The 114,192-nt window shown below is 48.7% G+C and overlaps 4 protein-coding genes and 1 pseudogene across 11 annotated transcripts; 4 read left to right on the top strand and 1 right to left on the bottom strand.

The window, feature by feature from the left end:
- The first annotated feature begins 15,073 nt into the window (after window positions 1-15,073).
- On the top strand, window positions 15,074-59,680 carry MAJIN (membrane anchored junction protein). Its single transcript, XM_053560998.1, has 11 exons — window positions 15,074-15,280; window positions 27,876-27,993; window positions 38,715-38,760; window positions 43,309-43,384; window positions 43,572-43,697; window positions 46,840-46,871; window positions 47,205-47,296; window positions 49,267-49,330; window positions 56,828-56,900; window positions 58,455-58,563; window positions 59,218-59,680. Exons 2-11 carry the CDS (start codon window positions 27,893-27,895, stop codon window positions 59,261-59,263), a joined length of 765 nt encoding a protein of 254 aa, XP_053416973.1. The 5' UTR covers window positions 15,074-15,280; window positions 27,876-27,892; the 3' UTR covers window positions 59,264-59,680.
- A 4,104-nt stretch (window positions 59,681-63,784) lies between these two features.
- On the top strand, window positions 63,785-65,558 carry GPHA2 (glycoprotein hormone subunit alpha 2). Of its 2 annotated transcripts, none has more exons than XM_053561007.1 (4): window positions 63,785-63,827; window positions 64,329-64,431; window positions 64,604-64,788; window positions 64,886-65,558. In XM_053561007.1, the coding sequence occupies exons 2-4, from the start codon at window positions 64,329-64,331 to the stop codon at window positions 64,985-64,987; spliced, it is 390 nt and encodes a 129-aa protein (XP_053416982.1). In that variant the 5' UTR covers window positions 63,785-63,827; the 3' UTR covers window positions 64,988-65,558. The 2 variants fall into 2 exon arrangements, with proteins under 2 accessions (XP_053416982.1, XP_053416981.1); XM_053561006.1 differs by having other exon boundaries at window positions 63,818-64,002.
- An 84-nt stretch (window positions 65,559-65,642) lies between these two features.
- PPP2R5B (protein phosphatase 2 regulatory subunit B'beta) lies at window positions 65,643-77,960 on the bottom strand. Of its 4 annotated transcripts, none has more exons than XM_053560995.1 (14): window positions 77,566-77,960; window positions 76,694-77,145; window positions 75,849-76,045; window positions 74,761-74,862; window positions 74,520-74,612; window positions 74,264-74,394; window positions 70,975-71,034; window positions 70,766-70,874; window positions 69,666-69,719; window positions 69,543-69,593; window positions 69,284-69,403; window positions 67,248-67,375; window positions 66,885-66,986; window positions 65,643-66,427 (listed from the first exon to the last, which is right to left on the bottom strand). In XM_053560995.1, the coding sequence occupies exons 2-14, from the start codon at window positions 76,890-76,892 to the stop codon at window positions 66,280-66,282; spliced, it is 1,494 nt and encodes a 497-aa protein (XP_053416970.1). In that variant the 5' UTR covers window positions 76,893-77,145; window positions 77,566-77,960; the 3' UTR covers window positions 65,643-66,279. The 4 variants fall into 4 exon arrangements, with proteins under 4 accessions (XP_053416970.1, XP_053416967.1, XP_053416968.1 ...); XM_053560994.1 differs by adding an exon at window positions 66,552-66,634 and having other exon boundaries at window positions 66,300-66,427; window positions 69,543-69,719; XM_053560992.1 differs by having other exon boundaries at window positions 69,543-69,719.
- Window positions 77,961-78,967: 1,007 nt separating this feature from the next.
- On the top strand, window positions 78,968-82,256 carry LOC128564914 (nucleophosmin-like; annotated as a pseudogene).
- Window positions 82,257-85,004: 2,748 nt separating this feature from the next.
- ATG2A (autophagy related 2A) lies at window positions 85,005-107,742 on the top strand. Of its 4 annotated transcripts, none has more exons than XM_053560953.1 (41): window positions 85,005-85,286; window positions 88,054-88,216; window positions 88,320-88,472; window positions 88,620-88,722; window positions 89,156-89,291; window positions 89,390-89,488; window positions 89,771-89,867; window positions 89,946-90,110; window positions 90,212-90,352; window positions 91,003-91,240; window positions 91,324-91,471; window positions 91,569-91,661; window positions 92,093-92,248; window positions 92,362-92,605; window positions 92,918-93,014; window positions 93,136-93,295; window positions 94,595-94,737; window positions 94,819-94,958; window positions 95,065-95,225; window positions 95,563-95,713; window positions 95,843-96,036; window positions 96,139-96,219; window positions 96,465-96,571; window positions 96,659-96,751; window positions 98,710-98,780; window positions 98,965-99,041; window positions 99,636-99,806; window positions 99,949-100,075; window positions 100,163-100,377; window positions 101,184-101,395; window positions 101,645-101,780; window positions 103,667-103,873; window positions 104,061-104,162; window positions 104,253-104,337; window positions 104,449-104,569; window positions 104,670-104,742; window positions 104,946-105,028; window positions 105,308-105,429; window positions 105,575-105,729; window positions 106,803-106,955; window positions 107,039-107,742. In XM_053560953.1, exons 1-41 carry the CDS (start codon window positions 85,116-85,118, stop codon window positions 107,273-107,275), a joined length of 5,781 nt encoding a protein of 1,926 aa, XP_053416928.1. In that variant the 5' UTR covers window positions 85,005-85,115; the 3' UTR covers window positions 107,276-107,742. The 4 variants fall into 4 exon arrangements, with proteins under 4 accessions (XP_053416928.1, XP_053416931.1, XP_053416930.1 ...); XM_053560956.1 differs by having other exon boundaries at window positions 85,030-85,286; window positions 99,636-99,800; window positions 101,187-101,395; XM_053560955.1 differs by having other exon boundaries at window positions 85,030-85,286; window positions 99,636-99,800.
- The last annotated feature ends 6,450 nt before the right edge of the window (window positions 107,743-114,192 follow it).

Genomic DNA, 114,192 nt, shown 5'->3' with positions numbered 1-114,192 from the left:
TCTGGGATTTCTGCAGCCTGTATACCCACAGCCATATAAGGCTTCTAGTATGTTCTGCAGGGTCAGCTCCCCAGGATATTCCCAAATATTTCCTGCCTCCCACTGCCCCTAAGGCTATGGTGGGAGAACCATTAATCTCACACACCAGAGCAAGACAGAACAATAAGGGAAGAGCGGGACTTGCACCCGGCAGCAGGGAGGCCTGTGTCTTCTCTGGCAGCACCCCACCCCTGGTTCCCCTTACCCCTGGGCCCTGCCTACACAGCTCCCTCTGCTCTTTGGACTGAGCTGATGGCAGCCAAAGAGCAGAGCCTAGGACCAGATGGAATCTCAGCAAGAGGGTTTCTGGTCCGAGAGGGTTTCTCACTGAGACTCTAGGCCAAGCACTCCAAGGGGGCTTGAGGTGAGAAACCTCAGCTCTCCACTCAGCTTTCCATACACAGGAAAGCAAGACACTATTAGTATTTAACACACTCCTGGGTGCTGAACACAAGTCTTGGCATATAAGTGATGGCAAATAAAGTGTTTTTGAGACCTTTTTGGTTTGCCTAGTTGTTTGCTTTTGTTTTTACTTAGACAAAGCAGGGTCTTTGTTTTTAACTCCAGATAGAGCTGGAGTGCAGTGGTACGATCATAGCTCACTGTAACTTTGAACTCCTGGGCTCAAGGGATCTTCCTGAGCTGATGTTGAAATTCAAGTTCAAAGGCCATCTGCTGCAGAACTTACTCTTGCTTGACAGAAGGTCTGTCTTTCTAATTCTGTTCAGGCTGATTGGATAAGGCCCGCCTACATTAGGGCCAGGTGCTTTACTCACAGTATGCTAATTGAAATGTTGATCTCATTTAAAAAACACTCACAAAAATATCCAGAATAATGTTTGATCACACATCTGAGCATCATGGCCCAGCCAAAATGACACACAAAACTGATCATCATGCCAGGGTCATGTACCAAAGGCAGGTTAAGAGATTGTGGATGACAGCAGAGCCAGGGTCAGCTGGTTCATGGAGCCAAAATGCCACTGATTGCAGGTGGACTGGAGTCTGGGACAAGAGTAGACATTAGTCATGGCAACAGGACTCAGTGTGGGGGATTAAGGATACTGTGGCCTGGCTTATGTCTATAAACCCTAAAGTATGTCAGGCACTGCACTGCTTTTTACTTGGATTAACTCGATGACACCCCTAGTAACTCTGCTAAGTTAGTATGCTTATCATCCTCCACTATTCAGAAGGGGAAACAAGGCCCAGAAGAGTTAAGCACAAGGTCACATAGCTGGGAAACTGTATAGATTCAGTTGAACAATGAGAAGCCCCTTAACTGTAGGCCATCTCACCTTCAGCCTTCCCTGGACTCTCACTACAGGCCCTGAGTGGAGAGTGGCACATGCCAATGGACATAACCCAAGAGGCTAAGACTCAACCTTCAGCTCAAAATAAATAAGAGAGGGGGGTGATGAAGTTAACATTTGTGTGCTCATATGACAGACTCCTGAAGAGATGCTATGAATAAAGAATTCTTTGAAGATGATTTAATGAGGTGAGAAGATACTTGTGACATATTAAGCAGAAAAAATAGAATGTGTAACTGTCACTGAATTTTGATATTAAGTTTGTTTAAAAACATAAACAAAATAAAAGGAGTGAAAGGGAGCATATTTTGTAGATTGTTGAGGAGGGGTAAGTGCTAATATCTGTGAATCCCCAAATTTGTAAACATAGCTACCATTATAGCATAAGCTTTCCATATGGCTGAATATATTCTGGAAATATGTACCTGGGTATATTATGTGTTGCTGCATAACAATTTACTCCCTGGCAAGGCATGGTGGCTCATGTCTGTAATCCCAATGCTTTGGGAAGCCAAGGCAGGAAGATCATTTAAGGCCAGAAGTTTGAGACCAACCTGGGCAACATAGTGAGATACCATCTCTCAAAAAATTTTTTTTAATCATCCAGGTATGGTGGTACATGTATGTAGTGCCAGCTACGCAGGAGGCTGAGGTAGGAGGATCACTTGAGCCCAGGAGTTCAAGGCTGCAGTGAGCTGTGATCACACCACTGCACTCCAACTCCAACCTGGGTGACAACTGGGATTCTGTCTCTTAAAAAAAAATTACTCCAAAACTTAGTGGCTTAAGCGGCATTTATTATTCCATTTGAGGAGACTTAGGGTACCTCTGGTTCAGTCTCACACAGGGCTGCAATCAGTATCAGGTAGATCTATAGTCATCTCAAGGCTCATTGTGGAAACAATCTGCTTCCAAGCTCACTCATGTGGCTGTCTATAGGCTTCAGAAGATGCACTTCCAAGCGTGCTGTTGACTGAGGACCTCTGGTCCTTGCATGATGTTGGCTGGAGATATTAGGCCATGTAGGTGTCTCCATAGGCCAGATCATAGCAGCTGGCTTCCCTTGGAGAAAGCAAGCTGTAGAGCAGGAAAAGGTGAGCAACAAGGAAGTCTGAGACTTTTATAACCTAATTTCAGAAATGACATCCTTGTCACACTTGCCATATTTTCTTCATTAGAGGTAAGTACCTAGATTAGCCTATGCTCAAAGGGAAAGGATTATATGAGGGCACGGAAACTAGGGGGCAGGCCAGATAAGAACCGGCACTTTCTTGGACCCCTTCTTTTCCCTTTCATCACCAGCACTAGGAGTTGGCTTTCTCTGGAGAGCCCATTTTTCAGAAGGAAATGGTTTGTGTCCTTTTATAATAGTGGCAATGCCCCAACCAGTGAGCAGAAATCTAGTGGGTTTTGGACAAGAGATTTGGAGATTTTCTTTGTTCTCTCACTGAGTGGGTCCAGAGGGCTGCAACCATCCATAGAGGGGCTTCCCAGAGTCTTTTGCCGTAGCTGGAGAGGGAGACATAGGTAGCTGGAGAGGGAGACATAATTATTGACAGTCAGAAACTTAAGACGAGGGACAGAAGCCCAAATGGGGAAATGAAACAGAGGCAGAGGCTAGGGCTGTGAGGGCACCAGCAGCTGCAAAGTGACCTTGAGGAATCCTCTATCTCTCTCTGGGCTGTATTTCTTTCATTTAGTCACTCATTTATTCATGTTGTCAGTCAATTAATATTTATTGATTATCCATTATATGCTGAACACTATCATAAGTGCTGGGCATACAGCAGTGAATAAGGCTGCTAAAATCCCTGCTCTTAAGGTGCTAATAATTAAATCAGGGGAGACATAGATAATAAATCACAAATAGATAATTCAGAAGTGGCATGGCCTTTATTTTCTACAAAGAAAATAAAGCAGGGGGCCTGGTGCTAAATCCTAGCACTCTGGGAGGCCGAGATGATCACCTGAGCTCAGGAGTTCAAGACCAGCCTGAACGAGAGCAAAAATCTGTCTCTACAAAAAATAAAAAAAAGAAAGAAAAACTAGCTGGGTGTTGTGGTGGGTACCTGTAGGCCCAGCTACTCGGGAGGATAGGGCAAGGTGATCACTTGAGCCCAAGAGTTTGAGGTTGCTGTGAGCTATAATGACACCACAGCACTCTACCCAGGGTGACAGAGTGAGACTCTGTCTCAAAATAAAAGAAAAAAAAGAGAAGTAAAGAAAGCAAGGTAAGTTGAGAGTTGGGAGAGGGTACTACTTTTCTAGAGAATGCAAGGAAAGGGTCTTTTAGGAGGTGTCATTCAGGACTGAGTCAAGAGGGAGTCAGGCATGCAAAGATCTAGGGTAAAAGTATCCCAGGTAGAGGCAATGTCATGTGCAAAGGCCCAGGGGTAGGATAAAGCTAAATGGGTTTGAGAATTAGGAAGCAGGCCAATGTGACTGGAGCACAATGAGGAAAAAGAGAAAGATGAAGTCTGAGAAATGGCCAGAGAAATTATGTAAGCCATGTGAAGGATGTGAGATTCTTCCTGTGAAAGGGAGAATTTTAAACAGGGAAATGCACTGATTTTTAAAATTCATTTTTAAGGGTGGCACCTGTGGGTCAGCGAGTAGGGTGCTGGCCCCATATACCGAAGGTGGAGGGTTCGAACCTGGCCCTGGCCAAACTGCAACAAAAAAAAAAATAGCTGCGCGTTGTGGCGGGCAACTATAGTCCCAGCTACTCAGGAGGCCGAGGCAAGAGAATCGCCTAAGCCCAGGAGCTGGAGGTTGCTGTGAGCTGTGACACCACAGTACTCTATTGAGGGTGACAAAGAGAGAATCTGCCACTAAAAAAAAAAAAAAATTTCACTTTTCAAATATCTATAGATGATAGCCAGGCATTGTGGTGGGCGCCTGTAGTCCCAGCTACTTGGGAGGCTGAGGCAAGAGAATCACTTGAGCCCAAGAGTTTGAGGTTGTGAGCAATGATGCTACAGCACTCTACTGAGGGTGACAAAGTAAGACTCTGTCTCAAAATATATAAATAAATAAATAAATAATATCTACAGAGGGCCTACTCTCAAACGCCATCCCAAGCATTTAGGATAAGAAAGGGAATAAATAAAAATGCTTACATTTTAATAGGGAGTAGGGAGAAAAGAGCAAGACAAAAAAAGAGGAATTGAGAGAGAGTGGAGAAGCTGGAATTTAAAATAGGGCGTCCTGGGTCTGAATCCTGATCAAACAAATAAAATAAGTAAAATAGAGCGGTCAAGGTAAATTCAGGAAGAGGACATCTAAACAAAGACTTTAAGGAGGCAAAGTGAGTTAGTCTCATGAAGACAGTTCCAAGAAAGGGAAGAGCCAGTGCAAAGATCCTGGGCAGGAGTGAGCCTGTAGTATTTGAGCCAGGAGGCTGGTGTGGCTGGAGGGAACGAGCTGGGGAAAGGTAGTAGCAGATGAGGTCAGAGAGATAAGCAAGGGCCAGATCTTATGAACCACTGTAAGGGCTTTGCCTTTTTCCCAAGAATCTGAGAGCCTGACATTTTAAAAGGATCAAATTGTTCAGGGCTGAGAGTGGAAGCTGGGAGGTGATAAGAAGTGTTTTATAGGCTCAGTGCCTGTGGCTCAAGCAGCTAAGGTAACAGCCACATATACTAAAGCTGGCAGGTTCAAATCCAGCCCAGGCCTGCCAAACAACAATGACAACTGCAACCAAAAAATGGCCAGGCATTGTGGCGGGCGCCTGTAGTCCCAGCTACTTGGGAGGCTGAGGCAAGAGAATTGCTTAAGCCCAGGAGTTGGAGGTTGCTATGAACTGTGATGCCATAGCACTCTACCCAGGGCGACAACTTGAGGCTCTGTCTCAAAAAAAGAAGTGCTTTATAGATGGAGCTGATGGATGTGCTCTTCGATTGGATGTGGGAAGACACTGGGATTCTGGGCCTGAGCAGTTGGTGGTTGGTAGTACCAAGGACCAGGAAAGACTGGAAGAGGAGTGGTTTGGGGTTTGCATGTATTGCAGGGGTGTGTCAGGAGCCTTATTTTGGCAACGTTAGATTTGAGCTGCCTGCTTGACATCCAACTAATTAATAAGAGTTTGTAGATTGGAGAAAAGTCAGGGCTGGATGTATAGATTTGGGAGCAATCAGTGGACAATGGGGACAGGCAAGATGACCTTGAGGGCCCACGCAGCCTGTGCCTCCACAAGGGCCTCCTCTCCTTGTGTACCCAGAGCTTTCAGCCTGGCTCTGCTTCCCCCACCCCTCCTCTTCAAATGCTTCTTCCTCTAGGAAGTCTCCTGTAATCTTTGAAGATAAATGACCTCCCTTTTCTCAGGATCCTCACACCTTTCCTTTGCCTCCTACCAGCATCTATCATTTTCCTTCTGGTGTGGCTGTACCTTCCTATCCTCTCACCACTTACAAAAATTGATTCAAGATTAATAAAAGATTTAAATCTAAGGCACGAAACAATAAAATTCCCTGAGGAAAGTGTGGGGAAAACACTTGAAGATGTTGGCCTAGGGAAAGATTTAATGAAGAATACTTCTGTGGCAATTGCAACAACAACAAAAATAAACAAATGGGACTTAATTAAACTGAAAAACTTCTGTATGGCTAAGAAAACAACAACCAAAGCAAATCGACAACCTTCAGAATGGGAAAAGATATTTGCATATTATGAATTGGATAAAAACTTGATGACTAGGATCTGTAGATCCTAACCAACAATAAAAAGTCCCAATGATCCCTTGTATCACTGGTCAAGAGAGATGAATAGAACCTTCTCTAAAGAAGACAGGCTAACAAACATATGAAAAAATGCTCATTGCCCCTAATCATCAGAGAAATGCAAATCAAAACTACTCTGAGATATCAGATAACCCCAGTGAGAATGGCCCACATGACAAAGTCTGAAAGCTGCAGATGCTGGTGTGGATGTGGAGAGAAGGGAACACTTTTACACTGCTGGTGGGACTGCAAACTAATACAACCTTTTTGGAAGGAAGTATGGAGAATCCTCAAAGAACTCAAATTAGACCTCCCACTTGATCCTGCAATCCCATTGCTAGACATCTACCCAGGAGAAAAAGATCCTATTACCATAAGGACATTTGCACTAGACTGTTTATCGCAGCTCAATTTACAATTGCCAAAATGTGGAAACAGCCTAAATGCCCACCAACCCAGGAACGGATTAACAAGTGGGGTATATGTATATCATGGAATACTATTCAGCCACTAAAAAAGATGGAGACTTTACGTCTTTTGTATTAACCTGGATGGAGGTGGAACACATTCTTCTTAGTAAAGCATCACAAGAATGGAAAAGCAAGAATCCAATGTACTCTATTTTTTTTTTTTTTTGGCCATGGCTGGGTTTGAACCCGCCACCTCCGGCATATGGGACCGGCGCCCTACTCCTTGAGCCACAGGCGCCGCCCAATGTACTCTATTCGAATATGAAGGCAGCAAATGAGCTAATACCAGGTGGGGTAGGGGAATGAACAAGTAGGGAGAGAGGAGGCGGGAGGGGTATGGGGGTCATGGTGTATGGCACACTTCTTGGGGGAAGGACACAATTATAAGAAGAACTTTATCTAACAAATGCAATCAGTGTAACCTGATTTTTTTTTTTTTTTTGAGACAGAGTCTCACTTTGTTGCCCTTGGTAGAGTGCTATGGTGTCACAGCTCACAGCAACCTCAAACTCTTGGGCTTAAGAGATTCTCTTGCTGGCTTGGTGCCTGTGGCTCAAGCAGCTAAGGTCCCAATCACATACACCTGAGCTGGCAGGTTCAAATCCAGACTGGGCCTGCCAAACAACGATGACGGCTGCAACCACAAAATAGCCAGGTATTGTGGCAGATGCCTGTAGTCCCAGCTACTTGGGAGGCGAAGGCAGGAGAATCACTTGAGCCCAGGAGTTGGAGGTTGCTGTGAGCTGTGATGCTACGGCACTCTACCCAGGGTGACGGCCTGAGGCTCTGTCTCCAAAAAAAAAAAGAAAAAAAAGAGATTCTCTTGCCTCAGCCTCCCAAGTAGCTGGGACTACAGGCGCCCGCCACAATGCCCAGCTATTTTCTGGTTGTAGTTTCATTGTTGTTTGGCAGACTGCGCTCCATTTGAACCCGCCAGCCCTGGTGTATGTGGCTGGCACCCAAGCCACTGAGCTCCAAGCTCCAAACCCGTAAACTAATTCTTTGTATCCTCAATGAATCCCAAACAATTAAAGAAATGGAAAAAAATAAATAAAATAAAATAGTGTGCAATTTCAAATTGCACACCAACTTTATGGACAAAAAATGGTACCACCTATAATCCCCCCCACGTATATGTATGTGTATATACATATTGATAAACATTGCATGTTAACATAGATATGTATAAGAGAAAAGCATATATTCACCAAAAGACACAGACAAGAATGTTCACATCAGCAATATTCATAACAGTAGAAAACTGGAAACAACCCAATGGCTCATCAACTATAGAATGAATAAACTGTGGAATATTGGGCAGCACCTGTAGCTCAGTGGGTAGGGCGCCGGCCACATATACTGAGGCTAGCAGGTTCGAACCTGGCCTGGGCCAGCTAAAACAATAATAATTGCAACCAGCAAAAAAATAGCCGGGCATTGTGGCAGGTGGCTGTAGTCCCAGCTACTTGGGAGGCTCAGACAAGAGAATTGCTTAAGACCAAGAGTTGGAGGTTGCTGTGAGCTGTGATGCCATGGTACTCTACCTACGGTGACAGCTTGAGACTCTGTCTCAAAAAAACAAAACAAAACTGTAGAATATTTTATGCAAGTTAATGCCACACAGCCATGAGAATGAACCAATTACAACTCTCTAGAACAATATGAATAAACTTCACAAGCATAATGTTGGCATATATAAGCTAGAGACAAAAGAGAAGACAGTTTATATGATCCACTTACACAGAGTTCAAAATAGAAAAATATAATCTATAGGGTTTAAAATCAAGATAAGGCCAAGGTGGTGGCTCACACCTGTAATCCTACCACTCAGGGACGCTGAGGCAGGTGGATTGCTTGAACACGGGAGTTCCAGATGAGCCTGAGAAAGAACGAGACCCCATCTCTACTAAAAATAGAAAAACTAGCTGGGTGTAATGGTGCATGCCTGTAGTTCCAGCTACTCAGGAAGCTGAGGCAAAAGATTGCTCAAGCCCAAGAGTTTGAGTTTGTTATGAGCTATGATGACACCACAGCACTCTACCAAGGGCAACAGAGATTCTGTCTCAAATAATAAATAATCAAACAAACAAGCAAACAAATAAAAGTCAAGATAGTGGTTACAGTTGGGGGTCAGCCGCAGGAATGGTACAAGAGGGCCTTTCTAGGGTGCTGTTCTGTTTCTTGATCTTTGAGATAGTTACACGAATGTATGCATTGCATGAAAATTCACTGGTCTATATATTAATGATTTGAGCTGTTTTCCATTATTACTGTTATACTTCAGTTAAGGGGGCTGCATGTAAGGTATAGATCACAGTCCCTGGTACATAGTAAGCGCTCAGTAAATGTGAGCTATCAAAATCAATCAAACTGATGACTTGCCCCCAAGAGAAAGACATTAACAATCAGAACCATGGACAGATCAGAGCCTGCGCTCAGGGAAGGCAGGAAGAAACCGAAAAGAGAGCCCTCAGGTCTGATACAGGGGACCTGAGACAGGAAGGAATCTGAGACCTTTCCTCTTGGATTAGTGGTTCAGTGCCTCTAAGGGCATTTCCATCCTGCGGAAAAAAGATTATTCCTTGGGGACTAATAAGTGAGTGTCTCTGTGTGTTCATGCAGAAATTCATTCCATCTTAAAAGGCCTACAGCCCTTTGTTTTTCTAAGCCAGTGAACGCTGAGATCTCCCCAGAGAGGTCAGCCCTGGATCTATTCTATCCAATAGCACGCCAGGCTCTCACAAGCTTTTCTCCCTGTCTTGGACTTGTATTAGGGGACAGGGAAAAGATTCCAATCAGGGTAAAAATAACTATGACTAAAGATCTCCTAGTCATGCCCAGACTCCCTGGGGTTGGCCTGCACCCAATGTCTACAAACAGGTTCCATGGAGGATTCTAGGCATACTTGAGCCTCTGAGGCTCAGTCTTTTGAGTTAGGTCCTAACAGAAAACCTCTCCAAGGAGCACTCTTCTGGGTGGTTCCTGGGTTAGAGGTTCACCTCCGGCTCAGGAGTTTCACCTCTTGGGGTTTTCTGCTTCTATTCTATGATAGCCACCACCAGCAGGAATCAGCTCTCACTAAACAATGCTCAAGGGCCTCCAAAGTCTGGGCTGAGCCCGGAAGGATTTGGAAGCTTCTTGAAACAAACCTATCCCACCCCATCACCTTTGTTAGCTTTGCAAGGCTCACATCTCAGTGGCCACCAGCTTTCATGGCTGACTGTGACTAAGACACCAAACACACAGAGAGGGTGTTGTGACCTCTTGAATTACAGTAGCCTCCATTAGATGACACCCATGCTCCCTCCCCCAACAGGGCTACCTCCCTGCAGCCCTGCCAGATGAGTCTCTGGCTTGCCAGCTTCCCTGAACTGAGGGCTGTTGTCTGGTGGGTAATTGGCCTAGGAAGCCCAAAGGGAGGGGGATGAGGAGCCCCAGGTGCTGCAGGAAGTGGAGCTGTTGATTAAGTGGCTCTTCTCTCAGCCTGAGACTGGGGAGCAGCAGCTATTAAAGGAGTCAAGATGAGGTTCAACCCTCTCTGGGAGGTCACTGGTCTGCAGCGTATTGCTCTAATAGCTTCAAGGATTGTAGGAGACTCCTGCTGCCAGCACTTCACTCTTCCTCCCTACATGTTAGGGGTTTCCTCAGAGGACAGGATTTGTTCTGTCCTCTGAGCTGGCAGCCTGAACCACTCGGATGAGTGAAGCCAGTTATAGAACTTGTGTGACCAAGGCCCCCTTGAGAAGCCCTTCTAGGAGTGCCAGGGAGAAAGGGCCCAGGAGAGGGGGAAGTAACCTCCAGTCTCACTTCAAAGGGATGAAACAATAGTTACAATCAAGAAAACCCTCGAAGGGTCGGTGGTCACATGGTTGTGATAAAGTAATGATGGCCCCTTGACAGTTCCCAACCCAGGGCTTGGTCCTGAGAAGCCAGGTTACATGAACTGTAACAACCACACATTAGAAATATTTCATCTACAGATTATCTAAGCATGGTCCCCACCAGCAGGAGCAGCATCACCTGGGAACTTGTTGAACATGCAAATTCTCAGCACTTCCTTCCCCCAGATCTACTGAATCAGAAATATGGGGGCTGGGTCCAGCAATCTACAACCTCTTTAGGTGATTCTGATATGCACTCACCTTTGAGAACTAGTATTGTTACTAGTATAATCTGACAGGACTCCAAGATTGGTGTGCTCAGTAAACTGTATTTGAAAATTCATTTATCGAATTTTTTATTAATACCTTCTGTGCTACACCCCTGTTGAGCCCCACAAAAGGAGCTCAAAGTAGGGCAAATTATAGTCCCACCCTCCAGGCAAATTGACCAGTGAGCACAGGCAAGGCAGAGAAAGCTCCAAAGAAGGAGCTGATCTCTCTGGCTAGGGAGAATACTGAGGGCTTCCCAGAGGAAGTGACAGGAATGAGGGGCTCCGAGAACATCTTTCTTTCTTTTTTTTTTTTTTGAGACAGACTCTCACTTTGTTGAACTGGGTACAGTGCCCTGGCATCATAGTTCATAGAAACCTCAGACTCTTGGGTTCAAATGATCCTCTTGCCTCAGCCTCCCAAGTAGTTGGGACTATAGGCAGCTGCCCCAAAGCCTGGCTATTTTTGGAGACAGGGTCTCGGTCTTGCTTAGGCTAGTCTCAAACTTCTGAGTTCAGGTGATCTACCCAGGTGATCTATCTGCTAGGATTTCAGGCATGAGCCACTGCACCTGGTCCAAGGAACATCTTTCTAAAAATCAAATCTAACATTCATGTATTTATGTATTTATTTATTGGGACAGAGTCTCACTCAGGATAGCATTGATGACAAAAATAATAATTATTATATATAATACATACTAATACATACACAAATATATAAGTGCTTTCATTTACATAAAACCTGGGACAGGGTGGCACCTGTGGCTCAGTTGGTAGGGCGCGGGCCTCATATACCGAGGGTGGCGGGTTCAAACCCAGCCCCGGCCAAAATGCAACCAAAAAATAGCCAGGCGTTGTGGCAGGTGCCTGTAGTCCCAGCTACTCGGGAGGCTGAGGCAAGAGAATCGCTTAAGCCCAGGAGTTGGAGGTTGCTGTGAGCTGGGTGAGGCCACGGCACTCTACCGAGGGCCATAAAGTGAGACTCTGTCTCTACAAAAAAAAAAACCTGGGACAGAGGATACAGTGCTGAGCAGTCAGGAGCCTCTTGCCATGTGCTTGCTGGCTTGACAGATTTGGTATATGTGCTTTGAGTTCAGTTGTCATCTGTTAAAGTGTTCAGTATGTCAAGCTAAGTCTTAGCATTGTAAGTTGTTTCTGAATTGGGGTATAGTTTATTTTTATTTATTTATTTATTTATTTTGAGACAGAGCCTCAAGCTGTCACCCTAGGCTGTGCTGTGGCAACACAGCTCACAGCAACCTCCAACTCCTGGGCTCAAGTGAGTCTCCTGCCTCCACCTCCCAAGTGGCTCACACCTTTAGTCCCAGCTACTCAGGAAGCTGAGGCAGAAGGATTGTTGGAGCTCAGGATTTGGGGGCTATAGTGAACTTTGATTGCACCACTGCATTCTATCCTGAGCAACAGAGCAAGACCTAGTCTCTTTAAAAAAAAGTATTAGTTATTAGGGAAATGCAAATTAAATGTACAACTACATACGATTACACATCTAATCTATTGGAGCAGCAAAAATTTTATTTTTTATGTTATTATTATTATTATTTGAGACACAGTCTCACTCAAGTCACCCTGGGTAAAGTGCCATGGTGTCATAGCTCACAGCAACCTCAAACTCCTGGGCTCAAGTGATTCTCCTGCCTCAGCCTCCTGAGTAGCTGGGACTTACAGGCGCCCACCACAATGCCTGGATAATTTTTGTATTTTTAGTAGAGAGGGGTCTCACTCTCGCTCAGGCTGGTCTTGAACTCCTGAGCTCAGGCAATCCATGTGCCTCAGCCTCTGAGAACATTAGGATTGCAGGCATGAGCCACTGTGCCCGGCCAGTTTTGTTTTGTTTTTTAGTTCTATTTAGAGGTGGGGTCTCACTATGTTGCCCAGCCTGGTCTCAAATACCTGGCCTTAAGGGATCCTTCTTTTTCAGCTTCCCAATGTTGTGGAATTACAGGTGTGGCCCATCATGCAGGGCTTGGAATAGCAAAAAAAAAAAAAAAAAAAAATTAAGTGAAAATACCAAGTGCTGGCAAGGACGCAGAGCAACCGAAATTCTCATGCTCTGCTTGGGAGAATGCAAAATGTATAGCCATTTTAGAAAACAGCTTTGTGGTTTTCTTATAAAGTTAAACACACAATTGCCTATAATTCAATCTTACTAGGTACCTACTCTAGAAATACGAAGACTTAAATTCATACAATAACCTATAAGTGAATGTTTATAGTTCTATTCAAAATTTCCCCAAATTGGAAACAACTTAATTATCCATTGGTAGGCAAATGGATAAAATAATGGTGGTATTGACCAGGTGCGGTGGCTCATGCCTGTAATCCTAGCACTCTCGGAGGCCAAGGCAGGAGGATTGTTTGAGCTCCAGAGTTTGAGAACAGCCTGAGCCAAGAGTGAGAGCCTGTCTCTACTAAAAAAATAGAAAAATTGGCTCAACATCCATACCACAGTGGTGACGGAGCCAGCCACATGTGCCCAGGCTAGCAGGTTTGAACCTGCCCTGGGCCAGCTAAACAACAATGACAACTGCAACAAAAAAATAGCCAGGCCTTGTGGCGGGCGCCTAGTCCCAGCTACTTGGGAGGCTGAGGCAAGAGAATCGCTTAAGCCCAAGAGTTTGAGGTTGCTGTGAGCTGTGAAGCCACAGCACTCTACTTTGGGCGACACAGTGAGACCCTGTCTCAAAAAAAAGCGGGTGGCACCTGTGGCTCAGTGGGTAGGGCGCCGGCCCCACATACAGAGGGTGGCAGGTTCCAACCCAACTCCCGCCAGATTGCAACAAAAAATAGCCCAGGCCTGTGGAGGGCGTCTGTGGTCACAGCTACTCTGGGAGGCTAAGGCAAGAGAATCGCCTAAGCCCAGGAGTTGGAGGTTGCTGTGAGCTGTGACCCTATGAGGGCGACAAAGTTAAACTGTTTCATATATAAGCTGGGCATTGTGGCAGGCACCTGTTGTCCTAGCTACTCAGGATACTGAGGCAGAAAGATTGCTTGAGGTCCGAATTTGAGGTTGCTGTGGGCTAGGCTGACACCATAGCACTCAAGCCTGGGGCAACTAAGAATCTGACTCAAAAGAAAAAAAAAGTCAGATCTGGCAATACTAAATGGCACTTCTCCCATAGGACTCCTTCAGTGGGAGACTCAATAGCAGATGGCCTTATAAGACGGGGCAGATAACCTCCTGAAGTGTTTCCTCTCCCTAGCTACCCCGCTTCTTTCTTTTCCTTACCTGGCTTGCCTTTCCCAGGCCTTTGTGTGCACAATCCCCTAGTAGGTGCTTAGCTGCCCTGTGAAAAGATGAACAAGACTCGGCCTTCAATAAGTTTACTATAATGGGCACATGAATGAGGGTTTTAGAACTTCCTTTTTTTTTTTTTTTTTTTGTAGAGACAGTTTCACTTTATCGCCCTCGTTAGAGTGTCATGGCGTCTCAGCTCATAGCAACCTCCAAATCCTGGGCTTAGGCGATTCTCAGTAGCCTCCCCAGTAGCTGGGACTACAGGCATCCGCCACAAGGCCCGGCTATTTTTTTGTTGCAGTTTGGCGGGGGCCAGGTTTGAATGAATTAGTGTTTTAAAGTGGAATGGCTTCAGGGGCAAGGGAGGCATTCCATGTAGAAGGAACTGAGCAGCAGCGAAGATGGAGGCAGAAGAATGCAAGAGGAATAAGATGCGCAGCCTCGGGGTATCTCCCAAATGGGCAAGTCCATTATTACCAATTCAGCACACCCAGCATGTATGACGGCCAATAAGTAACTAGTAATTCGCAGCACCACCAGAATTTAATAGACAGGAAATGGGAGGCAAGGCGCTCAGCCTTTGGAATCACACAGACTCCTATGAGAGTCCTTCTGCCTCTATAAGTCACTCCCGTTTACGGACTTCCTTAAAATTGGGACATTAATACCTGCTTTAAAGCAGGGCGGTGAAGTGAAAAGAACGGCGTGCACGGTAAGCGCCCTGCATAACGCCTGGCACATGGCAGGGGCTCCCCAGTCGCTAGTTCCCAGCCAGGCCACGCCAGGCACATAGCGGGCGCAAAATAAACGCCAGGCCACGCCAGGCACATAGCAGGCGCAAAATAAACGCCAGGCCACGCCAGGCACATAGCAGGCGCAAAATAAACGCCAGGCCACGCCAGGCACATAGCAGGCGCAAAATAAACGCCAGGCCACGCCAGGCACATAGCAGGCGCAAATAAACGGCCGGCGGATAAGTCCCGAGGGCACTTGGCCCCTGACGGATGGTAGCACGTGCTACTCCGGGTTCTCGCCTCTGACGTCCTCTGAGCACCGAGACAGCGTCGCGCACGCGCAGACTGCGGCCCGCCTCTGGCGTGGTGGGCGGGCAGCACGGCTGCGCGTGCGCAGAAAACCTGGCGGGCGCAAGGCAGGATCCCTGAGGTAGCCGGCGAGTGGGTGAGCTAGCGAGTGCTTCATCCCTGCTTCGTTTGAGGTCGGCGCCCGTCCTCTTAAGAGGAGTGGGAACTCCGGCCCCGGCCACGTTTCTGAGGGACGAAGGACCCCTAGTCTGTGTGTGAGACAAAGGCTGGGAGCTCCTTAGGGCTGAGGTAACGGCTCCCCGCGAGGTTAGCTTTGCGTTTCTTTTATTTCTGAGGGAAGTTTCCGACCCAGGCCCTACCGTCCCGCAGCTGCAGTGTAATCCCCGACCCCGGAGGTCGCTTTCTCAGCCCCGGGCCTCTGCTACGCCCAGCACAGCAGCTAACCTCGGGCTGCAGGGCCCGAGGCGAGGAAGGTGCGAGTGAGGACGAGGACCCACCCACCCGGGCGAGTGAGCAGAGAGGCTGGGACCCCGGGGACTGTTCTCCCCCGGCTCCTCCCTGCCCTTAACAAAAACTTCCCCAGTCGGGTCTGTAACCACGCAATGACCAGGCTTAGCAGTTGCCTTGCAGACAAGACCTTTCCCATTGAAACATTTCCTGTTACATCATGAATGATTTGGATGAGTTTCTGCCTTTCAAATGCCAGATTTCACCTTGGAAGTAAATATTCGATTCATGGAACTCAGATCTCGGTTCAGCTCCCTGGGTCCTAGACTGAGTCTTGGCATCTGGGAAAGTGGACAGAAAGATGCCAGGAAGTACACCCTGCAGGGCAGCCTTTACTTTCTGAGCTCTAGATCCTTCATTTGTGCAGTCTGCAGGTAGTAAGCCCATGACAATATCCACATCCACACCTGGATGTGTCATGGGCACCTCAAACTTGGACACATCTAAATATAGACTCAACTTCTTTTTTTTTTTTTTTTTTTTGTAGAGACAGAGTTTCACTTTATTGCCCTCGGTAGAGTGCCGTGGCGTCACACAGCTCACAGCAACCTCCAACTCCTGGGCTTAGGCGATTCTCCTGCCTCAGCCTCCCGTAGCTGGGACTACAGGCGCCTGCCACAACGCCCGGCTATTTTTTTGTTGCCGTTTGGCTGGGGCTGGGTTTGAACCCGCCACCCTCGGCATATGGGGCCGGCACCTTACTCACTGAGCCACAGGCGCCGCCCTAGACTCAACTTCTTTCCCGGAAAATTTTACTTATCAAAGCTCCTTTTTTTCTTCCCCCCTTTTTTTGTTTTTTGTCTTGGGGACAGTCGCACTCTGTTGTCCCAGGTAAAAGTGCCCTGGCATCATAGCTCACAGCAACCTCAAACTCTTGGGCTTAAGTGATTCTCTTGCCTCAGCCTCCCAGGTAGCTGAGACTACAAGCGACTGCCACAACACCTGGCTATTTTTTTGTTGGTGCTGTTGTCGTTGTTTAGCAGGCCCCAGCTGGGTTCCTACCTGCCAACCCTGGTGTATGTGGCTGGTGCCTTAACCACTGTGCTGTGGGCGCTGAAGATTTTTGTATTTTTGGTAGAGATTAGGGGGGTCTCACTCTTGCTCATACTGGTCTCGAACTCTTGAGCTCAAGGGCTTTTTTTTTTTTCAGGAAGTAGAACTTTACCTCTTCAGTTAGTTGCCCAGACAATGGAGAGTTATCATTGACTGTTTTCTCTCCCACTTCATCAAGTCACCGAATTGTTACTAATCATTGTAGGCATCTTCCAGATCAGTCACCTTCTTTCCATCTCCATTTTATCACTGTAGGAGAGGCTACTGTTAGCTTCTGCCTGGAACCACTAGAGTTTCCTAGCTGGTCTCCTTTCATCTGCTACTTTTCCAGGTTGTTACCCACATTACAGCCAGAGGGATTTTTTTTTTTGTAAGTCACAGCCATCTGGTCATATCATCTTATTATACCCTTCAGTGCCTTCTGATTGCTCTTAGGATAGGCTCTATAATCCATAACCTGGTTTGTAAGAAAGGGCCTCATCCCTTCTCCCATACTTTCTTCCTAGATGATCTCATTCATTCCAATAGCTCCATATAACATCTAAACACTGATGACTCAAATGTGTATTTCTGTCCTCATTTCGATCCCTGGCACAGTAGGAAACTGCCTCCTTGGTGTATCCACTTGGATGTCTTGTGGGCCTCTCAGCTTTAACTGAAACAGATTAATTCCTCCTGTCCTTTTCCTCACAAATCTCTTCCTAGAATCCTTCCTCACCCCGTAAAAGGTTATGTACCATTATCTACCTAATTGCAAAGGTCAAAAACCTAATTGTCATCCATGATTGGAATGTCTAGGCCATTAGTTAGACTTAATGAGAGTGTCCAACCTGTGTCTGGTGGGCCACATGCTGATTTTATGAGGACTTTTCTTTTTGCTTATCTGTGTTGTCAGGTAACTATTATCATGAAAAGTATGCAGGGACTTTTTTCTTTGGCTCATCCCCTTTCATTTGTGTTTGTGTATTTAAAACGTGGCCCAAGGCAGCTTTTACTCTCCTAATGTATATAAGAAAAGAAAAAAGATTGGACACCCCCTGAAAATATATCAAACTATTCACTAACTCCTAATACTCCAAGTCCAAATTAGTAGCATCTTTTTTTTCCTTTTTTTGTAGACAGTCTTTACTTTGTTGTCCTGGGTAGAGCCCTGTGGCATCACAGCTCACAGCAACTTGAAACTCTTGGGCTTAACAATTCTCTTGCCTCAGCCTCCCAAGTAGCTGGGACTACGGGCACCTGCCACAACGCCCAGCTATTTTTTTTTTTTTTTGCAGTTGACATTGTTTTAGCTGGCCAGGCTTGGTTTGAACCTCCCAGCCTCAGTGTATGTGGCCCTACTCACTGAGCTATGGGCACCACTGCCTGGCTATTTTGAGACAAGGTCTTGCTCTGTGAGCTCAGGCAGTTCACCCACCTTGGCTTCCCAGAGTACCTGGATTACAGGTGTGAGCCATCATGCCCAGCCCTAGTAGCATCTTTCTCTTGTACTACTACAGAAGCTTCCTAACTTCTCTCTCTACTTCTGCTCTTGTCCCGTTACAATTCATCTTCCTCTTGGCTGCCAAATATTTAGATATTTCTCAAGGATCATGTCATTTCTCTCCTCTTTATAAAGCCCTTGGCATGGCTCGGCACCTGTAGCTCAAGCAGCTAAGGAGTCAGCCACATACATCAGACTGGCAGGTTTGAATCCAGTCTGGGCCTGCCAAACAACAACAACTACAACTAAGAAATAGACGGGCATTATTGCAGGCACCTTTAGTCCCAGCTACTTGGGAGGCTGAGGCAAGAGAATCGCTAAAGCCCAGGAGTTGGAGGTGCTGTGAGCTGTGATGCATGGCACTCTACCCAGGGCGACAGTTTGAAGTTCTGTCTCAAAAAATAAAATAAAAAATAAAGCCGTTGGCATAAAATCTTTACAATGGCCTACGAGCCCAACAAGGTCTGGCCTTTGCCTAACACTGACTTCATCTACCTCCTCTCAGTCTTTGTTCTTAGTGTTCTAATCATACTGACCTTTCTGTCTGTTAAACTACCCATTACAGGGTATCTGTGCTTGCAGTTTTTTCTGCTCGGAATATTTCTCCCTCTGATCTTTGCATAGTTTTCCCTTTTCATTAAGGCCTCAAATCAGTTTTGTTCTCTTCTGAAAGGCCTTCCCTGGCTACGCTAGCTAAAGCAACCTCGTGGTCATTCTCTAAAACCCTATTTTATTTTCTTCCGTGCTACTTAGGATGCCTCAAATTACACTTGTCTGTTTATATGTTTATTGTTGCTCTCCACATCTCCTAAAATGTAAGCTCTTAAAAACAAGGAATTGTATCCCTCTTGTACAATACCTATTATATTAGTGCCTAGAAAACTGCCTAATGCACAGCCTGGATATCAGATATGTGCTGACCGATTCACTCATCTGTATAGGTTCATAGCATTGTCTTTCTTGTCCATTATGTTCCAGGTTACTATATTTCTCTCTTAAAAGTGCCATGCTGGGCGGCACCTGTGGCTCAGTGGGTAGGGCACTGGCCCCATATACAGGGTGGCAGGTTCGAACCTGGCCCCGATCAAACTGCAACAAAAAATAGCTGGGTGTTGTGGGCGGTGCCTGTAGTCCCAGCTACTTGGGAGGCGGAGGCAAGAGAATCGCCTAAGCCCAGGGGTTGGAGGTTGCTGTAAGCTGTGAGGGCGATAAAATGAGACTCTGTCTCTAAAAAAAAAATAAAATGAAAAATAAATAAAAGTGCCATGCTTTTGGATGGCACCTGTGGCTCGGTGAGTAGGGCGCCGGCCCCATATACCAAGGATAGCAGGTTCAAACCCGGCCTCGGCCAAACTGCAACCAAAAAATAGCTGGGCGTTGTGGCGGGCGCCCGTAGTCCCAGCTGCTCGGGGGCTGAGACAAGAGAATCGCGTAAGCCCAAAAGCTAGAGGTTGCTATGAGCCGTGTGACATCATGGCACTCTACCAAAGGCAGTAAAGTGAGACTCTGTCTCTACAAAAAAAAAAAATTAAAAAAAACAAAAGTGTTATGCTTTTTCCAACTGAGGACTACACACCCCAGACTCTACATGCGCTTTCCATTTGTGCCTCCCTAACTCATACCCAAGATCCTTGAGAAATCAGTCACTTACTTAGAGTGGGTTTCCCTCACTCCAGTCTAGGTTAGATATTTCTTCAATTTGTTTCCCATATCATCTAGTCTTTTTTTGTAACAGTCATCACACTTAAATTTTTTGTAAGCTCTATACAGGTAAGGACCAAGTTCTTATTGTTCTACACTTTAGCAATTAAGCTTCAGACATACATCAAGGATGCAAATGTTTGTGAACTGAATAATGAGCATTGACTGAACACAACATTGAGAGGATTAAGTCAGGTAAAAATTAGTATGTTAGTATGAAGTGTAAGTTAGCAGGATTTGTTGTGCCTACTTCATAGGTCATTTAAGATAGCATATATGAAAGCATTGTATAAACAATTTGCTTTATAAATACATGTATAAGATTTTTTTCCTTTTTTCTTTTCTTTCTTTTTTATTTTTATTTTTTGCTACGCCTATTAAACCGCAGATTCCTATGATCTAATGAAGTGCAAAGCTTTCTGTTTCTTAGCAATAATCGGCCTGATTCTGTTATTTTAGAGGTATGCTCACATGGTAAAATACAAAGAACTGAGGGTAATATTCAGTCTAGGCTAGTTTGTGAGGTAACCACCTTCTTGACAACCTACAGTCAGCTGGGACTACCTTGCTTTAGCATTATATCTGAGTTTTAGTCTGGCCCCTGATGTATGAACTTGACCGAATTAGATTATCTCCTCATAGCAGGGATATCTTTTTATAAATCTAGTGAATTACAATTATTTTCTTTTTAATTGTTATGGATACATAATTTATACTTTTACAGGGTATATGTGATGTTTTGATACAGGCATACAATGTTAAGTCAGGTAATTGGGGTATCCATCTCTTTCTCTCTATATATACACTTTTTTTTGTAGAGGAATTTATCATTTCTTTGTGTTAGCAACGTTCTAATTCCACTCTTTTAGTTATTCTAAAGTAACTTATTCTTGACTACAGTCACTTTGTTGTGATAGCAGATGTTGTTCATTCTGACTAACTATATTTTTGCACCCATTAACCATCACCACTTTATCCTCCCACTTCTTGCTACCTTTCTAGCCTTTAGTAACCATCATTCTAATCTCTGATTATATGAGATCGATTTTTTTTTTTTTTTGAGATAGAGCCTCAAGCTGTTGCCCTGGGTAGAGTGCTATGGCATCACAGCTCACAGCAACCTCCAACTCCTGGGCTTAAGCGATTCTCTTGCCTCAGCCTCCCAGGTAGCTGGGGCTACAGGCACCTGCCACAACACCCGGTAATTTTTTGGTTGTAGTTGTCATTGTTGTTTGGCAGGCCCGGGCTGGATTTGAACCTGCCAGCTCTGGTGTATGTGGTTGGTACCTTAGCCACTTGAGCTATAGGTACTGAGCCCATGAAATTGATTTTAAAAAATATTTAGCTCCCACTCTCTGCTTAGCTTATTTTATTTAACATAACATTCTCTAGTTCCTCCATGTTGTTGCAAATGGCAGGGTTTCATTCTTTTTGTGGCTGTATACTATTCCATTGAGTATATATATGACAATTTTTTTTTTTTTTTTGTAGAGACAGTCTCATTTTATCTCCCTCGGTAGAGTGCCGTGGCATCACACAGCTCACAGCAACCTCCAACTCTGGGCTTAGGCAATTCTCTTGCCTCAGCCTCCCAAGTAACTGGGACTACAGGCACCTGCCACAATGCCTGGCTATTTTTCTGTTGCAGTTTGGCCGAGGCTGTGTTTGAAACCGCCACCCTTATATGGGGCTGGCGCCCTACCCACTGAGCCACAGGCACTGCCTATGTATGACAATTTCTTTATCCATTTATCTGTTGATGGACACTTAGCTTGATTCCAAATCTTGGTCATTGCGAATAATGCTGTGATAAAAAATGGGAGTACAATATTCTTTCTTTTTTTTTTTTTTGCAGTTTTTTTTAGCTGGGGCTGGGTTTGAACCCGCCACCTCCGGCATATGGGGCCAGCGCCCTACTCCTTTGAGCCACAGGCGCTGCCCTTCTTTCTTTTTTTTTGAGAGAAAATCTCACTATGTTGCCCTTGGTTGAGCGCTGTGGCATCATAGCTCACAGCAACCTCAAACTCTTAAGTTTAAGGGAATCTCTTACCTCAGCCTCCCAGTAGCTGGGACTGTAGGCGCCTGCCACAACACCCTGCTATTTTGTTGTTATTGTCATTGTTGCTTAGCAGTCCCAGACTGGATTCAAACCCACCAGCCCCTATGCATGTGGCAGCACCCTAACCACTGAGCTATGGTTGCTTAGCCAGATATTTTTTCAGTATACCAATTTTCCCTCATTTTGATAGCTGTGCAGCAGTGAGATTGCTTGTCATATGGTAGATCTGTTTTTAGATTTCATTGTTTTTATTTTTTAGGGGTTTATTTTATATTTTTATTTTTTTAGTTTTTGAGATAGCATCTCGCTTTGTCACCCTTGGTAGAGTGCTCTGGCATCATAGCTCATAGCAACCTCAGACTCCTAGGCTCAGGCAATTCTCTTGCTTCAGCCTCCCAAGTAGCTGGGACTATAGGTGCCCATCATAACATGCGACTATTTTTAGAGACGAGGTCTTGCTCTGGCTCAGGCTGGTCTGGAACTCTTGAGCTCAGACAATTCACCTGCCTTGGCCTCCCAGATGCTAGGATTAAAGGTGTGAGCCACCAAGCCCGGACAGAGACTGTCAAAAAGAAAAATAAAAAAGAAAAAATTATAATTCTAAGAATCTTCAGTCAGAAAAGTTTATATTTTGGTTTGATACCTTTGTACCCAGAATGAATTTGTCTGAATCACCCAGATGCATGAGCATGACGAGGATTATAATTTAATAAAATGACTGACAAGCTGATGTGTTGTGATGGAAAATGCAGGAGCCTGTCTGGGCACGGTGGCTCATGCCTGTAATCCTAGCACTCTGGGAGGACAATGCGGGTGGAGTGCTTGAGTTCAGGCTTTTTTTTTTTTTGAGACAGTCTCACTTTGTCATCCTTGGTCGAGTGCCATGGCATCACAGCTCACAGCAACCCCAAACTCTTGGGCTTAAGCGATTCTCTTACCTCAGCCTCCCAAGAAGCTGGGACTATGAGTGCCCGACACAATGCCCAGCTATTTTTAGAGCAGACGTCTTGCTCTGGCTCAGGCTGGTCTAGAACCTGTGATCTCCACCCCCTTGGCCTCCCAGAGTGTTAGGATTAAAGGCGTGATCCTCCCACCCAGCCTGAGCTGGGGCTTTTGAGACCAGCCTGAGCAGGAGACTCCATCTCTAAAAAATAGCCAGTGTTATGGCAGGCACCTGTACTCTCAGCTACTAGGGAGGCTGAGGCAAGAGAGCCCAAGAGTTTTTCGGGTTTTTTTTTTTTTTGAGACTAAGTCTCACTATGTTGCCCTTGATAGAGTGCTATGGCTTCACTCACAGCAACCTCAAATTCAGGCTTAAGCGATTCTCTTGCCTCAGCCTCCCGAGTAGCTGGGCTACAGGCGCCCGCCACAATGCCCAGCTGTCTTTTGATAGCAGTTGTCATTGTTGTTTGGCAGGCTCGGGCTGGGTTCGAACTCGCCAGCTCTGGTGTATGTGGCTGGCGCCCTATCCCCTGAGCTACAGGAGCTCAGCCTGAGCCCAAGAGTTTGAGGTTGCTGTGAACTGTGATGCAATGGCACTCATACTGAGGGCGACATAGTGAGACTCTGTCTCTAAAAAAAAAGAAAAGAAAAAGAAAATTGCATGAGTCAAAGCATCCACAATCCTAGGAGGCTAATCTTGGTTCCATACTGGATTATGTGATGGTCTGGGAGTCAGATCTTTCTTTGGTGAAGTGACTTCCCTTTCTTCCCCTCTAAAATGAAAGGCATATCCAGCTGTAGGCATCTGTGAATCTGTAGTTGAAAATAGAGGCTTTTAGAGAGTCTGAATTTACTTCAGCAAAGGTAGCAAGACATCTAAGATCAGCCAAGGACTTTTTTTTTTTGAGACAGAGTCTCACTCGATTGTGCTGGATAGAGTGCCATGGTGTCGTAGCTCACAGCAACCTCAAACTCCTGGGCTCAAATGATCCTCTTCCTTCAGCCTAGCCCTTGTTCAGGCTGGTCTTGAACTGCTAAGCTCAGGCAATCCACCTGCCTTGGCCTCCCAGAGTGCTAGGATTACAGGCATGAGCCACCATGCCTGGCCCCACTAAGGACTTTTGAAAGCAGAAAAGAAGTGGTTGTCTGTCCTCAATTTCATTTCTAAAATGGATTTGGATTCATAACATCAGTGGGATTTCCCTGTTTTGTTGCTCACACTCATAGTGGTCACAGAGCCCATCATGTTAGATCTTCATTAGATGTATTTTAAATATGCCTATGAAAGCTCTTTTATCCTTCAATATGGTAGAAGATATTTTTTAACCAAATATCACCAGATATAGTTAGTGAAAATACTTCCTTATTATCATCTTCTTCCACTTCAGTAGCAATATCATTATCCTTATGTAGTATTCAGCCCTGCTTCAGGTTCTGTGCACCGACTCAGATGTTCCTTTATATGAAACAAATTAGTAGAATCTTTAAAAATCACTTTCATTCTAACATCAGTCCCTACCTGTCATTTAAATCAAATTCTTGGATATTTTCACAGGAAGTTTCTTGGTTGGGATTTGTCAGATTTGGCACTGAGATTAAAGCTAATCAGTTTTGCTCTCTTGAATTTGCTTTTCTAGTGAAGCATTAAGAGAAAAACTCTTCAAATCTATCAAAACATCTAGTGTTTTTATAATACTCTGGAGTTTATGAAGTGGCTACTTACAGTATTATCTCGTTTAATCACCATAACCTTCCAGGGGTAAGTGGAATCTCCATTTGTAGATGTAGAAACTAAGACATGAAGAGGCTAAGTGATTTTCTCAGGGTCTTATTACTAGTAGAGGCAGAAGTACCACTCAAGTCTTGGTCCTCCAGTTCTAAATCTTGGCTTTTCTACTCTCCCACACTGCCTTTAATTTGTTTTCCTTTATTTTAAAGCTATGGTTTGTGGTCATGTAAAAATGGGTTGGGAATCTGACCTTTCATATCCAAGATCCCATCAACTTAATAGTAGTTAGTGGGACATATGTCACCATGGCTATCCTGTGGCTCAGTGAGTAGGGCGCCGGCCCCATATGCTGAGGGTGGCGGGTTCAAACCCAGCCCCGGCCAAACTGCAACCAAAAAATAGCCGGGCGTTGTGGCGGGCGCCTGTAGTCCCAGCTGCTCAGGAGGCTGAGGCAAGAGAATCGCGTAAGCCCAAGAGTTAGAGGTTGCTGTGAGCCATGTGACGCCACGGCACTCTACCCAAGGGCGGTACAGTGAAACTCTGTCTCTACAAAAAAAAAAAAAAGAAAAAGAACCCTGTTAAATCTTTGAAAAAGTACTACTATGTGGTTGTTTTGGATTACACTGTCTAATCTTTGTTTTCAAATGAGGTAATTAGTGTGTGGTGTTTGTTTCTGAAGTGAATTAACAGGAACAGGCCCTAGCTAGAGGAAGGTTGTTTTTTCTTCTTTCAGCCAGCTAGCTGTGCTGCAGCACATGAAGTTTCCTCTCTGGATTGTTATTTCCAGCAAATGTTCTTCATTTCCTTTGCTCTGATGCCTCCAGCCCTCTGTCTGTGGAGAGGTTACTATATCTTAGAAGAATCCTTTGAATAGTTGAGAGTTAAATTTTTTTGTGGCAACAACCTAAGTCCCACCAGATAGGCTCCCTGCTTACTTTGAAAGTCATTTGGCACCAAAACTCATCATATCTAGCTTGGGTTCCTGCCATGCCTTGAGCATGGGACATCAGTAAGTTTTTTCTCAGGATATGAACAGTATTTCCCCTCTGGGGACTCTGCAGTTGGCACTATTTCTTTTCATTTTTGACTGCATTTCTAGCCTAAATAATCTCATGGGCTCTGGCTCCAACTTCTTGTTATTCTAATCCCAAGCAGCCGAGATCAGATACTAGGGTATGTCTTTACTGGCAGCCCCAGACTTGAACTTTGGAAATTGTGGGAAATTCCATTCTTTGGGCACATAGATCTTATGACTCTACCATACAAGAGTTTTCTCTGCTGAGTAGAAATGGCATGAGGATAATATAGAGGAAAGAATAATGGAAATAGTCCTTTATGTATGTATGGTATTTTACGACTTACAAAATGATTTTATGTTTATTACCTTATTTTTCCTCCTCATAATGCCAGGAAGCAGACTGGCAGAGTGGTTAAGAATATCAAAACTGGGCTTGGGCGGCTCCCATAGCTCAGTGGTTAGGGTGCTGGCCACATACACCAAGGCTGGTGTGTTCAAACCCAGCCTAGGCCAGCTAAAACGACAATGACAACTGCAACAAGGAAAAAAAAAACAAAAACTGGGCTCGGCGCCCATAGCTCAGTGGTTAGGCACTGTGCACATGCACCAGAGCTAGTGGGTTCGAACCTGGCCTGGGCCTGCTAAACAACAACAACAAAAAAAAATAGCTGGGCATTGTGGCAGGTGCCTGTAGTGCCAGGTATTTGGGAGGCTGAGGCAAAAGAATCACTTAAGCCCAAGAGTTTGAGGTTACTGTGAGCCTGTGAGCTATGATGCCACGACACTCTATCGAGGGTGACATAGTGAGACTCTGTCTCAAAAAAAAAAAAATCAAGTCTGAATCTATACTTCCTCACTTTGAATTCAAATTCCAGCAGCATTCATAGCTCTGGGCATGTTACTTCATCTCTCAGTGCCTAAGTTTTCTCATCTATTAGACTTCTTGTGAGTATTAAGTGAGATAATATATATAAAGCACTTAGAATAGGGCATAACAGAAGTTATTGGTAGTTGTTATTATGTAAGTAAGAAAACCAAGACTCAGAGAAATTAAGTAGGAACATGGGAGCTGAGATTCACAAGTCAAATTCTCACTTTGTGCCTGTTCTGTCAGGTCCATCTCAGCTGCCTCTAAAATCAGTATTTGTTTTGTATATAGGTAGTTTTGATCCTTAGGAGATATGGACCTCTTTCTCTAATTATTTAAAGTTCCTTTTGAAGAGACAGAGTACAGGGTCTATTATCTTTATTATCTCTACAAAGAGAAAGCCCTAGTGACTTAGAAAATCACGGTGTGCTTGATTCTTAGTTCTGAGCACATGCCAAATGCCCTCTTGGAGGAGAAGAAACATATCACACTTCTTTTCCCATTTCTCCCATTTCCTCAGTTCCCCACAGAGAGGACTTTAAGTGGGCAGTGATTCAAGGATAGGAAAAATAAAACTAGTAAACATATAATAGGCACTGTTGAGGAATAGAGCAGACTCACAAGTAATGGAGAGGAAGGGTAATTGAAAGGTAGGGAAAATAAGGCATTGCCTGGCATCACTAGGAAACCTCATATATCCTTATTTGCTACTTTGGCTCTGTCAGGGAACTGTGGTAAACACTTAATTTTTAATAAAATTGATAGCAAAAGGCCTTTTATTGGTGTATCCTTTGGGTTATCTCATCATTAAACTTGAGCCTTCATAATACCCACCCAGGTTCCAGGGAAAGTAAGGATGGGCGAAGAGAATAGATTCAGGAAATATTTGGAAAAACATTTCTTCCAAACAAAAATTCTGTGAGTCAGGGGCAGCACCTGTGGCTCGGTGGGTAGAGCGTCAGCCCCATATACCGAAAGTGGTGGGTTTGAACCCGGCCCCAGCCAAACTGCAACAAAAATATAGCCGGGCACTGTGGCGGGCATCTGTAGTCCCAGCTAGTCAGGAGGCTGAGACAAGAGAATCGCCTAAGCCCAGGAGTTGGAGGTTGCTGTGAGCTGTGATGTCACTCTACCGAGGGCAATAAAGTGAGAGTCTGTCTCTTAAAAAAAAAAAAATTCTGTGAGTCGTCAGGGCAGATAATTAGTGCCATTGGTTTGTTTGTTTGTTTGTTTTTTGCAGTATCCGTTAGTCTTATGGAAGGGAAATGATTTGCACAAGTCATAAATGATACAACTTGAATTCTGGTCTTTTGACTTTAATCCCAGAGATCATTCCAACACACCGTGTATCTTCCCAGGTGATTAATAGCAGAACTGAATCTGGTACCTAGGCAGTAGTGCTGAGTGTTAGACATTTATTTTACTTATGAAGAAATGCTACTGATTGGGGAGGCTCCCTTTCCTGTATATAAAGAGCAACCTTTTGCTTTTTAATAATTCTCTAATATTTCTACTTTATTTAGGCTATCATTTGGAAGCAATGAGTTTAAAACCCTTTACCTACCCATTTCCAGAAACGAGGTTTCTTCATGCAGGACCCAATGTGTATAAATTCAAAATCAGATATGGCAACAGCATCAGGTAATTTTAAAGGTAGGAGGGTAGCCTATTCAATCACCAGTTAGTACATTTCCATAGATATTTCTTCTCTGCCTTCACCCAGTACGGGAGACTGGCTAAAGTAGCTTCTTGTAGGACTTTCCCAGATATTTTCTATTCAGCATATTTATTATTATTGTAAGTTTCTAATTAGAGACAACATGATTTTGAGGCAGTGTTTCTCAAAATTTTTTATCTCAGGACTTCTTTGTACTCTTAAAGTTATTAAAAACCTTAAACAGCTTTTGACTATGTAAGTTATACCTGTCAATATTTATAATATACAAAATTAAAAGGGACCAGCCTACAAACATAGTGAGACTCTTATCTTTACAAAAAAAAAAAAAAAAAAACCAGAAAAATTAGCCAGCTGTGGTAGTGTGTGCCTGTAGTCCCAGCTACTCAGGAGGGAGGAGGATTGCTTAAGCCCCAGTGTTGGAGGTTCCAGTGAGTTATCATGCCCCTACACTCTAGCCTGGCCAACAAAGTGAGACCCTGTCTCAAATAAATTGCACCCCTGCACCATTGCTGGGGCAACAGAGAGAGACCCTGTCTCTCATCCACTTATACATAAATAAATAAATACCCTGTCTCAAATAAATAAATAAATTTTAGAATGATATAGTCATTAAATATTAACATTTAATTAGAAATTGTATTTTTTTAAAAAGAGAAGATTGGACAGTGCCTGTGGCTCAGTGAGTAAGGCACTGGCCCCATATACCGAGGGTGGCAGGTTCAAACCCAGCCCTGGCCAAACTGCAACAAAAAAGTAGCCGGGCGTTGTGGTGGGCACCTGTAGTCCTAGCTACTCGGGAGGCTGAGGTAAGAGAATCGCCTAAGTCCAGGAGTTGGAGGTTACTATGAGCTTGTGACGCCCCGGTACTCAACGGAGGGTGATAAAGTGAAATTCTATCTCAAAAAAATAAATAAATAGAGAAGATTGCCATTATTTACATTCCTGGGATTTACCCCAGGAATCCAAAGGTGGTTCAACATATAAAAACCAATCAACACAGCTGGGCACGGTAGCTCACGCCTGTAATCCTAATACTCTGGGAGGCCAAGGCTGGTGGATTGCCTGAGCTCACAGGTTTGAGACCAGCCTGAGCCAGAGCGAGACCTCATCTCTAAACATAGTCAGGTATTGTGGTGGGTTCCTGTAGTCCCAGCTAGGCAAGAGAATTGCTTGAGCCCTAAAAGTTTGAGGTTGCTGTGAGCTATGATGCCATGGCATTCAACCAAAGGTGACAAAGTGAGACTCAGTCTCAAAAAAAAAAAAAAGTCAACACAATAGACAACGGTAATAGAATGAAGGAAAAACCCACATAATCATCTTAATCGATGCAGAAAAAATATTTCGCCAAATTCTTTAACACCTTTCACCTTTTGTGATAAAACACTAAAAAAAACTAGAAATAGAACGGCTCCAGCCACGTGCACTGAAGGTGGCCTGGGTCAGCTAAACAGCAATGACAACTGCAACAACAACAAAAAAATCGCTGGGCATTGTGGCAGGTGCCTGTAGTCCCAGCTGCTTGGGAGGCTGACGCAGAGAATTGCTTGAGCCCAAGAGTTTGAGGTTGCTGTGAGCTGTGACACTATAGCTCTACCAAGGGTGACAAAGTGAGACTCCCTCTCAAAAAAAAAAAAAAGGGAACTTTCTCAACAGGATAAAGGCCTTAGTGAAAAAATCTACATTTAATACTCAAAGATGAAAGACTTAAAGCTGGGCGGCGCCTGTGGCTCAACGTGTAGGGCGCCGGTCCCATATGCCGGAGGTGGCGGGTTCAAGCCCAGCCCCGGCCAAAAAAAAAAAAAAAAAAGAAAGACTTAAAGCTTTCCCTTTAAGATAAGGAACAAAACAAGGATGCCCCTATTACCACTTCTATTGAACCTAATACTGAAGTTCTAGCCAAGCTCTTAGGCAAAGAAAAAAAAAGATCCAAATTGGAAAGGAAGAAGTGAAACTGTCTTCATTATTTGCAGATGACATGATTTTACAGGTATAAAACCCTAAAGAATCTATCCAAAATTACTAGAGCAAATAAATAAATTCAGCAAAGTTGCAGGATACAGAAATCAACACAAAAATCAGTTTTATTTCTATACACTAGCAAGAAACAATTTGAAAAGAAAATTAAGAAAACAATGTCACTTATAATAGTATCAAAAAGAATAAAATACTTTTATTTATTTATTTTTTTTGAGACAGTCTTACTTTGTCTCCCTGGTATGCCATGGCATCATAGTTCACAGCAACCTCAAACTCTTGGGCTCAAGCAATCCTTTTGCCTCAGCCTCCCAAGTAGCTGGTACTACAGGTGCCTGCCACAACACCTGGCTCTTTTTTTAGAGACCTGGTCTCCCTCTTTCTCAGGCTGGTCTTAAACTCCTGCACTCAGGCGATCCACTGCCTTAGCCTCCCAGAATGCTAGGATTACATGCGTGAGCTACAAGAATAAAATACTTAATAAATTTAGCCAAGAAGGACATATACAGAGCTATAAACTATTGTTGAAAGAAATTAGAGAAAACTTGGTTCAGCGCCAATAGCATAGTGGTTATGGCGCCAGCCACATACACCAAGGGTGGTGGGTTCGAACCTGGCCCAGGACAGCTAAACAACAATGACAACTGCAACAAAAAAATGGCTGGGTGTTGTGGTGGGCACCTGTAGTCCCAGCTACTTGGGAGGCTGAGGCAAGAGAAATCACTTGCGCCCAAGAGTTGGAGGTTCCTGTGAGCTGTGACACCACAGCACTCTATCGAGGGCAACTCACACTATAATCCTAGCACTCTGGGAGGCCCAAGTGGGTGGATTGCTTGAGTTCAGGATTTTGAGACCAGACTGAGAAAGACCCCATCTCTACTAAAAATAGAAAAACTAGCTGGGCATTGTGGTGGGCACCTATAGTCCCAGTTACTCTGGAGACTGAGGCAAAAGGATCACTTGAGCCCAAGAGTTTGAGGTTGCTGTAAGCTATGATGCGATGGCACTGAAAAAAAGAAAAAAGACTTCCTCAGTTCAGGGATTGAAAAACTTTATATGATTAAGATGACAATTTTTTTTTTGAGACAGAGTCTCACTATGTCACCCTCAGAGTGCTGTGGCGTCACAGCTTATAGCAACCTCAAACTTTTGGACTTAAGCAATTATCTTGCCTCAGCCTCCCAAGTAGCTGGGACTACAGGTGCCCACCACAATGCCCAGCTATTTTTTGTTATTGTTGTTGTTGTTTAGCAGGCCCTGGCCAGGTTCGAACCCACTAGCCCCTGTGCATGTGGCCAGCACCCTAACCACTGAGCTATGGGTGCTGAGCCTAAGATGACAATATTAGCCAAAGCAAAATTCAGATTCAGTGTAATCCCTGTCAAATTCCAAATGATCTTCTAGCAGAAATGGAAAAAGCCATCCTAAAATTCATATAGTTCAAGGGAATCCAAAATGCCAAAACTATCATGAACGAGAACAAAGTTTGACTCATACTTTCTAATTTTTTTTTTTTTTTTTTGCAGTTTTTGGCTGGGGCTAGGTTTAAACCTGCCACCTCCGGCACGTGGGGCCAGCGCCCTACTCCTTTGAGCCACAGGCGCCACCCCATACTTTTCTAATCTTAAAGCTTACTACAAAGGTACAGTAATAAAAATTGCATAAAGACAGATATATATTAAGGAATAGAATTTAATTTTGCAGTTATTGGCCAGGGGCTGGGTTTGAACCCGCCACCTCCGATATACGGGGCCAGCGCCCCACCCCTTGAGCCACAGGCGCCACCCAAGGAATAGAATTTAGAGCCCTGAAATAAACCTTCACATCTGTAGTCAGTTGATTTGCAACTGGAGTGCCAAGACCATTCAGTGACAGAAAGAAGTCTCTTCAACAAATACCCTGTTTCCCCAAAAATAAGACATCCTCCGAAAATAAGACCTACTTACAGGAAAGATAAGACGTCCGCTGAAAATAAGACCTACTGCATCTTTGGGAGCACACCTTAATATAAGACACTGTCTTATTTTTGGGGAAACAGGGTAGTTCTGGGAAAACTGAATATCCATATGGAGTAGAATAATCCTATATCCTTACCTTACGTAATGTACAAAGGAAAAATGTATTAAAGACCTAAATTTAAGAGCTAAAACTATAAAACTCTTAAAAAAAAATAAGAGGGTTCGGTGCCCAGAGCTCAGTGGTTAGAACACTGGCCACATACACCAGGGCTGTTGGGATCGAATCTGGCCCAGGCCAGCTAAACAACGACAACTGCAACAAAAAATAGCCAGGCACAGTGGCAGGCGCATGTAGTCCCAGCGACCTGGGAGGCTGAGGCAAGAGAATTGCTTAAACCCAAGAGTTGTTTTTTTTTTTTGCAGTTTTTTTTGGCCGGTAGTGGGTTTGAACCTGTCACCTTTGGCATATGGGGCTGGTGCCCTACTCCTTTGAGCCACAGGTGCCACCCTAAACCCAAGAGTTTAAGGTTGCTGTGAGCTGGCTATGTCACCATGGCACTTTACCAAGGGCAACATAGTGAGACTCTGTCTCAACCCCCCCCCTAAAACATAAGGGCAAGACTTTGGATTTGGTTATGGTGTCTTTAAGTATGATACCAAAGAAACAGGCAACATAAGAAAAATAAATAAATTGGACTTCATTAAAACTTAAAAATTTTGGCTTGGCGTCTGTGACTCAAGCGGCTAGGACACCAGCCACATACACCTTAGTTGGCATGTTCGAATCCAGTCCGGGCCTGCCAAACAACAATGATGGCTGCAACCAAGAAAATAACCAGGCATTGTGGCAGGCGCCTGTAGGTCCCAGCTACTTGGAAGGAGGAGGCAGGAGAATAGCTTGAGCCCAGGAGTTGGAGGTTGCTGAGAGCTGTGATGCTATGGCACTCTACCCAGGGTAACAGCTTGAGGCTGTGTCTCAAAAAAAGAAAAAAATTTGGTGTGTCAGGCTAGGTGTGGTGGCTTTCGCCTGTAATCCTAGCACTTCGGGATACTGAGGTATGAGAATCACTTGAGGCCAGAGGTTCAGACCAACCTGGGCAATATCAAGTCCTCAACTCTACAAAAAATAATTCAGCTAGGTATGGTGGCATACACCTGTGGTCTCAGCTACGCAGGAGACTGAGGCAAGAGGATCTCTTGAGTCCAGGAATTTGAGGTTGCAGTGAGCTATGATGATGCCGCTGTATTCTGATCCAGGCACATAGAGCAAGACCCTGTCTCAAAAAAGAAAAATATTGTGTATCAAAGGACATAGATTTAACACAGTGAGCAAGCAACCCACATAAATGGGAGAAAATTTTTGCAAATCGTATTATCTGAAAAGGGTTTAATATCCAGATATGTAAAGAACTTCTATAACTTAAAAGATAACTCAATTGGACAAAGGACTTGAATAGATATTTCTTCAAAGAAGTCATACAAATGGCCAGTAAACATATTAAAAGATATAAAAAAAAAAGAGATACTCAATATCATTAGTGACTAGGGGCGGCGCCTGTGGCTCAAGGAGTAGGGCGCCGGTCCCATATGCTGGAGGTGGCGAGTTCAAACCCAGCCCTGGCCAAAAACCAAAAAAAAAAAAAAAAAAAAAAAAAAAATATATATATATATATATATATCATTAGTGACTAGAGAAATGCAAGTCAAGACCACTAGGAGATATCACTTTCTACCTACTAGAGTGGCTATAATAATTAGAAAAATGAAACAGAAAATAACTGCAAAGATATGCTGAAATAGGAGGCTGAGGTGGGTAGATGACTTGAGCTCAGGAGTTCAAGACCAGCCTGAGCAAGAGCAAGATTCCCATCTCTACTAAAAGTAGAAAAACTAGCGGGGTGTTGTGGCAGGTACCTGTAGTCCCAGCAACTTGGGAAGCTGAGGCAAGAGGATCACTTGAGCCCAAGAGTTGGAGATTGCTGTGAGCTATGATGCCACAACACTCTACCCAGGGCAATAGAGTGAGACTTTGTCTCAGAAAAAAAAAAAAAAAAAGGAATGTAAAATGGTGCAGCTGCTGTGGAAAACACTTTGGCAGTTTCTCAAAAAGTTAAACATTACTGTAGGACCAAGCAATTCCACTCCTAAGTATATACTCAAAAGAATTGAAAACAGGGGCTCAGATAATTTGTACAATGTTCATAGATGCATTATTCACAATAACAGAAGCATGAAAACAAACCAAGTGTCCATTAGAAGATGAATGGATAAACAAAATATGGTATACAGGCACAATAGAATATTTGCTACAAAAATAAATTGCAAAAGGAAGTGCTGTTATACACACAAAGTGAATGAACCTTGAAGTTATTATGCTAAATGAAATAGGCCACAAGAACAAATATATGATTCTATTTATGTGAAATACCCAGAATAAGAAAATTCATAGAGATAGACAGTAGATTCATAGACAGAAAGTAGGTAACCAAGGGGTGGGAGAAGTGGACAATAGAGTTATTGCTTAATGAGTACAATTTTTCTGCTTGGGGTGATAAAAAGTTTTGGAAATAGATAATGGTGATGGTTGTGCCACACTGTGGATGTACAAGGTGGACATAAATTTCATGTGTAATTCACTATGTTAAACTATTTAAAATTGCACAAGAACTTTATGTCCACTCTATATGTAACATCACTGAATTGTACACTTAAAAATGGTTAAAATGGCAATTTTATGTTATATGCTTCTTTTTTCTGAGATGGGGTATAGCACTCCTGGGCTCAAACAGTCCTCCTTCTTAAGTGTCCCAAGTAGCTGGGCCTACAGGTGTGCCTTGCCACGACCAGCTAGTTACTTAGTTTTTTAGAGACAAGGTATATGTTGCCCAGGCTGGTGTTGAACTCCTGCCTTTAAGCAATCCTCCTGCTGCAGCCTCCTGAGTAGCTGAGACTACAGGCACCTGCCAGAATGCCCTACTCATTTTTTTCTATTTTTAGTAGTGACAGGGTCTCACTCTTGCATAGCCTGGTTTCGAACCCCTGAGCTCAAGGAATCCTCCTGCTTTGGTCTCCCAAAGTGCTAGGATTATACGTGTGAGCCACCACACCCAGCCTTAACATGTGTTTATTAAAAATATATTTTCCAGGGCAGTGCCTGTGGCTCAGTGAGTAGGGTGCCGGTCCCATATACCGAGGGTGGTCAGTTCAAACCTGGCCCCGGCCAAAATGCAACAACAAATAAATAAAAGTACATCTGCATTATATTAAAAAATATATATATATTTTTTTTTTTTCCAAAACAAAAAAAAATGAGAAGATTGGCATCATTTTACATTTCTGCAAATCTCATTAATGTCAGGTAAATAGACTACTAGATTACCGTATATACTGCTGGCTCGGCACCTGTAGCTCAAGCGTCTAAGGCGCCAGCCACATATACCAGAGCTGGCGGGTTCGAATCCAGCCTGGGCCTGCCAAACAATAATGACAACTACAACCAAAAAATAGCCAAGCGTGGTGGGCGCCTGTAGTCCCAGCTACTTGGGAGGCTGAGGCAAGAGAATCACTTAAGTCCAGGAGTTGGAGGTTACTGTGAGCTGTGATGCCATAGCACTGTACCCAGGGTGACAGCTTGAGACTCTGTCTCAAAAAAAAAAAAAAAAATATATATATATATAAATATATATGTGTGTGTATATATATACATATAACATATATGTATATATATATGCTGCACTGAATCTGTTGTTGATTTATAAACCAATTTACATAGGTTTGTAGTTGAGAAAGGTAGGAATATATTAATAGCCCTCTCATATCATTATAGATATTCTTTTTTTTTTTTTTTTTGAGACAGAGTGTCACTCTGTCACCCTGGTAGAGTGCCATGGCACCATCATAGCTCACAGCAACCTCAAAATCTGGGGTTGAAGAGATCCTCTTGCCTCAGCCTCCCAAGTAGCTAGGACTACAACATTGCCACAGTGCCTGGCTAATTTTTGTTTTCTTTTTTTGAAACAGAATCTTACTCTGTTACCCTCTGTAGAGTGCTATGACCTCATTGCTCACAGCAACTTGAAACTCTTGGGCTGAAGCTATCTTCTTGCCTAAGGCTCCCAAGAAGCTGGAACTACAGGCACCCACCACACACCCAGCTTTCTTTTTCTTTTCTTTTTTTTTTGAGACAGAGTTTCACTATGTTGCCTTCAGTAGAGTGCTGTGACGTCACAACTCACAGCAACCTCCAACTCTTTGGCTTAAGCAATTCTCTTGCCTCAGCCTCCCAAGGAGCTAGGATTACAGGCGAATACCCAGCTATTTTTACAGGCAGGGTCTTGCCCTTGCTCAGGCTGGTTTTGAACTCCAGAGCTCAAGCAATCCACCTGCCTTGGCCTCCCAGAGTGCTAGGATTACAGGCAAGAGCCTCTGTGCCTGGCCCAATTTTTCTATTTTTAGTAGAGCTGGAATCTAGCTCTTGCTCAGGCTGGTCTCAAACTCCTGAACTCAAGGTATTCCCTCCTCCCTTGGCCTCCCAAGAATGCTAGGATTACATGCGTGAGCCACCACAGTTGGCCATTGTGGATATTCTTTTTTGACCTTACAACAAAACTTGACAAGTGGTAGCTTTGGGGTTTTTTAACTGGTAGTTTTTTTTCTTTTCTTTTTTTTCACCATACACTGGTTTTATATACCATTTGACAAATTTTCATCACAAGGGTTAACATAGCCTTCCTGGCTTTTTCTTAGGTAGTTTTTTTTTCTTTCTTTCTTTTTTTTTTTTTTTGTAGAGACAGAGTCTCACCGTATTGCCCTCGGGTAGAGTGCCGTGGTGTCACACGGCTCACAGCAACCTCTAACTCTTGGGCTTACGCCATTCTCTTGCCTCAGCCTCCCAAGCAGCTGGGACTACAGATGCCCGCCACAACGACCGGCTATTTTTTGTTACAGTTTAGCCGGGGCTGGGTTTGAACCCGCCACCCTCGGCATATGGGGCCGGCGCCCTACTCACTGAGCCACAGGCGCCGCCCGGTAGTTTTTTTTTCCTAACAGGTAGTTTATTTAATAGTTGCAATGTGGAATCTGAAATTATATTAGTGAATTTTTTGAATTCTGTTACATTATACAAATTCATTGCTCTATCTTATTCTTTGTTTTTTTTTTTTTTGTTTGTTTGTTTTTTTTTGTAGAGACAGAGTCTCACTTTATGGCCCTCGGTAGAGTGCCGTGGCCTCACCCAGCTCACAGCAACCTCCAACTCCTGGGCTTAAGCAATTCTCTTGCCTCAGCCTCCCAAGTAGCTGGGACCACAGGCGCCCGCCACAACGCCCGGCTATTTTTTGGTTGCAGTTTGAACCCGCCACCCTTGGTATATGGGGCCGGCGCCTTACCGACTGAGCCACAGGCGCCGCCCTATCTTATTCTTTGAATGAATATTTTACCTAGGATGATTTTGTAATATGTGTTTCATTGATTATTTGGAAAATGTTTGTTCTCTGGTTTATGCAGGTCCTCAAAATATTGACACATTCCATTACACAATATCAAAAATATCTGTTAATATCACTACTAATATTATCAGAAAAGTGTTTAAGTATTTGGAAGCTGTCAAACTCATAATATTGGACAGAGGTTTTCCAAAATTCGTATTTTCACTTGAAAGCCCCAAATTTGTCATTTACAACAAATACTATTATTACTTTTTTCCTTGAATTGATGTGTTCTCTTTATTCATTTTTTAGAAAGCATCTATTAGACTCCCAAGTCTGAATAACAACCATAATTTGTCAGCTGGTCATTCAAGTAAAATATCATTCATTGAAAAAAAGCAGTTCAGGGCGGCACCTGTGGCTCAGAGAGTAGGGCGCCAGCCCCATATACCAAGGGTGGCAGGTTCAAACCCGGCCCCGGCCAAACTGCAACAAAAAATAGCCAGGCTCTGTGGCAGGCACCTGTGGTCCCAGCATCTCTGGAGGCTGAGGCAAGAGAATCACCTAAGCCCAAGAGCTGGAGGTTGCTGTGAGCTGTGACACCAGGCCTTACCGAGGGAGATAAAGTGAGACTCTGTTTCTAAAAAAAAAAAAAAGCAGTTCAGTTTGCAGCTTAAATGTTACACAAGTGAGTTTCCTTAGGATAACCATTGTATTTTGGTAGGCAGCAGAAGTTCTTTATGCATACTTCCTGCTTTATCACACAACACTTAAAAAGAGATGTATTCAGGGTTGAGACTTTATAAAATTATTATTTTTTTATTGCTTCCTCAAAGATATTAAAATGTGTGGCAGTGAAGATTACTATGATTGCTAGTATAGTGCACCATAATTGGCTAAATATGTGCTAAGGCACTAACAGTTTCGCCCACCATTGCTTTTGCAGTAATGGCTATGAATATCAACACAGTGGAAAAAGGTAAATACTATTCTAGTATCATTATGAAAATAGTTTTACCCTTGGAAGCCCCTTGAAAGGGTCCCCAAACCATGCTTTAAATACAACTAGTCTAACAAAATGATTAACTTTCACAGTGGGAATTTAGGTCTTGGTGGGTTAACAGAGAGGACATTTTGGTATAGCCAGTTTTCAGACCACACCCGCCACCTCCGGTATATGGGGTTGGCAGCCTACTCCTTGAGCCACAGGCACTGCCCAGCACACACAATTGTTATGTCATGTTTCTTTAGCTTCAATAATACAGTCTACTCTCTCCAGAGGTTTTCTTTTTATCTTAACTTTTCTCTTATGTGTTTACCTTCTAGAGGAGAAGAGATAGAAAATAAGGAAGTCATCATCCAAGAACTGGAGGTAAAGAAAAAAGCAGACAACTTCTGGGAAAGATATTCTTTAAACCAAGGATGCATCCACATCTAGATTTTAAATTATTTCCTACAAACTGAGTCACAACCTCCACTTGATAATTTGGCTTCTCCCTACCATGTTTCCTCTTCAGAGAAACTTTACTGTTTTTCCAGGGAAATTTAAAGCCTATATCCTTTCTCAATTCTCTTAGTTGATGTGTCAGCACCTTTGAGGCTGAGAGTTATTTAGTTTCTACCAGAGTTCCCAGCTTTCAGCAGTGCTCTTTTGTGGCAGCTGGCATAGAGAAAGCTTCCGGAAGACTGCTGCCTTCCAGAGCTCTGGGAAACCTCACCATCCCAACCACTGCCTAGTACTTGACGTTCAGGAAACTCAACTGTAAATATACAGACAAGGCTTCTGTGTCTTCATTTTAATTGGAAACATTTGCTACTGCTTTATTCCCACTTCAATTTCATTCCTTTCTACCCAGCTCTTCTAGCTTTAGGTTCTTCCACAGAAGAAGACTAAACAGGTGCACAGCTTTGCAGACAGTGAAATCATTGGACAAGGAGTTAGAGTTCTGGGACCAGCCCTGGATTCCAGTCTTGGCTTAACTACTAATTAGCTGTGTCATCCTTGACAAATCATATTATCGGTCTGGGTCTTAATTGCTTCATTTATATATAAAATGAATGGTTTAAACTAGTTTATCTCCTTCTAACTTCACAACTCAGTGACTATTGTATTTCTTTTTTTTTGAGACAGAGCCTCAAGCTGTCCCCCTGGGTAGAGTGCTGTGGCATCACAGCTCACAGCAACCTCCAACTCCTGGGCTCAAGCTATTCTCCTGCCTCCGTCTCCCAAGTAGCTGGGACTACAGGCGCCCACCACAATGCCTGGCTATTTTTTGGTTGCAGCCATCATCGTTGTTTGGCAGGCCCGGGCTGGATTCGAACCCACCAGCTCTGGTGTATGTGGCTGGCGCCTTAGCCGCTTGAGCCACAGGTGCCGAGCCAACTATTATATTTCTTAAGACTTATGTTTCCACATTTCAAAGCAATTAAATATCTTTACACACAAAACTCCATGAAATCAAAACTTTTGAGTCATAGCCTTAAAGACACCTATGACTCTCTGGCTAAGTGTTGAGCGATACATTAAGATCTTGCCAATTAATAGCCGGGCGTTGTGGCGGGCGCCTGTAGTACCAGCTACTCGGGAGGCTGAGGCAAGAGAATCGCTTAAGCCCAGGAGTTGGAGGTTGCTGTGAGCTGTGTGATGCCACGGCACTCTACCCAGGGCCATAAAGTGAAACTCTGTCTCTACAAAAAAAAAAAAAAAAAAGATCTTGCCAATTATAGCCCAAGAATATGGGGAAAGGGGAGAGGGAGGGGAGGGCAGAGGGGAGGATGGGTGGAGGGAGGGTAATTGGTGGGACCACACCTATGGTGCATCTTACAAGGGTACATGTAAAATTTACTAAATGTAGAATAAAAATGTCTTAACACAATAACTAAGAAAATGCTGTGAAGGCTATGTTAACCAGTTTGATGAAAATATTTCAAATTGTGTATAAAACCAGCACATTGTAACCCATGATTGCGTTAATGCACACAGCTATGATTTAATAAAAAATAATAATAATAATAAAAGATCTCGCAAGATGGGCAGCGCCTGTGGCCCAGTGAGTAAGGTGCTGGCCCCATAAACTGAGAGTGGCGGGTTCGAACCCAGCCCCGGCCAAACTGCAACAACAACAAAAAAATAGCCAGGCATTGTGGCGGGTGCCTGTAGTCCCAGCTATTCAGGAGGCTGAGGCAAGAGAATCGCCTAAGCCCAAGAGCTGGAGGTTGCTGTGAGCTGTAAAGCCACAGCACTCTACTGAGGGCAACAAAATTGAAACTCTGTCTCTAAAAAAAAAAAAAAGATCGTGCAAGACACTCAAGGATATCATTATAAATAACAATTATTTTCATATAAGACCATGAAAACTTTCTTTTTATTTTAATTATGAGTGGAGCAAATTTTATTTCACTTTGCTTTGGTTAATCTGGGCAGAGAATAGCTCAAGACATAGTAGAGTGGAGGGAGCTTACACTTCAGGGCCAGTCAAACCTGGATTTGAATTCTGTTTTGCCATCCACAGTATGACTTTGAGGAAGTTACCTGCCCTCCCTGAATCTGTTTCCTTACCTGTCAAATGAGATTAATAAGTAATGCCTGTTTTCAAGATTGTGGTGAAGATTAGAAGTAAATATGGGCAGTGCCTGTAGCTCAGAGGGTAGGACACTGGCCACGTACACTGAGGCTGGCAGGTTCAAGCCTCGCCTGGGCCTGCTAAACAATGACAACTGCAACCAAAAATGGCTGGGCATTGTGGCGGGCGCCTGTACTTCCAGCTACTTGGGAGGCTGAGCAAGAGAATCACTTAAGCCCAAGAGTTTGAGGTTGCTGTGACCTGTGACATCACAGCACTCTACCCAGGGCGACATAGTGAGACTCTGTCTCAAAAAAAAAAAAAAAAAGAAGTAAATATGTGTAATGCTTGCCACATAGTACTCAATAACCAGTAGCTAAAGAGTATTTAAATACATTTACATATCATATTAAAGATTCTACTGTTTTATTTATTTATTCATTTTGAGATAGTCTCACTTTCTTGCGTCTGGTAGAGTGCCATAGCATCATAGCTCACAGCAATCACAAACTTCTGGGCTCAAGTGTTCCTCCTGCCCCAGCCTTCCTGGGACTATAGGCGCCTACCACAACTCCCGGCTATTTTTTTTTTTTTTGAAACAGGGTCTCTTGCTCACACTGGTCTTGAACTCCTGAGCTTAAAGGCTCCACCCACCTCAGCCTCCTAGAGTGCTGGGATTACAGGCATGAACCACTGTGCCCAGCCCATATGAAAGATTCTTAAGTGATTTTTTTTTTTTTGTAGAGACAGAGTCTCACTTTATGGCCCTCAGTAGAGTGCCGTGGCCTCACACAGCTCACAGCAACCTCCAACTCCTGGGCTTAGCGATTCTCTTGCCTCAGCCTCCCGAGTAGCTGGGACTACAGGCGCCCGCCACAATGCCCGGCTATTTTTTGGTTGCAGTTTGGCCGGGGCCGGGTTTGAACCTGCCACCCTTGGTATATGGGGCCTGCGCCTTACCGACTGAGCCACAGGCGCCGCCCAATTCTTAAGTGATTTTTATATGTTCTCTTACTCTCAATAGTTTGGGGGCAGTTGTTATTACTCTGTTTCATTCATTTAGAAAACATTTACTGATAAGCAATCTAGCCTAATGGTTAAGAGGTGTGAACTCTGGAACTCCATAGTCTGGCTCCAGATCTTGGCTCCACCATTTCTAGCTGTATAATTACAAATGTTTTTTCCCCTCTTTCTTTCCTCATCTGTAAAATGGGAATGATAGAAGTGCCTATTTCAGGGCTGCGCCTGTGGCTCAGTCGGTAAGGTGCCGGCCCCATATACCGAGGGTGGCGGGTTCAAACCCGGCCCCCGCTGAACTGCAACCAAAAAAAAAAAAGAAGAAGTGCCTATTTCATGGGGGGGTTGTGGGTGTTAAATTAATTAATATGTATTAAAACAATAACACTGCCATGGTTGTTACTCAATAAATATTAGCTATTGGGCGGCGCCTGTGGCTCAGTTGGTAGGGCGCCGGCCCCATATACCGAGGGTGGCGGGTTCAAGCCCGGCCCTGGCTGAACTGCAACCAAAAAAAAATAGCTGGGCATTGTGGCGAGCGCCTGTAGTCCCAGCTGCTTGGGAGGCTGAGGCAAGAGAATCGCTTAAGCCCAGGAGTTGGAGGTTGCTGTGAGCTGTGTGATGCCATGGCACTCTACCAAGGGCCATAAAGTGAGACTCTGTCTCTACACACACAAAAAAAATAATAAAATAAATAAATAAATAAATATTAGCTATTATAATTATAAGCTAAACAAAATGACAGAGATGGGTCCAAAATTTGGATTCTGAGCTCAAGCAGTCCTTGCACTTCAGCCTCCCAGAGTGCTAGGATTACAGGCGTGAGCCACTGTGCCCAGTCATTCAATATACATTTGTTGAGGACCTGTTATATATCATCCACTATGGTAGACACCATAGAAGGGATACTAAGATAAATCAGGCATATATTCTACTTCAAGTAGATCTTCCAGTAGGGACTATAAATCAGGTGTATATTCTACTTCAAGAAGACCTCCCAATGGAAGGTAGTAAAGGTTCTAGACTAACTACCATGAAGTTTGAGACTAACAGTTAATTACAACTTGGTAAATCAGGGAAAGCTTTCTGGAGGAGATGGCTTTTGAACTTTACCTTAAAGGACAGGTAGGTATTTGGACAGGTGCTGATGGTGCAAAGGGCATTTCAGGCAACTGAGGGAACAGACTATACAAAAGCATAGAAATGGAGAAGCCAAAGTCACGTTCAAGGAACAGCAAATAGTTCAACTTTGATAGAATATATATGTGATGAGCAGTGACAAAAATGGAAAGATTGGCTGAGACTCAACAGTATTAAAGTCATTTCAATTTTTTTTTCAGGATTCTATCCGCGTGGTCTTGGGAAACTTGGACAATCTGCAGCCCTTTGCTACAGAACACTTCATTGTATTTCCCTGTATCCTTTCTTTCATGGCTGTAAATTAGCTACTATTCACATTGTAGATTCCAATGGAAGCAGCAAAACTACAGGCAGTTTGGAGGGTAGATCAGGGAAAGGAGAGGGAATCTTATAGCTAAAATAGTACTCAGGGAAGGAATGCATACTGGCATCTTTCCCCTCCCTCCTTAGCACCATTTCCCAGATAAAAGTAAATGGGAGAGAGTTTCCCACCTGAAATTCAAACATGGGGACATCGTCTTGATCCCCTACCCATTTGTCTTCACTCTATATGTGGAGATGAAATGGTTTCATGAAAACATGTCACCTGGTAAGTAGAACGATGTGAGTGTGGGTGGTAGAGAAGAAAATGGGTTAGCAGTACCAACTGAATATGGCCAAATGGTTTATCAGATTAGGCTGCATCTACGTCCGGAGTATGTGCTCCAAGCCAAACTGCCTGGTTCAAATCTTTAGGGGTTTTTTTGGAGACAGAGTCTCACTCAATTGCCCAGGAGTTCAGTGCCATGGTGTCATAGCTCACAGCAACCTCAAACTCTTGGGCTAAGGCTGGTTCAAAATCTTTTGTTTGTTTGTTTGTTTTAGAGACAGAGTCTCACTTTGTCACCCTTGGTAGAGTGCTGTGGCATCACAGCTCACAGCAACCGCCAGTTCTTGGACTTAGGCGATTCTTTTGCCTCAGTCTACTTAGTAGCTGGGACTACAGGCGCCCGCCACAATGCCCGGCTATTTTCTTTTCTTTTCTTTTTGTTTTTGTTTTTTTTGTCTGGGGCTGGGTTTGAACCCACCACCTCTAGCATATGGGGCCGGCGCCCTATTCCTTTGAGCCACAGGCACCACCCTACCACCCTTCTTTCTTTTTTTTAGACAGAGTCTCAAGTTGTTGCCCTGATAGAACGTCGTGGTGTCATAGCTCACAGCAACCTCAAACTCTTGGCCTCAAGCGATTCTCTTGCCTCAACTTCCCAAGTAGCCGCTACTATAGGCACCCGCCACAATGCCTGGCTATTTGTTGTTGTCACAGTTGTCATTGTTTTAGCTGCCTGGGCCAGGTTCGAACCCGCCAGCCTCTGTGTATGTAGCCAGCGCCCTACCCACTGAGCTACAGGCGCTGCCCCGGTTCAAAATCTTGGCAGTTTTGCCACTTCGTAGCTGTGTAAAGTTAGATAAATTACTTAATCTTTCTGTGCCTCCTTTGTGAAATGATGAAGAATAATACTAGTACCTATCTTATTGAGTTTTTTAAAGGATTAAATTAACATATAAATACTTGTAGGGCTGGGTACAGTGGGTGACAAAGTGAGACTCTTGCATCAAAAGAAAATATATATATAAATACTTGTAAAAGGGAAGTATAAAGTCTGGCTAATCACTCAGGTAAAGAATATTATATAGCTGGGCACAGTGGCTCACACCTATAATTCCAGCACTTGGGAGACTGAGGCAGATGGAGTGCCTGAGCTCATAAGTTCAAGACCATCCTGAGCAAGAGCAAGACCCCACCTCTAAACAACAGTCGGGTGTTGTGGTGGGCACCTATAATCCCAGCTACTTGGGAGGCTAAGGCAAGAGAATCGCTTAAGCCCAAGAGTTTGAGGTGGTTATGAGCCGTGATGCCATGGCACTCTACCAAGGCTAACAAAGTGAAACTCTGTCTCAAAAAAAAAAAAAAAAAAAGGGCGGCGCCTCTGGCTCAGTGAGCAGGGCTCCGGCCCTATATACCGAGGGTGGTGGGTTCAAACCCAGCCCCAGCCAAACTGCAACAAAAATAGCCAGGCGTTGTGGCGGGCGCCTGTAGTCTCAGCTGCTCGGGAGGCTGAGGCAGGAGAATCGCGTAGGCCCCACAGCTGAAGGTTGCTGTGAGCCGTGTGACGCCATGGCACTCTATTTTTTTTTTTTTTTTTTTGAGACAGAGTCTCACTTTATGGCCCTCGGTAGAGTGCTGTGGCCTCACACAGCTCACAGCAACCTCCAACTCTTGGGCTTACGCAATTCTCTTGCCTCAGCCTCCCGAGTAGCTGGGACTATAGGCGCCTGCCACAACGCCCGGCTCTTTTTTTGTTGTTGCAGTTTGGCCGGGGCTGGGCCTGAACCCGCCACCCTCGGCATATGGGGCCGGCGCCCTACTCACTGAGCCACAGGCGCCGCCCTATGCCATGGCACTCTACTGAGGGCAGTGAAGTGGGACTCTATCTCTACAAAAAAAAAAAAAAAAAGAGACTATAATATAAATACTTCCTTATATTTTAGAGTATTCAGTGCCTTTTACCTTAGAAGTGTCTTTTTTTTTTTTTTGAGACAGTCTCACTTTGTCACCCTCAGTAGAGTGACTTAGTGTCACAGCTCACAGCAATCTCCACCTCTTGGGCTTAGGCGATTCTTTTGCCTCAGCCTCCCGAGTAGCTGGGACTACAGGTGCCCGCCACAAAACCTGGATTTTTTTTTTTTTTTGTAGAGACAGAGTCTCACTTTACCGCCCTCGGTAGAGTGCCGGGGCCTCACATGGCTCACAGCAACCTCCAACTCCTGAGCTTAGGAGATTCTCTTGCCCCAGCCTTCCGAGCAGCTGGAACCACAAGCACCCGCCACAAAGCCCCGCTATTTTTTTGTTGCAGTTTGGCCAGGCCGGGTTTGAACCCGCCACCCTCGGTATTTTTTGTTGTTGCAGTTTGGCCAGGGCCAGGTTCCAACCTGCCACCCTTGGTATATAGGGCTGGGGCCCTACTCACTGAGCAAAGGTGCCACCCACCTTAGAAGTATCTTAAAGGTATCTCCCAAGTTTTAATCTCTGATGGTCATGGCTAATTTTATTCAGTAAAGGACAAGTAAACAACTGCCAGTTTGATTTGAAAAAGGCCTTGCCTCAAAATTTCTCTCCAATTCATATGTCATTGTTGCCTAGAGTTCTACTTTTTGTCTTTTGGGGGGGTTATTTGTTTTTTTTTGTAGAGACAGAGTTTCACTTTATCACCCTGACGTTACATAGCTCACAGCAACCTCCAACTCTTGGGCTTAGGCTATTCTCTTGCCTCAGCTTCCTGAGTAACTTGTGGCACCTGCCACAAGGCCGGCTATTTTTTTGTTGTTGCAGTTTGGCCAGGGCTGGGTTTAAACCCACAGCCCTTGGTATATGGGGCCCTGCGCCCTACTCACTAAGCCACAGGCGCCGCCCCACTTTTTGTCTTTTATAGTAAGGATCATCCCCTTAAAAGTGGCATATCATTAGAATATAGTGTGAACCAAATCCTTTTTGGCATATAAATGATAATTATTCTGAAACAGAGAAGGAAGAGAGTTTGAAGACACTATTTCTGGTTCTAGGGAAACCAGGAAGAAGGGAGAGGCCAGATGGGGAGGTTTTGTCTAGGGTCAGTTCCAATAAATAAATAGTAGCCAAAAATCCAGGTAACATATAGTTTTGATTCATTTGACATTCAAATTTCCTATTGTAGGGAAACCAGTAAATGACAGTCCTGTTGGGTTGGTAAGTTTGCCTTTTATGTACAAAATGGAAATTGCCTTTATTGCCTCCTTTATTGCTTCCTTTATTACCAGAAAGTTCTGCTGTTATCTCTTTTTACTTTTCTTCTCAGTTGCTACCCAGGTCCAATCAGAATTGTAAACATAACTATATTTTCCCCATTGGCTAGATTTCTGAGACCAAGTATGTAACAGAATGTTCATCCCTACCTTTAAAACTGGTGTTATAAGTTGCCTTTGGCAGCTTAAAGATGAGGAGTTCTCTTTACTGTGTCCTCATGAACTGTGAGCAACTTTGGAAAAGTAGGAGTCACAGAAATCTGGTTCCTTTTAAAAGGTCCTAACTGAGAATAAACCAATAGGAGCCACAATGAAGAAACGAAAACGCTTGGAAGAGCCCAGCTCCTCCATCAGGTCAGAGCTGCACAGGTCAGTGGAGTGGAGCTACATCCTAAGCTTTGCTAGCTATTGCTGCTGGTTGATCCTGTCCTTGGGTGAGTCACTCTTTTGGGGGACTTTATCAGTACCTGCCTATTCCAGTAGGTGGACTAAGGAAAGGGAAGCAAATTGAGATATATATATATATATATAGATATAGATATAGATATATATTTTTTTTAATAGACAGAATCTCACTTTAGTGCCCTCTGTAGAGTATGGTAGCATCACAGCTCACGGCAACTTCCAACTTCTGGGCTTAGGCAATTCTCTTGCCTCAGCCTTTCCAGTAGCTGAGACTACAGGCACCCACAATGCCGTGCTATTTTTTTGTTGTTGCAGTTTGTCTGGGGCTGGGCTTGAACCTGCCACCCTCAGTATATGGGGCCAGCACCCTACCCACTGAGCCATAGGTGTCACCTGAAGCAAATTGATATTTGCAATATAATTTTAACATAGTCCCTTTCTCAGCAAAGCAGGATTATTCTGTTCATCAACATGAAGGCTGCTGGATGTGGTGGCTCACACATACAATCCTAGCACTCTGGGAGGCCAAGGCGTGCAGACCATCTGAGCTCAGGAGTTCGAGACCAGCCTGAGCCAGAGCAAGACCTTGTCTCTAAAAATACCAGGGCATGGGCGGCGCCGGTGGCTCAGTGAGTAGGGCGCCAGCCCCATATGCTAAGGATGGCGGGTTCGAGCCTAGCCCTGGCCAAACTGTATCCAAAAAATAGCCGGGCGTTGTGGTGGGCACCTGTAGTCCCAGCTGCTTGGGAGGCTGAGGCAAGAGAATCGCCTAAGCCCAAGAGTTAGAGGTTGCTGTGAGCCGTGTGACGTCAGGGCACTCTACCCGAGGGCGGTACAGTGAGACTCTGTCTCTACAAAAAAAAAAAAAAAAAAAAAATACCTGGGCATTGTGGTGGGTGCCTGTGGTCCCAGCTACTCGGGAGGCTGAGGCAAGAGAATTGCTTAAGTCCAAGATTGTGAGGTTGCTGTAGCACTCTATCGAGGGCAACAAAATGAGAATCTGTCTCAATAATAATAAAATAATGAAAAAATGAAAATAAAAATAGAATAACTGAGGCAAAAGGCTCGCATGAGCCCAAGAGTTGTAGGTTACTGTGAGCTATGACACTACGGCATTCTACCCAGGGCAACAGCTTGAGACTCTGTCTCAAAAAAAAAAAAGAGATGTGAGGGTACTTGAAGGTGTGAAGTTTTTGCTCTGTTCCATTTGACTGAATTTTCCATAGAGAAGAGGCCTCAGATCTTCTCTTTCTCTGGATTTTGATGAACAATCAAGTATTTCGAAATCTGATTCCTGCTGTCAATCATGTATTCCCTTTCTTAAACCCCAGCGTCTCAAATTGAGATTCTACTATGAATCTCAGCACCCATGGGTGGCGCCTATGGCTCAAAGGAGAAAGGCATCGGCCCCATATGCTGGAGGTGGCAGGTTTTTGCAGGCCAAAAACTGCAAAAAATAATAAATAAATAAATAAATAAATAAAATAAAATAAAACAGCACCCACGGTGGCACCTGTGGCTCAGTTCGTAGGACGCCAGCCCCATATACCGAGGGTGGCGGGTTCAAACCTGGGCCTGGCCAAACTGCAACAAAAAAATAGCCGGGTGTTGTGGTGGGTGCCTATAGTCCCAGCTACTCGGGAGGCTGAGGCAAAAGAATCACCTAAACCCAGGAGTTGGAGGTTGCTGTGAGTTATGACGCCATGGCACTCTACTGAGGGCAATAAAGTGAGACTCTGTCTCTAAAAAAAAATAAATAATAAATAAAATAAAACAGCACCCAAAGAAAATTTGGCCACACATTTTATCCTACCAGCCAGGAGTGGTATAAAAATAGCCAACCTGCTGAAATATTCATTCAGGCTACATTTGCTTGAATGTAGTGATATTGTGTCTGCCAGTCACATTTCCTGAGTTTTTTCTCCCATTTGCAGGGCCAAGATGGGGACTTCTAGCCAAGACCCCAGCAAAAAGAAGCCTGCTATGGAACCCAGGAGGGTAAGCACCAAAGTAGAGGCTCTGAAGGTTCTTGGCTGTTCCTACTCTGTTACAACATGATTCCTATTACCAGCACGTCTTGGACCTGAGTGCAGATTGAATTGACTGAACTCATTCTCAGGTTTCACTGTCTGTAAAACAACATTCAACTATTCTTCCCTTGCCACAACTCATTGCAGAAGTGGCTGTGCAATACACACATCAATGAATCCTTTTGTTAAAATGTCCTCTCTTCTCAGCTTAAAAATCTGCTTCTCATGTTCTACAGTTGAAATAAGAAAATAGGTCTGTATTGAGTTGAGGTGGGATCCAGTATAGAATTTTCTCATTAGAAAAATTTTGCCTTCAGGCAGTGCCTGTGGCTCAGTGGGTAGGATACCAGCCCCATATACTGAGGGTGGCAAGTTTGAACCTGGCCCTGGCCAAACTGCAACAAAAAAATAGCTGGGCATGGTAGTGGGCGCCTGTAGTCCCAGCTACTCAGGAGGCTGAGGCAAGAGAATTGCCTAAGCCCAGGAGCTGGTGGTTGCTGTGAGCTGTGATACCACAGCACTTTACCAAGGGCGATAAAGTGAGACTCTGTCTCTAAAAAAAAAAAAAAAGAAAGGAAGAAAAATTTTGCCTTCCTATACACTGGGGCCTGAGTCTGGGACTGTCACGATTGTATTTCTTTTTCTCTCTCTTTATTTTACTTTATTTTATTTTATTTCTTGAGATAGAGTCTCACTTTGTCACCCTGGGTAGAATGCCATGGCATCACAGTTCACAGCAACCTCAACTTCTTGGGCTTAAGCAATTTTTTTGCCTCAGCCTCACAAGTAGTTGGGATTACAGGTTCCCACCACAACACCCAGCTATTTTTAGAGAGAAGGTCTCACTCTGGCTCTGGCTCAGGCTGATCTTGAACCTGTGAGCTCAGACAATCCACCAACCTTGGCCTCCCAGAGCGCTAAGATTACAGGCGCGAGGGGCGGCGCCTGTGGCTCAGTGAATAGGGCGCTGGCCCCATATGCCGAGGGTGGCGGGTTCAAACCCAGCCCTGGCCAAACTGCAACAACAAAAAAAAAATAGCCGGGCATTGTGGCGGGCGCCTGTAGTCCCAGCTGCTCGGGAGGCTGAGGCAAGAGAATTGCGTAAGCCCAAGAGTTAGAGGTTGCTGTGAGCTGTGTGACGCCACGGCACTCTACCCGAGGGCGGTACAGTGAGACTCTATCTCTACAAAAAAAAAAAAAAGATTACAGGCGTGAGCCATTGCGCCCAGCCACAATTATTTATTTATTTATTTTTGAGACAGAGTCTCACTCAGTCACCTTGAGGTTGAGTGCCATGGCACCATAGCTCATAACAACCTCAAACTCTTGGGCTCAAGAGATCCTGGCTATTTTTAGAGATGGGGTCTAGCTCTTGCTCTGGCTGGTCTCAAACTCCTGAGCTCAGGCAGTCTACCTGCCTCAGCTTCTGAGAATGCTAGGATTATAGGCGTGAGCCATTGCACCTGGCTTTTCTTCCTTCTTTGAATAGCTATTAGCCGTTATATATGCCTTATAGATCCTCCTTTTTTTCTTACTTGTCTGTGTCTCTAAAGTAGCTCTTAACCTAAATACCCAAAGGCTAGCAACTTACTTCCTTCACCTTCCCAGGACCCATAACATGATCAATTATCAAGCAAACATTTATACATACATACATTCAACATATTTTTTTGAGTGTCTACTGTGTGCCAAGTACCAGGAATATCATGCTATCCCTTGAACACACCCACAGTGTAAAGCTAGGCAATTACTGATAGATATGCTATATGCAGAAGAAGGAAGCACAGGCTACAGAGGGAACACAAAATGGTCATGAAGGAAGCATTCCCAAAGTAGCTCAGAGTAGCTTAAGGAGCCCAGGCCAAGAGGAAGCACTACGATGCTTTTGGTGACTGCAAGCCAGTGCACCAGGAGTATAGAGTACACTAAGAAATGTTATTGGATAGGTCAGCATAGGCTGGATCATAAATGGCCTTGAGGCTACTTTCAAGATCACAGAAATTTGGGCAGCGCCTGTGGCTCAGTGGGTAGGGCCTGCCCCATATACCAAGGGTGGTAGGTTCAAACTTGGCCCCGGCCAAACTACAACAAAAAAATAGCTGGGTGTTGTGGCGGGTGCCTATAGTCCCAGCTACTCGGGAGGCTGAGGCAAGAGAATCACCTAAGCCCAGGAGTTGGAGGTTGCCAGGAGCTGTGTGACGCCATGGCACTCTACTAAGGGCGATAAAGTGAGACTCTGTCGCTATGAAAAAAAAAAAAAAAAAGATCATGGAAATTTCCTAAAATATTTTTAAGTAGAGGAATGAAGTTATATTAATTTCTAAACTATGTAATATTATTTTGCCTCCTGTTTGCAAGGCATTGTGTTGGGTGCTGGGACACATATAAACATATGTAAAACTTGGTTCCTTTTTTCCAGGAGCTTATAATTTAGTTAAGAGAGTAATGCACCCTTAAGGATTTAAACCTCTGCCTTTGTGCCATGACCAATTGGCCCACTCAGTGATTTTTTTTTTTTTGTAGAGACAGAGTTTTTTCACTTTATGGCCCTCGGTAGAGTGCTGTGGCATCACACAGCTCACAGCAACCTCCAACTCCTGGGCTTAGGCGATTCTCTTGCCTCAGCCTCCCGAGTAGCTGGGACTACAGGCACCCGCCACAGCACCCGGCTATTTTTTTTTGTTGCAGTTTGGCCGGGGCCAGGTTTGAACCCGCCACCCTCGGTATATGGGGCCGGCACCCTGCTCACTGAGCCACAGGTGCCGCCCCACTCAGTGATTTTAAGCAAATAGTCACCTCCTTCAATACCTCCCATGCTTTAGAAAGGTAATAAGAAATGAGAAAGTGGGCGGTGCCTGTGGCTCAGTCGGTAAGGCGCCGGCCCCATATACCGAGGGTGGCGGGTTCAAACCCGGCCCCGGCCGAACTGCAACCAAAAAATAGCCGGGCATTGAGGCGGGCGCCTGTAGTCCCAGCTACGCGGGAGGCTGAGGCAAGAGGATCGCTTAAGCCCCAGGAGTTGGAGGTTGCTGTGAGCTGTGTGAGGCCACGGCACTCTACCCAGGGCCATAAAGTGAGACTCTGTCTCTACAAAAAAAAAAAAAAAAAAGAAATGAGAAAGTACATGAGAAGTATATGAAGCTCCAAAGAACAAAGACACTTTATACAACCAAGATAATTACTATTAAAGGAACATTTTCCTCACTCTCTACCCTTTGTACCTTCCTATTCTTAGTATGACACATCATCTCCCTCAAGAACAGTACCCACAGCTTCTTACTCAACATAATTACCTTTTCAACCTGATTTGGGTTTAGAAAAAGACTCTGAGAAAAAGGAACATGTTTATTGATTTTGACTCAAAGCCCAAAGACGATTTTCACTGTAGATGCTGTTCCCAGGGAGAGGATTTCGCCTAAATTAAAGTGATCACAGTGGCTCCCAGTGTAAGTCACTTGATCTGGAAAAATTGCATTTGCTCCTATGGTCCAATGCTTAATATTTTCTCCTTCCCTCTGGGAGGAGTTAAGAATTATAGTCAGTGTGGATGATGCATGTCTGAACACATTGGGAGCTTGTGTAAGGAAAGCTGAGAATACAACACTTACCTCTGTTTCTTAAGAGATGTTTAAGGGAGAATGAGAAGGAAGGGCAGGCCCCTTCAGTTTGTTACTTCTGGTCCCAGACCTAAAGCTCCAGACTTTGGAAGAATAAAAGATGGAGATGAGCCCAGGAGGAGTTCAAGGCTATAGTGAGCTATGGTCGCATCACTGTGCTCCAGCTTGGCCAACAAAGTGAGATCCTGCCTCTACAATAAAAATTTAAAGGGTGGCGCCTGTGTCTCAAGGAGTAGGGTGCCGGACCCATATGCCGGAGGTGGCGGGTTCAAACCCAGCCCCGGCCAAAAACCAAAAAAAAAAAAAAAAAAATTTTTAAATAAAAACATTTTTTTTTTAGAGACAGAGTCTTACCTTATCACCCTTGGTAGAGCACTATGACATCACAGCTCACAGCAACTTCCAACTCCTGGGTTTAGGCGATTCTCTTGCCTCAGCCTCCCCAGCAGCTGGGACTAGAGGCGCCCGCCACAACGCCTGACCATTTTTTTTGTTGCAGTTTGGCTGGGGCTGGGCTTGAACCCACCACCATCGGTATATAGGGCCGGCGCCCTGCTCACTGAGCCGCAGGTGCTACCCAAAAAATAAAAATAAAAACATTTTTTAAATGGGGTCATGAGTAGACGAAGGGCCCGGAAGTGAAACAGACTGACTGTACATAGATTTTTGTTTGTTTGTTTGTTTGCTACCTCTGCTACAACTGATCTGGCCGTAAACAGAGAGGACAATCTTGCATCAAGTTTTCAGGGTGTTGTGTTCTTTTTTTTTTTTTTTATTAAATCATAGCTGTGTACATTAATGCAATCATGGGGCACCATACACTGGTTTTATATACCATTTGACATATTTTCATCACACTGGTTAACATAGCCTTCCTGGCATTTTCTTAGTTATTATGTTGAGGCATTTACATTCTACATTTAGTAAGTTTCACATGTACCCTTGTAAGATGCACCGTAGGTGTGGTCCCACCAATCACCCTCCCTCTGTCCATCCTCCCCCCTCCCCTCCCCTCCCTCTCCTCCTTCCCCATATTCTTAGGTTATAACTGGGCTTCATAGTAGGGCTGAGTACATTGGATACTTTTTCTTCCATTCTTGAGATACTTTACTAAGAAGAATATGTTCCAGCTCCATCCATGTAAACATGAAAGAGATAAAGTCTCCATCTTTAAGGCTGCATAGGGTGTTGTGTTCTGATGGATGTATCAGATGGTACCGTCAGTCTTAATTCCAGCTATAATATAATGTTCTTCCTCTCTTAAGAATTTCGCCCAAGAGGACTGCCCTTGGGCGGCGCCTGTGGCTCAGTTGGTAAGGCGCCGGCCCCATATACTGAGGGTGGTGGGTTCAAACACAGCCCCGGCCAAACTGCAACCAAAAAATAGCTGGGTGTCGTGGCAGGCGCTGTAGTCCCAGCTGCTCGGGAGGCTGAGGCAAGAGAATCGCTTAAGCCCAGGAGTTGGAGGTTGCTGTGAGCTGTGTGAGGCCATGACACTCTACAGAGAGCCATAAAGTGAGACTCTGTCTCTACAAAAAAAAAAAAAAAATTTCACCCAAGAGGACTGCCCTTAAGATTTCAGGAAAGCACAAAGGTTACACTATCTTTTTGTTTGTTTGTTTGTTTTTTGAGACAGAATCTTAAGCTGTCACCCTGGGTAGAGTGCTGTGGCATCACAGCTCATAGCAACCTCAAACTCTTGGGCTCAAGCAGTTATCTTGCCTCAGCCTCCCAAGTAGCTGGGACTACAAGTGCCTGCCACAACGCCCGGCTATTTTTTTGTTGAAGTTGTCATGGTTGTTTTAGCTGGCCCAGGCCAGGTTCGAACCCACCAGCCACAGTGTATGTGGCCAGCGCCCTACCCACAGAGCTACAGGCACCACCAGGTTATACTATCTTGTGAAGGGAAGCTCCCTGGGTTCAAGGGCAAGCTACACCTCTGTCCTAGGTTTTTTGCTCTCTTATCCCTACTACCAGCCTTAATAGATGCTTTCATTAGGGCCACTCTATGCAGCAGAATTTAAGCCCAAAATCATAGTTCCATGAAGTGTATAATAAGAATCATTCCTCCAAGCCAGAAACCAAAGGTAGGGCCTCTATATTCCATCTCCGCTCTGTTTATAAAAGGCAAAAATGGTCTTTTTCCTCTCCAGAGTTCCCTTTTCCTTTTATAGGAATATGACTTAGGTAGCTGCCTATATGGTCTGGGATTTGAGGGGTTTGTGAAGAAGCTCATCTTAGAAATATCTGTCATTCTAACCAGAAGCTTACTCTTAGGATGGGGCTAGTCTTAACTTTTCTAGGGGCTTTTCATGCCTCTGCCTCCCAGCACCCACCTTGCCAGTCTGCAACCCCTTGCTATAGAATTCTTCACCAGCAAAACAGCTCAAGGTACTCCAGCAGTGCTGCATAATGGGTCCTTAGGTTCTGACTGGGTGAGGAAAGTGGACAGTTAGCAGATATTCCCAAAGAAAATATATAAACTATGTTTCTGACTATCAAGTATTTACTGAGAAATATTATGAGCCTGCAACTAGCTTGTATAATGTCCTCATCAAAATACAAAGGAATTTCTTATAAAGCAGTGGCATATGGAGAAATAATAAGATTACACGTATTGTGCTGGCTGCTTATGCCATAGTCATGTTTCTGCCGTGCCTGGCTCTAGCCATACTAATCATATTTACTCTTGAATGCACTGTGCCCTTGTACATCATATCTTTGTCTGGAATGCCCTGCCCTCGCTGACTGTCTCCTTATCCCCATTATGACAAAATCCCATTCATCCATCAAGGCTCCATCAAATGTCACTTCCCCTGTGAAGTCTTCCTTGACTAACTGCCTACCCCATTAATATCCTCAGCAACCACACATGCTATATGGACTCTTGGAGTAGTCTTACCACACTGCCTATAACACTTAGTTTATATGTTACTTTTACCCCATATTTTATACATTTCTCCAAGATAAATTTAAGGTCCTCTGATTTCTGAAACTTCAATATTCTGTCCTTGGCAATAATAGGCTTATGTAACAAGGAAGGGTAAGTTAACACCAGTTTGGTTTGTTTTCACTCTTTTTTTTTTTTTTTTCATCGCTCTCGGTAGAGTTCCATGGCATCACATCTCACAGCAACCTCCAACTCCTGGGCTTCGGCGATTCTCTTGCCTCAGCCTCCCAAGTAGCTGGGACCACAAGCGCCCTCCACAATGCCTGGCTATTTTTTGTTGCAGTTTGGCCAGGGCCAGGTTTGAACCCGCCACCCTCGGTATATGGGGCTAGCACCCTACTCACTGAGCCACAGGCACCACCCAGTTTGTTTTCACTCAAAATTTTTTTTAATTTATTTTATTTTATTATTATTTTTGTTTTTTTTTGAGACAGAGCCTCAAGCTGTTGCCCTGGGTAGAGTGCTGTGGCACGACGGCTCACAGCAACCTCCAGCTCCTGGGATCAAGCGATTCTCCTGCCTCCGCCTCCCAAGTAACTGGGACTACAGGCGCCTGCCACAATGCCTGGCTATTTTTTGGTTGCAGCGTCGTCGTTGTTTGGCAGGCCCAGGCTGGATTCGAACTCAGCAGCTCAGGTGTATGTGGCTGGTGCCTTAGCCGCTTGAGCCACAGGCGCCGAGCCTTCACTCTTAAATTTTATGCTTTTAGAGGGACAATGGTTAGGAGTCAGAAATGAAAAAAGGGCAGTCCTGAAGAAAGATATATAGAACCTCTCTGGGGAGTCAGAAGCTAGCTCCTAGTGCTGATATAAAATCAGTTCACCACAGCAGATAGCATTCAGTTTGCCAATCTATGCAAAATAAAGTTTAAGACTTTCCTTTGTCCTCTTTTAAACAGAATAGAGAAAGAAAAACCCAGCAGGAATGGCAGGAGACCCTAGTCTCTGATATCACCGATGTCCAGGAACAGGGTAGGTTCTGGGAAATTGATATGTATTCTCCTTTCATAATCACCCTGTCCCGTTTAATTGTCTGATGAGCAGAGCAGCACAGGGCTTTGAGTCTGGGCACACTCAGGATAATGTGCCTTGCTCATTGGCCATCTTCCAGTTGGGGAGCCTGTCCTAAAATAATAGAAGCCCCCCCAGCTCCCAAAAAGAGTGAAGGGAGGACGTACATACTCTTCCTCTGCTTCTTTTCTGTTTTTGTTTTTTTTTAGAGACAGAGTCTCACTTTATCGCTCTTGGTAGAGTGCTATGGTGTCACAGCTCACAGCAACCTCCAACTCCTGGACTTAGGCAATTGTCTCGCCTCAGACTCCCAGGTAGCTGGGACTACAGGCGCCCGCCACAACACCTGGCTATTTTTTTGTTGCAGTTTGGCCAGGGTCAGGTTCGAACCCGCCACCCTCAGTATATGGGGCCAGCACCCTACCCACTGAGTCTCACTTTGTCACCCTGGGTAGAGTGCTGTGGCATCACAGCTCAAAGCAACCTCCAGCTCCTGGGCTTAGGCGATTCTCTTGCCTCAGCCTCCCAAGTAGCTAGGACTACAGGCACCCACCACAACACCTGGCTATTTTTTGTTGTTGTTGAAGTTTGGCCAGGGCTGGGTTTGAACCCGCCACCCTCTGTATATGGGGCCAGCGCCCTACCCCCGAGCCACAGGCACTGCCCCTTCCTCTGCTTCTTATAGTGCAGATGCTCTCACTATTTCAGAACATTTTCAAGTGGGGTGGTAAGTTTTATAGGAAAGTTAGGAGGGATGTGCTTCCTTTTTCTTTACTGTTGGAGAAAGATCTCTGGGAAGCTATCACTCCTCTTCCCTTGGGGCTTTAGCATTAACACTGAAGGTAAAGATGCATGTTCTGCAGGGGTGGGAGTACAAGAAAAGGCAGTACCCTTACAAGTTGCTGATCTTTACTCAGCATGAGGATTCAGTGTAAACTGCAACTCCACAGAAGCAGGGATGTAAGCAAGTGAGTTTTTCAAGTTGTCATTCCATGTGAAGACATACCAGCCATGGTGGGCAGCTGGGACTTGAGCTGTGTAAATGTCTCAGGAACCTGAGTGAATACTCTGAGACAAGAATAGCATCTTAGTTAGCTGAGATGAAATTCAGAAGGTCAGAACAAACAATTCACCTGGCTTTAAAGAAATCTTAGTATTGGGTGGCCCCTGTGGCTCAGTCGGTAAGGCCCCGGCCCCATATGCCGAGGGCGGCAGGTTCAAGCCCGGCCCCGGCTGAACTGCAACCAAAAAATAGCTGGGTGTTGTGGCAGGCGCCTGTAGTCCCAGCTCCTTGGGAGGCTGAGGCAAGAGAATCGCCTAGGCCCAGGAGTTGGAGGTTGCTGTGAGCTGTGTGACGCCATGGCACTCTACCGAGGGCCATAAAGTGAGACTCTGTCTCTACAAAAAAACGAAAGAAATCTTAGTATTATATCTCATGCTGGTGCCCTACCTTCTACTCAGACAAAAGCAACCTATGGACTAATACCTTTTTCTGCCTGAGTGCTTTCCTTACAGATTCTAAGTTGGAAGACAGCCTGGTAGGGCCAATTCTCCCACCACTGGAGCAGAACAATCCATCTCCACCTGAAGAACCAGGAACCAGTGGCTTCTTTGGGTTTCTAAGGTAAGACAATCTTCTTTCCTGCCATCAAACGAGATTCAGCACCAGAGTGGCATTCTAGTTCCAGAGTTTGCCTCATTGGATCTTTGATGGAAATTCAAACAGAGAATAAAGCAGATTACTTGCAGAGGTTTCTCACTGATGTCCAGGATAGATGATGGAAATGAGATTGAGAACAAAAGCCCTAATTGTGAATTATAAAGACTGTCATATTTATTTTTATACACGTCATCCCTACTCTGATCTGCCAGCATAGGGCCTGGTTCCATAAACATTGCCTAAACAGAGACTATTTTTATTTTACTTGGGTCATTCAGATGATTTAATTACTATAAAATGTTTCTAGTCCCCCCTGTGAATCTAGGTTGTGCCTTCAGAGTTTTTTTTTTCTTTTCGGAAGATAGCAAATCCCTCTATCTATAGCTCAGCCATCTTATTGCAATTCTTTTTCTTTATTTCCTCCTCCTGAGTATAGTCTAATTTGGGTACCTTTTCAAATGCTGTTGCAAATTTGAATTTCCATTTCATTTAGTGGTTCCCCAGAGCAAAAATGCTCTAACCAATTAGAGCCAAATGCTCTAATGAAGCGCTAATGGGAATCAGGAAGAAGGGAAGGAAACCTCAGAATCTCAGCATACTCTTCTCTCATTCCTACAGCTCTCTCTTCCCGTTTAGATATTTCTTCAGGAAGAACAACCACTAATGAGCCTTCCAAATGCAGCAGTGGAAAGAGGATCATCTCTTGGAGTCAATCCTCCCAAGCCACTCTCTTCCTCCATCTCTATCCTTTTCTTATGACACTTCAGCCATGGGAAATGAGGGTACCAAACTGAAGGTTTATCCTGTGCTTTGCCCCTTTATAACTGATTTTTTTTCCAATTCAAAACACTGAGAATGGAACTTTATAAAATGTTATGGCCCTGAGGGTCAGTTTAGGCCTTTTGTCTCCAGCACTTAGGATCCTAATGACAATAAATTATTTATGAAGAGCTATTGATTGAATTTAGTGAGGTAGAGTAAAAGAGAACAAACTCTTCCGTCAAGACACAGAGAGACAGTGCATGACACTTCCTCTATGTCTACCTGGTTACTGTTTACAGGATCTCTTTGGGTGGGTGAGTCTGTACCTGACTTCAAACTTTAAACTTCGGGCGGCGCCTGTGGCTCAGTGAGCAGGGCGCCGGCCCCATATACCGAGGGTGGCGGGTTCAAACCCGGCCCCGGCCAAACTGCAACAAAAAAATAGCCGGGCATTGTGGCAGGTGCCTGTAGTCCCAGCTACTCGGGAGGCTGAGGCAGGAGAATCGCCTAAGCCCAGGAGTTGGAGGTTGCTGTAAGCTGTGTGACGCCATGGCACTCTACCGAGGGTGATAAAGTGAAACTCTGTCTCTCCAAAAAAAAAACAACTTTAAACTTCACTGCCAGGAGTTAGAGAATGGGGTTTTGCAAGACCCACTGTCCTGAGCCCTGCTGACTCAAAAGAAATAATCTCTTCTTTTAATAATTCACCCTGTTTGGCCCCAAGTGTAGCCTCTCCATAGGTAAAATGCTTCCTGCCTATCTATCCCTCTGGCTCTTTGACAGTAAGGCAGATTAGTTTATCAGATTAATTGGCCCAGGTTAGGGCCCCTGGAGAAGGCCTAGACACCCAAGCTTTCTGTCTTCAGCTGAAGGGCTGATCTGGGACAGTTTAGATTTGTGTAGCTACAGAGGACCAAAATAACCAATGGGAATTTAGGGAAACTCATTTTAGCTCAGGACAAAGGAATCACTTTTTTTTTTGGAGACAGAACCTCAAGCTGTCACCCTGGGTAGAGTGCTGTGGCATCATAGCTCACAGCAACCTCGAACTCCTGGGCTCAAGCGAGGAATTACTTTTTAACTGTTAGAGATGTCCCATATTAGAATGGGGTACCCGGGCGGCGCCTGTGGCTCAGTCGGTAGGGCGCCGGCCCCATATACCGAGGGTGGCGGGTTCAAACCCGGCCCCGGCCAAACTGCAACCAAAAAATAGCCGGGCGTTGAACTGGCGGGCGCCTGTAGTCCCAGCTACTTGGGAGGCTGAGGCAAGAGAATCGCTTAAGCCCAGGAGTTGGAGGTTGCTGTGAGCTGTGTGAGGCCATGGCACTCTGCCGAGGGCCATAAAGTGAGACTCTGTCTCTACAAAAAAAAAAAAAAAAAAAGAATGGGGTACCCTTGTGAAGTAATCAGCCCTTTAAGCCCAAACTTTTTTTTTTTGAGACAGAGTCTCACTTTCTTGCCCCTGGTAGAGTGCTGTGGCATCATAGCTCACAGCAACCTCAAACTCGGGCTCAGGAGATCCTCTTGCTTCAGCCTCTCAAGTCGCTGGGTAGCTGGGACCACAGATGCCCGCCACAATGCCTGGCTACTTTGAGACAGAGCCTCAAGCTGTCACCCTGAGTAGAGTGCCGTGGCATCACAGTTTGTAGCAACCTCCAACTCTTGGGCTCAAGTGATTCTTCTGCCTCTACCTCCCAAGCAGCTGGGACCACAGGCGCCCGCCACAACACCCAGCCATTTTTTGGTTGCAGCCATCACCATTGTTCAGTGGGCCCAGGCTGGACTCGAACCCGCCAGCTCAGGTGTACGTGGTGCCCCAGCCGCTTGAGCCACAGGCACCGAGCCTGCCTGGCTACTTTTTAGAGATTGGTCTCGCTCTTGCTCAGGCTGGTCTCAAACTTGTTAGCTCAGGCCATCCACCCACCTCGGCCTCCAAGAGTGCTGGGATTAGAGGCAAGCCCAGTGACTTCAAACAGAACTGATTATCTGTCACATGCCAGAAGGTTCCTCTAATGAGTGGGAAAGTGGGGGCTGGGCTGCTGAGGTCCCCTGAGTCTCCTTAATTCATTGCCTTTGCCTTTGGTAGGGAAAAGAAAAGCTTCAGTGCCCCAGCAAATGAGGGCCAGAGGGGAGTAGAGAGTGAAGGGGAAGCCCTGAGGTGTGGGGATTTGATAACACCAGATCCTCTTAAACTATGTTTACAGCCTCTACTCTACTGTCCCAAACATGACTTTACAAAGCTGCTGAAAAGCACAGCTCTAAAATCTGGGGATTGAGTGCCTATCCTGGCTCTGACTAGCTTACAATGAAAGCTTTGGGAAAGCTGCTTTCCTCTCAGGTTCTTATTTTCTCATCTACAGTGGAGGGGGTAGCATTTGGTGGGTATAAAGTGCCCTCTAAACTGAAATTCTCTTTGACTGGTCCTGCTCTTTCTGAACAGGCCAATGAGGCAATGACCCTGGGTAGAGCTGTCCAGAATCACTACAGCTTCCTTCTCATCTCTACCCTGCCCCAACCTCTCTGGCTACTGCTAAATAAGGGTCTTTTTCAACTTGCCACATTCTTACCCTGAGTATAATTTAGTACCATGGATGGATGGATGTTAGGAGATGGATGGGTTCTGTTGTTTTGTTTTGCGAATCTCACTCTGTTGCCTGGGGTTGAGTGTAGTGGCATCATTATAACTCACTGCAACCTCAGACTCCTGGGTTCAAGTGATCCTCCTGCTTCAGCCTCCTGAGTAGTTGGGATGCACAGGCACACAACACTACATCCAGCTAATTTGCTCTATTTTTTGTAGGGATGGGGTCTTAACTCTTGCTCAGGCCAGTCTTGAACTCTTGCCTCAAGAAATCCTCCTTGTGGCTTGGCACCTGTAGCTCTAGTGGCTAAGGCACCAGCCACATACAACAGAGCTGGCAGGTTCGAATCCAGCCTGGGCCTGCCAAACACCAATAACAACTACAACCAAAAAATGGCTGGGCGTTGTGGTGGCTGCCTCTAGTCCCAGCTACTTGGGAGGCTGAGGCAAGAGAATCGCTTAAGCCCAGGAGTTGGAGGTTACTGTGAGTTGTGATGCCATGGCACTCTACCCAGGGTGACAGCTTGAGGCTCTGTCTCAAAAAAAAAAAAGAAATCTTCCTTGCCAGGTGTGGTGGTTCATGCCTATAATCCTAACACTCTAGGAGGCTGAGGCAAGAGAATCACTTGAGCTCAGGACAGCTTGAGCAAGAGCAAGACCCAGACTCTACTAAAAATGGAAAAATTAGCTGGGCATTGTGGCGGGCACTGGTACTCTCACCTACTTGGGAGACTGAGGCAGGAGGATCACTTGAGCCCAGGAGTTTGAAGTTGCCATGAGCTAGGCTGACTCCACAGCACTCTAACCTGGGGTAACAAAAACTGTCTTTAAAAAGAAAAGAAAGAAACAAAACAAAACAAAAGAAAAAAAGAAGAAATCCTCCTGGCTGGGCCTCCAACGGGCTAGGATTGCAGGTGTGACCCACCACACCTGGCTGGAGATTTGGGTTCCAAACTAGCCCTGACATTAACTAGCTGTGTGACTTTTAGTAACTTTATTTTCCTTTTCTGAGTCGTAGTTACCTCACTTATAAAACCAGAGCTGGACTAAACCATCAGATTTGCTTGGGATGATAGACTCAGGCTTTCAGGAAGGAGTTAGGTCCTTGTTATGCCAGAGACCAGGAAGACCCTCCAGCTCCAATCTATAGCTGACCCACAGGATGAAAAGTCATCCACTTAACGCTGTGTAAGTGAAGCTCTGAAACAGACTAAGTAACCCCTCCAACTTCCATGGCTCTGCCATCAAGCACACCTCAAGAGATCCCCTTGCATAATTTCCTTTGTCCCTAAGACTTTCCTTCCCGATCCCTTTCCTCTGCAGTCAGTAAAAATGCAAGCAGGAGCTCGGCACCTGTAGCTCAGTGAGTAGGCTGGGTGGTTTGAGCCCGGCCTGGGCCTGCTAAACAACAACTGCAACAACAAAAAAATACCAGGTGTTGTAGTGGGCACCTGTAGTCCCAGCTACTTGGGAGGCTGAGGCAAGAGGATCACTTGAACCCAAGTGTTTGAGGTTGCTGTGAGCTGTGATGCCACCTCACTCTACCAAGGGCAACATACTGAGACTGTCTCAAAAAAAAAAAAAAAATGCAAGCAAGGCTGAGCTCAGTGGTTTTAGGGTTGGGTGACAAGGTCCTGAACAGGGAAGTGTCCTGCCCAAGGTCACGCAGCAAAGAAGAGAACTCAAGTGGCCACCTCTCTGCCAAAAGTCTCAACCCCTGTCCCTTCAATGCTCCACCAGCTGTTGGGCTTTTCTCCATCTCTCACTTCCCCAGCCCTGGACTGCAGGCAGGGGAAGCAGAAAGCAGTTTGGACAGAGGGAAGCAGAAAGCAGCAGAAGCTACTTACTCTCTGAGGATCACACCTCAAAGAGCAGGATTTCCCAGGTGGGATTGTGCTGAGTGAGGCTTCAGACTGGGAGGCTGGCCTGAAAGCAGAGCTCCATGAGGGCGTGGCTCCAAAACTGCTAGCAAATAAAAGCCTGGAGAGCAGGCGCTAGTCTGGAGACCAGCAGGAGGCACAGGGAGCCTGCAAGCCACTCTGTTCCTGGCCTTGGAAGTGGTGAGCTCCCAAAGGCAGGAGGAGCTCTGGGAGGGCCTGGGGATGTGGACAAGGGCCCTGATGGCCAAGATGGGGCAGATGGAGGGAGAAAGATATTTGTGCGCCAGGTGGTGAGGGGAGTTCTAGGGGAGAATTATTGCACAGAGGGCTGACACACAAGTCCCATCCAGACAGCTGTTAACACACACCCATCCAGAGTGACACAGGCAGACACACATACACATGCATGCACACACTCAGAAATAGCTCACCTGGAGGCATGCAGTATTTAAAGAACTCTCCCTCCCACCTGCACACCCACACAGAATCTACCTACTGTATTGCAGATGCCCATGGCGTCCCCCCAAACCCTGCTCCTCTGCCTGCTAGTCCTGGCATTTACCGAAGGCCAGGATCAGGAGACAGCCATCCCAGGCTGCCACTTGCACCGTGAGTAACTCTGGGACCAGAGAGCTAGGAGGAGTGGCAGTTCTGGGTGGGAGCAAAGAGCCGATAGACCAGACCATGGGGCTTCTAGACAGACCCACACGGAGGCACAGAATACAGGAGCTGGGGTGAACTTTGCAGATGTGCTGTCTACTGCTTGCCCATCTCCTTCTAGCCTTCAACGTGACAGTGCGAAGTGACCGCCAAGGCACCTGCCAGGGCTCCCATGTGGCACAGGCCTGTGTGGGCCACTGTGAGTCCAGTGCCTTCCCTTCCCGGTACTCAGTGCTGGTGGCCAGTGGCTATCGACACAACATCACCTCCATCTCCCAGTGCTGTACCATCAGCAGCCTGAAGAAGGTGAGGAGGGCCTGAGTCCAGTGGGGAAGAACAGGAGATGGGGATCTAAGATGGCCCTGAGAAAGGGCAATAGTATGTGGATTCCCCTCTCCTGCAGGTGAAGGTGCAGCTGCAGTGTGTGGGGAACCGAAGGGAGGAGCTCGAGATCTTCACAGCCAGGGCCTGCCAGTGTGACATGTGTCGCCTCTCACGCTACTAGCCTAGCCTCTTCACTCCTTCCTCCCTGGGGTCCCAGGGGTTGTCACTCTGGTGGGAAAAACCTGGGTCTGGGATTTAAAAACTGGAAGGAGCTCTGCTGGTTACTTGCTATGTGATTTTTTTTTTTTTTTTTTTTTTTTTTTGGAGACAGAGTCTCTACTGTTGGTAGAGTGCCATGGCATCACATCTCACAGCAACCTTCAGCTCTTGGGCTTAAGCGATTCTCTTGCCTCAGCCTCCCAAGTAGCTGGGACTACAGGCATCCACCACAATGCCCGGCTATTTTGTTGTTGCAGTTGTCATTGTTGTTTAGCTGGCCTGGGCTGGGTTCAAACCGCCAGCCTGGGTATATGTGGCCAGTGCCCTACCCACTGATCTATGGGCACCACCCAAAACATATGTGCATCCCTGGGTGGGCTCGAACCACGAACCTTTCAGTTAACAGCTGAACACACTAACTGCGCCACAGAGACATTGTTAATTATGGGATTTTTTTTTTAAATGAAGGGGTTTCTCTAGCTCTGCCTCTTTTACAGTTTTGCAACAGTCCCCTCCTGGGAAGAGAGAAGATTCTGCCTCTGCCTGGCCCTTCTAACCAGTCGTTGTTTCACTTTCCTGATTACTCCTACCCCTAAATAAAGCAAGCAGTTTTTTAGTTTCTCTCTTTTTATTAAGTCCACCCCCCAGCCAGGGGAAGGGGGATAGACCATTATTACTGTGACTCTTATCCCAGGACACTGTGAATCTTTTTTTGCCTGTGCCCTCACCCCTCCCCCTGCCCAATAAATAAAAAGGGGACCAGGAAGTATAGGGCAAAGGAGGGGAGGGAAGGAGAATGCCCCAGGCCCAGGACAATATTTGTGTTGAGGGTGAGCTGGGCGAGAATAAATAGACCATGGACTCCATGGTGGGGATAAGGAAGGACCTCGAGCGGGCCCGAGGCAAGGGCAGGTGAAGCACTGAGTGTCCTTGCCCTAGGCTGGGAGCAGGGGCTAGGAGCCTGCCTGCAGCCTGGAGTCCAGCTTTGCAGGGTAGGGAAAGATCCCTGATGGCAGCTTTCTGATCAAGCTTGCCCTGATCAAGTCCTGCCACAAAGGCCTGAGAGTTCTGTTGCCAAGACCACCATCTTCTTTCCTTGTCTCCCCCCAGTGAAAGCTAGGCTGGGCAGGGAGTCCTCAGAGTCCACTCTGGTAAGGCCTGCAGGAGGTGTGTGTCTCTCTGGGCCCCTGGACAGGTGAAGGGATGGAGGGACTGGCGGCTCTGGGTTTAGCTTCTCCCTTTCCAGGTGGCTTTCTAGCTCTGACCCCCACTGGTGGCCACCTGGGGTGTAAGCCGCTGGATGGGGGCCTCCCTGGCCCCCTGAGTTCCCTGTAGTCGGCGTAGCCGCAGCTCCTCCAGACCTTGCCACAGCTCCTGGCGCTCCTGGGCCTTCTGCTGCTCCCTGGGGACAAAAAATGAGGCAGTTCCCTACCTGGGCACCCCCATAGTCCAACCATTGTCACAACCACTGCCTATAGAGGGAGGGCACAGAACCATTTTCTGTTCTGTGACTCAGTAAGAATCACCTGCTTAGGGAAGGGAGCTCAGCAACTCATCCCAGCCTGCAGTCATGGAGAAGATCAATGAGCCTGGCTCTGAGTGGCCCTGGCTGAAGGGTAGGAAGCTACAGGGAGCCAGAACAGGTCAACACTTGAAAGAACTATCCTACCCAGAAGGATGACTAGAGGATGCAGTGAGCAGCCAGGCACAGGATGGCCCAGCACTTGGCAGGAACATGGAGAGGCTTTCAGCACCTAAGCAGACGGGGTTTGGGGTAGTCCTTTAGGGTTCCGGCTACAAGGTTCTGATTCCTTCCTGCTCTTCTCCCTCTCCCCAACACCTAGCCCATGAAAACTCACTGCTGCTTTTCCAGCTTGTAGGAGGCTGTGAGTTCATCAAACAGCTTTCCATTCATCTCCATGAACGTCTTGAGCACATTGTAGATCAGAGATACGATGGTTCTTGGTAGGGTCAAGGGGAGGGAGTTGAGAAGATGAAAAAAAATTCAATTTGGCCCCACCTTTCTGCCTATCTCTGTCCCTCAAACACAGCATGTAGCCCTGAAGACCATAAGCACTACCAACTTCTCTGTCCTTTCACCACCTCCTTGGCCATCTTCTGATGCTTTCTGTGATCCTCTCAGCTAGGAGTAGCCCCAAGGTCTGGATAGACTGGCCCAGGTCCCAGTTTCTGTGTGTTTAAGTCAAGGGCTGGAGACTCACTGATTCCAGTGCTCCTTGGAGACTTGGTAGAGGGTCCCAAACACAGCAGGCAGCACAGTGTGGCAGTTGTCCTCAATGAGGCTCAGGATATACTCATTGTTCCAGAAATACAGAGCCCGCTCTGCAACCTGGGGTAGACAAGATAGCAAAGTGAGAGCCTGGCAGTGGCTTCTTGTGAGTGTGCAAGGTCTAGTGTCCATCCCTACCCCCAAACCTAGGCCCCCTGATGCCCATACACCCTACCCTCAGGGGTCATCTACCCACTGGAGGAATCAATGTGATGAAGAGAAAAGGATTTGGATTCCACTGGATTTGGAGTCTAATGCTCAGGGGCAAATTGAGTGAGACCCATGTGATCATGGATGAGGCATTTCACCACTCAGCCTCAGCTTTTTCTCATCTGTTAAAGAGGCTAATAATACCTACCTCCATAGAACTATTGTAAAAATCAAATAAGATACCAGGTTTTAGGGTGTTATTTTTTTTTCTTAATTTTACTTATTTATGTGTTCTTGGAGACGAAGTCTCATTTTGTTGCTCTCGGTAGAGTGCCGTGACATCATAGCTCGCAACAACCTCAAACTCTTGGACTCAAGCGATTCTCTTGCCTCAGCCTCTTGAGTAGCTAAGACTACAGGTGCCTGCCACAATGCCCAGCTATTTTTTAGAGATGAGATCTCACTCTGGCTCAGGCTGGTCTCAAACTTGTGAGCTTTGGCAATCCACCTGCCTTGGCCTCCCACAGTGCTTGGATTATAGGCGTGAGCCACCGTGCCTGGCCCTTACTTATTTTTTGAGACAGAGTCTCACTTTTTTGCCCTGGGTAGAGTGCCATGGCGTCATGGCTTACAGCAACCTCAAACTCTTGCGCTCTAGTGATCCTCTTGCCTCAGATTCCTAAGTAGCTAGGACTACTCAGTAGGCACCCCCCACAATGCCCGGCTAGTTTTTCTATTTTTAGCAGAGATGGGGTATCACTGTTGCTCAGGCTGGTCTCACTCACTCAAGGGATTACAAGCATGAGCCACCACACCCAGACATTTTTGCTTTTTTCAGATGGAAAGAAGTAAAATGTTTATTTTTCTCTTTTTTGAGACAGAGTCTCATTTTGTCCCCCTCAGTAGAGTGCAGTGGCATCATAGCTCACAGCAACCTCAAACTCTTAGGCTCAGCCTCCCAAGTATCAGGGACTACAGGGTTCCACCACAACGCTTGGCTATTTTTAGAGATAGGGTCTCACTCTAGCTCAGACTGGTCTCGACCTTGTGAGCTCAGGCAATCCATCCGCCTCAGCCTCCCAGAGTGCTAAGATTATAAGCGTGAACCACCTTGCCCAGACTAAAAAGTTTATTTTTCTTTCAGAGGAGGGGGAAAAAAGGTTTTAGCACATGAAGGAAAACCAGACTTGAAAAGATGTTTAATAGGGCGGCGCCTGTGGCTCAAAGGAGTAGGGCACTGGCCCCATATACCGGAGGTGGCGGGTTCAAACCCAGCCCTGGCCAAAAACTGCAAAAAAAAAAAAGAAAAGAAAAGAAAGAAAGAAAAGATGTTTAATAAACTGTACCAGAGTGACTGCAAGGAAGAATTGACTCCAGGAGGGCTCATAAGAATAGGGGAAGTCTGTGCACATATGCAAGAGAACATGAGTGACAGGTAGCTAGGATGGTGAGAGACCGGCTGGGTCCTAAAGTGGATCTGATGAAATGTAAGGCCACTAAGAAAAGGGTAAGTGCTCCTACTCTGGAGCACACTTCAGTTTACCAAACATGTTTATACTTGTGATTTCTTCAATCCTCATCCCATCTGTGAAGAAATTGTTGTTGGCTCATTTTATAGATGAGGAACCTTAATCAAAACTAGAGTGGTAAAGGGATTTGCCCAAGGCCTCTCAGCTTGACTCTAGGCTTCTGGGCTCTAAATCCAACATCTCCCTTTTATCAGACCCAGGACTAGACAAGAAACTGAGGGGAGAGGGAGTTGTGTTAGGTCAACTGGCCACCCTTCCCAGGCCATACCCCACCTGCCCAGCCTCATACCTGGAAATGGGGACTGGAAACACAGCGAGCCACCTGCTTAAAGAGAGGCTCCTGGATCTTCACAAACTGGGAAGGCTCAATGACATCAAGAATCTCTTCCATCTCTCCCAGAAACATCACCTGGGTGGGTAGAGGAAGGAAGCAGGGACAGGACAGCAGCTCGCATCTCTTCCCAACACACACACACACCTACTCCTGACTGCCTCTGGAAGCCGAGCCCTCCCAACCTCCCTCTAGTAGGCATCAAAGCCCTTCATACCTCCTTCTGGGTGCAGGTTTTTGGCCAGTACTTGAGCAGCCCCCGGATCACCTGTGGGGGTTGAGGTAGAAAGGATTTAGACCTGCAGAGGTAAGGGGCCCGCCTTCCCCCAGAGATACTCACATGCTCTGTCAAGGTGGCATCCTTCTCCAGGAACTGCACTACACAGTATGCCAGCTGTGAGGGGTGAGGGGTGGAAAGAAGGAAGACGGGTCAGGAAGGAACCAGTGCCAAGGACTGGCTTCCAGGACAGGATGCCAGATGCTGCTCACTTACTACCTCTGACACTTACTCACCAAGCACTACTGCCTGCCTAGGATGTACCAGGCCTCAGACTCCGTGTGTTAGGAATACAATGATTTCACAGGGAAACACTCGGCAAACTCATCCTCATAAATTTTGCAAAAGGTTCCATAATAGAGGCAGCGCCTGTGGCTCAGTGGGTAGGCACTGGCCCCATATACAGAGGATGGCAGGTTCAAACCTGGCCCCAGCCAAATTGCAACAAAAAATAGCCGGGCATTGTGGCAGGCGCCTGTAGTCCCAGCTACTCAGGAGGCTGAGGCAAGAGAATCACCTAAGCCCAGGAGTTGGAGACTGCTGTGAGCTGTAACACCATGGTACTCTACAGAGGGTGATAAAGTGAGACTCTGTCTCTACTACAAAAGAAAAAAAAAGGGTTCCATAATAGAATTCTGTATCAAAATCTTTGGGAATATAGAAGGGGGAGGGAGTAACTCTGCCTAGGTGGGATGGAGGTAGACAGCAAAGGGCCCGGGGAAGCTTTACAGCTATGTCTGAGGTCAGCCTTAAAGGGCTAGTGGGAATTCTCTAAGGTAGATGGAACAGAATTATAAAGTGGGATAGGATCCCATGATAGGATCTCCAGGTCCCCATGGCTGCCCTGTCTCTATCAGAGAGTCCTTGGGCAGTGCCTGTGCCTCAGTGGGGCACCAGCCCCATATACCGAGGGTGGCGGGTTCAAACCCAGCCCTGGCCAAACTGCAACAACAACAACAACAACAACAACAAAAATAGCTGGGTGTTCTGGCGGGCGCCTATAGTCCTAGCTGAGGCAAGAGAATCACCTAAGCCCAAGAGCTGGAGGTTGCTGTGAGCTGTGACACCACAGCACTCTACCGAGGGCAATAAAGTGAGACTCTATCTCTAAAAAAAATAAATAAAAGTAAAGAAAGTCCTGCTGTACCAGGGCTGGGCCCCACCTGGGCATGAAAGACAGACAGCGACTTGACGGAATGCAGGGGAATCAGGACGCGAACCAGGAACTGCTTGTGCTCAGTCTTCAAGGGCAGTGCAAAGCCATTGATGATGCTGAGGATTGGCAGAAGAGAGGAAGAGGGCTCAGATGACCCAGCCCCAGTCCCTCCTTCCAGAATCCTAAGCTCCAGCTGAGAGGCCCAGGGAGAATCACCTTCCTAAGATCTCCAGCAACTCAGCCACGCCATTGAAGTGCTCGAATTCATAGATGAACCTGCAAGAGGAAGTGAAGAACAGGAGTGCTCAGAGCAACTGGCGTAGGCCCAGCCCCCTTTAGGCAGCTTGCCTACTTGCCACCTCACCACACTGCACGCTTATCCAACTCTTTCCCAACCCAGAGCCCATGGTCCCTTCCCAATTTCCCACTCACACCTCTTAAACACCCTTCTCAGCCCAGCCACATTTGCCAGAATCCCACCTCAACTCTCTCTGCTGCAAAGTATTCCAGCTCATCTCTTCCTCCCCCAGACCCTAACCCTCATTACTTGATCCCCATCCAGCCTGCAGGGCTATGTCCTTCACCCCGTTCCAGTCAACCAAAGGAATGACAAATACTTAGAGCATTTACTCTATGCCATATAATTCTCAAATAATCAGCTGGGTGCCATACTCAGTGGTTAGGGCGCCAACCACATGCTCCAGGGTTGGTGGGTTCAAACCCAACCTGGGCCTGCTAAACATAAAAAAATAGCTGGGCTTTGTGTCGGGCGCCTGTAGTCCCAGCTACTAGGAGGCTGAAGCAAGAGAATCACTTGAGCTCAGGAGTTTGAGGTTGCTGTGAGCTATGATGCCACAGCACTCTTCTGAGGGTGACAAACTGAGACTCTATCTCAATTAAAAAAAAAAAAAAGTCTCAAATTATCCCAGGCGGCAGGGCTTGCCAAATCCATTATACCAACAAAGAAATCAAGACTCAGCAGCTAATAACCAGGGAACCTAATGGACTCCAAGCTCCTGGAGGACTGAGTTCATGTCTTGCCCATCCTGCAGCTACTAACACTAAGATCTAATGCAGTGGTTCTCAACCTTCCTAATGCCTCCTAATGCTGCAACCCTTTAAAACAGTTCCTCGTGTTGTGGTGACCCCCAACCATAAAATTATTTTCGTTGCTACTTCATAACTGTAATTTTACTACTATTATGAATCGTAATGTAAATATCTGATATGCACGATGTATTTTCATGGTTACAAAGGGGTCGCGACCCACAGGTTAAGAACCCCTGATCTAATGTTTCAGAGTCCCAGCCTAAGTCTAGGAGCTAAATCAAATGCTTTGGCGGCAATACTTCATTTCACCTTGACGCTATCTCCTGAGTTAGTACTGGTAGCATACCACGAGGAAACTAGGACCGGGATTGGTGGCTCATGCCTATAACTAGCACTCTGGGGCAGCCCCATATACCGAGGGTAGAGGTTCAAACCCGGCCCCAGCCAAACAGCAACAAAAAAAAAGCCGGGCGTTGTGGCGGGCGCCTGTGGTCCCAGCTGCTCGGGAGGCTGAGGCAAGAGAATCGCCTAATGGGTGGCGCCTGTGGCTCAAGGAGTAGGGCGCCAGTCCCATATGCCAGAGGTGGCAGGTTCAAACCCAGCCCAGGCCAAAAAAACACAAAAAAAAAAAAAAAAAGAGAGAGAATCACCTAAGCCCAGGAGTTGGAGGTTGCTGTGAGCTGTGTGACACCAGGGCACTCTACCGAAGGTGATAAAGTAAGACTCTGTCTCTACCCAAAAAAAAAAAAAAAAATACTAGCACTCTGGAAGGCCGAGGCAGGTGGATTGCTTGAGCTTAGGAGTTTGAGACTAGCATGAGCAAAAGTGAGACCCTGTCTCTATTAAAAATAGAAAACCTGGGCAGCGCCTGTGGCTCAAAGGAGTAGAGTGCTGGCCCATATGCTGGAGGTGGCAGGTTCAAACCCAGCCCCAGCCAAAAAAAAAAAAACAAAACCGTAAAAATAGAAAAACTGAGGCAAGAGAAGTGCTTAAGGGCAGTGCCCGTAGTTCAGGGGGTAGGGCACTGGCCACATACACCTAGGCTGATGGGTTTGAACCCAGCCTGAGCCAGCTAAAACAATGACAACTGCAACAACAACAACAATAACAAATAGGCGACTATTATAACGGGAGCCTGTAGTCCCAGCTACTCGGGAGGCTGAGGCAAGAGAATCGCCTAAGCCCAAGAGTTTGAGGTTGCTGTGAGCTGTGATGCCACAGCACCCTACCCAGTGCGACAGCTTGAGACTATCTCAAAAAAAAGAAAAAAAGGGCAGTGCCTGTGGCTCAGTGAGTGCAGCTTGGGTCCCATATACTGAGGTGGCAGGTCCAAACCCGGCCCCCGCCAAACTGCAACAAAAAAATAGCCAGGTGTTGTGGTAGGTAGGCTCCTACCTCCTCAGCTACTCAGGAGGCTGAGGCAAGAGACTCATCTAAGCCCAGGAGTTGGAGGTTGCTATGTGCTGTGTGATGTCCCGGCACTCTACAGAAGGCGTTAAAGAGAGACTTGTCTCTAAGAAAAAAAAAATGGCTGGGTGTGGTGGCTCACGCCTGTATAGTCCCAGCACTGTGGGAGGCTAAGGTGGGTGGATTGCCTGAGCTCAGAGGTTCGAGACCAGTATGAGCAGGAGTGAGCCAGAGTGAAATCCCGTCTCTACCAACAACAAAAATAAATTAATTAAAAAAAAAAAAGAAAGCCAGGCATTGTGACGGGCATCTGTAATTCCAGCTACTTGGGAGGCAAAGGTAAAGAGAATCGCTAAAGGAAGAAAAGAAAAAAAAACTTCAAACGAAGAAGAATGAACAAGCAAGCTGAAATTGAAAGCAAAAATAAAAAAGAAAATTTTTTAAATTTAAAATTAAAAAAAATAATAATAAAAGAGGATCACTTCAGCTCAAGAGTTGGAGGTTCCTATGACCTATAACACCACGACACTCTATCCAGGGTGACAGCTTGAGATTTTGTCTCAACAAAAATAAAGAAAGAAAGAAAAAGAAAACTAGGATATAGTGTAAGTAATTTGCTCCTGTCTACCCAAATATTGGAACCAAACTCAAAGGCAGGCCATCTACTTCCACAGCCATGGTCTCAACTACAAGGCCATGTGAGCCCCAGAGGCCCAGTGGGCACCGGTGCTCAATAAATATTTGCAGAACAAATCTCTCTTTGGTCAGAAGATTTAGGCCCTAAGTCATAGGCTCCCTAGACTGACCTAGTCTCTGCAAACCACTTCATCTCTCTTGGCCTCAATTTTCTCAACTGTAAAATGGAAATAAATACCCACTCTCTGCTGACATCATAGGCTTTGGATAATCAATACTATGTAATATGTTACCAAGAAAGAACGTGGTAAACCAGAGCTCCACAAAGGCTCCTGGGAGCCTTTGCCTCAGTCTTCTCCACAACAGCTTTCTCTCCCCCCAGGTCCCTGCTGGGCAGGCAGCAGCCACTCACCGGAGGAAGATGTGATTGCACTGTTTGCGGATATAGGCCCGGAGACCCAGGAACTTGCCATAGACCCGGTGCAGGATAGTCTTGAGGTACTCACGCTCCCTGGGGTCCTCACTATCAAATAGCTCCAGAAGCTGTAGGACCCAGGGCCAGGGGTCAGGTAAAAGGTCAATCCCAGATTGTTTCCATCCTATCCCAAGCCCCTCTGGGAGCCTGCCCCTGCCTTATATTACCACCCAGCCTGGGCTCCCCACTTCACCATCAGGACAAACTTTTGATCCACATATCTCTTGGCCACAGAGGGCTGGAAGTCTGGGCTCTCCAAGAAACGCAGAAAAAACTCATATACGAGCTAGGGGAGGAGGACAAACAAAAAGATGAGTTCAGTAACAGCCTTATCCAATATCCCACCCTCTGGCCCTCATCCAACAGTCTAGGGGCTAAGGAGACCTTCCCCCTTCTCAGATCTCTTCGAAAGCATGGCTCTCCAACCATCAGACCTGCAGATGTGGCCATGAAGGTTCAAGGTTGGGCTCATCCTCTTCAGGGTCAAATTCAGGGTTCTCGCTGGGTGGCAGAGTCCGGAAGATATTCACTGAGATCTGAGGAGCAGAGTTAGCATTCTTTAAGGAAGAGCCCTTAGGACATCAGCGACATGCTTTGGGGCTGGTGGGTTTGAACCTGGCCCGGGCATGCTAAACAAACATAAAAAATAGGTGGGCAGGCTCGGCCCCCATAGCACAGTGTTACAGCACCAGCCACATACACCGAGGTTGGCGGGTTCGAACCTGGCCTGGGCCAGCTAAACAACAATGACAACCACAACAAAAAATAGCCAGGCATTGTGGCGGGCACCTGTAGTCCCAGCTACTAGGGAGGCTGAGGCAAGATAATCACTTGAGCCCAAGAGTTTGAGGTTGCTGTGAGCTATGATGCCACAGCACTCTACTAAGGGTAACAAAGTGAGACTCTGTCTCAATTTAAAAAAAGGAAGAGCCCTTAAAGGCAGAAGCCAGGGAATCCCTCATTCAAAGTTCTAATGAATCAACCTCAGCACCTGCCCCAGCAAGCAATTCATTTCCTGGTCCATCATCCCTGACACCTAGTTTGTGCTAGCCCTGGGCCAAGGGCTGGGGACCCAAGGATAGTAGACAAGACTATTCCTGCCTTCTAGGTAGGTACAATCCAGTGGGAAAGACAAGGTCAAAAACAGTGACGTCTACAGGCATTTGGGACAGAAAAAGGGAGATTTCCAGGTTGGGCACTGACAGTGGCTTCCCAGAAGAGGCAGCACCTGAGCCAGGCCACAGACGGTAAGGAGTGTGGGGGAAGGGCATTCCAGGCCTTGGACAAGCATAGGCAAAGGTGTGGAGGTGGGATAGGCCAGAAGGCACTGAGGGGGTACCAGGCAGCAACAAAGCAGAGTGAGGGGTAAGGGATGAGGGGTAGACCTGAGACATGGACCATGAGGCGAAACAGAAGAGTGGAAAGTATAGGGTTATTCTGTGCACAGGAGTCCTGTGGGTGAGTCAGTGGGATTCATGTGCCCCCTAAGCCCTCCCTCCGAGGCTGAGTGCTAGGTGCTTACCATGCGGATGATGTCTGGGTAGACAGGTTCAATGAGGACACCCCGGGTGCTCCCCACACACTCCACCAGCTCATTGAGGGCTGCCCGCTTCACCTCCTTCCCCTTTAGGTCAGCCACACAGTCCAAGAAGTCAAACATCACCCCACATTGGGCCAGCTTCCGGCTCAGCAGCTCATGTAGCTCAGAGGCTGGGACATCTGAGGAGAAAGGGAGGGGGCTGAGTCTGGGCCCCAGCTGCCACAGCTCTGGGCAGAAGTAGACCCTCCTAATCCCTAAGGCCACCTCTGCTGAGCTCTGTGGGATCGCCATTCCTAGGAGTTAGGGGGGGCACCTTCTCTTCCTCCTAATTCAGACTCAGAGAGTTATGATGGCCTGACTACAAAGCGAGATCACAAACCCTGGACATGTGGGCTTTCCACAGGTGCCCCAAACAGCCACTACCTCCTCCACATAGCTGGGACCCTGTTCTAAGAGCCAGAAGTGAGGAGAGGCTCAAAGCCAAGGATCTCTAAGGGGCCCTCTGGCCCAGTGGCCCTATGGCCTCAGGGGAGAGGATAGGGGCCACATGGTGATCACAGGGAGCCACACCAAGCAGCTACTCCAGGACCCCAGCAGCTGGCTAGGCTGATAATAGCCTCCTGGAACCCAGGCTATGGGCCCCACCCTTGGTCCTGGTCTGCCTCCCCCCCCAGGGTGGTGCCACCTTCAGATGCCCCACCTCCAGGGATGATAGGCCAGTCAGGCCATGCGTCAGCAGAGAGGGCTGGGGGTCAGCTGCTTCTTACAACTGGCCTTGCCCCTTCCCTCTGGGGTTCAGGTACCCTGGCAGCCAGCAGCTAGCTCACCTTTGAGCAGGGGCAGTGGCGTAAGTTCTTGCTGGTTACTCTGATAGCGGAACTGAGAAGAGCTGTGAGAGCGCCGGGGACGGGCCCTGCGGAGGGACCGGCGGGAGAAGCCATCCACCTTGTCAGGCGGGGGCACAGGCGACAGCCCTGGGGAGGAGGGGCTTGTGGGGGTGCTCGCAGGGGGCAGCTTCGTCTCCATTGCTGACAGGAGGCAGGTCAAGCTTTCAGAGCCCCTGGGGTTCTCTCTGGGCCTGAAGGATGCTGGATGAGGCTGGGCAGACTAACTTGGGTCCATCATGTTGGAGTGGGGGGGGCCACAACCACAGTCCTGGGCCCCCCCCCAGGGCCTTCAGCAACTGCCCAGTCCTGGGGGGCAGGCAGGGTAGAAAAGAAGTCAGATCAGGCCTCCTTCTTGAGGGTCTAGGAGAGTCCAGTTAGGGTTTTCACCCTGGCTTTTTTGAAAATGAAGTCAGGGCAGAAAGAAAGATAAAGAGCCAGTCAGTTCCTTCAGGAGAGAGAGCCCATGCGGCTGCAGCTAAGTGTCCATGCATGGATCCTAAAACAGGGGTGCAGCCCCCTTCCATCATGGATATGTTCCTCCCTTATCCCAGACTGAAAGGCCCCAGACTCCAAAACCGCTCCCAGAATAGGGCCTATCCACCAAGCCAGCTCCTACTCAGAATGGGAACCCCTTCCTCATCCCTAGCCCTTTACAGAATGAAACCCTGCTCCACTAATGTCTGCCACCGTGGACTCCCCCAAGAACGGAGGCCGCATCCCCATGCCAGCACCCTCCAGCACCTAGCACCTTCCCCCACCTGAGCTCCTCCTTCCTGGTCCCCCAAACCTCATGGGGTGGGGAAAACACTCACTTCTCTGAAATCCAGACTTTAGTCGCCGACCCCCTGAGGCTGCCCGTGGGGCGGGCGCGGCGGTTCAGGGTTCCTTTGCAGCGGTTCCGGTCTGGGCGCTGGGACTGGGCGGCGGCGCTCCTGGGTTCCTTTCCGGGCTCCGGGGGGGCTGGAGCATGCCCCCAGCTCAGTCCCGGGTCGGGGCCGGGCAAATGGCGGGCTCTACGCTGGCCCGGGCAGCAAGCGGACCTCCGCTGAAATCCAGGGACTCCGACCCAGTGCGGTGCAGCGCAGTAGGAACCACGGCTCGGTGCGCACCGGCATCCGCCGCCCAGCAGCTCAGGATGACATCAAGTCACCTCCCCCCCGCCCAGCCCGCACCTCCCCGCGGGCTGGCGGCGGGGGGGTGGGGTGTGTGTGTGTGTGTGTGGCTGCGTCAGGAAGGACCTGGGGCCTCTGGGAGATGTAGTCCCCGCACCCTTTAAAGGGCTCTGCCAGACCAAAGGGGTAAACCCTAGAGGACTCCGGGCAAAGGCTGAAGCTTTTGAAGCCAGAGAGCAGAACTGGATGGGCTTTAGCTGTGACTGGACCCCTGAACTCTGGAAGGGAGACGCTATGGGGAAAGACAAGGACTCAGGAGTTTGCACTAGGAAACCGGGGGTGAGGCTAGAACACTGGCGGGAAAGAGTCCCAGCATGCTATGCCAGGCCCACTGATTTTGTCTTGGGTCATCTATTCCCCAGGTTATCCCCATAGGAACCCCACCGGGCCCCAGGATGACCAGACACTTCAAAACTCCCTTGGAAAACCAGCACTGGACTAGTTAATAGTCTGCAGTGAGTCACTGCCTGCTGGGAGGGGTGTGGTTCACCAGAGTCTGCTGGGAAATGTAGTCCATTCTCAGGCCTGCAGTCCCCCTCCCATCCCTTGCTGTCTATGGTGACATCATGGTCTCAAGTTTAAAGGGCCAGCCCTAGAAAGGCAAAGCAAGAGAACAGGAGTTTGTCTCCAGGAGCTGCCACTCCACTCCAGGCAACCTGGTCTCCTCGAGGATCTCCTGGGTGTCTCTGGGCACTAAGCAGTGCAGGGAGAGGGGAGGAAGGTGTCCTTCAAAATCTTGCTGCTGGGTATCCAAGGCACAGGTGGGATTCCAGGAGTCTGGCATCCTGGCAACAAGTTCCCAGCCTGGGCCCCCTTCCTATGACCCTGAACCCTCAACACCTTTTACTTCCCTGAACTCAACCCCACTGCTGTGAAATCTTAACCCTGGAATTCTGCCTGGATGGAAAACAGTCTATACTGAGCAGCAGGAAAGGGAGATAAAACCGGACAGTGAAGTCGTGGAGGGGATAGATAAAGGAGATAGACTCTGAAAAGATTTTTTTGAGACTCTGTCTCAAAAAAAAAAAAAAAAAAGCTGGAACCAGGGGCCAGGCCTTCACCTCCCAGCTGGCTCCACACACCCCCACCACAGGCCTCCTGAAGGCCAGCACCTTGGTCTCAATGGCCAGGCTGACCATGAAGGGCTGGAGCTTTGTACACAGGAGGTGCTCCATTTGAGGACTGGAGGACTGAATGGTGGAGGAGAGGCATAAGATTTTTGGAAGAAGTTTCCCTGGTGTGATTCCATCCTGCGCAGCTGTTCCTTGGAGCAGTAGTCGTTTATCTCCGTCCGCCTTCTCCCCCACCTAAGCGCATGCCACCACCTCATGGAAGATTCGATGCACATGGACATGAGCCCCTTGAGGCCTCAGAACTATCTTTTTGGTTGTGAACTAAAGGCCAACAAAGATTATCACTTTAAGGTGGATAATGATGAAAATGAGCACCAGTTATCTTTAAGAACGCAGTTTAGGGGCTGGTGCAAAGGATGAGTTGCACATTGTTGAAGCAGAGGCAATGAATTATGAAGGCAGTCCAATTAAAGTAACACTGGCAACTTTGAAAATGTCTGTACAGCCAACGGTTTCTCTTGGGGGCTTTGAAATAATACCACCGGTGGTCTTACGGTTGAAGTGTGGTTCAAGGCCTGTGCATATTAGTGGGCAGCACTTAGTAGCTATGGAAGAAGATGAAGAGGAGGAGGATGTGAAACTCTTAAGTATGTCTGGAAAGTGATCTGCCCCCTGGAAGTGGAAGCAAAGTTCCACAGAAAAAAGTAAAACCTGCTGCTGATGAAGATGATGATGATGATGAAGAAGATGGCAATGATGAGGATTTTGATGATGAGGAAACTGAATAAAAAGCTCCAGTGGAGAAATCTGTGCAAGACACTCCAGCCAAAAATGCACAAAATCAAACCAGAATGGAAAGGATTCAAAACCATCAACACCGAGATCAAAAGGTCAAGAATCCTTCAAAAAACAGGGAAAAACTCCTAAAACACCAAAAGGACCTAGTTCTGCAGAAGACATTAAGGCAAAAATGCAAGCAAGTATAGAAAAAGGTGGGTCTCTTCCCAAAGTGGAAGCCAAGTTCATCAATTATGTGAAGAATTGCTTCCAGATGACTGACCAGGAGGCTATTCAAGATCTCTGGAAGTTGGAATCTCCCTGGTGGCGCCTATGGCTCAAGGAGTAGGGTGCCAGTCCCATATGATGGAGGTGGCAGGTTCAAACCTAGCCCCAGCCAAAAAAAAAAGGAAGATCTCTGGCAGTGGAGGAAGTCTCTTTAAGAAAATAGTTTCGGGCGGCGCCTGTGGCTCAGTTGGTAGGGCGCCAGCCCCATATACCGAGGGTGGCGGGTTCAAACCCGGCCCCGGCCAAACTGCAGCCAAAAAATAGCCGGGCGTTGTGGTGGGCGCCTGTAGTCCCGGCTACTCGGGAAGCTGAGGCAAGAGAATTGCTTAAGCCCAGGAGTTGGAGGTTGCTGTGAGCTGTGTGAGGCCATGGCACTCTACCGAGGGCCATAAAGTGAGACTCTGTCTCTACCAAAAAAAGAAAAAAAAAAGAAAATAGTTTCAACAGGGCGGCGCCTGTGGCTCAGTCGGTAAGGCGCGGCCCCATATACCGAGGGTGGCGGGTTCAAACCCGGCCCCAAACCAGGCCCCAGCTGAACTGCAACCAAAAAAAAAAAAAAAATAGTTTCAACAGTTTGTTAAATTTTTTTTTTTTTTTTTTTGTGGAGACAAGAGTCTCACTTTACGGCCCTCAGTAGAGTGCCATGACGTCACAGGACTCACAGCAACCTCCAGCTCTTGGGCTTACGCGATTCTCCCGCCTCAGCCTCCTGAGCAGCTGGGACCACAGGTGCCCGCCACAATGCCCTGCTATTTTTTTGTTGCATTTTGGCCGGGGCTGGGTTCAAACCCGCCACCCTCCGTATATGGGGCCGGTGCCCTACTCACTGAGCTACAGGTGCTGCCCAAAATTTTCTGTCTTATTTCATTTCTGTAACAGTTGATATCTGGCTGTCCTTTTTATAATGCAGAGTGAGAACTTTCCCTACTATGTTTGATAATTGTTGGTGGAGGAGAGGCATAAGATTTTTGGAAGACGTTTCCCTGTAGTCCCAGCTACCTGGGAGGCTGAGGCAAGAGAATCACGTAAGCCCAAGAGTTTGAAGTTGCTGTGAGCTGTAATGCCACAGTACTCTACCGAGGGCAACATAGTGGGTGAGATGTCTCAAAAAAAAAAAAAAAAAAAAGGAAGAAGAAAACTAAAAACTAAAAAAGCCACCCATTTTTAGTTGTATAATTCAATGATGTTTAGTATGTTCATAGAAGAAATTTCTCTTTTCAGATGCATCCAGATGCTATACTCCTCAGGGCTGCCCCTGAACTACCAGGTGATGTTCCTTTGGCCTTGTACTCTTCCTGGGGATCTCCTCCCTCCAGCTCCACCTAACTTTGAAAGATAAGTTTCTCTTTCTTCTGGAAAGCCCTTCCCTCCATAAAATCTATACCTTCCACCAAGAACCAGGTCAAAAGTCACAGCCCCTAGGCCACCTTCTGTGATCCCTTTCACACCTATGGATATTGACTGAGGGAAATTCCCAGAGGATGGGCCATCCCCTGGGAAAAGGAGAGACTGATTCCTTCAGATTGGAGGCCTAAAACATACTGTTTGCCTGGACTTTCCACCTAATCTAAGCTGTGGAGGCTCCCCAGGAGCCTTCCCTCCCTCATAGAGCCTGGCCCTCCTTTTTTTCTCTCTATGAGGAGGAATCCTTCCCCAGACCTCTTTGCTGGACGAAGATCCATTTGCCTAGTGGAAGTGCCCTAATGCAGTGCCCAGGGCCAGTGTATCTTTTAGGAATGCTGGGCCTAAAGTGGAGCTTGGGACTTTATCCCCACTATACCCTATGGGGTCCCCATCACCACCTTCTGTCTAAAAAGAATACTGTCCCCTTAAGCGACGCCTGTGGCTCAGTGGGTAGGGCGCTGGCCCCAACAAAAAATAGCTGGGTGATGTGGCAGGTGCCTGTAGTCCCAGCTACTCGGGAGGCTGAGGCAAAAAGACTTGCTTAAGCCCAAGAGTTGGAGGTTGCTGTGAGTGACGCCAACGGCACTCTACTGAGGGCAACAAAATGAGACTCTGTCTCAAAAAAAAAAAATTAAAAAGAATACTGTCCCATCTACCTTGTCAGTATTCTTTATTTACTTCTTCAGCTCTTACTGGAAGGCTTACACTAAGTTGCAGAATGACTGTCTTTGGAGTTGGTTTTCTATGGAGTTTGTGGTGAACTGTTTGGAGAAAATGGTAGTGTTTCCATCCCCAGTACTATCGATCTTCTGCTATGGCTCAGGCATAGACACGAACTCTTAAGAGACAGATGTGCCAGCCATGAAAGTTATAAGAAACAGATGTGCTTACAGCCTGTTACTGGAGTCCACCTCAGTGGAGAAACAGACTCAGGAAGCAGCTCTCTTGGAGGGGCACTGAGGGCTTAGATATAGGGATTGACCCCGTCAGTGTCCCCAGCCTTTGCACTTGGTACGTCCCATTCTCACAGCAGGGTGGTCCCTCCCTTCTCTATTTTTTTTTTTTTTTTTTTTTGCTTTTTGGCCGGGGCTAGGTTTGAACGAACCCCCCACCTCCGGCATATGGGACTGGCGCCCTACTCCTTGAGCCACAGGCGCCGCCAGGTCCCTCCTTTCCCGATTGCACACAAGGACAACTGTTCCTGGACTCTAGGAGAATGCATCCTTTTATTCCCACTGCCTTTGGAAGAAGTGGTGCTTTTTCTTTTTTCCGAGACAGAGTCTCACTATGTCGCCCTGGGTAGAGTGCTGTGGTGTCACAGCTCACAGCAACCTCAAACTCCTGGGCTTAAGCAATTCTCTTACTTCAGCCTCCCAAGTACCTGGGACTACCGGCAGGCACCCACCACAACGCCCAGCTATTTTTTGGTTGTAGTTGTCATTGTTGTTTGGCAGCACAGGCTGGATAACAACCAACCAGCTCCAGTGTATGTGGCTAGCCCCCTAGCCGCTGAGCCACAAGTACTGAGCAGAAGTGGTGCTTTTACATTGACTTGCTCCACAGTGTGTCCATCACCTCAGTTTCATCTCCTGTAAAAATGGAGGCATAATAGTGCTTCCCTCATGAACCTATGGTGAAGAGCAGAGCAGATGAGATAATGCATTTAGAGTAACAAGCCCATCTATTATTTTTTTCTTTTTTTTTTTTTTTTTTTGCGGTTTTTGGCCAGGGCTGGGTTTGAACCCATCACCTCCAGCATATGGGGCCAGCGCCCTACTCCTTGAGCCACGGGCACTGCCCCAACCCATCTATTATCATTATTATTATTAATTTAATAAACAGCTGATGTGCACAGACTATTCTTGGCCTGTCTTGAAGGACAGGCAGATCTCTTGGTTCATTCCACAAGCAATTTCTGAATGGCCATCACATCAGCCTGCCTCAGTGAATGGGGCCTTCCCAGTGATTCCTGAATTCTCTCGGAGGTTGCTGCTCTGTGTCTTCCAGGTAATGAGCTATCCCCGCCTACTAACCTGACCCCAGGTAATTGGGATTAAAACTGAATCTTGTGAGAGGATCAGTGACTTGCCTGAGGCTGGGTCTAGAATCCAGGTCCCTGTTCCCTGGGCTAGGGTGGTGGTTCTTGCTACAGGCTTACTTTTGGCATTAGATTGGCAAGAGTCCAACTCCCTAGTGAGACTGACACAGAACCGTAATTACCAATGGATATCCCTGAACTCGCACATTATGTAAGAGGTTCTGTGTGGCCAACCCTGTAGAGCAGACCTCAGGACACGTTTTTTGTAAAGGTCCAGAAAATAAATATTTTAGGCTTGAGTACTGTCTCAAGTACTCCACTTGGCCACTGTAGGAAGAAAACAACCCTAGATAGTACTTAAGCCAATAAGCATGGTTGTGTTCCACTGAAACTTTTATTTCTAAACACTGAAATGTGAACTTCATACAACTTTCACAGGTGTGATTTTTTTATCAACCATTAAAAAATGTAAAAGCTGGTGGCGCCTGTAGCTCAGTGGGTAGAGCACGGGCCACATACACGTAGGCTGGCAGGTTTGAACCCGGCCCGGGCCAGCTAAAACAACCATGACAACTGCCACAAAAATATAGCCAGGTGTGGTGGGCGCCTGTAGTCCCAGCTACCTGGGAGGCTGAGGCAAGAGAATCGCTTAAACCCAAGAGTTTGAGTTTGCTGTGAGCTGTGAGGGCGTGGCACTCTACCCAGGGTGACAGCTTGAGACTCTGTCTCAAAAAATAAATAAAAATAAAAACCTATTTTTAGTTCACAAGCTGTACAAAAACAATGGACTTCTGCTCAGCTCAGCTCGGTTTAAGGGAAGTAGAATCCATTCTTTGATTTTAGGAGTAGAGATTGGAAAAAGATAGGAAAAGCTATTATTATTACAAAGGGAGCCTGAGGCCTTACCAACAGCAGAGAGAAGGGAGGGTCAGTTAATCTAGGCTGGGCACTTCTAGGTGAGGCGCGGGAAAAAACCCTTCCCGGTGAGGGACTTAGCAAATTTTATAAACCAGTTTTCTTACCTGTAAGTGACAATAATCCCTGCCTCCAAGAATTGTTAAAAGGTTAGAGTGAGATAAAGGATGGTAAACCGTTTTGTAAAATGCAAAAGTTTATACACCGAAATGTTTCCACAGATGCTTACACTGACTTTGTTACTGAGAAACCTACGTACAAACTTTGACGGGACACTGCCCCTTTAAATCCTCTCCAACCACTTAAAGTAGTAGGACGAGTCCGTACATGCGCAATCCTTCCCGGGACTGGCCCTCCAGCAACAGCCTTCCCAGAATCTGTAGGAGACAGGTTGAAGGTCCGCCCACACGGAAGTTGTACGCAAGCGTAAATCATGATTGAGAGCACTATATCGTGCAAAGAGTACAGTCCCTTTTTCGCGCCCAAAGGCTCCGCCCCTACAGCCAATCAGTAGGTCTCGCCCTTTGCAATGACCAATAGTAATGAGCGTGGGGGGCGTGGCTGAGTGCCCAGGGGCGCGGCCTGGCGCGGAGAGAAGCTGCTGGGCGAGCCGGGGGCTCTAGTGAACAGCGCAGCCGGACGGGGATCGCCGGCGGGCGGCGATCGGAGACAGCCCAGGCCCGGAGGTCTCCGAGATGTCACGATGGCTGTGGCCATGGTCAAACTGTGTGAAAGAGCGGGTTTGCCGCTACTTGCTGCACCATTATTTGGGCCACTTTTTCCAAGAGCACCTCAGCCTGGACCAGCTCAGTCTGGATCTGTACAAGGGCAGCGTTGCCCTGCGGGATATCCACCTGGAGATCTGGGTAAGGAGTCAAGCCCAAGCCCAGGAAGGTGCGGAGGGTGGGATCGCAGCGACCTGAGGCTCACGGCGAAAGGGTCTGGTTGTCAGACCTGCCACCAGGTGTAGCGAGGCCGGGGGAATCCAGCCCTCTCCAAGTGTCCGAGGCATCCTGGCGGGTAGCTTCAGTTCCTTGCCAGAACCAAAGCAGGGCGGGAAGGGAACCTGTCTCCACTTCACTGGGGAACTGAGGTTGGGAGGAGGGTGTCACTTGTCTGGAAAATAATACAAGCATATGCACTTAAGTTTGGGGGCTGAGTTTAAGAAGGGTGGTACTGAAGAGCTAAGGAGTGAGTGGAGAGGAGCATAGGAATTGCAGGCCCAGTGGAACCCGGCCAGGGCAGTGACAAGAGTTGGGGCTGAGGCAGCTGGTTAGGGAAGGTTGGTAAGGGTCCAGAGCCCTGGGGAGGACACCTGTGGAAAATGTGCTCTGACCTCTTGTCCCTGCGATCGTGGGCAGGGTGGTGGGTGGGGTTGTCTCCGGATGTGGATGTCAACAACAGCGTCAGCACCAGTGTTGATCAACACCTCGTGTGACTGCTTCTGCTGTCTACTTCCTGCTTTGGGGAGAATGGGACAGGCAAAGCCAGTGACTAGGATAGGATAGGGGGTCAGCATCCCTACCTGAAGAGGAGCCTGGCTTCAGACAGGGAGAAAGCCAAGGGAGATGCTGAGGAAGCCAAGAGTAGTAAGATCTGGGCCAGGCTTGAGTCTGGGGATGGTAAGAGGCCCTGACTCACAGCTCAGCTGACCTGAGGAGTTTCAAGGAAGCCACCAATTAGAGGGACTAGCCCAGGGCTAGTCTGGTCAAGCCTCTAAGTCCAGAATAGTAGGGGTGGGCATAGCGCTTCTCAGTTTTCTGGCAGGCTTAAGGGCAGGCCAGGCCTTGGTGAGCAAATGTGGCATAAGGGAATAACTTTGAGCTCTGAGTTGGGGTACCTCCCCATAGCCTGTTGTCTGAATTCTAGTGTAAGAAGCTCTCTCTGACCTCTGACCTCAACCTCCTGATAGATAGCCTAGACCTCTACGCTGCCCCTATTTCCAGCTCCAGATAATACTCTAACTCTTCTGCCCTGTTCTCCTATTTGTTTGGTCTTGAGTTGGCGTCTAGGTAGGATGCTTTCTGCCTCCAGGGGAGAATTGGGCCCAGGTGGAATGAAGGTGCTTTCTTGATAACCATCCCCTCCTCCCAGCTGCTTGGTCTGCAGCCCCCACATCAAAGGTCCCAAAAGAAGCTGAGTGTGCTTGGGGACTCTGAAGAGAAAGGCCTGGGTCCCAGTCCCTACGGTATATTGGGTAACTAGAATAGTCCTCTCTCTCTAGGCCTCAGTTTCCCTATCTGTGGGTTTCAGTGAGGAATTTGGCCTGGATCCCTATGACCTTCCAGATCTGCCATGTGCTTGTTTATTCTCAGAGCCAACAAGTATTCACTGATGGCTTCTCTGGGAGGCACCACACAGAGTGCACGGGGTCACAGGGATGATTGCCTTTAAGGAGATCCTAGGTTTGCAGAGGTATGACTGTAGTATAGACATTTTAGCCAGGGCCTTGGAGAGTGGTACAGCTGCACCATGAGTTTGGGGTTTGGGGATCCCATCTGGCCTCTAGTTAGACCCTCTGAACACTTTCTCCTTAAACTCTGGGTTCAGCCATGGTGAACATGGGTGCTGCTGTGCACTACAAACCTACTTCCCTTCCTCCTCTTCAAACCTTCAGCTCTCTTCTCTTTTGATGGCCCAGGCTGGTTTAGGCATCTCCCCACATCCATGCTTGTTCATCTGATGGGTGCTGAGCCAGTGCCTGGAGCCTAACTAGACTAGGGAATAATATTTAGCCATATAGCCTTGGTGTCAGAATGTAGAAGGTGCTCAGTAAATATTGTTTGAATTGAATGGAGAGGGAGGGCAACATTTGAAGGAATGGGTGCCTTTGGATGATGACGCGAAGGAGCAGACCAGGAGTAGGGAGCAAAATGAGCAAAGGAGGGATGAGATGGGGCATACTCCCTCTTACCCTGGGGCCTGGGACCCACCTTGGGGCCCAGGAAGGCTTCATTCTGTTTCAACTTCAACTTCACCATCAGCTCTATGTACCCTGAGCAGCTGCCAGTCTGCAAGGGTGGCTCTGAAGGTTTTTACTGGAGGTGAGAGGATGAAGAAGGGGGAAGTTGAGAAGATGGAGTCAGGAATGGTCAGAAGGGGTGGCCTGTAATCCTAGCACTGTGGGAGGCCGAGGTGAGTGAATCACTTCACTTAAGCTCAGGAGTTCTAGACCAGCCTCAGCAAGAATGAGACCCCCATCTGTCTCTCTTTTTTTTTTTTTTTTAAAGAGACAGTCTCCCTTTATTGCCCTCTGTAGAGTGCTGTGGTGCCACAGCTTACAGCAACCTCCAACTCCTGGCAATTCTCTTGCCTCAGCATCCTGAGTAACTGGGACTACAGGCGCTCACCATAATGCCCAGCTATTTTTTGTTTGGCTGGAGCTGGATTCAAACCAGCCACCCTCAGTATATGGGGCCGGCACCCTACCCATTGAACCACAGGTGCCACTCGAGACCCCATCTCTTAAAAAAAAAAATCAAGCAAAGGTGAAAGCTTGTAGGCAGCGTGTAGAATGACAGGGGACAGGAAAACCCAAGAATCCTCTCCAGGGCAGAGTGGTTGGACTAGGCTGTGGCAGCCAGCTGGATTTGGGGGTCCCCTGAGCTGGTTTTGCCTCCTGTTTGCTTTCAGTCTGTGAATGAGGTACTGGAGTCAATGGAGTCGCCTCTGGAGCTAGTGGAAGGCTTCGTGGGCTCCATCGAGGTGGCTGTGCCCTGGGCTGCACTGCTTACCGACCACTGCACTGTGCACGTGTCAGGCCTCCAGCTCACCTTACAGCCTCGCCGGGGCCCAGGTGAGGGGAGGGTAAGGCAGGGGGCATGTAAGTGGTGAGAGTGGGTCTGGCCACCAGGAGCTGATTAAGCCTGCCTACCTTGAGACCCTCTTCCTTTGTGCAGGTCCAGGGCCTGCTGACTCACAGACCTGGGCCTCATGCATGACCACAAGCCTGCAGTTGGCCCAGGAGTGTCTGCGGGATAGGCTACCCGAAACCTCTGAGCCACCACAGCCTCTAGAGGGGCTGGAGATGTTCGCCCAGACCATCGAGACTGGTGAGCAGGCCTCTCCTGGCCACTCTTCCCCTTCATGACCCTCAGGACAGGGGCTTCAGACAACAGCACAGCCACTGTGCCACCCAGATAGGAAACTCTGCCTCCCCACTTGCTGCTCCACCTGACCTGACACTCCTCCCCTCACAGTGCTGCGGAGGATAAAGGTGACTTTTCTGGACACAGTTGTAAGGGTAGAGCACTCGCCGGGTGATGGGGAACATGGCGTGGCTGTGGAGGTCCATGTGCAGAGGTAGGGATGGGCTGGGTAGGCTGGGTTGGCCTGGACTGGCCTGGGCTGGGCCAGTGAGGGGAAGGGGAGTGGGAGCTGTTGGATAGCCTTGCTCCTGCCCCTAGCCCCAGCCTAGGCTCCTGAGAAGTGGCAGGACAGGTCCAGGTGGGCCAGTATGGTAGTAGGGTTGGGGATGAGGGCTGTGTCAAAAGCCAGGTGGTGTAGACCCACAGTGGTTGGAGCCCCAAGAACCAGGTTAGATGCTGACAGCATGAGGAACATGGACAGGCCTGAGCCACCAAGGTGGATGTGGTGGTCTAGGGTGTTCTGGGCATGATGGAGCAGCTCTGCAGTCCAGGCTTCCTGACCCCGAGCGCCTAGCGCAAAACACTGTGTGGAGAAAGGGCTTCCAGGCCCACGGTGGCAGGGCAAGGCCTGACCTTATGCTCCCCAGACTAGAGTACTGTGACGAGGCAGTGCGGGACCCAAGCCAGGCACCCCCAGTGGATGTTCATCAGCCACCTGCCTTCCTACATAAGCTACTACAGCTGACAGGGGTCCGCCTGTACTTCGAGGAGCTCCCCCCACAGGTGGGCTGACCAATTTACAGAGGCTCTTTCTCCTAAGCCCTTGAGCCCTTGAGCCCTCTGACCATTCCTGACTCCATCTTCTCAACTCACCCCTCTAGGAAAAACCTTCAGAGCCACCCTTGCAGATTGGCAGCTGCTCAGGGTACATGGAGCTGATGGTGAAGTTGAAACAGAATGAAGCTTTCCCGGGCCCCAAGGTGGGTCCCAGGTCCCTGGGGAAGAGGGTGTGTGCCTCCTTAGTGATGCTAATTATCCCCAGGCCAGAGGAGGCAAGTCAAGTGGGGGAAATGGCTGCCTTCTTCACAACTAGAGAAACTGAGTTTCAGAGAGGTCAAGCTGTGGCCAGGTTCATACAGCTACGTGTAAGACAGCTTAGCCTGGCAACTGGCATCCTGCTTCCCCAGGGTGAAGGCAGGTGGGTGGTAGTTCTCAGGCTAGGGGGTCGGTATAGTCTCCATGGCTGCCCTCTTGGCCCCCAGTTGGAGGTGGTGGGACAGCTGGGCTCCTTGCACCTGCTTCTGACTCCACGGCAGCTCCAGAAGCTTCAGGAACTGTTCAGTGCCATTAGCCTTACAGGTAAGGCCTCTGAGAGGTGGAGGGGGTTGGTGGGTAGGGAAGGCTGGCTAGCCTGGACTGAAGTGTACTCCTTTGTAGACTCTGAGGGCCTGGCTGACAAGCTGAACAAGAGCCGCCCACTAGATGCTGAAGACCTATGGCTGATTGAGCAGGACCTGAACCAGCAGCTGCAGGCTGGGACTGTAGCTGAGCCCCTCAGCTCAGAGCCCCCTGCCAGTTCCCTTCTCAACCTGGACAGTACTGGTGGGTGTGGGGTCATACCCTGATTGGGGGGCAGCAAGTGTGGGTACAAGAGTCTGGCAGCTGAGTCCAGCTGTTCCTGACATGCCTCACCTCACTCACAGACCTCTTCTTCTCCATGGCTGGCCTCACAAGCAGTGTGGCCTCCGCTGTCTCCGAGCTCTCCCTCTCTGATGTAGACCTGGGCTCCTCTGTGCACAGCGACATGGCTTCCCGCCGGCTCTATGCCCAGGCTCACCCAGCTAGTGAGTTGGGGCACCCTGGATACTCCACGGGCAGGAAGGGCTAGAAGAGGTGCACTTCTGCCCAAAGTGCACTTCTGTGCTGGTTGTCTGCCATCCCCTACTGCCTGTCCACAGCACCACTTGATGCTGTAGGATATCAGATGCACGCAGGAGACCCCCAGCAATACTTGGCGGTCCACTATCTATGACTTGGTTCCCTGGGGACCAAACTCAGTGTAAGCCAGTGATGCAATGGACAGAGCCTAGGTGTCTGAGTCAGTGATCTTAGCCAAGCACTTAAACTCTGAGTCTTAGTTTCCCCTTCTATAAAAATGAGACAGAAAGGTTGAACTTTGCTAGGCCTTATGTTTTGCTCAATGAGTATAGAGAGCTAATTGTGGGTCAGGCACTAAGCTGGGGCTTTATCACATCCAATCCTCCCAGCACCCTTGAGAGATTAAATTGAACCTGGGTGGAGGTTCTGGCATAGAGGTACTCTGTGGCTCTTGCCTGACAAAGCACCTCCCAGAGCTGCATAATAGGGCAGTCTTGGCCTCTCACATCTGGCTGGCCCAAGTTTCTCCCAGTTGCCAGCCTAATGGTTACCCGTCATTCGACTGGGGGTCCTCATGAGCTCTCAGGAGCCCCTGGTGAAGCCTCTATCCCCTCAGGCAAGATGGCCCCCACACCCCTCCCGGACACCATGCGCCCTGACTCGCTGCTGAAGATGACCTTGGGGGGTGTGACCCTGACCTTGCTTCAGACATCTGCCCCATCTTCTGGACCACCTGACCTCGCCACCCACTTTTTTGCTGAGTTTGATGCCACCAAGGATGGGCCTTTTGGCTCCCGAGACTTCCACCACCTTCGACCGTGCTTCCAGAGGGCCTGTCCCTGTAGCCATCTCCGGTATAAGCCTGAGGCAGGGTTCTGAGGAGAGAGTATCAGAGCCCCCCAGGCCTACCCTCTGATGCCTGTATTATTCTCTCCAGGCTAACAGGCACTGCTGTGCAGCTGTCCTGGGAACTGCGGACAAGCGGCAGGAGCTGTCGGACAACCAACACAGACGTGCACTTTGGGCAGCTTGAGGTGCTGGAGTGTCTGTGGCCCAGGGGCTCTTTGGAGCCTGAGTACACAGAGGTGAGGGCAGAGGCAGTGTATGCAAGGCATGTTCTGAAGGTTTGGGTGGACATGGAGGACTTGCCTGACCCTATTCACCTCTCATGCCTTATCCCAGATCCTAAGCTTCCCCAGTAACCTGGGCTCCCAGGCCTCAGCTCGGCCCTGTGCTCACCTGCGCCACACACAGACACTGCGCCGTGTGCCCAAGGTAACCCACCCCCCACTCCAGGCCTAGAGTCTGTTGGTTGCTTCCTGTAGTGTGTTGATCCCCTTCTGGCCTCCACCATTGTCTCCCTGTTCCTCCTCACCCACCCTGTTTCCCTTACCCTGTGCTCCAGCTAGACCATACCTCACCAGGCAGGGGCCTTTGAGTCCCCACCTCTCTGTCCTATCCATGCCACTCTCTTAGCCCACTTGCTCCCTTATCCTGTCTCAACAAGGCAAGTCCTTGCTGGGCCTCTGGGAGACTAAGAGTGGCAAGTATTGAGGTCCTTTTTTTAAATGAACAAGCATGTGGTCTGTCTGCACCAAGCAAGATGGTAAAGGTCTCCCCAGTCTCCTCATGGGATTCCGCCCGAGGAGACCTCATCCTGCCCTCCACTCACAGCCACCACTGATATTGAACACCCTCGCCCTCAGAGCCGACCCCGGCGCTCAGTTGCCTGCCATTGCCACTCAGAACTGGTTCTGGACCTGGCCGACTTCCAAGCAGATGTGGAGCTGGGGACACTGAACCGGCTTGCTGCCCTGCTGCACCTGGCCACAATGCCTCCCGAGTCAACTGCCAGCCTGCTGGTGAGACGCCCAGCCAGGCCGGGTGGGGGTGGAAAGCAGGGCCTTCGGTTCTTGGCCACAGTGGGAAGGGCCCTGGCAGCAGCTCTGACTGCCCTCCACCCACCCTCCCACAGACAGAGCCCCCGCTAATAGCTGAGCAGCAGACAGTGTTCCGGCTCTCAGCTCCCCGGGCCACACTGCGGCTGCGCTTCCCTATTGCTGACCTGCGGCCTGAGCGGGACCCCTGGGCAGGCCAGGCTGTGCGTGCTGAGCAGCTTCGACTAGAGCTGAGTGAGCCCCAGTTCCGGTCAGAGCTTAGCAGTGGACCTGGGCCCTTATGCCCCACCCGCCTAGAACTCACCTGCTCCGACCTTCATGGTAAGAACCCCCCGGTGATAACCTGAGGCAAGAGGCTGGGGCCTCTGGGAGAGCTGAGCTCAGGACTTCAAAAGGGGCAGAGTCATGGTTGGAGTAGCCCCTGGCCAAGACCCTTATCAGCTCTCCAGGGCACCAGCATTGCCTATTCCTGCCCTCCTAGGTAATGGTCAGAATGGACCCTTTATCCCTGGGCTACTTCAGGCCATTGGTGTATGTGGGGTTAGTGGGGTGCAGTTCTGACTCAACCTGGACATTAGGGAAGAAATAGGAAGAGGCAGCAGTGGCAATTCTCCTCTGCTCCCAATACCCTAGGTATCTATGAAGATGGAGAGAAGCCACCTGTCCCTTGTCTGCGTGTCTCCAAAGTCCTGGACCCCAAAAGCACTGGGCGCAAGTACTTTCTGCCCCAGTAAGTCAGGGTTCTGGAAAGGGCCTCAGAAGAGGTTTCTGCTGTTAGGAATGACAGGGGGGTGGCTTGGGATCAGGTGTTGGGGGCCCTACGGGCCAGTGACAGGCCTATGTTCTGGCAGGGTAGTGGTGACCCTGAACCCCCAGTCCAGCAGTGCACAGTGGGAGGTGGCCCCAGAGAAGGGAGAGGACCTGGAGCTGTCGGCTGAGAGTCCATGTGAGCTTCGGGAGCCTGAGCCCTCACCCTTTTCCTCCAAGAGGACCATGTATGAGACAGAGGAGGTGAGTCCTGGCCCCACCTCTCCCAGGATTCCCTCTCATTCCCCAGGTTCTACCGTGGGAGCTACCTGTGTGGCTGTGGGCCAGGATGACAAAACCACCTGGGGTGGGCATGATGTGATTCAGCACTGGTGAGGATTTTGTCTCTCTCTTTTTTTTTTTTTGTAGAGACAGAGTCTCACTGTACTGCCCTCATGTAGAGTGCCGTGGCGTCACACAGCTCACAGCAACCTCTAACTCTTGGTCTTACGCGATTCTCTTGCCTCAGCCTCCCGAGCAGCTGGGACTACAGGCACCCGTTACAACACCCGGCTATTTTTTTGTTGCAATTTGGCCGGGGCTGGGTTTGAACCCGCCACCCTCAGCATATGGGGCCGGTGCCCTACTCAGTGAGCCACAGGCGCCGCCCCAACTCTCTCTCTCTCTTTTTTTTTTTAAGACTAAGTCTGGGTAGAGTGCTGTGGCATCATCATAGCTCTCCTCAAGCTCAAGCTCCTGGATTCAAACAATCCTCTTGCCTCAGCCTCCCAAGTAGCTGGGACTACAGGTGCTCACCACCATGCCTGGCTAATTTTTCTATTTTTAGTAGAGATGCGATCTTGCTCTTGTTCAGGCTGGTCTCGAACTCCTGAGGTCAAGCAATCTACCCACCTTGGCCTCCCAGAGTGCTAGGATTATAGACATGAGTTACCTCGCCTAGGTGGATTTTGTCTCTTTCATTATCCCCAGCCAATTAGGGAGTCTGAGGCATCCCCCTCTCCTCACAGGGCAGCCAGTGAAGTGCACTGGTGAGGGCAGGGAATATAGGTCCTTGGCTGAGAAAAACTGGGACCCTGTCCTACTTCAGGTATTTCTCAGCAGTGTATACCTGGGCTTCAGGATCCTCTTCTGAAGATGATGAGGGCTTAGGGAGAGGCAGTAAGGGCCTAACCTCTGGGGCCAAACTTGGGTTCAGAGCCAAGCTCTGCCCCTCAGGGCTTGCATCATTTTGGGGAGTTACCAGTTATCTAATCTCTTGAAGAATTACTTACAGATGAGTTTCTTCCCCTGGAAAGTGGTCCTGATGACTGCTGTCTCATAGGCCTATTGAGAGGATATAAGCCCTTAGCACAGGGCTGGCATGCCACCAGTGCTGCATCCCAGAGGGCCATCACATGTGCCCAGCAGGGAAGGGCTCCTATGAAAGAATGGGTGATAGGAGGTCAGGACTACACCCAGAGACAGGCCCTGGCGTCTCTAAGATGACTTTCATCATCTTAGAGATGACATTCTGGGATTCTCCTTCTCGCTCATCCTGTCTAGATGGTAATCCCCGGAGACCCTGAGGAGATGAGGACATTCCAGAGCCGAACCCTAGCACTGTCCCAATGTAGCCTGGAAGTGATTCTGCCTGGCGCCCATGTCTTTCTGCCCGGCAAGGATGTCTACGAGAGCATCTACAATAGGTAGAGACGTGAGGCAGGGCGGGCTGGCAAGCAGCTGAACCCTGGGCTCCCTCACCTCTACCATCCATCTGCCCATCTCAGGATCAACAATGACCTGCTCATGTGGGAGCCTGCAGACCTGCTTCCTAGCCCTGAGTCCCCTGCTCAGCCCCACAGCTCCTCCAGACCCTCGGGCTTGTGGCATGACAACTTTAAGATATGCAAGTCAGCCTTCAAGCTGGGTATGAGGGGTGCTCTGGCAGGGCTGGAAGAAGATCCCAGATCTGGGCAGAGCTGGGCTGTCCCTCCCAGCTCTCCTTCCCACCTGGCTGCCTTGATCTCATCCAGACTCAGACTCAGATGACGAGGATGCCCACTTCTTCTCAGTGGGGTCATCAAGTGCCTCCCACCCCCCTGCCCCTGAGCCCTTAAGGGCTCACTCCAAGAGCACCTTCTCTACACTGGTGACAGTGCTGAAGGGTCGGATCACTGTCCTCTGTGAGACCAAGGTAAGGGCAGCCCTGGGTAGGTGAGCCTCTAACTCCAGAGCCCTATTGGTCGGAAAGCAACTCTAGGTGGGGGATGTGGAGAACAGAAGGCCTGAATGGGCTGCACCGACCCACACGTGCCAGCCCATGCACCCCCTCACTCCCCACCAGCACCTCCTGTGTGTAATCTGCCACCCTAGGGGTCAGAGTGGGCAGAACTTCATCCTCAGGAGACAGACAGGGCAGGGTTTATTCTGCTCCTTTGGCCCCGAACAGAGTGTGTTAGAAGCTGGAACTGACCCCATTAGGCCAGGGCTGAGAGCAGCTGCTAAAGTCCAGCTATGCTCTCCATCCGCAGGATGAGGGTGGGAGGCGGCTGGAGGCTGCACATGGAGAGTTGGTGCTAGACATGGAGCAAGGCACCATCTTCAGTGTCTCCCAGTACTGCGGCCAGCCAGGACTCGGCTACTTCTGCCTAGAAGCCGAAAAAGCAACACTCTACCACCGAGGTGTGAGGCTGGAGGCTGGTTGCTACTGGGTGTCTAAGGTCAGGGTGGGGGACTTTCAGGGAGGACATGGGTCCTGGTGGAGTGGGTAGCCAGTTGGCTTGGCAGGGGGCTCACAAGATCCCTCTCCAGCGGCTGTGGATAACTACCTGCTGCCCAGTCATCTGGAACTGCCCAGCTTTGCTCCCCCGGCCCAATTGTCCCCAACCATCTATCCATCAGAGGAAGGGGTGACTGAGCGGGGAACCTCGGGCCATAAGGGCCAGGGCCCCCACATGCTGTCCACTGCTGTGCGCATCCATCTGGATCCCCAGAAAAACGTAAAGGTACAGCTACCCCTGCTTGCCACCACCTGCTTGGCTGGATACCACCTCCCTAGCATGATGGGGCTGGGTTCCCTACTGCCCTGACTGTGCCTCCACCCTCAGGAGTTCCTCGTGACACTGCGGCTACACAAAGCCACCCTGCGCCACTACATGGCCCTGCCCGAACAGAGCTGGCACTCTCAGGTGAGAGCAAGGGTAGCCTGAGAAGTCACATGGCCCAGTGACTCTGGACTTCTGGTTTGGGTGAGCAGGTGGGAGGAGAGTGGACCAGGCCAGTGCTGACCTTGGCTAGAGCTCCTGGCATGGGGTATGTGGGACAACTGATGGATAGCAGGTGGGGTGCCAAGTGGGGGTGGGGACATGGAGGGGTGAACGGAGGGAAGAAGCCGCCATACTCTCACTCCCCCTTCCCTCTCTGGCCTCTGAAGCTGCTGGAGTTCTTAGACGTGCTAGATGATCCCGTGCTGGGTTATCTGCCCCCAACGGTCATCACCATCCTGCACACACACCTGTTTTCCTGTGCGGTGGACTACAGGTACCCAGCCTGCGTGGGCTAGAGGTTGGGGACTTGGGCAGGCTCTCAGGTATAAGGAGCCTGCCACAGCCCATATATGACCCCTAGGCCACTCTATCTCCCTGTGCGTGTCCTTGTCACCGCAGAGACCTTCACCCTCTCCAGCAACATCATCATGGACACCTCCACCTTCTTGCTCAGGTATGCAGGCTGCCCCTATGCTCCTGGTCCAACCACCCCCAGCTGAACTGCGTTGCCACCTGCTGTGTGTCCTTGGGCCTATCTCTCAGCCTTTCTTCACATGTAGGGTGATGATGCCATTCTCAGGAATGTGTTGTTTCTACCTTCCTAGATGAGGTTGTACCCTCTAAATCAGACCCTTAAAAGCATTTGTAGGCCAGGTGCAGTGGCTCACCCCTGTAATGCTAACATTTTGGAAGGCCAAGTATTGCTCAAGGTCAACCGTTTGAGACTAGCCTGAAGTCTAAAAATAGAAAAAAATTTGTAATCCTCCCCCCTAGGGGTCAGAGTGGGCAGAGCTTCATCCCCAGGAGGCAGACAGGGCAGGGTTTGTTGTGCTCCTTTGGCCCTGCAAAGGTGGGACATGGGGGTGGGCACCTGTAGTCCTAGCTACTTGGGAGGCTGAGGCAGGAGGATTGCTGGAACCCAGGAGTTTGAGGTATGAGCTCTGATATTTACTCAGCCTCCCAAGTAACTGGGACTACAGGTGCCTGCCACAGTGCCCAGCTATTTTTAGAGACAAGGTCTCGCTCTGGCTCAAGCTGGTTTTAAACCTGTAAGCTCAGGCAATCCACCCCCCTCAGCCTCCCAAAGTGCTAGGATTATAGGCATGAGCCACTGTGCCTGGCCCTGCTGTGAGCTCTGATGATGCCACTGCACTCTAGCCCAGGTGATAGAGTGGGACCCAATAGTTTCTCTGTAAAGACAAGAGAGGTAGAATAAGGCTGGATGCAGTGGCTCTTGCCTATAATCCTAGCATTCTGGGAGGCCAGGTAGATTGCCTGAGCTCAGGAGTTCGAGACTAACCAGAAGAAGACCGAGACCTCCTCTCTGAAAAAAATAGTGGGGCACTGTGGCAGGTGCCTGTAGTCCCAGATGCTCAGGAGGCTAAGGCAAGAGAACCACTTGAGCCCAAGAGTTTGAGGTTGCTGTGAGCTGTGATGCCACGGCACTCTACCTAGGGTGACAGCTTGAGACTCTGTCTCAAAGAAAAAAAAAGAGAGAGAGGTAGAATACGATGCCTCTGTGGTATAATTTATTATTTTTTTATTTTTATTTATTTATTTTTTTTGTAGAGACAGAGTCTCACTTTATGGCCCTCGGTAGAGTGCCATGGCATCACACAGCTCACAGCAACCTCCAACTCCTGGGCTTAGGCGATTCTCTTGCCTCAGCCTCCCGAGTAGCTGGGACTACAGGCGCCCGCCACAACGCCCAGCTATTTTTTGCTTGCAGTTCAGCCGGGCCGGGTTTGAACCCGCCACCCTCGGTATATGGGGCCAGCGCCTTACCGACTGAGCCACAGGCGCCCCCCTGTGGTATAATTTAAAATAGTCGAATTTACAATCTGAATGCTCAAATTATAACCTAAGGAAACAAACGTGGAGAATACTGTGCAGCCATTAAAGTCAAGTTGAAGAGTAACTTAAAACTATTAAGAAAATGTCACAGTACAATGTATATAACTGCAGTTGTGCAGAAAAGATTAGAAGAGATGTGTATGGTGGTTTTCTCAGAATTGGGGATTAAAGAGTATGACTGATTTTAATTTTCTTCTTATTCTAAAATATTTTAAAAGATTTTTTCTCATGTTACTGTTAAAATAGAATTTTTTTTAAAAAAAGAATAGTAAATGCTATAGGGGGAAAAAAGGACATCCCCTCCTAGGACTGTTGTGAGACCCAGATGAGGTGGTGGAGCTGGAAGTACTTTGAGAACCACCGGGGCTGTGGCATGGAGACCAAACCTGTTTTCATTGTACAGACAAGGACAGAGAGGCTGGAAAGGGCCCGTCAGTCCCACTTCTTGTGGGCTTGGCTCCCCTCTGCCTGTCTCTGGGAGCCCCACCCCTGCCCAGTTTCTATGGAGCTGCAGCCTGCAGTGGCTCCTGGGCCCTTCTCAGCCCTGTTCCCCCCCAGGTTCATCCTTGATGACTCTGCCTTGTACCTGTCCAGTAAGTGTGAGGTCGAGACCCCGGACCTGCGGCGAGGTGAGAAGGGCCCAGACTGGGCTCCCTCCCTTCTGAGGGAACACAGCCCCAGCCCCACCCAGAGCTGTTCTCAGCTCCCACATAGTGAGGGCTACCCCCAGATTAATCCTGTCCTTCCCGCTGAGTCTGGCAGGGGCTGGGTGGAAGGAGGCAATAGGAGCTTTTCCCCCACCTTCTGCTTCAGATTATGTCTGTGTCTTGGATGTTGACCTCTTGGAGCTTGTAATCAAAACCTGGAAAGGAAGCACTGAGGGCAAACTGGTGAGTGTGGCTGTCACCCAGAGTCCCCAGAGCCTGTGAGGGTGGAGGGGTCAAGGGAAGATTCAGAGGTTGCCTGCCCCCATGAGCCTGCTCCCTGGGCCTGGGCTCTGGTCACAGTGTGTGCATGCCCTTTCCTTCTGGGCTTGGTTAGTGTCCCTCATGGTGTCCCTTGTTTGATGAAAGAATGAATTGAATGGGTTTTAGCACTGCCACCAGAGGGCATTTGCAGCCAGGGCAAAAGCAGGTTCAGAAGAGTCAGACAGCCTTTGTGGGTCCCCAGTTTCCTCATCTGCAGAATGGGGATAATAGGCCCTGCCCCACTGGGGGTGAGGGGCAAAGGAAACTGGGCATGGGGGAGAGGTGTGCCCCTGCTTCCTTGAGTGGTCCCCTTTCACTCTCTGGGCCAATCCCCTTTCATTCTGTGCTGTTTGCTTAGCTGTACTGCAGGGTTACTGAGGGGGCTGACCACCCCTGGGAAGACCTATCTCTGTTCCACCTGTGGCGGGGACAGAACGGTGCTGCCCTCCCAGGGAGAGCAGATGGGGCCTGCTAGGCAATGGGGCCTGTGCTGATACTGCCCACCTGCTCCACCAGAGCCAGCCGCTGTTTGAGCTGCGCTGCTCTAACAACGTGGTACACGTGCACAGCTGTGCTGACTCCTGTGCTCAGCTGGTCAACCTGCTCCAGTACATAATGAGCGCGGGTGACCTGCACCCCCCACCCCGGCCCCCCAGCCCCACGGAGATCGCCGGCCAGAAGGTACAGGTGAGGCCTGGCCACACAGGCTACCAGAGCTCGGCCAGGCTCCCTCCCCTGCCATGGCCCTCAGGGGTCTAGGGTTGGAGGAGTCAGTGGGGAATCCTCCCCTCCTGTCACTCATCATTCATTCTCCTTCTGCCTGGCCCAGCTCTCTGAGAGCCCTGCCTCTCTGCCTTCCTGCCCCCCAGTGGAGACAGCCCTCATCAACCAGCGGGACCTGGCCGATGCCCTCTTAGACACTGAGCGTAGCCTACGGGAGCTGGCTCAGCCTTCAGGTGAGGTCGGAGGTGCTTCGGACAATTGACAACAAACAGGCACCCATAGTGGGCATCTCTGCTAACTGACCTCTCTTTTTCCTACAGGTGGCCCCCTCCCTCAGGCCTCGCCCATCTCGGTCTACCTATTCCCAGGTGAACGGAGTGGAACCCAGCCTCCTTCACCCCCTGCTGGGGGCCCCACTGGCAACGTAGGTTCCTGCTCTGAGTCTAAGGAAGATGAAAAGGAAGAGGAGGGGGATGGAGACACTCTGGACAGTGATGAGTTCTGCATCCTTGATGCTCCTGGCCTGGGCATCCCGGTATGTGCTGGGGGCGTGTGGGGCTAGGATGCTTAGTGGTGGTTGCCTGGTGCCCCTAGAGCTCCTGTGGTGAAAAGCAGGCAGGAGGCAGTGACCATCACTCGGAGGGGGTGCTGGGTCCAGGCCTCCTGACTCTGGGATTTGATGGAATGAATAGATTTCCAGAGGAAGAGTAGGCCTGGGATCCTGTGCAGTAGGACTGGGACTTTCATGGAAATGGAAAAAGAGGAGAGGGTGGTTAGTAAGAGGCAGAGGAGAATCGTTTGGCCACAAGGGCCAGTGGGAATATCCGAACTCACCGAGGTCCCAAGGAGTCAGGCTGACAGGAGAAAGGGGCTCTCAGGCCCCTCTTGGACAGACCCCTCAGACACAGGCTCTGGGGATGGTAGCCCACGGGGGTCATCGTTTATGAAAACGATGGAAGAGGGCGGTGCCTGTGGCTCAGTGAGTAGGGCACCTGCCCCATATGCCAAGGGTGGCGGGTTCAAACCCAGCCCCGGCCAAACTGCAACAAAAAAATAGCCAGGCGTTGTGGTGGGTGCCTGTAGTCCCAGCTGCTCGGGAGGCTGAGGCAAGAGAATCACGTAAGCCCAAGAGTTAGAGGTTGCCGTGAGCCGTGTCACGCCATGGCACTCTACCTGAGGGCGGTACAGTGAGACTCTGTCTCTACAAAAAAAAAAGAAAACGATGAAAGAGGACTAGGCGGAGGGGGAGATGTGAAAACGGGGAGAAACAAGAGCTTTGTCAGGGGCAGCCATGCCTGGCCAAGCACCTGTGCCGCAGGTCTTAGCCAGGCTTCCTCCCAGCAGCCCCGAGATGGGGAGCCTGTGGTGACACAGCTGCATCCCGGCCCCATCATCGTGCGGGATGGACACTTCTCACGGCCGCTAGGCAGCACCGACCTGCTGCGGGCGCCCGCCCACTTCCCAGTGCCCAGCAGCCGTGTGGTGCTGCGTGAGGTCTCTCTTGTCTGGCACCTCTATGGGGGCCGAGACTTCGGCCCCCACCCTGGCCACAGGTGAGGAAGGAAGGGTGGAGGTGGCAGCAGGTGGGAATGGGCCGCAGGCTTTGTCCAGCTCTGACTTTCAGCAGCTGATAACCTTGAGCCCCACCACCCCTCATGCGCCTCAGTTCCTTCATCCTTTCTTGCCCTGCCAACCTCCCTGGACTGAGACCCAAAGGGTCTCTTGCCCTCCTAAAAGAATTGTTCTGAGGAGGGGGAAAGAGAAGGGCCTCCTCTGAGTCAGCCTGTCCCATGTGTTCCCAGGGCAAGAGTTGGCCTCACAGGCCCCAGGAGCTCCCCTTCCCGCTGCTCTGGCCCCAACCGGCCCCAGAACTCCTGGCGCATGCAGGGGGGCAGTGGGCGACAGCACCACACCCTCATGGAGATCCAGCTCAGCAAGGTAAGCATGGAGCATGGAGGGACTCTGTCACTCCGCGTACCATGTTTGTCTTAACACATGGCAGACGATGTTCTAGATGCCGCATGTAGCAATGAACAAAGCAGATGAAACCCCTGCCTTTGCAGTGGAGGGAGCAAGGCAAAAACCAAGCTCTAGCCAGTGTGTCAGATAATAAGTGCTCAGAGGGAGTCAGATGGGGGAGTGGCACCAGTGTGCTGGGAGGGTTTGGACAGTCCCCTTGAAAAGGTGCCATTTGAACAAAGACTGAAATAAGTGAGGATGTGAATGGGAAAGAGGTTTTCAGACAGGGGACAGCAGGAAAGCTGCAAGTTGGAGTCTGGGAATCCTGATGTCTTCTGGGAGTAGCTGAAGGCCTGGTACAGCTGGAGACCCCAGTTCTTTTTCCCTTTTTTTTGTTTTTTGTTTTGAGGCAGAGTCTCACTATGTGGTAGAGGGCCTAGAGTGCTGTGGCATCACAGCTCACTGCAACCTCAAACTCTTGGGCTTAAATGATTCTCTTGCCTCAGCCTCCCAAGTAGCTGGGACTACAGGCACCCACAACGCCTGGCTATTTTTTTTTTTTTTGGCAGTTGTTGTTTAGCTGGCCTCGGCTGGGTTCGAACCCACCAGCCTCAGTGCATGTGGCTGGCTCCCTAACCACTGAGTTACAGGCACTGAGTTGGAGACCCAGGTTCTTATTAAGCACAGGAGCCTCTGAGGGGCTTTGAGGACAGACTACCTTGGGGGCGCTGAAGCAGCCTGCGTGAGATGACGTGCTCGAGCAGGGCTGGTGAAAGTGGGCAGGTTCTTGGGAGTGGATGGTGGGAAGACCACAGGTTTGGCTCTGGATTGGATGTGTGCGAAGTCCTGAGAGGTCTCTGAGAATTGCCTGAGAAATTGTGCAGGGGGAGGTCCCACTTATTGGGAGTGGCACAGGCCGATGCAGGACTTCCTGAGGAACCAGAGGAGGCTGACAACAGGAGCAGTGGGCTGTGCTGGGAGAGAATTCAGGGGAGATGAACTTCAGAGCAGTGGCCAGGCCTCTGAGACCTGATGGGAGCCAGCAGCTGAGTGGGACAAAAGGGAGTAGAAGGGCAAAGTTCAGGAGATGAGACAGGCCTACACTATTCAAGGGACAGAGAGGCTGGTACAGCAGGCACCTGCAGCAAGAGCCAGGGCAGGTCCTTGCCAGGCCAAGGTGAGGAGTGGGGTGTAGGCTTCATGAAAGTTGCTGTGGATGTGAAGAATGTGTTGGAGAGGTGGGGAGATGGCAACTATGGAGATGAAAGACGTATAGAGGGAGTCAAGATGTTTGAGGAGAAGGCTCAGTGCCTGTGGCTCAAGCTGCTAAGGCACCAGCCACATACACCTGAGCTGGCAGGTTCGAATCCAGCCCGGGCCCGCCAAACAACAATGACGGCTGCAACCAAAAAATAGCCAGGTGTTGTAGCGGGTGCTTGTGGTCCCAGCTACTTGGGAAGCTGAGGCAAGAGAATCACTTAAGCCCAGGAGTTGGAGGTTGATGTGAGTGGTGATGCCACAACACTCTACCCAGGGCAACAGCTTGAGGCTCTGTCTCAAAAAAAAAAAAAAAAAATGTTTGAGGAGGACTTGGTGATGGAGGGGTTGGAGGATGAGGGTAGAGCCATGGTCTGTGCTTCAGATGACAGGGCAGGCATGTGCCAGTTAAGTGTGGCCAGGACTCCAAGGAAGGAGGTGGGTATATTTAGTGGAGGTCACGAGTTTTGTGGGATGGCCATGTGGAAGTGTAGGGCTGAGGTGGAAGTGGACTCAGGAAGGGTCAGGGGAGAGAAGGGGCCTGGAGCCAGCCCTTCCCTCCCACTGGTGCCCTGTCTACTCTGCTCAGGCCTCCACCCACCCCACAGGTTAGCTTCCAACATGAGGTGTACCCAGCAGAGCCAGCCACGGGCCCTGCAGCCCCTGGCCAGGAGCTGGAGGAACAGCCACTGTCCCGCCAGGTGTTCATCGTGCAGGAGCTTGAGGTCCGAGACCGGCTTGCGTCCTCCCAGATCAACAAATTTCTGTATCTGCACACGAGTGAACGGATGCCGCGGCGTGCCCACTCAAACATGGTACACACGGGCCCTGGGCCATGAGGAGACATCTTCACACAAACACACTGATTCTTTGTGAGCCTGGGAGGAGGGTGGAGGTAAGGGTGGTCTCAGCTAAAGGAACAGCTTGTGCAAGGCAAGGCTGCCCGAGAGCTGTCAAGGGATAGGGGCCCAGCGAGCATCAGAGCTTGTCTTCTGTCCCCAGCTCACCATCAAGGCGCTGCATGTGGCCCCCACCACCAATCTGGGTGGGCCCGAGTGCTGTCTCCGTGTCTCACTGATGCCGCTGCGCCTCAATGTGGACCAGGTGAGTGGGCCAGGCAAGGGCAGACTCTAAGGTGACCCTCACGTCTCTGGGCCTCTGAGTCTCACCCATTCCCCAAACTATCCCCTGCAGGACGCCCTTTTCTTCCTTAAGGACTTCTTCACCAGCCTGGCAGCCGGTATCAATCCCATGGTCCCAGGGGAGACCTCTACTGAGGGTGAGAGGCTGGGTCATGGAGGGGAGGGTCCAGGCCTCCTCCCTCCCAGGGAAGTCTAGGTTCCCAGCTGTCCCTGGCTTCATCCCCAGTCTGTGACCTCCCCTTCTCTAGCTTGCCCTGAGACCCGAGTCCAGCCCAGCAGCCCGCAGGAAGGGCAGCCTGAGGTCTTGCAGGAAGCTACAGGCAGTGGACGCAGCTCCTCCTGTGCTGATCAGCAGCCCATCTACTTCAGGTAGAGCTATGGGCTACAGGCTATGGGCCCTGGCCCCTGGGCCACTCTGCCGGGGCCAGGTCAGTCCCCAAAGACCCCTTCTCCCTGTCCCTCCACCCAGGGAGTTCCGCTTCACATCTGAAGTGCCCATCTGGCTGGACTACCATGGCAAGCACGTCACCATGGACCAGGTGGTGAGTTGGGGTGTCAAGCAGGGTGGCCATGTGGGCCAGACTGTCTGTGGGGTCCCAGTTCAGCTCAGCTCTGGCCAGGTCTCTCTGGGGGGGCCAGGTATCGCCCTTTGGGTACTATCGGCTGCCAGGTTATCACCAGTGGTTGCTATGGGCTGGCCGTTCCCTGAATCCCGTCATGTAAACTGGACCCCCTTCCTCCCCAGGGCACGTTTGCTGGCCTTCTCATTGGCCTGGCCCAACTCAACTGCTCTGAGCTGAAGCTAAAACGGCTCTGTTGCCGGCATGGGTGAGCCACCAGCACCCCAGCCTCTCCAGGGTCCCCTATCTACCTTTTGCTCTGTTTCTGACAGGGTGTGTGGCCTTGGCCAAGTCATCACCCCTCTCAGCCTCAGAGTCTCAGGTTCTCTGTAACATGGGCACACTCTGCTCATGGCTGGGTGGGACGACAGAGAGGGTTGGGTGTTCACAGCACTTGCCACAGGGGTATTTGCTCTTCCTGGCCCCAAGCTCTTCCCACCTCCCCCTCATTTCCTCTCCTCCCTCCTATCCCCCTGCATCGCCCCAGGCTCCTGGGTGTGGACAAGGTGCTCGGCTATGCTCTCAATGAGTGGCTACAAGATATCCGCAAGAACCAGCTACCCGGCCTGCTGGGGGGTGTGGGCCCCATGCACTCGGTGGTCCAGCTCTGTGAGTGTCTGGGTTTGGAGGCTCTTGAAACCGCCCTTACCCTTGGGCAGCCTAGAAATTGCCATGGGAATAGGAGGGGAGGTCCTCAAACAGGGCAGGTGGGGACAGGGCAGCCTTGCATGTCTGACAACTCCATCCCTCCCAGTCCAAGGGTTCCGGGACCTACTGTGGCTGCCCATCGAGCAGTACCGGAAAGATGGGCGCCTCATGCGGGGCCTGCAGCGGGGGGCTGCCTCCTTCGGCTCATCCACTGCTTCTGCCGCCCTGGAACTTAGTAACCGGTTGGTGCAGGCTATCCAGGTGAGCAAGTGCCCTGTCTCCAGGCCATGTGGCACAGAAAGGGGCCAGAGGCTTCTGCCCCACAGCACCCTGATTCTGTCCTCAAAGCTCTGCTGGGTGGACAGTCTGTGTCTTGCAGCCTCATTTTGTATGTCTTACAATCACAAAAAGGAGAAGTTAAATGACTTGCTGGGGGCCCATAAATAGATCTCCTGAGGCCCACAGTGGCCCCCATGCAGGAGGGTGATTAGCCCTCAGGCCTGCAGAACCCACTGTGTCTTCACATTCATGGCACATCTTGAAGGGGGGTGTATGTGGCAGTGTTTACAGACTAACCTACTGAGATCCAGAGCCCGGCCCTGGTACATTCAGGCCATGAACATTTCTAGGCCTAGAGGTATCCCTGGGAGCCAGCCTGTGAGGGAGACAGTCCTGAGAGCCATATAGTCAGTGCGATGAGTTCTATGGTGGGGGAGGAAGGCCCTGGTGGTAGGGGTCAGTGGGCACATGAGGGGAAGCTGGTGTGTTCTGGGACCTGCAACCTCAGACCCCAGGAGTAAAAGGGGGGTGTCTCGAGAAGAGACAGGAGGACATGAGAGATAGATAAGTATCCAAGAGCACCCAGGGGTGTTGATTGGGTGGGAAAGAGTGACACTGGGCAGAGGGTCAGGGGAGCCAGTGCAGAAGGAAGGTCGGGCTCACTACTGATCCATGGTGGTGGGTGATGGGGAACTCCAGTCTTCCACAGGGCGTCTGTGGTGCCTACAGGAACCTATCTAGATGTGGTCAGCAGGAAGAGAGTCTGGGGTTGAGAAGACATTAGGAAAGTCCCCTCAGGACTTTCTCACCAGAGTAAAAGTCCTCTGATCTGCCTGAAATTCCTTGATCTGGGTGGTGGGAGCCCAAGAAGGGGAGGAAGAGCAAGAAGAGGTAGGGAGAAGAAGCCCGAGGAGTGGCCCCAGTACACAAGGCTGCAGCCTGGCTGTGGGTGAGGCTGAGGGCTGGCAGGGTACCCAGGCCAACTGGGGAAGCCTGGGAGCCAGACATGTCTACCCAGGCTGGCTCTCCTCAGTCAGTGTTCTTATGTCCTTCAGGCCACAGCTGAGACGGTGTATGACATCCTGTCCCCAACAGCACCCGTCTCCCGCTCCCTGCAGGACAAGCGCTCTGCAAGAAAGCTGCGCAAGGGCCAGCAGCCCGCTGACCTCCGGGAGGGCGTGGCCAAGGCATATGACACAGTTCGAGAGGTGATGAGCCCCCCACCCTTCTCCCATTAATCCTACACCCATCTCCTCACTCAGACCCCTGCACTGACCTCTCACCTCCATAGGGCATCCTGGACACAGCTCAGACCATCTGTGATGTGGCATCTCGGGGCCATGAACAGAAGGGGCTGACAGGTGCCGTGGGGGGCGTGATTCGCCAGCTGCCTCCAACAGTGGTGAAGCCACTCATCCTAGCCACAGAGGCCACGTCCAACCTGCTTGGGGGAATGCGCAACCAGATCCTCCCTGATGCCCACAAGGACCATGCGCTCAAGTGGCGCTCAGAGGAGGCCCAGGACTGAGCATAGGGCATCTGGGACTCAAAGGGGTGCTGCCCACCCACCCTCTTAGCCTACCTGCTGTGCTCAAGTCAGTGCCGCCAGCTCCTGAGTCTACCAAGACCTCTGACTCACAGCTGGGCAGGCCCAGGCCCTTCAAGGGACAGCCACCGTGACGGGTACCTTCCTAGCCTGCCCATTGCCAATCAGCTATGAGGGGGGGCCTCCCTGCCTTGGGGCCTTGGCCCTATCTCTGCACTTTTCCTCTGGGGAGAAAGGACATTGCCTCTCCCTCCCACCTGGGCCCACACTGCTGCCTTGTCCCAGGACAGAGGCTTTTGGACCCTCGGACCCCAATCCCACTCAGCCAAGTGTCTTTCTGTGTCTTGGGGGTGAGGGGACAGACACCATGTGGTTCGATGTATTATTTTTAAGGTCCATGAGCGTGTGAGTCAGTGTCTGCATGAAGTGGAATAAACTGTGCCCACCGCAAGCCCCTCTCTCAGATCCTATGTACCTGTGCAGCCCCTGTTAGCCCCAGCATCAGCCTGGACCTTGGCTCCTGCCCAGATTCCACCTTTGCACCATTACCTCCATGTCACCACCAGGGGTCGCCACACCTCCCACCCTTGCTCAGCAGGTCCAGCACAAGGAGAGACCCAGAATTCCCCCTCCCCCAATGGCCTCTCACCCTGTGCTCCCTCCCTTGGCACTCTGGACTCTGCCTCATTGCTCTCCCAGAAGGCTCCTGCCCCGGTACGGTCCCTACTTCCAGTGTGCCAGGAGCTGCTTGGCTAGTAGGGATGGTGGAATGAGTGTTGGCATACACCTTGCCCAGACCATGTTTCTTGTCTCTGTCCCTGCAAGATCCCAGGGTCCAGCCTTATTTGGGGGCCTGAACAAATGGCAGGGCTGTGAGGGACTCCTGACTGGGACCAGAGCCTACACTCTGGGTCTCTGAGCCTCAGTTCCTCCTGGTGGTCTCTGCCCAAGAACCTAACCTGTCACCTGAGGCCACTATTAGAAGTCTAAGACCTGAGCACTCTGGGGGTTGCTCCCACCATCCCTAGAAGAAGCCTTTTGGGATGATTAGGCCTCTGCCCTGGGGTCCAGCTCCAAGCCTTGGAGCAGAGGGATGCTGGGTCAGCACCGGCTGGAAGGGTCCTAACTGGCACTGCACAGAACTTTACATGGGCTTAAGGAGATGCCCATTGCCCCCACACACCTTATTTCTTATGAGCAAGAAAGGAGTTGCTCCCAGGAACACTCAAAGGGTGAGGGGTCCATGGGGAAACAGGCTCAGGTTAGAAATCAGTTAGGGAGCCCTTACCTTCCTAAGTTCATCTGTAGACCTCTCAGGCTAGCAGAAGTCCCCCTGAACTCCCCTTCTAACTCCTCTGCAGTGAAGATTTGGGCACCATGAACAAGTCAGGAATTTTGTCCTGGGGGACCCAGGGTCCTAGCTATACACAGTTACCTGGGCAGTAGGCCAAGCAAAGGAGATGCCGAGAGCTTGGGGCTGATGCTGCCAGGAGGGGCAGGTGGGGCCCAGCCTGGTGCTTCCTCAGCCTGCCCCACCCTCCCCTGGGCACAGTCCAGGGTTTCCTGCCCTTCGAACCACACTTGTGATCAGTATTGACTGTGGTGAGATAATCATTAACTGCCACCAGGGGCTGGGCCAAGTTCAAAAGGCGCTGGGCTGAGGGTGTCCCCACTTCCGTGTGCCCCGAAGGCCTGCCAGGCACTCAGGTAAGAGATTTCACTCCTGCAGCCCCTCTGCCCCGGGACGCTCCTGAGTCCAGGTACCTTTATGCAGGTCACCAGCCCTTCTGAGGACAAGAGAAGGGGTCTGAACAGCCACTGTGTGACCCCGGGCAAGTTCTTTCCTGCTCTGTGCCTCAGTTTCCACTTATGAGAGGAGGCAGCTGGAGGAGCATTAGCTCTCTGAACTGCCTTGCTCTGTGGAACCAGGATTCCTGATTGGACGCTGCCTCCACCAGGCCAGGCACTTGGACCCCACAACGCAGGAGACTGATCTTACCCAGGCCTCTGTGGGAGGGGTGGCTGGGCTGGGAGTGGAGGGTGGTCACCAGCTGTGGTGTCCTCTTTCGCAAGCCTGTCCCCCCAAGCAGAAAGATGCGTGCCCGGGTTGCTCAAACCCACCTTGACTGCATTTCAAAAGGAAGGGCACCACTTTAGGGAGGTTGTCAGGGCAGCACAGAACCCGGGGCCCTACTTCGTGACCGAGGCAGCCTCCCCTGCCTCTCTAGGCCTGTTTTCACTACTGGCAAAAGGAATATGATCCAGGTTTATTCTAAAAGCTCCCTTTTCTCTCCAGAAGCTTTGGAGTCTCTCAAAATGCTACTGGGTCTCTGCTGGACTGACACTGGCTCCTATAATTGAACCCTATCTGGGAGGGGATGAGAACATACTTTACAGAAGAAAGGTCTGCTCCCTGGAGCCCTGGACCTTCTGAGGGATCCCAGTCAGCAGCTCCTTCCTCTCCCCACCAGTGAAGACAGACCCCAGGGTCCAAGAGTGGGCAGGCAGCTCCCACGAGTCCAGGCCAGTGGGCAGGACAGCCTCACAAGTCCTGATTCGCATATGAGGAACCCGCAATGGTTCAGAGAAGTTAAGCTACTGGCTCAAGGTCGCCCAGCTTCCAGGCCCCTGGCTTTTAGGCCACTGAGGTACTGAATGTTCCTCCAGACAGGCGGCTGCTCGTGCTGCTTTTAACGTGCTGCCAGCAGGTTTGTGTATCAGCATCTTTGCAAGTTCCCTGCTGTCCCTTTTTCTACACCTTGCCAATCTCTGTGGCCATTTTCTCTGTTCCTTTCTTGCTCCCTGTCTGCTTGTCTCATCTTTTTCTCTCTCAGCCTCTCTGTCCTTATTCCCTCTCTCAGTCCTGTCTCCAGCTTACTGTATGGGGCCATCTTCATGAAACTGGGAATTTGTAAATCCCCAGAGACTAAGAGATGCCCAGCTGCCCTTTGCTGTCCCATGGCTTTAGTAGGGAGGATGGGCAAAGGGCAGAGGGCAGCCACAGTGGCCAAACCTAAAACTGAAGCCCAGTCTGGTTGGGAAAGGAAACGAGGAAATAAAAGAACTTGGGAACAGAGGGTGTGGGGGTGTCAAATCGGGCAAAGGCTATTCAGGAGTCATAAACCTGAGGCACTCCTGGCTTTATGAGGCAGATTTGGGGTTGATCCTGGACTTCACCCAGGAAGAAGTGCTGGCATCACATGGGCACCAGGTGTGGGCCCCAGATGATAAGGAGCCTCAATAAAAAGACCTTGGACCCAGGGCCATGAGGACCTAGGGGGCCCAAGAGACATGCAGGGTAGGCAGGGGCCAAGCTTTCAATTGGCTCCACCCCCTGTAACAGCAACTCCATGTGGAAGTGCCCACTGGTTCCAGTGGGGCTGCTGTTATCTGGGGTGGGGACCAGTACCCACGAAGGAGGAGAGGCAGCCACCACCCAGAAGACCAGCAGGACCTCCTTGATGGTACTCCCAAGCCCAGGATGGCAAAGGCTGGAGGTAGGCTGTCAGCGGGCTGCCAAGACCGAGTGCACAGGGCTCTGACCTATGAATTGACAGCCAGTGCTCTCATCTCCCCTCTGGCTGCCAATTCCATAGGTCACAGGTATGTTCGCCTCAATGCCAGCCACCAGCACCTACAGGGGCAGGGGTGGGGCTGGGTTGTCCAGTGGTCAGTGAAGACTTTGCTCCCCCAGTGCAGCACTCAAGGCCTAGCTTTACCTCATCCCCACCTTCCCATTTCCCCTTTCGTGAGCCTGACTGCTTTAGCCTGCCCTGTGGTGTGCCTCTGTTTTACCCATGCTGTGCCCTCAAATTGCCAGTCACTCTTAGTGACCATTTCAAGCTCTGCCCAAGAATTTGCTGCCTCTAGGAAGCCTTTTTGCAGCTCACTTGATTCTAAGTGCTCACCCAGGCACCCCTAGCACCCTGTGTTGCCCTTGCACACTATGCCCACCGACCCACATTGCTGTGCTGTGTTGTGTCTCCGTCCTCCCCAGACCAGGCCGAGCCCGGGTGAGTGCACCATACACTGATAAATCCTGAGCCTCTGTCTTCCACTGCAAGGAAGCACCTACCAATGAGCGGTGTGGCCAAAGTGGGGGCCAAGTGCTCTGGGCTCCAGTCTATGTGCTACGGCCTCCCCCACCAAGGACAGGAGCCCTAAGCCTGACTCCCCTTCACTTGCCTCCTCTCCTCTCTTGCTAGTCTCATTTCCCTGGCACAGCCCTGACCCCCCAGCTTCCCTAGCCCAGCCGTAGTTGTGGAGCAGCTCCTCTAGCCCCCAGGATTCGAAAGAGGGCCCAGGAACAGCCAAGCCTGCCCCATCCTGACCTCCCCTAAACAACCTCACTTCCCTCTGTTTCTTACACAATGGGGTTCTGGGGAAATTTTCTTTTTCTTTTCTTTTTTTTTTTTTTTTGAGACAGAGTCTCACTATGTCATCCCTGGTAGAGTGCTGTGGTGTCACAGCTTACAGCAACCTCGAACTCTTGGGCTTAAGCAATTCTCTTGCCTCAGCCTCCCAAGTAGCTGGGACTAGAGGCACCCACCACAAAACCTGGCTATTTTTTTGTTGCAGTTGTTGTTGTTTAGCTGACCTGGGCCGGGTTCGAACCTGCCACCATCAGTGTATGTGGCTGGCGCCATAACCAGTGTGCTATGGGCACTAACCTGGACATTTTCATTTGAATAAAAAGTTTTAGGGCCAGGCATGATGGCTCACCTCACGCCTGCAATCCTAGCACTCTGGGAGGCCAAAGCAGGTGAACTGTTTGAGCTCAGGAGTTCAAGACCAGCCTGAGCAAGAGCAAGACCCCATCTCTCTACTAAAAATAGAAAAACTAGCCTGGTGTTATGGTGGGGCATCTGGAGTCCCAGGTACTTAGGACACTGAGGCAAGAGGATCGCTTGAGCCCAGGAATTTGAGGTTGCTGTGAGCTATGATAATATAAAAGCACTCTATCCAGGATGGCAGAGTGGTATTCTGTCTCAAAAAAAAAAAAAAAAGTTTTCTGCTAAAAAATAACTTTTATTTATTTTTTGAGACAGAGTCTCACTTTGTCATAGATCATAGCTACCTCTAACTCTTGGGCTGAAGCAATTCTCTTGCCTCAGCCTCCTGAGTAGCTGGGACTACAGGTGCCCACCACAATGCCTGGCTACTTTTAGAGATGGGGTCTCACTCTTGCTCTGGCTGATCTTGAACCTGTGAGCTCAGGCGATCCACCCCCCTCAGCTTCCCAGAGTGCTAGGTTTACAGGCATGAGCCACTGCACCTGGCCCAGGCTATTTTTTTTTTAGAGATAAGGTCTCACTCTGACTCAGGCTGGTCTCAAACCTGTCAGCTCAGGCAATCCACCAGCCTTGGCCTCCCAGAGTGCTGGGATTACAGGCATGAGCCACTGCACCTGGCCCCAAAATAAAACTTTTTAATTAGAAACACATACTAGCACTCTGGGAGGCCGAGGCGAGTGGATTGCCTGAGCTCAGAGGTTTAAGACCAGCCTGAGGAAGAGCGAGACTCAGTCTCCAAAGGAAAAAAAAAAAAAAGCTGGGCATTGTGGCAAGCTCCAGTAGTCCCAGCTACTTGGGAGGCTGAGGCAAAAGAATCGTTTAAGTCCAAGACCGTGAGGTTGCTGTGAGCTGTAACTCCATGGCACTCTACCGAGGGTGACAAAATGAGACTGTCTCTAAGTAAATTAGAAACACAAACCTAGGAATAAAGTTCAAATTGCTTAGTATCAGGAATTGGCTATTGAGCCCTTTCTAGTGTGCTGGGCACTTGTATCTATTACCTGAAATCCTCTGGGCAACCTTGCACGGTAATGTCATGACCAGTTTGGGAGATGAGGACACAGTTTCAGAGAGAGTATGCATTTGCTAAAGTCACAGAGCAAGTTGGATCTTTTCCCTCTGCGGACTGGCTTCCTACTTTGGTCCCTAAGACTCTATCCCTCACTCCTTCCCAGCGGGTGGCTTAGCTCACACTGTCTTTGCTGCTCCTGACACCTGGGCCACCATCTAACCCTGCCAAGACCTAGTTCAGACCTCCTGTGGCCCCACGGGTCCTTCTTCCCCTGCCAGTACCTTATCTCACTCCATGCAGAGTTAAGGGGTGCTTATCTTATCCCTGTGCTGGTCTCAGACTACTTGAGAGCAAAGTCCACAACTTACTCATCCTCCCTGGCTTGGTTCCCCACCCCCACCAGCACAGTGGGTGTTCAGGATACACTGGCAGGGTGATGAGGCACTGGACTCCGACCCTCTGAGGGCTATTGGGCCCCAGGCCCAGAGCACTAGCTTAGGGTGGAAAAGGGTGGCAGACCCCAGCCACCCCTGCTCTGGGGTTCCTCCTCCATCTGCCTCTATAGAACACTGTGGTTCCACAAAGGCCTCAAACAACTCTTGCAAACCATGTACCAAACCCAGCTTCCTCTGACTTAGGTCCTTGGCTTCCACTGACCTGTGGCCTTTTCCCAGCAGGCCCTGGGCCTATGCACATCTTCCCCAGCCTAGGTCTCATCCCTGCCCCATCCTGGGCCCTCTTGAGACCTGCCCAAGGGCCACTTCTTTCCAGACACCTGCCTGTGTTCCCTGGAGTCAGCTGGCTCCTGTGATGCTCTACAGCCTCTGTTAGCACCCCACCACATCCCACCACCAACACCTGGCTATTTCCCCTGCCGGCCTGTGAACCCCTATGAGTGATGGCCACTGACTTTTGGTTTCCTGTAGCCTCAGAGACTGGTATAGACGAGGTATTTAATAAATGCACATGAAGGACTGACTGTATGTGTGAATGAAGTTGCTTAGGGAAGGGTCAGAGCGAGGCCGTTGGTAAATGCCAGCTGCTGTCTTCATCACCACCACACACACGTGAGACAGTGATGCCAACAAAGCTGA

This window comes from Nycticebus coucang, chromosome 14 (assembly GCF_027406575.1).
Source record: "Nycticebus coucang isolate mNycCou1 chromosome 14, mNycCou1.pri, whole genome shotgun sequence".
Taxonomy (NCBI): domain Eukaryota; kingdom Metazoa; phylum Chordata; class Mammalia; order Primates; family Lorisidae; genus Nycticebus; species Nycticebus coucang.
This window is presented reverse-complemented; position numbering and strand designations above follow the sequence as displayed.

Coding starts and splice junctions, on each gene's coding strand:
- MAJIN (XM_053560998.1), top strand. CDS start 27,893: ATGAGTTTAAAACCCTTTACCTACCCATTTCCAGAAACGAGGTTTCTT. Junction 27,994..38,714: donor AGATATGGCAACAGCATCAG/GTAATTTTAAAG, acceptor TTTACCTTCTAG/AGGAGAAGAGATAGAAAATA. Junction 46,872..47,204: donor ATGACAGTCCTGTTGGGTTG/GTAAGTTTGCCT, acceptor TCCTTTTAAAAG/GTCCTAACTGAGAATAAACC.
- GPHA2 (XM_053561007.1), top strand. CDS start 64,329: ATGCCCATGGCGTCCCCCCAAACCCTGCTCCTCTGCCTGCTAGTCCTG. Junction 64,432..64,603: donor CCCAGGCTGCCACTTGCACC/GTGAGTAACTCT, acceptor ATCTCCTTCTAG/CCTTCAACGTGACAGTGCGA. Junction 64,789..64,885: donor CCATCAGCAGCCTGAAGAAG/GTGAGGAGGGCC, acceptor CCTCTCCTGCAG/GTGAAGGTGCAGCTGCAGTG.
- PPP2R5B (XM_053560992.1), bottom strand. CDS start 76,892: ATGGAGACGAAGCTGCCCCCTGCGAGCACCCCCACAAGCCCCTCCTCC. Junction 74,395..74,519: donor ATCAAAAGTTTGTCCTGATG/GTGAAGTGGGGA, acceptor TGGGTCCTACAG/CTTCTGGAGCTATTTGATAG. Junction 70,875..70,974: donor TTGCTGGAGATCTTAGGAAG/GTGATTCTCCCT, acceptor GCCAATCCTCAG/CATCATCAATGGCTTTGCAC.
- ATG2A (XM_053560953.1), top strand. CDS start 85,116: ATGTCACGATGGCTGTGGCCATGGTCAAACTGTGTGAAAGAGCGGGTT. Junction 94,959..95,064: donor CAAGTCAGCCTTCAAGCTGG/GTATGAGGGGTG, acceptor GATCTCATCCAG/ACTCAGACTCAGATGACGAG. Junction 95,226..95,562: donor CTGTCCTCTGTGAGACCAAG/GTAAGGGCAGCC, acceptor CTCCATCCGCAG/GATGAGGGTGGGAGGCGGCT.